Source organism: Grus americana, chromosome 4 (genome assembly GCF_028858705.1).
Source record: "Grus americana isolate bGruAme1 chromosome 4, bGruAme1.mat, whole genome shotgun sequence".
NCBI lineage: Eukaryota > Metazoa > Chordata > Aves > Gruiformes > Gruidae > Grus > Grus americana.
In genome coordinates, this window is record NC_072855.1 from 56237501 (window position 1) to 56349137 (window position 111637).

General features: G+C 40.3%; 2 protein-coding genes across 18 annotated transcripts in view; both read left to right on the forward strand.

The window, feature by feature from the left end:
• The window catches only part of GSTCD (glutathione S-transferase C-terminal domain containing), a 74178-nt gene extending 60943 nt beyond the window's left edge, over positions 1 to 13235 (forward strand). For 8 of the 10 annotated variants that reach the window (XM_054823440.1, XM_054823437.1, XM_054823435.1 and 5 more), the window contains 4 exons: positions 1403 to 1536; positions 3326 to 3356; positions 7503 to 7572; positions 11334 to 13235. In XM_054823440.1, the coding sequence (XP_054679415.1) occupies positions 1403 to 1536; positions 3326 to 3356; positions 7503 to 7572; positions 11334 to 11470 (372 nt within the window). In that variant the 3' untranslated portion in view covers positions 11471 to 13235. Of the gene's footprint in view, positions 1 to 1402; positions 1537 to 3325; positions 3357 to 3792; positions 3833 to 7502; positions 7573 to 11333 lie in introns of all 10 variants that reach the window. The other 2 variants (XR_008576806.1, XR_008576807.1) reach the window with 2 other exon arrangements.
• Positions 13236 to 32811: 19576 nt separating this feature from the next.
• NPNT (nephronectin) lies at positions 32812 to 86980 on the forward strand. 8 transcript variants are annotated; one of them, XM_054824782.1, is made up of 13 exons: positions 32824 to 33129; positions 34567 to 34667; positions 51411 to 51503; positions 53984 to 54076; positions 59085 to 59204; positions 60038 to 60157; positions 65324 to 65458; positions 66677 to 66799; positions 68533 to 69018; positions 78710 to 78805; positions 79227 to 79325; positions 82866 to 83113; positions 84980 to 86980. In XM_054824782.1, the coding sequence occupies exons 1-13, from the start codon at positions 33059 to 33061 to the stop codon at positions 85073 to 85075; spliced, it is 1881 nt and encodes a 626-aa protein (XP_054680757.1). In that variant the 5' UTR covers positions 32824 to 33058; the 3' UTR covers positions 85076 to 86980. The 8 variants fall into 8 exon arrangements, with proteins under 8 accessions (XP_054680751.1, XP_054680754.1, XP_054680757.1 ...); XM_054824775.1 differs by lacking the exon at positions 53984 to 54076 and adding an exon at positions 42744 to 42794 and having other exon boundaries at positions 32825 to 33129; XM_054824777.1 differs by lacking the exon at positions 53984 to 54076 and adding an exon at positions 42744 to 42794 and having other exon boundaries at positions 32827 to 33129; positions 68692 to 69018.
• Positions 86981 to 111637: the final 24657 nt, after the last annotated feature.

The following is a 111637-nucleotide window of genomic DNA, read 5'->3' on the forward strand; positions in this document are numbered from 1 at the left end:
GCAGAGGTCTTTGTTTTCTGCTTGGATAGATGGGGAAGTGACTATAATTACATTCTATGATAATCTAATAGCTGTGATATTAAGAATCTATTTCTGATGTTAAACTAGTTTTATTTTTCTTGTTAAATTCATATGAGCAGAAAATGTTCATTGTGAAATTTTCTTATTAATTTTTTAATGTTCTACTTGAGACAAGAATGTTTGTTACCATCTGTGTGCAATTATAGTTCAGTTGATGATTAATGGTCTGCTCAGCTGAGCTTACATCAAGCAGTCTGCAAACAAAAAAGTCTTTGTTTTAATCTGTATCTGAGAGCAAAGTTTGTATCTTCCAATTTCTGTATCTTGAAAAACAACTTTGAACCCTGAAATCTAAGCTTTGAAGTTTTAAACTTTTTCCTAAATTTAAAGTGAACAAAAGGCAGAGAAAACAATACAGTTTTACAAATCTGCACTGCTGCATAAAATGAAAAACATGCCTCAAAAATGTCCTTAGTTTAATGAAAACATAGAGCAATCTGCATGCACCAGACCTTCTCTTTTCAGCTACTGAGTACATGGAAGAAGGCAGAGAAAGTAATGCCTCCACTTCACCTGGCCCCTTTGGTGTCACAGGCAGTGCTAGGAAAGAGCTGCTTGCCTTGCCTTGCAATCTATCGAGTACAGGAGTAACGTGCCTTCCTGTAGGGGAGCAGAACCTGTGCATTGCCCAAACACACATCAGTGCTTGCAGGTAGCTGTTGTGATTAAATGGCATTCTAGTTTTAGTATGAGAGCTCATCACTAGGAAAAAGAAAGAAAAGAAGGAGGAAAAAAGGAAAAGGGGGGCAAGTTGTATTTGATGCTTCCTGCCCCCAGTGTTTCTTTTCTAAAGTTTTTACTCAATACCTTACAATCAAATGATAAAAATCTATGCATAAATGTTGTCCTTTAAATGTGACCTTCAGGTATGTCTGTTACTTCTCTTACTGCTAAGTTGAAATCTAGATTTGAAATAGCGTATTTCTAAGTCCTTTTTGCTTGACAAAAACTTTTGACTAATCACCAAAGTAGTTTTTCTTTTAATATTTTTCTGGAGCTTTGCTTTTAATTTCTTTGATATCATAATGCAGTGCACCTACCTTTTGAGTGCTTTTGGTGAGTGACCCTTGTTGAGTGTTGATGGTTCCCTTGTTAATGGAATAGGCTGTACATTTTCTTCTGCATAGATATGAAGGAGAAGAATGAAAAACTGAGGAACTAAGGACCAGGCCTTTGGCATAACAGCTTTCATTGCAAAAATTTCCTCATATATTGAAGTAACTCAGTCAACCAAAAAAATACTGCAACAGGATTGTATTTAGCATATTGCTGTAAAGAATTTGCTTGTTTCTTTGGGGTTTTTTTGTGTTTAACACTCTAGGTGGCTCTGCATGCATGTGGTGTGGCAACAGACATGGTGATGGAACACTGCATCAAGGCACGAGCAGCTTTTGTCATCTCCCCGTGTTGTTATGGCTTCATTCAAAACACGGTGAAGTTTAAATATCCACGAAGGTAAACCAAAGCTAACAAGATAAGCTTTAAAATATCAACTTAAATGAAGGAAGAAAATACTGAAAGAGTATAGAATTAATCAACTGAAGATCATGGCAAGTGTCTAGGCTAAACTGGTTCACAGTTTTAATGCAACTTATTTTTCCTGTTTCTTTTTACAAAACCCATCCTGAAAGGGAGACAGATTTGTAATTCCTGGGTTATTTTTTTCTGGATTTATCTATTCCTAGTTCAAAAGGCTTTATACCATCAACATAGTAGATACAGTATGTGGGAATCTATGTAATATGCAGACCTTTTACCTTGAAATCACAAAGTTAATAGAAAACTCATGAAAGTTACTGTAAGAAGGGGAATTGACGTTTTAATGTTGGAGAAACATGTAAGCAATCAGCTTAAAGAAATGGGTCTGGTTTATACCACAGTTTACTGCTTGTGAAACTCTTCTGATTTATTCCCAAGTAGACAAGCTCTCCTGTATTTCAGTTTGTATTTTTAATGCTTTTTCAATGGACTATGTAGATATTTTATTGTCTTCAAAGCTGCCATGTTGGACATACTTATATATTTTAGGCTTAAGAATTTTAATACCTTTTATATAAAAAAAATACAAAAAATAAGCATAAAGTGGCAGAAGATAAGAGGTTAACAGCTTTCTGAGGGAGAACTAGATGGGGGAAGAGGGTTGTGTGGTGTGGGGTGGTTTGTTGTTTTTTTTTCCCCCCGTAAAGCTGAGCTTTGCATTTTGGATGTCCAAGATGAATCAGATTTAATTCTTGTAGGAATTACAACATTGTCTTAGGTATATATTTGCTAAAATAAGAAACGGAAACATGCTGTTTTAAAAGGAATCTTGCATATCCATGTTAAATATTTTTCATATTTTACTATAATATCGAAGTGTGCTGTCACAGAAGTACGTGGAGAGTAAATATTTAGAATTTGTCAGTTTGATAAACTTCGCATTTAACAGTCTTTTCTTAGTCAATTTGATTCTTCCATCTCTTTATGTGTGTCCCTTTTTGTTTTCTCCTGTGACACAGTAGAACAAATAAGTATTCTTAAGGAAGAGGCAATAAAATTTTAAGCCTTCTAAAGGTAGCAGGCATATAGCTTTTCTCTGTTGACTTGTTTTAAAAATGACTGAATACTGTTTAACTTTTGACCAGTTACGTTTTTAGATCGTGAATGCTGGAAATGCTCACTATGTTAGAAAACTTTTATTGCTGTAGATGCTGCAAGAATGTAAATTATGGTTTTGTTTGCTAAAATTTTGAATCTAACATCGTAAGCCTATGTAGAAAATTATCAAGCCTATCTTGAGCTATGTTTTAGGGTTTGCTTTTTCTTCTTTCCTTATTTGATATGATCATAAAACATGATTGCCTGCCCGTATCCCCATATTGCTCATGTTCTATACTCAATTCCATTGTAGAGGCACCTTACTTTTGTGATACAAACAAAATATATGAATGTCTAGAGGTTAATACATGCAATACAAAGTATTTATGTGACAACATGGAATCATCAGTAAATCTGTGTTAGCCTTTATAATGATTTAAAGAGAGAATTTTTATTAATAATACAATAGAAAAAAAAAAAGACAACACCAAATACGCTTTTCCTTTTCTAGTGAACTGGAACTGTAATGGTTTCTGGGTTTTTTTGAATGCCTTTCTGTAGGATACAGATATTTCTATTTTGTTTAAAATGTGTTCAAGTATGTAATGATTGCTTGTGTCCACCTCTGCTTTTTTAGATGTTAATTGAATTGGTCTTTTTTTTTCAGTCATCAGTTCAAAGAAATTTTGTCCTATAAGGTATGTAAAAGGGCTGGAGAGGGGTTAGAGGGTTATGTGCAGTTTCCTGGGTTTCACTGGGTGGTCTTATCAAATCAAATCAAAGTGGTTATCTTTTAATTGCAAGGAGAAGCATGTGTTATGTAAAATGTTCATTTGTAGTGGAGATGTCATTGTGCTGGTTTCTCTGCACCATCCATTTTAAAGGCTTTTTTTCTTCAATAAAAATAAATAGTTTCTCCACAAAAGAACTTTTTTTTTGTCATAATGTATAAGTGAGCCATTCCTAAGATACTTCAGTATGTATCAGTTAACAATTACAGGATACCAATTTATTTAGGTCTTAAATACAACTGTTTTTACTGGCAAATGTCTGATCATTTTTAAGTAAAATTATTGCTTTTATAGATATTATTTTCTGATAAACATTAGATTTCTCCCTCTAATTTATGTCTAGAAGTTTGGACATAGTGAGTAGGAAGAGCTTATACTCATTGGTAAGAATTTTATACAGTATTGTTTTAAAAACGTTATTCAAAATTATTTCAAAAATATTAAAATGTGTTTGGAACCTGGGGAGCCAGGGTCTGTGTGGAGATAGTCTGAGAGGAAAGTGCGAGAAAGAATCAATAAGGCACGCAGATCTGACAGAATGACGGTAACAGATAACAGGGGAGTGAAAAAGTACAAGAGCAGAGAGGTGGGCAGTGGACAGCTGGTACTGATCTGTTAAGCTTTGTCTAGTTCGTGATAAGCAACCAGAAATTTGAAGGTTAGATGCACTTAATGTGGCATGGAAAACAAATGTTTCCATTTGAGAGACGCAAGGCTATATAGAAACTTTACTAAGTTTGCATGCCAAATCCTAGACAAGGGTCTTGGTGTTTACAATATAGAAATGAATTTTGGAGATGCAGAATAATGTAACAGAAATATGAGAGAGACGGTATTTCTAATATCCAAACTTTTTTGGGGACAGTGAGCATTGCAAAGATGCTGTACGTAATAGGAAAATGGAGATCATCCTTTTTAATCCTCAAATCAGAGGGCATTAAAAAAACTCAGAAAGTCTCCAGCCATCGTATATAGGAAAGTTCAGTTAGCTGGTAATACACTGATCTTCATGACAGTCTGGTTTATGTACACTTCTGTAATTTACATGGAAAAAAATGTCCATAGATTGAGATCATAAAAGCAGCACAGTGGATTTGGGCCTGCCATTATTTTTTCCCTTGATTAACATTCTTTTCAACACATTTATGTTCCTAACACATAATCACAAAGAACTCAGGTTTCAGTTCAGAAAAAGTTTATTTACTAAGCTATTATTAAAAGTAGGCCTGTTGACAGTACAGAGGAAGGTGGTGACAAGTTATAAAGTCAAGGATGCCTAGATTAGGATAGGGTCTATAATCTCATTAGAGCTCAGTGAATTTGTTTCTTAATCTGTTAATCCATGAAGGTTTAAATCACGGGGTTTGTCAACACTATAGAAGTTCCAGCATTTTATTATTTGTTTTGCAGAAGGGCACAGGGGCTGAGGACAATGCCAAAAAATATTGCTGCTCTTAATAATGTAAGAGTTTATACAAATGGTCTAGGCTGCCTGGTGCCTCAAATAATCCTAGTTATAAATAACTTCTGTTATACAGCTAGCTATATGTGTTTTTATATTTCATATTAATAAATTGTTAGGGGTTATTGGCTAGTAGCCAAAGCTGCCATATGTTAGCCACACGTTGTCTGTGTCACCCCCTCCAGTTCCCATTTTAAATTCATTTCTCTTATCTTTCATTTTAGTGAGATCTAAAAAGACATCCAGAAGTCTGGCAATTCCAAAACTTTTTTGATTAGAACATTATGCTGTAATTCATTAGTTTATAGCTGCAAAGAATAAGGTTATGATAGCTGTAGATTTCTACCAGGATACATTTTGAGACTCTGTTTGTCAAGACACTCTCCCTGTAGGAGAACTGGAAAGTAAAACTTAATAACTTTGCACATACAACTTTGAAACCTTAATAGGAATTGAAGGCGTGGGTATTCTAGTAAGCAAGTTAACTGTTTGTGCATGCACAAAGTTTCGGCAGTTTATAGTTGTCTTCATTATTTTAGAAATGCTTTTCTTGTTTCTGCCGACAGGGAATGTGACAATTTAATGACTGTGTCATGGGGAAATGCTGTAGTCATAACTTAGGGTCTAGTTTAAGTTTTTGGATCATGTCTGTAGGAAGCCAAGGCATTAGAGTCAGTCCAGATTTTCAGGGTAAGTGGCAAGGCTTACCTTGGCTCTGCTCTAGTCAGATGAACTGAGAACCTGATGGTGCAAAGAGCCGGGTTGTGTTGGATGCCTGAAGGCTGGTGAGGGGTTCTGTGCCGAGGTGGATCTTCTCCCTCTGCTCTGAATCCCTCTTTTTCTCCCCAAGCTGCCTGTCGCGGCTACTTCTCTCCTCATAGCAGCCACGTTGCCTGTAGCTCTCCTTCTCCTCCTTTCTCCAGTAGTCACGTGTGGGTTTAACCTTTTCAGCTCTTTTGTACTACAAAAATAGCCGTGTTTGAACTGAACTGACTGGGCATAACATGTTAAAGTCCTAAACGTATTATAACATGTTCTTGTTTTGCTTGCATATTTCTTATGGAGCTGTAAGCTGAAAACCTTCATATGAATGAGCTCCACTTGGGCACAAATATCCCTGCCTCAAGATACTATAAATTTATTTAAATTAGCAATATTTGAGTATCAAGTAGCAATAATATTTTATATATGGGCAAACTTTTTTGTGGTCAGATGTCTATTAAATTTATGAATTGGATGGAGTGTACTGTGGAGGGAGTTACCATCTTGATTTAATATGAAGATAGGATTTCATTCATGTTTTTTATGAAATGAAGACTTTTTGATGTTTATGTCCCCCTAATAAAAAGCTGAAGTATCCTTACTTCAGGATATGAAGGATGGTGAAGTTGCTTTCTCCATCTGATATAGGAACCAAACCTTTAAAATCATCATTTTATATCAGACAAGAATTTTAAAAAAAAAAAAAAATTCTTTTTGGTGCAAGACACATGTCTTTTTTTCAGAAGTATAACTCCGGAAGCTTCGCTTAGCAGAGCAGTTTTTGTTGTTGTCCATTTCTCTTTTCTCCCCATGACATTATAGGAGACTTGGGAATGTTGTATAGTTCTAAAATGGTTCTGATTTACTCTGTCCTGTGTATAATACTGCAGCTGTGCCAAAGAGCACAGCTGTCATCAGAGCATTAATTTCATTGTTACACCTTCAAGGCTTTTTCTCTTGCCATCTGGCTAACTTGCCTTCCTTGGCTTGGCTGGTCTTTGAGAAACTGTTATGCTAGCACAGGCGGTGGTTTTTGAAGGCAAATGAGGATGGGATTCTGCCTGCTTGCGTAGTGATCTAAGCAGGGAGTAAGGTGGTGGGGCTAACCCTCCACTGCACCGTACCCCTGGGTGACAAGACAGGAAGAAATCAACAGCAGCTGTTGTAGAAGCCTCTGCAGAAACTTGTAAGTGGAGTAGGGATAGTTTGAAAGTGATTTGTGCTCATTTTGAGGTAAGAAACTTTGCCATTCAGAGCCAAGTATTTTTTGCCTGCAGGATCAATTTTGCCTTCAGATCTTTTGGGTCGATTCTGAATGGATTTGGCAGAACAAAGGAAGTTTGACCCACAAGGTGATTCTTCTGGGATTCAACATCGCTGCTTGGGAGAAATGCGCACCTATTTAAGAATTTTGTCTTGGCTGCTTATTGATGCAGAGATACTGCTCCATGATGACTGTGCTAAAAGAAGGCTGTGTTGCTCATCTGTAATTGAAGGCAAAATTGGTCTGCAGTATGTCTTTGAAGATGCTATCTTGTATATGTTGCATCCAATTCAGCTGCTGCAGAGAATTAGAGTAACTGTAGCAAGAAACAAATACTCATGAGTAGAAATATGGTTGTGGTTATAAACACTTGATTTACACACCTTTAGAAGCCAAAGCAGTATCAAAATTAGGATTTGCACACACCTAGTTTTTCTAGAAACATAGTCTTCAATGTGATGGTGTTTTTGATACTTTTAAACATTGAATGAGATTTTTCTTACTTTATTTGGAAGGGGGAAATGCTACTGCACGGAATTTTTTTTACCTTTTTTTTTGTTTCTAGGAGCACATGATCCTTTGCAGATTTGCAGATCAGACAGCTGTTCAGCTTCCACCTGAACGCAGGCTGATAGGTATGAATTTCTGCAGCTATTGTGTAAACTTAGTAATGTATTTACCTTGCTATATAAAGGAAGTATTAGTACATTTATGAACAGAGCATTAAGTTGCTGTCTTCCCATCACACTTGAAAAATTTGAGTTTCTTCACATTTCTCCTCTTGCTGTCCTGAACGATGATATAGAAACCCTTTTCTTCTTTCAGAATTATCAATGCAAGAGGGTTTGCATTTTACTGATTTTTATTGCTTCACCTTTTTTTTTTCTCCCACCATTCTCTGAAAAGAATGAGGTCTTTGTAAAGTTCACTAAAGTTCTGCTATTGCCAGTTTATTTTACACAGAAATCACAGACTATTTGTAGTAGTGATTTTCAGTGTGCACCCTTTCTCCTGCTTGTAATTGCTGGTGATAACTCTCAGAAGGCCAAACATCTAATGCCAGCTGGAAACAATAAGGCTAAATTGCAGAGGTTGGGATGGCTTTGGTACAGGCAGGCTTAAGAACATGCAAACCTATTTAGCCCACCTCATTATTAGGATCATCATCATAATTTCAGAAAAAAACCCAGAGGGGTTTCTGGGATTTTTTTAATAGTGGATAATATTTATAATGTGAAGACTTTGCCAGGAATACAATTTGGTTTACCCCTTACCTGGGGTACCAGCCTTCTCATTGTGGGGAAACTTACGTTATAGCTACAGCAGTGCATGGCTCAATTTCTACCTGTTGTTAGTCAGTTCTGTTTCAGGTTTGTACCTGCCATTCTGAGTAAGAGCAGCTGCCTTCTGTTGGGTCATTTCTGTGCAATCAAGGGCCAAAGTAAATTGATTGCTGAGATTTTAGTTTCTTGGTCAGGTGTCAATGATTTCTGAGGAAAAGAAATGCAAGAAGCTATCATTAAGATTGCAGGAATTTTATTACTCAGAAGGACAGCAAAATACATAACACTTCAAATACTTGGAATAAGTAAAGCTATTTCTTCATTATGTGCAATATTCTAGTGTTCTTTGACTAGTATTCTTGCTCCTGTCTGGTATTAATATTCTGATGGCAGCTATAAACTAGCTTCCAGGTCAGAAAAGACAGAAGGGGCTGGGAACTCTCAGGTTATAACTGTGCATTTTTCACTTGCAAGTATATTAAAGCAGTAGTAGCAAATAATCATAATGTTTTTAAAAAGCTTCATTTGAAGACTTTAAAGTATTTCTTATACTCACAGCACAAAAAGAAAATAATAGAGATTCTGAGATAACAATATCTATTTTATAATAAATTTGTCAGCTCTTTTGCTATCATCACAGTATTTGAAAAAAATGAAAAAAAAAAAAAAAAAAAAAAAGGGCAGTGTTCAGTTACCAGAGTAGCACTCCACGTTGTCTCCTGCTGCTTGCCAGGTGGGCTGAAAATTGGAAAAGGACCCAAAAAACTTTTTTGAAAGATTGTAACTTTTATCTGTTCTCTGTCTCTGAAACTGCAAATTTTTTTCACAAATTTAACTTTTATGTGCTTTGCCCTGACAAAGCCCAAACATAAATCTTATGCCTCTTCCTTCCCCTACATAATTTTTTTTTCTGTTTTAAAGAATGTTATTGTTTCTTTAAGTTCCACGTAATACTGATCTGTTTCAGAAGATCATTCCCATTTCTGTGTTCTGTTTCAGCTTTGAAACTGGTTTTATGGGAGTTCTGTTGGGGTACTTTTAAGTTTTGCTTGCAGATAACTGAAGATTGAATGAGATCAGTGTTACAGCGATGGCGAGATTTTTTTTATTTATTTAATTTTGTGCAATGCCTGATCAGGCATTGAGAAAACTATGTAGATATCATTTAATGAACAGGTGGAGACTTTTTCTTTTCTATTGTAAATGATGGCAAAATGGCTTGTTCTGCTACTTTCTGAATATTTTAGGATTGCATTGCAGTTCCCTCTTAAATGAACAAAGTTGTCTTTCCCATATTCACTGGACACGTGTTTTTTATCCACTATATGTGCAGCAGTGGGACCTGAGTGCAAACATACTGAATGGTTTTATGAGGATCACAATACTAAATCATGCCCGCCTGATTTATTCTGTCTGATCACAGAACTGCTCCATGTATTTCACACAGTCTTACTAAGAGCCATCCAGGGAACCAGGCCCCAGTTGGGACAATCCCAAATCCCCCTTAGTGTGTACACTCAGAATAACAATGGTACTGCTGTCAGTGGCAGGAGCGTGTACATGCCTTTTTGTTCAACCGACTGCAGGTGATTTTCTATGAAACTCCAAATGTAGGAGAATAATACCACAAGAAGTAATTTATGGAAAACTGTCCTGGTTGGTTATATAAATTGGTAATTTCTACGTGCAACATATAAATCCATGCAGGACTGAGTTGAACAGTTCTTTTTCAGGCCTAACTGTATTATTGTATTTCTGAATTGTCTCCTACCCAATTACTACTCCTCTCAAATTCCAAGCCACCAACAGAAGAGTCCAAATGTCATAATGTTGGTGAAGTCAAAGTAGTGAATTTCTTTCGTAGCTAAGGAATTTAGCTGAGAAGGAGAAAATACTTCTGGCCATTGGCTCACTGTGGAAAGACAGACTAGATTGGACTTAGCACTATATTAAAGTGTGATGTGCACCAGCTGTTCTGAAATACAAGGATACTGAGGGGCATGTTTGTGCCATCTGCCCAAAACTTCTACAGGCACCTAACAGATGCATACCAGGGCTTGTGACGGTACAGGCACTCAAGCTCAGGATATAGTGAGGGGAGAGAGGTAGGCAGTTGCAGAGGTTTTTTGAATGCCAGACTTGTATCCTGATGGTAAACAGAATGAATGCTCCCATCTCTTCCCTTCATCTCAGACCCCAAATATATTCAACTGTACAGTTCTGTCAGGAACAAGAAACAAGGTAGGATCATTGACTTTGAGACTGAAGTAGGGTTGTGCCTTGTTTGTGACTTGAGACTGCATGACTACTAGTGATAAAACATTTCAGGGAAGTGCTAAATCTTTCTTGTGAGAGCGTTTCAAATTGCTGAAAATACGATCTGACAAATCAATTCTGTATTGCAGAACATAATAATCAATTATAATGAGTAGCTATGTAAAGACAAATGGCACCATCATCTTGGCATGGCTGTATCATAATACAAACTTCTAAGCAGAAAAAACCCTTGAATTTATCCTTCTCATTTTTTCTGCGGGTAAATCTGAGATAAGATTAGTTTTCATTACTAATTTAGTATTTTTGTTGATAAGCAGTTACATTCATATGTCTCAATTCAATTACACTGGATCACTGTTTGGTATTTTAGTCTTTTATTGATACTCAATCACCAGAGATTTTCAGATTTTAGATGAAAGTACAGGAAGAAAACAGTTATGGTTATAAAGGGAGTAGAAGTATGGCAATTCAGAGCGCTAAGGGGTAAACTAGGCATTTTTTTGTCTTCCTGTGACTTTTACATTAATGAATTTATATTTTTCTGTAAGTTTTGAGAATACTTAAAAATAGTTGTGCCTGTTATGTGTCTCTCTTTATATAGAGCTAATAATCCTTCTCAACATCTTTGCTAAATGAGGGTTACAAATCACAGATGTGATTTAAACTATGACTGTCTATTTGAAGTAAAACAGATTAAGATAGTTTTTTAAGTAGATTTGGAACTTATTTTTTTAGATGACTTACTGGTGTGTTTTCCTAACATTGAATATTTCTGATGTTTCTGATAATCTTTCTACATTTTTAGAGTTCTGTGCTCTCCTTTGCTCTCGTTTTAGGAAAGCAGTGTATGGGGCTTGTGGATCTGGATCGGGCACGGGCTGCAGAAGAACGTAACTACTCTGTCCAAGTTATATCTATGGAGCCAGAGAGTTGTTCTCCAAAGAACAATATGTTTGTGGGCACCCCTACTTAGAGTGTGAAACTTGCATTTGATTTGAAGTTGAACATAAATCTTCAGCGCATAATGACATCCAGCAGATGGAAGCATAGCTGGGAACCAGACATCACGCATCTTGAACCCATTGTGTTTGGAAAAGGAAGCAGCACAAAAAGTCTTAGAAAGAGAACTGCATGCAGAGCATCGCAAATCATACTTGTGTCATTAAGCAACTTTCGGTTCTTTTACTGAGAAGTTTCTGGATATAACGACTGTGCATGGAATCATATCCATCTGTAAAGGTTTAGAAAAAAGTTGGGCTCATTGAAAGGAAGGTTATTTCCTTTTTAGTAAAGCTGTCTTGGCTGCTTAAAAATTGCATTCATGGTCAAAACTGCATTTGTGTTCATAAGCAGAGCAGCTATCAGCCAATAATGCAGATCACTAGAGGAAGAGAAAAGATCAAATTTATGGTGTTAGTGAAGAAGGCTGCGCAATGGGTGGTGGCTTGACTTTGCTAAAGAATTGCATACTACTGTAGGAAGATTGTTTTTAATAAAAGTTCATCACAATACTTTGGGCGTCATTCTGCTTATCGAAAAATCTATTCTAACTTACCAACCTTTTTTAAAGATAATTTTTAAGTCTTATTAAATATTACACAAGGACTCTGTAGCCAGGCATTTGAAAGTGTGTTTATTTAAAGAAAGCAAACCCCTAATTATCCATTGACCGGATAACGGGAGCTAGTGATGATGCCAGCAAACAGAAACTTCACTGCCACCTCTGCTAATTGAAGTGTGTTGCATCCCATTCTTAAGAAACTTGCTGTCAGAAGAAATTTTAAAGGACAGTTCATGTGTCTATATACATCATCCTCGTTGATTTTATATTCAGTTTAAAATGTGAACAAAGTCACAGTTGTGGAACCATTTGAAAAAATCAACCACAGTCACGTTACTGTAAAATGAAAATAAAGGTTCTTCTGTGCTCTGATTAGTAGGCAGGTTTCTACCCTAATTTAAAATGATCTGTTGACACTAAAGTCAATAGAAAATAGGCTCCAAATGAGATTTTTCCTGCATATTTATGGGTTTGATACAATTATGAATTCTGCCATGAAGTTTGGTCAGTTTGAACATACCTTCAGTGCATGCAGCAAACAGAATTATAAACAACAATAGGTATTGGAGGAAAAAAAGGATCCTGAAATATTTTATTCTTCATGAAACTTATCTCTCTAAAAGATCTAAATACTTGGAGTTTTTAATGTGAAGACGGAAGGAAGCTGCAGGCTTATTTAGAAGCACAAAAGTGAGCAAGTAGGTATGAATTCATACCTTTAGCCCAAGTTCTTCAGTAGATAATGACGAAGTACTTTTTCTGCAACTTCTTATAGTTACAGGAGTAGCTGGAGTTAGAAGAATATATAGCAAATATAAAATATATGGCAATACCAATTGCCTCCAGCATTTTCTCTCATACTTGCCCAAATAGAACTCAGTTTTTAAGATAATGTTCAGACTTGACACGTTGCTATCTGCATTAAATTATTTATTTAGAACTCCAGATACTATGTCTGGAGTGAGAAAATGTCTCTTCATTACCTTTTTGTGCAGAAGGAAGAACTCATCAAGGTGAGACACCTGATGCAAGCTTTGATGCTGTTTACAGTAAGGATTTTCACAATGCTCTTCTCCAGGCAATGGGTACCAATATGAGTGTTTTAATTATGGTAAAGTTGAATATTTGACATGGTCTGATATTATGCAATAATAAATAGCTTTCAGTAGAGCAAAAATCTGTGCTGTTACATGCTTCACGACTTCTATACTGTGTCTCAATGGTCTGTAATATTTTTTTGGATCTACCAGAAAATGGAGAAGGAATGCATTTGGGATGTGCCATAGGGAACATGTGTGCCACTGAATAAAAGATAAAAATGGCTTTTTTGACAGGCAAAACCAGTATTTCTTGGAAACAGAAGTGGAGAAGGAGCCTTATTTAGACAAATGTCCAAAACATTATTAGACACTTAGCACAGTCAAGAAAAATAGCATAGTCACACACGCATCCAAATGCCAATCTCTGTTTTCATTTTTTTCTTTCCATTTCTTAAAGTACCTGTTTGCATGTTAATGACGCAGTTTCCCACAGATGTTGCTTATTTGTGACTTAAGTAAATTATTTTATATCTGCTGCCCCACATAGAACTAGGCTTCTCAGGAAGAAAAGATTTTTTAGAAGCAAGGGAGAAAAGCTGCAAAACTAGTGCTGTGTTTATACGCATCATGACAGCCCATCTTTCTTGGATGGCCCAAGCTATAGAAAGGGAGTTTGTGACAGATTTTTTTTTTTTCTTCCACAGAGATCAGGGATATTTTCATGGCATCTTGTAGTATCCGTCACCTTGATTGCTTACAGGATTATGAGACTGCATCTCATTTGTAATACTTGGTGACCTTGTCACCATTGGCATCAATGGGCTCTGGTTTCTTCTCAGGAGAACAGGATCTTCCTCATGTCTAAGGATGGAGTTACTTTACTATGAATAGTAAAGCCTGAACTATACTTGAGGAGAACTGATGTTTTGTTTATTGAAAACTGAAGAGAAGCAGAAGAAAAAAAGCATAAAAAGGAGAAGATGCATTCAACAGTTGATAATAGCTAATTTACCACAGATTAAATTGCCACACTGTGCCATGTACTTCCCTATAGAAATGTGAGCTCAATTACATTAATTTTGGTGTATGTTAATTTGTTACATGTTTCCATATACATAAATGGTATGGAATGAATAGAGCCTAGAATTCCCTAAACAAAGTGACTGGACACTGTGGTCCTGGTAAGTGAATAACCACTGTTGTTCTAGCAGCTTGTTAGGCAAGGAGCTAGCTTGATGTCCAAGATGCAGACCTAAATACTACTTGTGTTTCTTACATCTCTGGCCCCACTAGGACCAGCTGTAGGGTGAACAAAACGTTGTCCTAACATAGTCATAATTTTCCATTGTCTTGCCACTCTTCCTTTCTGTTACCTTTGTAGCCAGTTATGCTGGAAAAAGTAAGTTTATAACAGGAAACAGATGACCAAACTGAACTGAGCTCCTCTGTGTGTTAAAGTTAGTCATCTATGTGTACATGTATCTTTATTTTTGTTTTTTCATTTTTGTCTTCATTGTGTTAATTGTCTGCTTCCTCAGTCCTATTTCAGTAGGTGTTAGTATTGCTATATTTGGTCAGAGGTAGTAATAATCAAGGGGCATTCCGAATAGGTACATTGTGTCCCCTAATTTTTCTATGTTTTGATCTTAACAAAAAAAAATTGAGATGTTAGTATTACTCTGCTAAACCAATCTACTGGTTATTTTTTTTAAAAATGAAAATTACATGTGTTGTCAAAATTACCCATTGATCATTGTTACAAAGACACATATAAAATGCTTCATTTGTAGGGCTGTCGTAAATTTTAGACTGATGTTTTCTGTTTCTGATTTTGCCTGACTTTCAGCTACCTGGTGGATCTGTCATTTGAAAAGATAATGATAATAAGCAGAAATGTCTCTTTAAATAGCTGTCTTCCTAGGTGACATGCTATACCAGGTATTCTCATTGAAAAGAACAATTAAAAAACCCTGTATGGTGAAGTATGTACACATGAAGGTTTATGAGCCTTAAGTAATTTGCAGTGAAATGTCACACAGTTGCTTTTATAATGGGGTTATATGGATTTTAGTTTGGCTAGACAGCATCAGCTGCAGCTATTTTCTGTCAAGATTTTGGTTTAGGATTAGTAATTTACCTTTTCAATGAATATATGTATTTTTTTTAAAGAGTGTTGAGCTAGAAAAGCATTGCTTAACAAAAGGTAGCTGAATAGCTGAAGTGTTGGTTTCAGTCTTAGTTCTTAATTGCTTAGTTGTCACCAGAAGGAAAAGCACAGTTTTTTCCTTTAAGCTTATTCAAGTACTACTTTCAGTGTTTTTGCCTGGGAGCACTTGCCTGTCATATCAAGCTCCTGATGTACAATCTCAGTCTAGACTCCTGTGATTTTATTACTACTTTTTTTTTTAAGGGGAAAACCTACTTAACATACATGTACCTGCCTACATGTCTAGTGTCAAAAATGTTGTTACATGCCTCTTTAATAAAATGAAGAAAACCTCAGGACTTTCCAGGCTCCGACTTGAACTTAAACTACCCGGCTATCATGGTCTCAGTTCAGTAGCTTGTCCTTAGCAAGTTTCAGCTTACTACAACTATCATTGAAAGAAATTAAATTTCCTAAATACTAAGATTATATGCAAACAGTAACACTGATACCAAATTCATTTTCTCTTTGCTCGTAGCTTTTATTTACTCAGAAATTGAGTGATGAAGTGTCCTGCTCTTCACTGTTCTGCTCAAAGTGAATTTAAGAAAATACCTGTATTTCCAAAATTCCCCTAGTAAGCCTTGTATGTGAGGAAAAGTGTTTAGGGTAGTTTTATAATAAATCACTCTGGTAATTTCTGAGTGAAAACAGAACAGTTTTTAAATTTTACATGTGTGAAGTGGTATATTTCCTAACTTGTAGCTCAAAATTATTTTACTTAAATGTTTGAATTTTTCACATACTTTGTTTTTTTTTTAAAGGTGCTAGTGGAAATGTTCATTTTATAGGAAGTGGGTGGTATTATTTGAGTATTCTTGTTAATTGCTTAAGTAATCACTGAGTCTAGAAATTAAATTATTGACTAATTCTATGCTTTTTCCCATTCAGACTTTATTTTACCCAATTGTTGCTGATCTTTCATAAATTTACACAGCATCAGCTGTGATGGAGCCCTTGAAACAGGTTTGCTAAATGATAGAGTTTTACTAATATTGAATATAACCATTAATTTTAGTGCTAATCTTTTTTTTTTTTAAATAAATTCCCAGTATCATTGAGAAGTATGAACCTGTTGTGTGAATTGAAATGTACCTGTATTGCTTCAGCAGTTTTACTGTCACATTCCTTGTGATAAATTTGTCATTCTTCCTTGAGTGAAAGATTTCCCTTGAGCCTTAAGAATTAGAAGACCACTTACTTGGGATACATGAGGGTTGAAATCACAGCTGCACTGAAGATGGCAAGCTCTCCATGATACTGAGGACAATAGGTTTTCATCCACTGACTTTCAAATACACTAAATATCACTTTTTAATTATTTTTGTGTACTGAGTCCCTTCTATGTTTAGACTCCATTGTTGTGGGTGTTTGAAAAGTTTTAAGGGACTTCTATTTTAAAAACATTCAAGTTAGCTTCAAATGTAAATGCTGATCTTTTTGGAGGTGTTAAATTGATCTTTTGAGAGGTTGAGTGAGACTTGGCTACTAGAATCTGTAATACCGTATTGGAGTTGTGACCTCCTGATGAAAAGCTCTTGAACTATTTTATATGTTTTGGACTTGAACAAAGGCAGAAATCTTCTGCAATTCTCTAGGTTGCTACAGTAGACGTGCATGCAGCAGAATGGAAAATGGGTGTGGAATGCAGAGCTAGAACAAAAAATACCCGGCGTGAACTCTTTGCACTTTCCCAGAGAGATACAGCTGGTAGTTGCTGAGTGGAGCAGACATGCAAGTGAGACGGGTCATGGGCTGTGTAAGTACCAAAGCGTAACAACGCAGTGCTAGTCTGGAGGGGTGTACCACATGTGCCTAATCCAATAGGAAACATGCTCACAGTGGCGACTTGATTCTTTCAGCACTAAGGAACCGTTTCATCAGCAGGTTGTAAGATTCTGCACCTGTATTGGACAACCACATGTAACACGCATTGCAACTTGGTTTTATTGGATTCATCATGAAAATCGTGTAAAACATTTATATTACCCACTGATCAAAATGCATAGATAAGCCACCTGCAGAGAGAAGAACCATTACTGTTTCTCACTTAACAAATTTGAAGGTTGAAAGATGCTGCTGATGTGGTGACATCATGATGATGTGACATCATTTGTTCTTTTTAGATCTGCTGTATCCACACACTTCTCTGCCATCTGTGGTTTGGTTAGTTTACAGCAAGTACAATGGAGTGTAGAAGTAATTAATTGCTGATCATATTATTGCTGATATTGCTTTTTTTTTTTTTTTAAATTATCCCTTCTTTTCAATGGATGTCTTTCTGAGTTTGGAATCCATTCATCAACACTAGGGCTCAATATGGTATTTGTATATTGGTGAATATTGAGTTACGTTTCTTGAAGCTTAGAAAAAAATCTCTTCTGTCTGCCTCCAGAATCGGAGTGCAGTTAAATGAGTGGTGGAGTCAGGAGAATCTTACATATGTGAGAACTAAAATAATGTCAGTAATTATGTTGTTAGATGAAATTTGGATAAAGTACCCCTTGCTAGTTGCAAAAGGATTGGAAATAGATATAGCATACAGAAAAAAGGCATTTGTGCTTCTTAGCTGTATTCACTTCATATGCCAAAGCCAAAGTCTAATTTCAGAAACTTTTTTGGTGCACTTTAATCCATCAGATACATTAGTTCACATTAACATTGTTATACTTTTGTCAGTCCTAAGTAGTTGTCATTTTATCTTTCTATTAGTGTGCTATTATAGCTCCCAATTTTTTTCCTTGCCCCTCTCCTAGTGCTAGTTTTCCAACCCAGATCACTACTTTGGATGTGTTGGAACAGCATTCCATGCATATTTTTAATTTTTAACAGCTTTTTCTGAGTATTAAAGTGTCAATTTAAAATAACATGCCACTGTACTTAACGTGCTCTTTATTCTAGTGTGTTCTTGTAATTTTTAACATTTTTATTAGCATTTGGTTGCTTTTGCTGCATTTAGTGTTGGAACATTTCATATAACGTTATAATTGGAATTTAGAGGTTTTTGGAAGGAATGTATTTTCGAATGTATGAAGATAGAGTAAGTTACTGTACTTTGAACTGTTACCAGTACAACTGTGGTGTAGCTCAAACACCTTCAATTATAGCAATATAATTCTAAGTTATATTCAAGAGAAATGTAGTTATCTGGTCATGGACACAAAAGACAAAGGACAATCAGCTCCCTTATATGAAAGTAATAAAGAGGAAAAGGCATATTTAAGGTAAACAATGCAGCAGTAAATTTATCTGTGCCATGGAACAGAAAACTCAAAAGTTAGCTTTCCTTTATCTCCAGCATTGTCTTGATGCCCAACTTTTGATATGTTTCTCAATTTTAGTGTTTTTTCTTTGGGTTTCTGTAATTTTGTTCACCTCTAAACAGTAGGATGTCAAAAGCCTCGGCATGACTCCAGTTACAGATATATCATTTTATTGGGATTGATATGGCAGAACAAATGTTCCTAAAATGAAGTTGCAGGTAAGAAAAAGGAGAAGGAACTTCTGTGGTTTTAGAGCTTGTGTGGGGAGGGGATACTTGTTTCTTAAAGGAGCTACAAAGTTAGATGGAAATTGTAGACTTGTCAGGCCGGAGGGCTTCCAAGATGCCTTGCTCTGTGATTTTTCCCAGGGATGGAAGTGAGGGTGACCTGCATTGTTGTTCTTGCTGTAAGATTTACCTTTCTGAAATCATTGGAGAATGTCCCCAGGCTTCACAATCTTTCAAAGACAATATAGAGCGGCCTCATGATGATGCCAGCCAGCTCTCCCCATACTCTCAAATGTGTCCCATCTATTCCTATGGACTTGCATGAGTTAGAGAACAGTGTCCAAGTAGGGGAAACAGGTTGTGGCTATGGTATGATGGGAAATGTTAAACATGGAGGAAATGGGTACGTTTTCTCGCCTATGAAATCAACATGAACAAGTCTAAAATGAACTCTTAATTTACTCATTTAAAAAAAAAAAAAAAAGCCACACAGTAGCTACTACATCAAGGAACATCTGTTTTAGCCTAATATTTTCAAGACAATCGGGGTACTTTTGTTGCAGGCATGTGAAGAGCATCAGTGGGGTGTAAACGTAGAGAGGGAAGGGCGAGTTGAGTGGAGGATGGTTATTTGAAATACTCCAGCTGTGGAACTCACTCCCTCTAGCAATTTTGTTTCCCTACATCTCCATATGTTTGTAGAGGGGTTTTTCATCTGGTATTTCCTGGACTGTGGACTATTTCTGGGTCATCTATGGCTCTTTGAATTGATAGATATAAGAGCTACTTATGTAATTTTTATGACAAGCTGACCTACTATTTGGTTGCGTTCAGTCTATATAAAAATACATAATAAAACACCAGCATAAGGTGAAGAAAATCATGCAGGTGACTTTAATAGCTTGTGTACAAAGAATCCTATTATTTTGCAAAGAAAATACAAAAGGGGTGGTCTGGGATAACACAACCAACATAGTGTAGAACTCTGGGGGTGCCAATAACTTTGCAGACTTCAAGGTAAGTGATCGTGTTTATAACATGCATGTTTCTCTATGGTATCTGTATTTAGCCAGTGGAATTCCACATGACAAACTATCACTGAGCCAGGTTATAAATCAGGGTTTTAAATAGAGGTTTTAAAATAAGGATAATGAAGTTACCCATAGTTAAAATATACAACAGGGAAGGATCATGGGGGATGGAAGCCTCATGTTTTAGAACTTAGGCCAAGGACTTTGAGCCAACTGCTGTTCATTAAAAACATTGTCACTCCTTTCTCAGAGGCCTCCAGTCTGGACCACCGTTGGCAACCAGAAGAGTCAAAGTTCTGATTCACTGTTGCAAATCCCAGGCGCCTTTCTTTAATTGAGGTCTGCGGTGGCCGACTTCTTAAAATTAACTTTTATTCCATTTTATTCAACTACTAAAAGGCTGTTGAACTGCACAGCTTCTGGTTATTATGTTTTTTGTCCAGCTAACGTTATTTTTCATGTACTTCAGCATAAACTGTAGATTTCTTTCATGAATAGATACCCATTTTCATACCCCTGCTGCGTTACAGTTCCTGAGCTATAATACATATATATTGCTGTGGTTCAATATAAGCTTGGATGATGACATAATGGGCTGGTAATAACTCCTGATGTATTTTATTGACATTCTTAAACAAAATCACATCAGCTATAGACTACGCATGTTGCCTAAGAGGCCAGTAATTATAGTAGGTGTGTGTAATTTTGCACATTGCTTTTGCATACTTTTAGCTAATGTTGTAGAAATAGCTAATGTTTGGCACCCACGAAGGTTGTTTTTATTCATCTGGCATGTTCCCATTCAAATACCCATTTAATGCGGTCACTAACTATAGAAATAGTTAAACAATACTGTAAATGGACATGTTTTCTTTGTTGGGATGATCGCTGACACATTGAATTCTTTTCATTAAGTAATTTGACCGCAAGCATCTCTTTACTTTGGAAAAAGAAGAGGAAAAAAGCTCTAGCAAATAGATTTTCTCTCAGTTTTCAGTGCTTATACAGGGGGATATAATTAGAATTTCAGGATAAATTACGCAAGGTGTTGGATGAAAATCAAGACTAAAATAAACATTCAATTCTTCTTTTTTGCATTTGACCATTACACACAAACATTTGGTTATAAATAGATACCTCATCCATGTTGGGGTAACATTTCACGTTCAAAGTAGGATTCTGGAAAGAAAATCCTTTTTAAAGCGATTTAAAGCAATTATGCAATTTGAAACCTTCAGTTAGTTTATGAATCTTTATTACAATTGGATTACTTTTATGTGCTCTGTAATAAATATCAACAAGCTCTCTAAAGTAAAACATGTTCCAGCTGAATAATCCTTACTGAGAGAATTTGCAACTACAGTTGTTTTCAGCTCTTGATAATCTTACATTAGCAGGATATCTTTATACTATTGATATACAGAATAGCTTCTGTTAAAAGAATAAATACCATTGACATAAACAGTATGACAGACATAAATCATCTAATTAATTTGATGTAAGCACTTACCTTGCTTGAAAGAAGAGGGAGCGTTCGAGTTCTGAGGATAACACAGTACCATTCTGTGTCTACCATCCTTACTCAGAATTTGCTGCTGTATGTAGAGATCACTAGAAAATATAGTTTTAAAATTTTTCCAGATAGTCAGTCTCATGCATCTAATCTTGAAGAACGTTAGTGTCTTTCTGAAGGTTGTCTGGTAACCATGAAGATGTAGGCATACACATGCACAAAATTGCTATGACTTAATACCTACCTTTATCTACAGAGAAGGGTCAACGCAGCGCAGAAAGCAGTAAGTTTTTAGCTATTGCTCTCAGGCTGGTTTTGAACAGTAACACTTTATGCCTGGGTGATCAAGTCCACTAAACTCATACCTTACATGAAGCATAGCAGGTTTTCTGTAACAGTGCTGTCTGGCTCTCCTAATTGTATGCACCTTCCACACATTAAGAAAGAGTAGAAAATACCTTTATTTACTCAGTAATTTTCTGATTTGAAGCAAGAAAATCAAAGCTGAGGTCGACACCCATGAAGCCAAATAGGAAGAAATTACTAAAAGCAGGAGGTGGTAGTTTAAGTTATACTCCAGACCCTGTTGCATTGTCACTGTGTGAAGAGTGAGAAAATCAGTCAGGCTGTGACATAGAGGAGGACTCTGTGACCTGTCTGCTTAATGAAACACATCCCTAGTGCACACTGATGCAGCGTTCTTTGGGGTTGTGTATAATGTAGAGAGCTGCCCTTCAAGTGTGCACACCTGACTTTTTATTTGTGTGGGTAATGCTGTCTAGTGTTGGGGAAGTGATTCATAAACTAAATGAACTAAAAGTTCAGTACAACTAGGTTTGGGTTCAAATGTTTGTTGGTTTGAATCCCAAAATCATAAGCTGCTGGGAGCCAAGAACCAGAAATGAGCATCTTTAATGTCATTTACAGTACAAACAAATCTGATCCTTTAAGTGGTCTTCATTTGATTGCTTCCTGATTTAACATGTTTAACATGTATTCCTTTTTCCTTATATGATCATTGCCTTTAGTTTCAGTAAAAGTAGAAACTGAGTACTATGCAAGCTTGACAGTCTGATTTTCTGATGGGCAGATGACATTCTTTAACTGCACTCAAAGGAAAAATGACACCTCATTTATCTGGATAGTTGGCCTCTGTCTTTGAGAGCTGACAGTTTGTCAGTTTAAAGGAGCGGCTTTTACACTCTTCAGATTCTTGCAAAATATTTTAGAGTAGTTCAGGCTATAGTTCTTGAAAGACAGTAGAGCTTTTTATAGACACTTTCCTGTCTCTCTTTTCAACTCTAATACTTCCCGTACTTGACCAAGCATAGTTATCAGTCATGGTTATTTATGTATTAGAACTAAAAAGACAGGAATAAAATGTACTTTCTGAAATGTGACAGAAACCAACTTTTATCCCTTTGTCCTAGTTCCATCTTCTATCTGTCCACAGAACTGTTCATTAATTCTGTCATTAATTCTGTTACCTATGGATTCTGGTATTCAAAGTTTTACAGGGGCCTTTACAACTTGGACTGTTTTTCATTTGTCCTGGAACACTTTGATACGGTCTGCAAACCCATATTTAAAATTGTCCAGTCTCTTTCTTAGGTTTCCCCTTTCCTTTCATGCTAGCTGTTACAATTCGTTTTCTGTTCCTGAAATTTTCTCACTTTTCCTTCTGCAGATTATCTTTATTAACGATGAAAAAAGTTTCTAGTCTGGTGCTCCCAATCCATCTCAGCCAGAACTATTGTATTTCTCTACCTTATGAAAATCGCAGTTCAGGAGAATTCTGGTTTATTTCAATAGTTCAGGCATGTGTTGAATTGCATTTTAAAACAGAATCCCAAATTATTGTCTTATCTCAAAAGATATTTGTGAAAACCCATAGAAGTCTTTAGAAGTGTATTTGGACTTACTGTTTTTGAATATACAGCTTCAAGAAAAACATAGTACAAAGTAAAATTGAATGTTACTGCATTGTTTTAGCAGAATATAGACGAATCAGTAACTCTTTACCAAAAACCTGTAGATAACCCTGAAACTGCTTCATTTCCTCTTATATTGAGCACTTAAACCCATCTTAAATCTTTTCCATCCTCTTATCTCTCACAATGTATTCTGAAGATGTGAATTTCATGCACGTTTTAGTCTCTCAGATCCTACCTAATGAAAACCACAAACAAAATCTGTAATGCTGAAAGGCATTAAAAGGCTCAGAAGCAATAATCATCATACCAGCCATGTGCTTTATTTAACTATTACTACACCGTACTTCTATGAGATTGTTTTTGGTTTTGACTTAAAACATATGAAAACTTTATTGGTATAAATTGTTACTTTCACAGAGGTCAGTACTGGGTCCAGTTCTGTTTAACATCTTCATTAATGATCTGAATAATGGGGGACAGTGTATCCTCAGCAGGCTTGCTGATGGCACAAAACTGAGAGCAGTGGCTGATGTGGTCATGCTGCCATACAGAGGGACCTCAACAGGCTGGAGCAATGGGCTGACAAGAACCTCATGAAGTTCAAGAAAGGAGAGTGCGAAGTCCTGCACCTGGGGAGGAACAACCCCGTGCACTGTATGTTGACAGGTGCCTGGCTGGAAAGCAGCTTTGCATAATAGAGCTTGGAGGTCCTGGTGGACACCAAGTCAAACATGAGCCAGCGATGTGCTCTTGCTGCAAAGGCAGCTAATGGTATCCTGGGCTGCATTAGGAGGTTTGTTGCTAGCAGGTCAAGGGAGGCGATCCTTCCCCTCTACTGAACGCTGGTAAGGCCATACCTGGAGCGCTGTGTCCAGTGAGAGATGCAAAGCTGTTGGAGACAGTCTGGCAAAGGGCGCTAAGGTGATTAAGGGATGAGAGCATCTCTGCTATGAGGAAAGGCTGAGACAGCTGGGACTGTTTAGTGTGCAGAAGAGAAGGGTCGGGGGGAATTTCATCAATGTGGACAAATATCTGAAAGGAAGGTGTAAAGAGGGTGGAGACAGGTGCTTTTCAGCAGTATCCAGTGGCAAGACGAGAGGCAATGGACACAAACAGGAGATTCCATCTGAACATCAGGAAATAGTTTTTCACAGTGAGGGTGACTGAGCACTGGCATGGGTTTCCCAGAGAGGTTGTGGAGTCTCCATCCTTGAAGCTATTCAGAAGCTGCCTGGACATGGTCCTGGGCAACCTGGTAGGTTACCCTGCTTGAGGGAGGGGGTTTGGACCAGATGACCTACTGAGATCCCTTCCAACCTCAGCCATTCTGTGATTCACTGAAACAGCAATAGAAATGATCAGCTGTCCATACTGTTTTAGCTTCTGAAAGTTCTTTCAAAGATTGCAGTTACATAGAGTTGAACAGAGGAGCTGGGTCAACAATATCATAATTATACGAAAACTCTCCCTCAGAGCATCTGTAGTAGGTTTTTCTGCCCACCGGTCCCCCTTGGTATCTCAGAGTGTACTAGGAATTCTCTGTGTGTCAAAACAGGACGGAAATAAAGAATTCTATCAATTAGACAAGCCCATTTTCCCCTTGAGAATAACAATTTAAATTCATTTACAAAAGTAGTTCTAGGTCAATTTATCAGCAACCTTTACCAGAGGATCCATCTCATTACATAGCTATAGCTCAGCTCTGGCAAGCAAAGTTACAGCACCTGAAACCAAATGAAACAGAGGGAAAATCAGGAACCAGAGTGATTTATATCTTTTGAGTTAATTTATTCCATCTTTGCCAGAATTTATGTAGCAATTCAAGGTTCGGTATGAAAAAAGAAAATCTAAAAGATCAGGTTAAAGTAGTGCTTGGTCATTTCTCTCTGGAAAGTCATTGTCATAATTTATATAGGTAGCCTGGGCAGCATACCTGTATTAATATATGGACCTCAGATTTTTTTTTGGTCTGATATTGGCAATGAGCCCCAGGCATGGGAAAAAACAAAGTTACAAAAACTGTGTGATAGTCAAGGCTGATATCTTAGGCTACTGTAAATCATTTCCTTCTGGTTCTGCATCTCTCAATGTATTTCTTGCTGTAAGGACTGTATTTCATGAGCAGAAACAATTGAATCCATGCTGCACCAGATTATTTGCTTCTTCTGTCCTAAAAGCAATTCTGGTAACTTTTCAGGCTGATTTATGGCTGTTTCTTGTATGTTAAAATTCTTACGTAGTCCAAGAAGTCCTAGCTTGCAGTCTGGGTTCATGAAAGAGAAAACTCATGTAAAGGCCATAATTATTTCAGGTAATACACAAAACAGTTGGCTTGCTTGATTCAAATCAGTTTACATTAGAACTGTGGTCAAGAACATGTCTTCATGGAGATCTCTTCTGTTAATGTTGCCTTTTTCTTTTGTTAAAGTTATGGCAGCCTGTGAGGTTAAGTTTGGTTTCAGCTCACGTACTTGTGGTTTTTTGATTCTTAACAGCTCTTTTTATAGTTCTCCTCTGTATGACATATGTGACTCTCCTGTTTTTTTCTTTATATTTTCTTTTAGTTATAGATAGTAATCTGGTGATTTAATTTTTGCTTTTTTTTTTTTTAAAGAATCTGCCATTGGCCTTCAATATTGTTGAACAGAAGGTTTTTATGCACTTCTTGCCCATGAAAAAGACAGTATACTGTTGATTCTGAGTGTTGCCGAGTATGTGTACTTTCTTGCCGTATAAGTAATATTTCTTTGGTAATTTCCACTCAGGCTAAACGTCTTGCTTGTGCCTCAGTTCTGGTCTCTTCGCCCTGACTGCTAAGTGCATGTGCGTGTCACCCATGGAGATGATAGTGATTTAGGTGACAATGTATTAGTGATGTATTGAACGGTTTTCTTGTGTTTAAGGATTCGGTTTCCTGAGGAAAGGAGACTGAATTGAACATTGACTGCAGGGTGTAAAACTGGACATGAAGGGCTGTAGTATGACCTGCAAAACACCATGTCATAAAGCCGTAGGAGTTGTATTGAACGGAGTGTATTATTGGAACAGTAGGACCTTAAAAAGATTATGTGGAAAATGCTGTTACAGAACCATGACAAAGCCAGGCTCCTTTGGAAACTTAACCCTGCCTCCTTTTCACCAAATCTAGCTGGTTTGTGAGGCACTTTCCCAAAGGCCGACTGAGCTAGAGTGGTGAACAATGAGGGCTAACTGCCTGAAACAACCTGGAGTAGGTAACGATGCTGATTGGAGGCATTCTGTTCAGTGCTAACAATCCGATTGCATAAAATAGTTTGTCAGTCATTTATTCAACAGGTTCCTAAAACTTTCTTCTCTTTCTCCCTTTTTCAGACAGCGTCAGAGGCCATATGCATGTTTTTCTGCTCAATCTGTGAAGGCATTCACAACTGTGTTTCACTCACATGCAGAACTCATCTCATTTCCACCCTTTTGCCTGCCTGCACATGGGGATCAATGCAATGTAGTTTCTGGTCCTGTCCACAAAAAAACTTCTTAAGCCCAGGTTTTCCAACAGTTGTATCTCTTTCGTTGCTGGCGTCACTGAGGGGTGCAGGATGTGCAAGGCTGGGATTAGTGTGGGCAGTTTAGCACCATTTTTTGAAGGTGGCTCTGCTGTCCCTCAGCATCCTGATGAAGATGTCTTTTACGTCAGTTGTGGATTTTTCTGCATTCGATGATTGTGTTGCAGGTGAGGCCAAGTAGACTGACTCCCTAATGAACAGGGTAATGTTAAATTTGGGGGATTATCATTCTTATCCTCTATGCAAAATACCTTTGGTACAAAAATTGATCATGTGGACAGTTAGAAATCTGTTTAAAAGACATATGCAGAAAGGAATATGAAATTTTACTGGCCTTTGCAAGGTAAATTATTGTTTATTTACAGGGGAAAATAAATTCTTTACACTGTAATGAAATGCAGGAAACTTCAACACAAATACCACTTATAATTTTTTAAAGGATCAAGTATGTGTGGGAAAAAATATTGGAAAAGGCAAATTAATTTGGAAGACCTGATGCAGAAAAAGCATTTGGAAGCTTTTGAATTAGTATTTCCAAAGCACAGTATTTATCTGTGCAGAAGGTACTTTGATACTACAGTGTCTGATAGTTTTGATGACTTTCTCACCCTTTCTAGTAGGTTTGCTATGAGGGATTACCAAGATTGATTTAGCTGATTGAATTGCTGGGTTTTCTTGATGCCTCACAGTTTTCTTATTAACACGTGACTGACAGAGATTGTTACCTAACATATGACGGAGATAATATTTACTCAATAAATACTATTTTTAAATATACCATATATAAAGTTGGTTGAAAAGCAGAATTGCATAGCCCCAGAGGAAAAGTAATGACATTGAAAGTTTTGTAAATAATTTGGATTATTTTCTTCTGTTCCACATATAGATGTAACACATAGATGTTACATTAGCATCGCAAAAGCAAAATATTATCATGCATGCTATTAACTACAAATCAAGTGTTTCTTACACATGTCATAGTGTGATTTAGTGACTTGGGGTAGTGTGGTATTTGTGGTTAAGTTTCTTAGCCTCAATGAGGGTGAAAGAAGGGAGGAAGGATGGATTTGTGGTATAAGAATGAAATTGGAAAACAGGAAATCTATTTCTAGTTTGACAGATGATTTGATTTGTGGGAAAATAATTTTCTGTTCCTTAATTTCTGCTTATGTAAATAGGAGAGTTACAAAAAGTATTGCCTGATTCTGTTGAATAGAGGACTTAATTCATTAATATTTGTAATATGTTTTAAGACAACAAGGAAGAAGTTAATATTTTAAAAAGCGGACTTGAAAGAAGTTACTCATTTAATGCCGCCCTCAAAGAAAAGTTACCTGGCAGTAGATTGCTCTGAAAGCAATATATTTTACCGGTGTGATGATGTCCAATTCATACCTACTTGTAACAATGAAGATAAATTTTAAAGTTGTTTCTGTGTGATTTCTGTCAATCTACCATATTCTATCATCTACCGTATCTAGCAATATCTGTCAGCCTAACATATATCTACTGCTTGTATCTTTTCAGCTCTTTTTTCTTAATATTGCCTGTCCAGTCAATGGCAGGGAGTGTTCCAGAAACTGGTTTTGTTCTGTTGGTTTTTTCCCCCTCAGGAATGGTTGTAGCTGTAAAGAGTGTATTAGAAACCTGTATTTAGCCCTGCAGCTAAAGTTTTAAACACTGAGACCGCTGGACACAGTCTACTGCAAGTGAAGTAAAAGTAAGTATTATTGTTTAAGAGGAACAGGTCCCACGCATACAAGAAAGGTTCATTTCACTAGAGAAAACTCTAAGCTTCATTTAATTAGAACTGGGTTTCCAGTTGTTTACATGCTTTTTTAGTTGATGTTACTTGTATTACCAGTTACATACATTGTTCATGACACTGGTTCTTTAATGGAGTTTAACACTGCACTGTATTGTTTTTTTGGAAAAATATTAGTACTGTACTAAGCGGTATATTGAACGCATTCCTGCATGTGTTGTTTAACTGTGCTGTGCCACACGCCACACCACCTTTACCCTCTCTGCAGCAGAATTAGCAAGCCCCACTCTCTAGAGCATTTCATAGAATCATAGAATTGTTTTGATTGGAAAAGACCTTTAAGATCATCAAGTCCAACCGTTAACCTAGCACTGCCAAGTCCACCGCTGAACCATGTCCCTAAGCACCACATCTACACGTCTTTTAAATACCTCCAGGGATGGTGACTCAACCACTTCCCTGGGCAGCCTGTTCCAATGCTTGACAACCCTTTCGGCGAAGAAATTTTTCGTAATATCCAATCTAAACCTCCCCTGGCGCAACATGAGGCCATTTCCTCTTGTCCTATCGCTTGTTACTTGGGAGAAGAGACCAACACCCACCTGGCTACAACCTCCTTTCACAGAGTTGTAGAGAGCCATAAGGTCTCCCCTCAGCCTCTTCTTCTCCAGGCTAAACCACCCCAGTTCCCTCAGCTGCTTCTCATCAGACTTGTGCTCTAGAGCCTTCACCAGCTTTGTTGCCCTTCTCTGGACACGCTCCAGCACCTCCATGTCTTTCTTGTACTGAGGGGCCCAAAACTGAACACAGCACTCGAGGTGCAGCCTCACCAGTGCCGACTACAGGGGGACGATCGTGTCCCTAGTCCTGCTGGCCACACTATTTTTGATACAAGCCAGGATGCTATTGGCCACCTTGGCACACTGCTGGCTCATATTCAGCCAGCTGTTGACCAGCAGCCCCAGGTCCTTTTCCACCAGGCAGCTTTCCAGCCACTCTTCCCCAACCCTGTAGCATTGCCTGGGGTTGTTGTGACCCAAGTGCAGGACCTGGCACTTAGCTTTGTTGAACCTCATAAAGATGGCCTCAACCCATCGATCCAGCTTGTCCAGATCCCTCTGTAGAGCCTTCCTACCCTCCAGCAGATCAACACTCCTACCCAACTGCAAACTTATTGAAGGTGCACTCGATCCCCTCGTCCAGATCACTGATAGAGATGTTAAAGAGAACTGGCCCCAGTACTAAGCCCTGGGGAACACCACTTGCCACGAGCCACTGATAGTCTTTGCTCTCTGCCACCTTATCACCAAAATTCAGGTTTGTGTGTAGTCAGATGTGTCTTTATCACTTACGGTGTAGAGTGCAGCAATAGTATACCTAGAGCTTCATACCCTGGGAAATTCTAGATAATTCAGAACCTAATGGGCTTTCTAATGGCATGGGCAACTGCAAGTATTTTAGTCTCTTCTGCTCTCAACACAGAGTATCTTAACAAGTTTCGGGTCTTGATTTTCATAGAAGGGTCTCAACCTGAGCTCAATATATCCATGAGACTTGAAGTCTGAGATGAAGATCATGGCTCATAGTGTGGCTTATTTGGCACAAGTACATAAAGATCTTTATGGGGGAATGGAGAAGAGTAAAATAAGCATGGTGGGAAGGGTCACTATGCTTGCATAAAATAAACACCTTTTCAGGCAGAATTTGCCTTCCTGTTTGCAATTGCTGCATGCGTTTTGACTTTTTCATACACAAGGGTACAGCATTGCTGTTCAAAATACTATGTCTTCCTCTGTGTTTCTGCTTCACTGTTGCTAATTTGCAGCTAAAAACCTGACTATCGTGTTGCACTCCACCCAGTGTCTTATCAGTATCTTGGAAAAAGCTTTCTTGGACGCTTGTTCTTTTGTCCATCCTCCACTTGGGTATGTGCTAGTCATCAGTCTGAGTGCTTGCTGCCGAGCTGCTGGACTTTATTGCTAACGTCTTGCTGAACATCAGGTCAGCCCACCCTATGGCTTCAACATTTGCCATGCTTTCATACTGCTTCACTAAACGTAAGGCATGAAAGTACTTCTGGTAATACTTCCAACATCATCTCCATCTTCTCTATATTACCTTGATGCACACTCACACAGCAGTGGGGTATGGAAGACAGCTTTATCCACCTTTAACTTGTCAAGAGATTTGGTTCTTTGCCTGCTCACTCAGTAATCCTGCTAGTGTCCTGGATATGAGAAACTACCTCATTAAGAAAACTATTGGCATTGATAACGCATTGCCAAAATAACTGAATTCATAAATAACTGGATGGTCAGTCCCATTGATGGGTATGGAAGTGCCATATGCGATCTTTCAGTGGCTGGTTAACTGCTTTTTTTCAGGCTGATATTCCAAAACAAATTGTAAAGGCAGCAGAAGTTAACCAAAAGCAGACAGTCTTAATTGGACTAGGCACCACATCTGACCAGCACACTAGTATTAACATATAAAAGTGCCAAACAGGCTGCTGAGGAAATCTTAATACTGAGTGCAGTCTGGGGACATTAAATGATCTTACTATCATTTGCAAGTATACATGCTTTAAAGGAGTAGAATGTGCTTTAAAGTTGCTGTGTACATAAGTACCACTGTGCAGCATTGCATGAAAGGAATCGCTTCTATGACATGTCCCTTTGGACATCAGAGGGAAAGTGTCAGGTTGCCCTAGACCTGAATTCACAGTGAAGTTCAAATGTTGCTTTTGGCACCTGTCTTGAACTTGGCTGCAGTGTAATTTGTGGACACTTCTTTCTACAAGTTGGAGACATACAGGCGGATACTGTTACCAGAGAGAAATCCCTGTGGTTATCACAAACAGGATTTCTCCCCTTTTGCCCATAAAATCTTGGCAGTGAATTCATTCTGCAAGGTCTGTCATCCCATATCCAAGTGACAAAAAAAAGAAAAAAAAAGTGACTGATCAGTCAAGAGCTGCACTTTCTGTATTTATCTGACTCCTCTAAAAGGGCTTGCTTGTTATCTAGGCATAGGTAACGAGCGCATTGCAGAATCACTTTGTAGCTTTTACAGTTGTTTTTTCTCTGTGTCTGAAAAGTGCTGGGGTTGAGGCCGTTGATCAGAAGGCTTAGCACAGGGAATGTATGGGCCTCAAAAGATGACAAAAAGAGGTGAGGGAGCATTGGATTGGGCTTTCTGCTACAAACTTGATCAGAAAGTGGTAAAACCAGTCAGGAAATGTGTGATTTTTGAAAGTTCACTGGCACAATTTGTATTGTGCAAAAAGTAGTTACCTTTGTGCAATGTTGCTTGAATTATCTGTGAAGTGGTTTGAAGGTGGACAATGCCCTGTACAGGACTGCCAGCTCAAATCTAAAGCCCGAAATCATATTTGGCATCCAAATGCTCCCTAAAGGGTTTGGCTTTGTGTTATAGCATAACCCAAAAGATCTTTGCTTTCTGCTTCTAAGCTGCAGCCAGACCCTTGTAAAAACAGCTGATGTGATTTAAGCCTTGATTTAGTCACAGATCAAAACCAATGCTGCAACCTAGTCCAAGTTGTTGGCCCCATCTGTCTGTAATCAGAGGGATCTTGGAGCAGCTCTGACCCTGAATTGATGACAGGCTGTTATTCAGTGTCCCCTCAGTAAGTCCCAAGAGCTGAAGTTCATAGAAACAAAGCAAAAATAACTGCTGTATTTTAGCATGTTAATGTAGAGTACAGATGCGGTTGTTGCTGTTGGTAGTGGTGCTAGGATGTCATTACATGCTGTGTGGGTCATGTTTAAACTTGTCACTTTTTTCGTCTGGACAAGGGCTAGAACACCTTATGTCACACACACCCCAACATCTGAGAGCTATTAATAGGAGCCTTTGAGCCAGAAAAAAACCACATACACCTTGTAATTCTTTTGAAAAGCTTTATTCTGGGACAAGTTTGGTTGGCAAAAGAAGGCCAAATCTTAATGCTCTTGGCTTTAGCTGTGGACTTTGCTGACAGAGAGGAGTTGGTGGCCATCCTACTTCATGAAGTTGGAGCTAGAAAAGCTTATACAACTAATGCCCACCTTATTGGTGCGTTCAGACCGCGGTTTTTGCCTCCTGCAACTCACGCGGCCGCTGTCGTTCCCGGTACGGCACGGCTGGCACGCAGCAAGGGGAGCGACCCTGCCGGTGGGGGGACACGCCGCAGGCCGTCAGGTGCCGCTCAGCGGGGAGGCGGGCAGCACGACCGCGGGCGCCTCTGCCGGGGACGGGCGGCGGTGCCGCTCCCCGTGCAGCGCCTCCTCCGCCCGGCAGCGGGGCGGGCGGGCAGAGAGAGAGGGGCTCGCTGTCGCAGCGCAGCCGGCGTCGGCGGCAGCCGGACCCCTTGCCCCGCAGTCCGCCTTGCAGCGTGGAGGTGGGGAGCGTCTCCGCCACCGCTGCCCACCCCGGGCCGCCTGGGCGGCCAGCCCGCGCGGCGGGAGAGCCCCGCCGGCCATGGAGCTCTCCCTGCGGCTGCTCCTGGCGTCCTGCCTCTCCCTGGGGGCGGCCGGGGAGTTTGACAGAAGGTAGGCGCCGGCTCCCGGGGGACCGTGGTCGGGGGCCGGCTGGGCAGGGAAGTTGGTGTTTCCTCGGGCAGGTCGGAGCCCTCGCGGGGAGAGCGGAGGGAGCCTGGGCTCTCCCCAGGGCGGCCGGCGGGCTTCGGCGCCTGTGGCTGTAACGCCCCGGGGGCTTCTAACTACCACCAGACTGCCCGGACGCGAAATGGCGGCGGGGGGGCTCGTTACGGGCCCCCGGGACTGCCTCCCGGTGAGGCGGGGGCTCCTGAAGCCCTCGGCGGGACTTGTCTCGGCACTCCCGCCCCCCAGCCGAGAAGAGGTGCCCACGGGCACGGCCGGCTGGCTGAGGGGCCAGGTGGGCCGACCTCCCCGGCCCAGCCGACGGCCGCAGGTGGAGGCGCGGCGTGGGCGGGTCCCGGTGCCACCCGGTGCCGCTCCCGGGGTTCCCCGGGACGGAGGCGCTCGGCCCCGTACCCCCCGCCCTTGGCCCGTGCATTGCTCGGCAACCTAAATACGGGCTAAGGTGTAAAAAAGTTTATTGTTCTGGCAGGGTTGCGTCCTGCAAGGATTAAAAACAAAGTAATTTGCGTGCTGTAAAAATAAAATTAGTTTATTGACGCCTCGAGGCACTTGAAACAGAATACGGTGAAGATTGCCACTCAAGTTTTAACATGAAGCGAGGTGAAAATGAATGCTTGGAGAGCGCGTGCCTCGTGGGTCGTGCTGAGCCGTGTCAGGTGTAGCGAGCGGCGGCAGGGCAAGTTGGAGAACGCTTCGTGGGCGCTGCGAGGAGCGGACTGCCCAGCGCAACGCTCCGGTGTGCGTGTGAATCAGCAGCGTGATTGCCTCGCAAGGACTTCTTTTTAGGGTTTGTTCAAAGGCTGCGTTCACATTATTTCAGCTTGTCATAAAAAAACATTCACAATTTATGTCAGTACTTTGTAGTTCCTTGAGACAAGGGGGAGACTGCAGCTCCCCTTTTGTATTTAATTTCTGTTTAACAGTTCAGGAAGCTTTTGTTTTGATTTTTTTTTCCTTTAATGTTTCAGTGAGAAAATTTGGCCATGTGTTGTGAAATAAACCAGTGCCGAAACTTTATGATGGCAGTTTGTCACATATAAATTCTGTATTTCAGACTAATGAAATTATTCAATACCAACCTGGGAGTGGCAGCAGCGAGCATATTGCAAAGCATGACAGTTTTTTCAGGCTTTACAAAGTTACCCTAATTATGTTTTCCACTCTTTGCTTAATAGTCATTTACATTTTCTGAACTAAAAACAGTAGTAGTGATAGAAATATCATAGATTCAGCTTAAAGCAGTTATTTATTATTTTTTTTAATCTCTGTATGCAGGAGAGGGTTTTGTCTTCTTTTTCTTAATATAGAATAATTTTAGTTACTTTTCAAATGTTTCACCAGACTTTTTTGAACTGTCTTGTTCAGGTGGCCCAGACAAATAATCTCCTCCACAGGACTGTGTCGGTTTGGAAGCAGAATTGACTGCTGCTGGGGCTGGGCCCGATTGTCCTGGGGACAGTGCCAACGTGAGTATCACTGCTGCTGGGGCTTCTAGTCACTTGTAGAAAAGGCTTGTACACACCTAGTCATGTCTTTCACATGTTCACACACATTCTTACAATGCAGAGCTTAGGCTTTTGCACGTGTGAGTCTGACTTATTTAGAAGGATGTTGTCACATTAAAATTCTCTGTTATTAACAGTACTAAAAATGATTGCAATCAAGTAAGGTAAACTTTAGCTAGGGCAATGAGAAATTGGGAATTTCTGTTCGGTTTCCACTTCATTTCGTGCTCTGGTCTAACAGCCTGACATAACACTACACTGTGTCATGTTACAAGCACTGCAGGGCGAGAATATTTGTGTCCAAGAAGGAAACCCAAATTATTGACATTTCACTTAAAAAGTCAATGGAAATGTTCCAGTTAGTATTAAAGGCAAACATTCTTTCAGTAACCCCAAACTAAGGGAATAAATCTCCCTGACAGCATCCTTTTACTGGGTCACATGTGAAGAGAAACATCTCTGAGATTCTCACATCTATCTAGAATCTTTGATATAATTGCAGGATAACCAAGTAGATAAGTCTTCAACTACATCTTCAAAAGGTATTCTGTGGTGGCAGCTAGCACTGTGTAGAAGTTAAAATTGTTAGGAGTGTCACAGAGACCTCAGCTTGTTAAAAGTACAGCCTTTGATACTGGGAATGCTCGCTCATGTGTTTAATAGTGCATACATGAGTGATGTCCCCTAAGTTTTTGCAGGAGCGAACCTATAAATACTGGTCCTCCTTTTTTTTTTTTTATTAGATGCAAATGTCTGCAAACTAGGTCATTTTCTGCAAAGCCATTTTTAAGTAAAACAGATATTAAATGCTCTAAGTTGCTTAGTCTGCAGGGCAGTGACTGTAGGAGGCAAATATTAGGCAAAAGATAGAAATAGCATTGGCAATACAACTGTAGACTCTCAGCAAAGGTTTTGTTCAAATCTGTAAACAGCAAGACTGGCTTCTTCCTTCCCAAGCGTTTTAAAAGCCCACAATGTTTAATAGGTATATAAGATGACTGGTAAAAAAAGCTATGTAAAGTACTTCTAGCACATAATATCCCTGATACTGTTTTTTGATGCAAAGTTCTCAGGTTGATATCTCTCAGGCAATAGCTTGAATCATTCTGATTTTTAGGACTCTGATTGGTAACAAGTAGCCCTTTCCTTGGGATGCATGTTTATAGAGAAGGAAGGAGAATGTGAAGTATGTTGATTGAAGTTATTCCAGGGATGATAGAATCTGTGTCCATCTTTCATAATGCAATTTTAAATGCTCAATGATTTTCAAATAAATGTTTGAGGCTATGAATGCTTAACTGGCAAGTATCAATAATTCACATTGTTAAAAAACCCCAACAAAACAAAACTAAGAACAAAACCAAAACACCGAAAGGGTCTCGCTATGGCCCTTTTCTTACACAAGTTGTCGCCTGTGTTGTGACCATAAATTGCAGCTCATGTTTAGGTGGAAGTCAATTTCTCACTAAGTCTGATTTGGGGTTGCATTTTTATGATCTTGGGAGACAGGAATAGCATAAGGTAATACTATCAAAAGATTCATAATTAAAAGTTGAAAACGAGGCGAAAGTAATAATATACAGAAAATATTTTTTATTTTTCCTCTTTGAATTTTGTCAATAAGGTCATTTGTAGTACTAACTTTTTCAGATACCGTAAATGCTCTTTTTTTAAGGCTAAAGCTAGGTGAATTCTCACCTCCTTCCACTGCGTTTTAGTCCATTATTCACAGATTTTTCTCTATGGACATTTCCAAGCAGTGCAGAGATGGATTTTATGTGTTCATCTCCAGCAGCTGGGACCAGACTTTCAAAAGAATACAATTAAGTGTCTAAATGCACTCTTTTCCCATTTTTTTCACACACTTTTTGAATTGCAGAGGAGTCTCAGACATTTGGGTAAAGACCTTATTAAAAACTTAGCAGCTCCTTCTAAGTTTTAAATGGGAGCCAGACTCTTAGCAAAATAAAGCAAGAAAATCTGCCCCAAGTTGTGGGTTGTGAAAATTCCAGTCATATCGCAGAGTGGGAGATTACACTAAATGAAAGCGAATCTTTCTAGTGCTTGCAGCCAAATAGAAAATCTATAGTCAACTCTCCACCTTGGGAATGTGGCATTCAGTATGAAGGATTAACCTGGCACAGAAGGCAGCATTCCTGGCCTCAAAGGAAAACTTGAGTGTTTTACTGTGCAAAGGGATATCACTGAAAAACTTCCAAAAAGCCAAGTACGCAGTTATTTCTCCTACTTTCTCTGTGTAGAAAGGCAAACCTCTTAGTCCTGTCCCTGAAATGAGCAGAATAAATACACATCAGACTTTCTCTACTAGATATACGTTTTCTTTGCCGTTTCTAGAATAAGTTGTATTTGCACAATAAAAACAAGTATAGGGTCAGGCTTAAAAATTAGTAGTGAGACACAATTTACAAATGAGTCCATAAAACGAAGCTGTAAATATTCAGGCAATAATGCTGAGTTCTTTGTTAGTGAGCTTGAACTGCTTTTCTTAAACTAGTTTGAGCCATCCTTGGTATGCCTGTAAGTGCTACAGCACCTTTGGACTCTCACCTGCTTACTCATGCATAGTTTCCTCTGTAGGCACTGATCACCTCTGAGTTTACCTTTCTGACAACAAATGTAAGGTGAGAGCCATGCTGGAGCCAGAGTGTAGCAAGAATACAGGCTCTGATACATGACATGGTTGTCCCAGGTTATGGAGACCTCTGAACCGTGATGAGCCACAGGCAAGTGATTGCTAACATACCTGGATACGTTTTCTGCTGTGCAGCTGAGCTGCTCCACCAAACATGTATGGGCATGCCTTCTGCCCATGGCTGTTGAGAAAAAGAAAAGTGTTAGTTTAAACCAACTGTGTGATTTAAGGTAAAGGTTTAATTGTGACAGAGGTTTAAGCCTGTATGTGTCAGCTCTAACAGGGTTGGAGTGTGGCACAGCTGACAAGCAGTAACTCACTAAGCCTTGGTAACTCAGTGCTGCTGATCTTCCATCCATAATCCATCTGTACAGTTGCAAATGGAAACTGAACTAGGTTTGCTAAACTTGCTTTTGCAAAGTGTGGAGTAATTCCTTTTATGTCCCTTTGACTGGCAGAGTGCACATAGAACATAATTGTGCTTACTGCTGCTTAGTAACACAAGTCAGCAGAACTCAGCTGTCTTTTTCACTCTTACAAACACATAGGAAGAAGTTGAAATCAGGCTCCTCCTTTAATTAACACTCCTCCTTTAAAACATCCTCTCTGTCCTGTTAATAAATTACACCAATCAAGACTTGTACGTGTAAGGAAGTGCACATAGGTCTGATCTGTCTGTAAACTTGCTTCCAAAGCCTGTCAATATCAGCTGTAACATCTCAGCTAGTAGAAATATTCTTTCTTCGGTGATGTGAAATTGCCTTCCCAAATGCTCTTTCCAATTCCAGCAAATGCACTTAGAAGGTATCCCTCTAACTGAAATAATCAAAACTTTGAAACAAGTTGGATTATTTTTTTTTTTTGTTGCAGGTTGTGAACGCTACAGTGAGATCCATGTTTAGGCAACTAGATAGATTTTGCGGTTAATACAAATATAGCCACATTTTCAAAGGGGCTTAACAAAAATAAATTCACTGGCATTTCTAAGTCTTTGTACATTGAAAATCCATCCACACTTACTTAGTGGCCTAATCTAGATTTAGAACGATGGATATATTCCATCAGTAACATAACTAAGTAGCCTTTCTGAGGTTTTGATCTGGTATGTAAACCAGGTTTATTGGTTAAACGTGGTGTGTAGAAAGGCTAATTTGGAAGCAGCAGCAATGTTCTTTAAGCAATTCTTAGTTCATGTGAAGTAACCTCATCATTGATAGAGCTAATCCTTTACACTGATGGACTCACAGCATCAGTGCTTTAGAGTTAGATGTTAAATATCCCAGCTGAAATTATTCTAAAAATCCCAGGCTGTTGTCCAGCCTGCGAGATATACTTTCGCCTTAATAAGTAGTAATGGGAGTAGTAGCTGTAAGTGGGAGTAATCACACAAAAGCCTGCTTCTGTGAAAAATGGTACATTGATAAAATACCTGATGTGATGTGTATAAAAATAGAGGTGTTGTCTTGCATTTTTATGAGTTATTGTTGTGCACACAGCAAAACTATAACCCAGAGCAAAAGTGAGGGTAGAAGGAGTTTCTTTTGGATTTCTTCTCTCAGAGTGGGGGTTTTTGAATCCCTGTGACAGACCATTTTTGGTGAGAGCGGATATGGACAGTACATTTTTAATTCATAACTCATTTTGCACTGTAAGGCAACTGTACCTGTGATAATGGGTGTGTTGTCCTAACCCAGAACCCATGCAGGGGGTTTTAAAATACACAGGGAGAATGAAGTTGGGGCATGCATTATTGCATTCATCTTCCACAAACACACTTTTTCCATATGCCAGCAGAAAAAAAAATTAGCCTTAAGAAGTTGATTTTTTTTAAACTGTGTTATTCAGCATTAATTTTCATATTTTGAAATAGCTGGTGGAGGAGAATTTCCAGTAGTGATAGGGCTGGAGTTCAGTTCTTTGAGCTGGATGTGAAATGTCAACTGCCGAATAGAAAACAGTCGTGTCCATTCCTGTATTCTAGCTACTGTAGTCTAGGAGACCTGCTGAAGCCTGTCATCTCATCCGCCTAATAAGATATCTGTGGCAGTATTCTGCAGGGATGGCTGTCTTCCTGAGTGTTTCAAGGAAAGGATAATCTGGGCCTTGTTGTCCAGGTGTCTCTGCTAGGTCAGAGGTAGGCCAAGCAGCAGGAAAGTCCTTGGAACCACTGCTGACTGATGCTTGCTGGTAAGCCGGTGTACAGAAATCAACTGTGAATAAATACTCACATATGGAGCTCTGGAACCTGGTTAGCCTATCAGAAAACTAAAATATGGGATAAGAGATGCACTCATTTCATGCAGAGACTTATGTGAGAAGTAGTGTGATGCTTTTTATTCCTCAGTATGAAAGTTCCTCCCTTTTCCAACAGGCCATGCTAGGGGTTATTGGAAAAGTAGTAGTTCTTTGTGGATGTTTTTGCCACTAATCCATCTTGGTTCCCTGAAAGTTATTCTCAGAACTAATGGTCTACCTGCCTTACTTTTAGCTGGCTTACAAATATCTCTGTAGTCCTTTCAAAAGCTATAAAAATGGTTTCCATGTGTGTGTGCCTTTCATGAACAAAATACACCTGCTTTGTACTTGGCTGCATGTCTGTTTGTAATTGATTTGTGTGCTAGTTCTATGTAGTCAAGGTACACTAAAGATGTAGGCTGCCTTTTGCTTGAAAATTTCAGCTGCAGTTTAACAGCCAAGAACTGTAGAAAGAGATACATAGATTTAAAAGGTTCAGCAAGATTTTTTTTTCTAAGAAAAGCAATTAAAAATACTTGAATTCTCATTCTGGATTACAGTTTGGACAACTCCTTTGCTAGAGGTCATGGCAAAAATGGTTCCTTTTGCTGCGTTCGCATGCGTGCAGAATAGAAGGTTGAATCTGCAGCTTCTATAAAGGGATGCAGATCTACTGTCAGATCCTCTGTTGGCATGAGTCTGCATGGCTGTTCCTCGGAGTTTTTGTCCAGTGGGCAGAAAGTTTGACCAACAGAAGATACTTAACAGGAATAAAATCCCACTGAACATGGATTTTACAAGTAGTGATGTTATTTGATTACTTCAGTCATTTCGATGTTGAATTCTCCTTAACCAATGACAAAGTCCATGAAGTCTGTCTTGAGAGGGGGTTGTGAAGATGACTGTGCTCTTTCAGAGCATCCATCCGTTCTAACTCCTGGTTATCTGGTTATACCTAGGAAGCAAAACCAGAATAGGTCAGCAAAGTAGTTTCCCACCACTTTACACTAAACTCATGACAATTAGCTTTAAAAACCTAGGGCAGAGCAATCAAGAACCTATACAGTAAAATAGCCCATTAGTAAAAGTATGTCAAGCCATCAGTTTACACCTCACTTTAGCATTGCACCATTAAAAAAATGTTAATTGAAGTATGTCAGATTAGCATTTAGATTTGATCAAACCTAGTAGAAAGCATTTTCCTATATCAGGAGGTTCTTAAGAGGACCTGCAAGAGGGGGGGGGGAGCTTGTACAAGCTGATAGAGCAGATGCAGGCATAACCAAATGCTTTGCTGGAAACTGTGCATGCTGCTGCCTTCTTACAAGTTGTGAAGAAACTTACACTGTCTGTGCTGCTGCTCCTGTCCTAATGAGCTTAAAGACTGTGTATCTGTACTGTGCAATCTGTTTACAGGGATGAAAGGTGGTGGGAGGAGGGGAAGAGGTGATTGTGCTCTCATTGATGCCTAGAAGGAGATTTGGTATAACCAATGATAATATTGATGGGAGTTTACCCATATAAATCATCTCAAACATCAATGGGAGAAGAGGCTATGAGCTGCTTAAGACTTCTGTTTCTTGCACATAACAATGCTTTCAGTGGAGATGGCAATTCTGTATAGTCCAAGATGTACAAAAATAAAACCACGATTTTGTCAATGATGAACTGAAAAGACTGGCTTCCAGGAGGCTGACCCATTAGCAGAAACCTTCTTAAAGCTGGTAAGAATTTTGTTACTGAATTTGTGGTTGCAAGCATACAGTCTGTATTAATGCATTGTGTTGGCAATGTTTAATTAATACTGATATGCAGCATGTCTGCTTCTTAAAAATGACCAATATTTTTGTGCATCCTATGTACTTTTCAAAGAAAAGACATTTATACAGAATTGCAATACTGCTTTAATACTACCATGCAAGAAAAAAATGAGGTTTTGCTATTTTTATTCAGTTATGGTGGTGTTTTTTGGTGGTTTTTTTTCAGTTTAGAAGCTTTATGCTTTTAAAGCAGTTATGACTTTAGTATGTTAAAGATACAGTATCCTTTTCCACTTCCTCACTGCATCCCTCCTGCACTTCATACATAGAATAATAGTTTTGCGGTCCATTTTTTTCCGAGGAAATCTCAACAGTAACATGATTTGACCATTTATAACTGTAGTATATTTGTATTTGGAGCTTCTCTCAAAGCCCAGCAACAACTTGGGGGGCCTCCTTCCACTGTAACAAACACTAAGGGACTTTCCGGTTAAAACTGATTTAAACCAATATGAGTTGCAATCATAACAAACTCTTAAGTGTTGGTCACATACTATTTAGAACAGAAAGAGTTGCTGCTGCAGTTAAGTCCCAGTCTTTTATAATAAGGCTATGTAGCCTAACAAGCTATGCTGCTAACATTAATTTTATTGGCAAATAAATTGATTTAAAATAAGCCTGAAACATAAATCTGTGATTGCATCTTATTTAAGTTTTGTAGCATATCTGGTTTCATATGGTAGTAAGAGCTGAAAAGGTCTCTAAGCATTAGTTTTAATTTAGATGACATTCAAAATTTAAACACTATAAAAATGACCAATAGATTTATATGCCAGCATGTTTATTGGTTGCATGTCGGTGTAATTTTAATTACTCTCAAATTAGCATCCAGAGGCTAACCCTTTATGTTTGCTCTGTGGAGACGCAGCATTAAAAATATATACCTATATTTAAACAAAAGGATACTGTCTCTTTAAGAAAAGCATTTATGTTCTGTTGATGGAAACAATGAACCTAAACTGTGAAACACGAGAATTTTTACGACTATGTACCATATGAAACATGACAAAGTGTAGCTCCTTAGTTGATTGAATAAGAATAGCATCACGTCATTATATTTAATTAATTATATTTAATTAATTAATTTAGTATATTTAATTACTCTTATGTATCAGAATGTGTTTGTTAAATCTCATAATGAAATACTGATGTAAAGTATTTCCATTTTTAAATGTGTACCAGAATTTCTTTTGTTTCAGAAAAGCTCTGAATGTTGAATGTGTGTTAAGTCTCCAGGAATGTAACAAGTTGATAAAAACCCCAGCCAAGTCCATCCTCCTTACAGGAAAAAAAAGTTGGAATTTCTTTTTTTGGATATTTGTTTTGCAGCTTTCTACGTCTTAAGGCAGAGAATAGCCAGCCTAAGGTGCCAGCCCAAAGGTTAGCTGAACATATTTCTTGAAATAATTTTGGCAAGGTTATGACTTGGAGTTATGGCCTCTAAGTCATAACTATAATACGTGACAAGAAGATGTAGATGTTCTTTTTTTCTCTCTTTTTTTAAACATTTGATTTGGGGAAGACAAGGGGGGAAGGAAATTAACAGGGCTGTTTTATCCCAGTCACCTATCTGATGAGATACTTATTTTCTAAACTTTTCCCTTTTCACTCTTTTCATTTTTCTTTATTTTACCCTCAAGCCCCAGACAATACTTTTTGCTTCCTGCCAATTGTTTATACTCTCAGCAATGTATTTTCAAGCTGTCAGACTTAGGAGGCCTGATTTTGCTTTCACACTATTGAATCATGTGCAGTGGGAGGTTAGTTTGGGATGACCAAAGCACTTACTGCCCCCACCGTTGCCTGCTTTGCACCTCCACTACAAGTTGTCATTCCCACAACAGGGAAACTTGACAGCCCCTGGCCTACAGCAGCGACCAACCTGGCACGTTAAGAGCCAAATGAAATCAGCACTAGTTCACATTGGTACCCAGGGCTGTAGTCTGCTGCTGCTTAGGAGTTGATATGTCTTGTTTCCTTACCCCTCGTGGCGGGAGTACCAGTCGTTATAAAGGGGAGCAAAGCAGTCAGCTGTTTGTTCATCTGTCCGTGAAAGTCAGCTTTGTTACTGTGATACAGAAGTTACTCTGCTGAAGCCAGTGGGTCTTACATTCTAATAAACAAAACAGTAATAGGGCCCAGCTTGTTTTCTGCTGCCATGCAGAGACACTCATGCTAGCCTGCTTCTACCTGCTAGAATTCAGTAGGCAAGCAGAAAGATTCAGGTAACAAACAGGAGTTTGAGATGATAAAGCACCGTTCTTTAAGCAATTGCCACAAGCCACTTGAAATGCAAACATGAAAAGCTTGACAAAGCGTGAAATAATTCTTGCTTTTCTAATTTTGCATTGTGTAGATGAACTTTTCACTTATTTTTAAAGAGTATTTAAGTGCATAAGCATGAGATTAACTTTCACTGACTTCATTAAATCCTATTGATTTCAGTGTTACCCATACTTAAGTTACACGTGCCTTTAAGTGCTGTTCTGAATAGCAACGCATTCATGAATCAGGGTCTGGATTTGTGTATGCAGTTTGGAAACACATTTGGCAGCAGTCAGAGGCAAGCAAAGAATTCACTGCAATGAATAGCCCACACTGATTGCAGTTTGTCATGTTAATGTGCTGTTACCAGAATCGTATGTGCAAATAGAGTAACTGATTTACCCAGGCAAATGTAGTAGTTGTGCATGAAAAATTGGGAGCTACTTACTTAATGGAACTGTATGTTTCAGATGGAAGCTTAAGCATGCATTTTGACAACATTTGTTATCATGAATGTTACAAGTAAGTGCAAGTAATTTGTGAAAAAATATTCAGGCATTAGATACCACCATTTTATCTGATGATATTATCAATCTCTAGTTAAAGAAGTTGGTCAAGGACATTTGTTATCTTTTAAAAAGTAGACTAAGGAATGTTTTTCGTATGAAATTATCTGAAAATTAATACCCAGTTGCCCTAGTCAGGCTTATTAAGCTCTGCAGAGATATATGTCATGACTGCTAATACACTTACTTTGGAAGCAAAGTTATATTTTTCAGAAGTAATTCTGTAATGTGAGTTATGGGTATGACGTGTTTTTACCACCTACTGGTAACTGTGTGGTAGGTTAAGCTTTATGCATTCTCCTGCATTTGTATGTAGTTGAACAAAAAAGAAATATGTAACTCTGACAGAGCTGCAGTGATTTATTTTACAAATTAGCACATACCTTTGGGATTCAAGATCAAAATGACTGTGAATAAGGAAGATTTATTTTCCTGAGTGTGCGTTTATGCAATTGCATAATTTGTGAAGAATTACCAAAAGTAAACAGAAATAGCCATGAGCTGAAGCTGGCTCTGAGGAAGGGAAGTATAGAACTTGAGGTTGTGGTCTGTTAGCACCACAGGAAAAAGGGAGTCAGTTTCAGGTGAAGGAGGAAGCATAGAGGAAAGCTTGTTTCACCAGCATGCAAGTCTTAGTATAAGTTGGCACTGGGGCAACTGTCGTGGTTTTACCCCAGCCGGCAGCTGAGCACCACGCGGCCGCTCACTCACTCCCCCCCGTCGGGATGGGGGAGAGAATTGAAAGAGTGAAAGTGAGAAAACTCGTGGGTTGAGATAAAGACAGTTTAATAGGTAAAGCAAAAGCCGCGCGCACAAGCAAAGCAAAGCAAGGAATTCATTCCCCACTTCCCATGGGCAGGGAGGTGTTCAGCCATCTCCAGGAAAGCAGGGCTCTTTCACACGTAACAGTGACTTGGGAAGACAAACGCCATTACTCTGAATGCTGCCACCCCCCCGTCCTTCCTCTTCCCCAAGCCCGTTATAAGCTGAGCATGATGTCATATGGTATGGAATATCCCTTTGGTCAGTTTGGGTCAGCTGTCCTGTCTGTGTCTCCCCCCAACTTCTTGTGCACCCCCAGCCATACCGCTGGCGGGGCGGTTGGAGAAGCAGAAGAGGCCTTGACTGTGTAAGCACTGCTCAACACAGTAAAGGCTTGTGAAGTTGAATAGTATCTAATCATCTCTGGGTTGATGCACAAATTAATTTCTGCATTTGGACAAACAGAATTTTGAGGAGCTGTGATTTAAAGTCAGAGAAAATAAGGGGCTGTGTGTTACTTGGGAAGAGAAGGCGGAAGCAAGGCCATTTGGGCAGATGGTTGGCATAGTTTGTTTCAGATACAGGTATTTCTATGCATATTTTTAGACTTCGGAGAGATGAAAATGGAAGTTCAAGGACAGATTGGACATCTGCAGTCTGGCATTTGAGGCAGATTTGAGTGGAGGGATGCAGAAAGAGCAATTAAAGACTTTGAGGGCAACTTCTGTCAATGAAACTCTCTTGGTATCACTCAAGAAAGATGATGTAAGGAATAAGAAATAACTATTAAGAAACAGAAATTAAGAGGCAAAGCAGAGAAAAAGAATGTAAGAATTACATACAGAATTATACTGAAGGCTGTTTTGATGAAAGATGTTGCTAGGAGTGCTGAAAAACCAAAGAAGTTAAATTGGTAGAGACACTTCGCTAAGAAAGCTCAGGGATTTCCATTGTTGGCCACAAATGAAGAGGAGTTAGGTAGGAAACAGGCAATGCAACTGTCTGGTTAGGACTCCACCAAACAGTGTTTCATAATCAGGAAATAAATCATTAACATTAAAATTCTAGAGGAGAAGGAACAGAGGGGACAGCATATGGTAGTCACCTATGCCCTCAAAAGTTGGGCAGCCTAGTACAGAGGAACTGACAAAACCTGAGGGGGACTTCCAAAGCAGTTCTGAGGGAGCTGTGTGCAGGGAGAAAATACAGATGAACTTTAAAAACCCCAACATTATAGACCCGTAATGAATTGATTGAATGTGTTTTTAATTTATGGTATTTATGCAACGATTAAATAATACTTTAGAATGATTGAGTCATGCTCAGACACCACCAGCAGCTAGTACTGGCTGGGAGGATCGGTGGCTTCTGGCTTTTACACAAGAATAGCATGTGCTAACAGCACGTGCATTTCACCAGAAAGTCTTTCTCCCTCTCTTCCACACTGGAAAAAACCCCAACCCTAAACCCAAACCACTCATTCATGTTTCAATTCCTTGTGTTATTTTTACAGGAAGTTTAATTTGTCCTGAAGTTCTAGACTTAAAAGGTGGTATTTATCATCTTATTTTGGAGGAGAAGGTAGTTCTTGCCAACCTTTTAAATAGGTAATCTGTTAGATTTATGGCCAAATAAAAGGCTTTAGGATACCTCCTCGACTCCATTGAAGGCAGTGGGAACTGAGACAGAGCAAGTCTTCACATCTGGCCTCAAAAAAGAGTTTTGAATGATCAAACTGAAATGAATAATCATGAGACCAGAGTTTATTTGCTGGTATCTCTTGAATGAATTGGGCAACAAAATGAAATAGAAAGTTTAGTTGTGGTTTATCCTATGGCCTAGATAAAAAAGCAGCAGTTGACTAAAGATGAAAATAGCTGTGCTTAGGATTTCTTTCTGTCTGTCTCAGACAACATTGCTACTACCCAATGGCGTGCCAGTTTAAATGCTTTCAGAGAGGAATCCTTGGAGAAATGGTAGGTCTTGGTTGGTATTGATTCAACAATAAATTATCAATCTTGTTTTACTGGTGCTTGCCTATACAAGTTTACTTCTAGCTTTTGTTTAAAACAATTACTATTATAAAGAGTAGAAAGTTTTTGCTTCTTTTTGGCAACCTTTTTATACTCCTATCATCTGGACTTCATTGCCCTAAGCATGTAAGAGTGTGACTTTTTCAGCCTGGTGTAATGCTCCACTGGCTACATTTCCTTCTCACCTAGTAGGGAAGTGAGTGTTATGTAGCAGAATGAAGTCCATGGGAATTATGGCTTATTTCAGTCAGTGGAAATGTGAGTTGATTGGAGGGAAATGATATTTGTATTAGTTGTTGTGGTCAGTTGTGGGGGAATTTTATAATTTTCAAGACGCAAAGAATATTAGTTGGGAGACTTTTTTCCCTACTACTTATGAGTCTAATTGTGTTAAAAAAATGGATAAACTCCATGCAACTGTGTGTGGGCAAAGCAACTGAAATATTCCATTCCATTCCATCTGGAATTTTGCAAGAAAATAAGAGTGCAAAATTCACAGAAAAAACCCAGTCACATCAGCATACATAGTGTATACCAAGACTTATACCAAACAGCTGAAATAATTGCCTGCTATTAAAGGAAACGATGAAAGTCAGGCTCAAGCTTATTTTTATACCTGTACCTCATTGCTGACCGTGTTCAATCAGAAGTCTTTGGGAGTGAGCGAGCGTGTATCTGCTGCCGTGCAGGAGCAGCTCCTCCTTTGGCGGGGAGGTGGCGTGAGGAAAAGGAAGTGTTTTGCAGAGCGTGAGGCAGCCCACCTCTCTGGGCCTGGGGACTCTGGTAGAGGTCAGTGGGAAGGACATGTAGATGTCCCCATGTGTGCAGACTTGGCTGAACACCATCAGCTTCTTAACTCCTGAGCACCATGCAAAGCCCTGTTCAAGTTAATGGGAGGACAGATAATACAGTGGTGATTGTGATGGTGACGGTGGCTTGGTTCCTGATGGAATTGCTGTGGGATGTATCCGTGGTGTTGGCTGAGCTGCAGATGTTGCTAAGCTTACTGCAAAGGGCTTTTCTCTTGTGTATAGAACTTCTTCAGTTGTAGCATTGTATTGCATTTCAGCAGCTGTGTATAAATAAGATGCGTAATATTTAAGTAGTCAAAGTGCACAGAATGTACTCTAATAAACAGGATTTCTTCAAGTACAGTGTTTGGCACCAAACATAGGTTTGCAAATATGTGATTAATGTGCAAAAAAAGCATTTTATGATGTCCTTGACTTTATGGATAATGATTTGCTAATCATTAGGAAACTCTCCTTGTGGTAGTAGAGATTCTTGAGCTGTAGACTGCTGAGGCACTGAGATCTCTTTTAACTGAGACTTTTAAAAACAGGAGAGAGAGATATATCTGTCATGTGATTTAAATGCATTTCTTAAGAGGTTACCTCAAGATATAATTATAGGAGGTAACCTAGATCAGGAGTTAGCCACCTGTATGTCATACAAGCCATTAAATACTGCAGGTATAGTATGGAACTAAGTTTGTTGAGAAGCATTGAACTAGATGATCTCTTGAAGATCCCACAGATCCCATTGCTTGATTTAATAACATGGCCTATGTTACATCTTTCGTATCTGTAGATAGTTGTATATCGTTTGTTTTAAACAAATACTAATACATAATTTTTGTTCCAGTATGATATCTGACCTGCTTGGTTAACTGAGTTAAGCAAAACATCTGATTCCTAATACAAATGTATTTGACCTTCTGAATTTGAGGAACATTTTCATTTCTATATGAAACGAAAATCTCATTTATTTCATTACTGAATTTTATAAGGCTTTTTGTCTTCAAGTATGAGATCTTTTTTCTCTGAGCTGCTGCTAATTTACAATCTGTGCAAATGAGCAAGGGGCCAAGACTTTTAAAGTTGGCTAAACTATAGTTGCCACAGGTTCACCTACTGAACTGTAGACACCAAGCTGTTCCCATGGTGCTTTGTGTTTTTTAAAGAGTAATTGTTATCTAACAGTATCCTACTCCACAATATGGTTTTTCTTTGAAGTGCAGTTGAAATTTCATGGAAGCTTTCAAAAACATATAGTAATTTCTGTTTCTGTACTGTAGTTTAGATCACATTTATTTTTTTTTCCTCAGTGACTTCAAAGTCATGAAGTTGGTCTTCGTAGTCTTCATTTTGCCATCGTCACCTCTAATTAGACTTGGGTCTATGATGTCAGGAAGATAACAGTCTCACTGTCTAAATGAGCTCTTACACAAAGATCATTTTTTCTGGTTTTGACCATAGTGATTAAAAAAGCAGTAATTGTTTCCAACTACAATGTTCCAGAAGTTTTTCATGATGTATCAGTTGCTCTTCAGTCAAATCTGTCCATTACCCAAGGGCATGCTTTTTGAAACATACCTTCTAGTAGTCTAAGCACCCCCCTTTCCCTAACACTGTGATTGAGAGGTGTTTCTGAACCTGAATCCTGTTTCTTTGTTTCTGGACGGTGTTTATTGGGGAAAAAAAATAATCTTGGATTAACTAGAAACATCCCTCTCTGTTGCCTTTTAAGATATTCCTTAAGACAGTTTTAGGAAGGAGGTTGCACCATCATATTAGGAAGTTCCATCAAGAGCAGTGCTGTAGATTTAAAACAAGTTTTTATGTCCTCAGGGGATATCACTGGCCATATATATACACACACACACACATATATATATATAATGTTTAAACAAAAAAACTTCCCTGATAATATGGGGCAAATGCAGTCATAAAACTGGAGCAAACTCCTTCTATGCTAACAGTTGCTTCTGTGGATGCAGTTGTGGGAATTGTTGATTCTGGATGCCTTGAATCTTATGGAAAAGATTTTAGAACATCAGAGATGTATTTGCATAGTTCTTCCACAACCAAAACTAATCTCTTGTTTCTGTTTCAATTTTGTTTAATTCAACCCTGTTGAACAGCTTGGCTAGAATGCAAGCTACATTTTTGAGTGCCTTCTGACAGATTTCTGTTAAATTACATCCTTAATGCATCCAATTTAATGATACAGCCTGTTGTCAGATTAATTAATACTACAGCTGGATCTAGTTAGTTACTTTGCAAATTCCAAGGGATACTGTTAGTCTAGAAAGTGAACTTAAAGCCAGGGTAAATAGCAAATCCTGATTACAGGGTATTCAAGTTATGCCACCCTCTAATTTCTGTCTAATTTGTGTCCATCTTGCTTAAATAGTAAGCTTACCAGAATTTTGCATCTGTATTTTGTCATATAATGATAAACAACATTTTAGAACATAGTAAATACTTAGTTTTCCAGTAGATTGAAACAGTATGTTTAGTAATCAAAAGACATTTATAATAAAAAAGACTTGGAAATGTTTAAGATTTTCAGCTGTAAAATGGTTTCCAGAGTTATGCAGGATTCGTTGCACTCTGAAAATATTCCTGTTAGATAATCCTACATCAGTAAAAATAAATTTGTGGATGAATTCTTATATTTTTTCAAAAGCAATGCTTGTTTTATTATTGAAGTTTTAAAAAAATTGTTTTATGAATTTTATTTGTGTTTGAGAGAGGTACCAAAAATGGCTTCCTAACTATTATTTCTTGGAGTTCTGTATTATGCTCCATTTGGGTAATTAGAAATTACCTGGCAAATTTGACACTGGAAGCAGAATAGATCATAACGTCACATTCTGAGTATATCCGTACAGCAGGTTGGGTAATAAATGCTTGAAATGTTCTGAGTACAAGTGATTTGGATGTGTGCAGTAATAAAGCAGCATATTACAATTAGTGTTGCTTTTGCTTTTACCCAGTGCTTTTTTCCTCCAAAAGAAAAAAAAATAAAAGTAATTCCCATGCCAGAATGCAAACATCCGAAAGTGAGGGATTCAGGCAAAACATTTCTTAATAAAGGGTAGAGAGTGTTGCCTTATAGTCATAGAGGAAAATGGGGAATGCTGGGATCTGTGACTGAACTATGGCTTCGTTTGTATGTCACCTGTGACATTGGTATACGCATTTTCTATACAGCTGGGGCGTATTCCAGGTTCACCAGATTTAATGGCATGAATCATAGTACATACATATATAGAGCAAAGTGAAGGCTCAGTGCCTGTTTGCTGATTAGGTATGAAGCGGGTTTAATGTCCCAGAAACAGCACAATATAGTGTTGTACAAAAATAGACTACTAACAAGTTTCTTGTGCTTCCCATGTGTATTGGGGCGGTAGTTACTTTTGAAAGTGCATCTGATGTTTGAACAGTGCTATTTGAAACATATAGTGATGCTGAAGGGAGGAACATAAACGGTGCTATTTGTTAGGTCGTTGCCATTTGTTTCAAAGTAAAGCGCTGTCAGCTGTGACTGGAGCAGAAGAATAATGATTATTCCTCTGTTTGCAGCTATATGCCAGCCAGGATGCAAACATGGTGAATGCGTTGGGCCAAACAAGTGTAAGTGCCACCCAGGATACACTGGAAAAACCTGCAACCAAGGTAAGAAAGTGAAGTCCAAGAAAGAGAATTTCTTCTTGAAATCATAGAAGTATTGTTGATCCCTCTCCCCCCACAAATGCTGTGTGTCGCCTGCAGTTACCTCACATACCAGGTCTGTTACTGCTGTTGCCATTCTGATACTGGGACTGACATTTGTAGAGAGAATGACATCTGCAGTGGGATAACACAGGGGGACAAAATGAAATCAGTGAGATTAAAGTATTTATGTGCTCCTCTGAATCTGAATCAAATTATTTAAACCTTGCGGTCAGGAATGTTATAAAGTCACAATTTTCAGGTTTGGATAGTGAAATAATATTTGTTTAATTAAAAACAATTTCTTTTATGCATTCTTGTTTTTGTGTTTCTAATCCTGAACTAGCTAGGTAGCAATAAACTAGTGCATACTTAAGAGTTGGAAAGATGAAGTGTTCTCTTACTGAATTATCAATATAGTTTCATTGTGTCTTTTTTGCCAAAAATTGATCTCCAAGACATGTAATGGTCTAAAGATCATAGAGTATAAATAGAATTGTAATACATGATTTATTAGATTTTGATGCCCAACATGTTCTCGTACAAAGTTATCTCAGTAAGACTGTTCTTTTCCAGTTGTCTCAGCCTACAGAAGTTGTTCATATGTTTTCTGAGAATGCTGAGGAAGTATGGTAGAAAAGTGTGACATTTAGAACTATGTTGTTGTTAAGAAATGTACCTCAATGTTTTCTAACCTTCTTGTGACATGTTGATTTTAGAGTGAATTATTTTCTTTAAAAATAGATACATATTATTTTCAGATTTACTAATCCTTCCTGAACTGATGGGGAAATGAACATTGTATTTTTCAGTTTTGTTATAAGCCCCATTTATTCTGTCATCTCTCAAATTATCCTGTTTCCTTTTCCCTTTACTCTGGGCTGACATTTTTAAAGGATGGGTTGTTATGATTTTATTATTCTACAGCTGTTTTGGTCAGTCTGCAACTTTCTTAGAAAAAAGTTCAGTGAAATAACAGTTATTATATGTATATGTAAGAGTTTTTATATGTAATAATTACTTTAATGATATCAAAAGAATGCTGTGCAAATTGCTGGAGGCTGCAGTCTTGAACTAAACTATTTGCTTTCCACTAAATGCTGAAGAAGGAAAAAAATGTGGTGATAATTATTAAAGGAAGCCTTTTAGGCAGTATTGATCAAATATTCTTGCATGGTATTGGTGGCATAGTTGCCATGGCAGATGTGCATGAGGTTTCTGAGATGCCTGCTGACTGTGGTGTCCCAAATGTACACCAGTTCGGGTGACTACAGCCTGCATCTATTCTATTCTATTCTGTGGTGAGACCCTTGAGCTGTTCCTGTGGTCAGGGTACGCCTTCTTGCCATGTGCTGATTCCACATTAGGATGAGATCTGAATGTGCATAGGGGATGCAGAGTCTGCTTTTCTGGGAGGAAATTCAAGTAGCACAGGATAAGCATGACCTATGTTATTATACCTTAATATAGCACCTGTCCTGTTCAGTCCATGGGCCATCTTTCTCCTTCCTCTTCTAGAATAATTAGTAATAACAGAAAGTAATGGTGTTGGCAGAAGAAATGTTGGAGTTTCCCTGCAGAGATGGAAATCTTTCTAGGATGTGTGAATGGTGCTGGGCTGTAAAGTATGCTCAGTTTCTTGGTGAAAGGCATTCTTAGAGTACAAGCACTGATAAAAAGGCTTTACATCTCATCCATTCCTGGGCCAGGTGGATCAAGCCATATTCCAGGGACCAGCCTCACAGCAGAATTGTCGAACCTCGACTGTGTAATGATGCCAGGATGCTTGTCCTTTTCCAGTCACACTGCCGTGGCTGTGGCAATCTAGCCATCCCCTTAGGTCCCTCAGAAGTTAGGATTAGCTGATTTATCTTTTATTATGTTGCTATCACCAGCAACTAAATTGCAGTGACTTTGCACAAGAGCTCTCCCCACAGCATTCAAATCTCCTGAGCGGCTTTAGCATTTCCCTTCTAGCTTTTTGATCCCAGGTTTACAGCTAAGTCAGTTAAGAAAAAAAGCTGAGCAACTTAAAAGAAAATACCCTGTGCCAGCTCTCTAATTTATACTGATAGTAACGGAACTAGTATTTCTTTCAAAATGTGATACCTGCTCTCCAATGAGATCTATGTTCACAGACAAATAGAAATAGTTGAAAACTTGTGATTTTTGCTAGCAATCTAAAGCATATGCAAGTTAACTTTGTGTGGCTGGGAAAGACTGTCTTTATGCAAAGAATATAAGGCTGCTTTTCTGTAACTTACTGTCCTCTTATCCTGTTTGCTCCAGGAATGTGATCTAAAGTTTGCTACTTTCTCTTTTTGTAATGCAATTCTTCTGAGCACTTGATTTTTTTAATTTTTTTTTTTTTAATTATGAAGTAATGCATATTACAAAGATCTGGTCATTTCATTTCTATTATGCCTTCTTCCCACCCTGTGAAGATAAGCAGCTATATACAAGTCCACCTGGCCAGAGCAGTGAAGCACTTCTATTCCGCCCACTGGATCATGATGCAAGAAATATACCATCAAGGGGTGAGATGGTCCTGTATATCAGGTGGCGTGCCCCTTCTACCTGCACGGCTTGAAACAGTAATACAATTTCTTGCAAAGGGGTTGGAGGCTAATAGACCAATGGCTGCGATGCGAAAGCTGAACCTGCAGTGTCATTAGCATGCAGAGCAAATAACTGATTGTATTTCCTTGATACTGTGTGCCTGTATTCTGAAAAAGCTTGACTCTCCACCATACTCACAGTTGTAACTTGCTTTTGTTTCTTTCCTCTGCTTTTCTTTCAGGGCCTGCACTTTTTATTTGTTTCTCAGTTCCTTTGTAAAGTGAGAGGGATGGAAATTGTTTCACAGACAAAACTGTGATTTACATAAAGCTGGAAGTTGAAGAAAATGAGGGTTGTTAACTTTTGCATTTGGCAGCTGTTGATTAATCAGACTAAGTGATGTGAACAAAACTTTCTTAGGGTGATACAAATCTCTCATAATGAAGTTTGACACGGTAGTGTGATGGTACTTGCTGGAAATGAAAGCTGATCTACTGTTTATAGTATGGTGATAACAGTTTAATTTTTTACTTGGTTTCTGGTCCCTGGCTTTCTGTTTTCAAAGTCTGAGTAAATTTGGTACTGCATATTTGACCTCTTTGTTGTCTGATCCAAGTTAGTTAACAGGCAGAAAAAGGCAGAAAAGGCTTGAGTGCTGGAGTCTTCTGCAGAAGATAATTAAAGAAAATAGCAGAGTGTATCGCATCTTCCTAGGAATAAGCACCCCATCGTTAGGTGTGCACTGAAGTCGGTCGTTATCCAAGATCATGTATGATGCCGCGCAGTAGTCAAAGAAGTCACATCCAGATTTGCCAGCATAGCACTGTAATTCTTTACTTCCATTCACATTTTCCTTTAATTTCTTTAAAAATTAAGTACTTGAGCTCAGTAGCCTGGGCTTATGTTATAGACCTGCTTGCCATAGTGCCCAAAGCTGTTAGTCTGCTTTTATGTACAGTCCTGGTTTATGTTATTTTGAAATTAAGAATTTTTTGCATTGATTTTGCATTGACTGTACAATTGTAGGCAACATGGGAATTTAAGTGGCTGAACAATGAAATTCTCAAGTGCAGGACAGTGAGTAGACATTCCCGCAAAGAAATTAAAGTGATTTGGTAAACTTTTTAATAGTGTTGGTCTTTGTATTTTAAATTCCAGTGTGAGATTATAAGTGAGTAAGAGAAATTACGATCTTTTATTAAAAAGCAAAAGGATGTAAAAGTGTTATTTTTATTACCCTTTTGAGTTTATATATTTTAGCTTTCAGGTTTTTTTAGAGGAAGCTTCGGCTGTTTTCTTGTTCCTCTTTTGATGCATAGACATTTATACCGAGATGTCCTTATAGATATTGCTTGAAATAACACAATTGATAAGTAACCTGTCCCTTTTTAAAGTCTGAGTTTGTTTATATTGCTGTTTGTTCAAGAGGTATGTTTCTATAGCTGACTCTTTGACTGCTAACGTCAGCCTGAACTTGTTGAAAAAATAGACCTTACTTAAGAAACAAACACACAAGCAGATATAGTATATAAATAGCAGGAATGTTGCAGTGCTCCCCCAGTCCATGTGCGGTACATCCGGACTCTTCTTAGGGAAGCACCCTGTTACAGATTATAAGGAGGTAGATCAAGAAAACTGTCAGCATATTCATACAGGCCTTTGTGAAGAACCAGTAGGACCTGCCAGTAATCATACAATGTGCCTCCTAGGAGACCGAGTGGCGCTTGTTGTACATTTTCCAAATATGTGCCCGTCTGTGCTGGTGAAAAAGAAAAGAAGAGAAGTTGCATTTTGGGGAATATAAGGTGGGCTGAACAGTATGCTCTAACACACCTAACTTATTTGCAGGCTGGCTTCTCTTTTAAGCAGCCACAGAACTGCCAGTACTTGTTTTCCTAAACAGCAGCATTCATCCTGACTTCCTAAGGTTGAAAACCTCTTTCTCTTAATAGCTAATTTCAAAGGCAAAAGAGAAGACCCATGACACATGAGGTTTAGATTGAACTGGAGTTGTGCTAACAGCCTGTTTCTGCTGCCTTGTGACCTTAGCTTTCTGTTACATCAGCCAAGGTTAAAAAATTTGAACCTTTTCAAGGCACAGGCATTTTACTTTCAGCATGTTTTTTAAGATGTGAATCAAAAGCTGATGTTGACAGCATTTGTTCACAGGCAGAAATAGAATGAAGCAAAGACGATAGTAATTTAGTCAAAATTCCACAAACAAAAAGCGTGTGATGTGATATCCTAATCCAGCTGATTGCACCTCCTTTTTAAGATCAGGTTATTCTCAGACTATGTTACTAATAGCTGTCTATTTGTCAATACCAGAGCTTTCATTTCTGTACTAAGAATATTTTGTACCAAATGGTGGTGTAGTATTCAGAGTCCTATAGAAAGATCCAATTATTTAAAGCTCATAATGTAATCTATACTTATGTAGCTTGGTAAACTGAGAGGAGTCATAAATTTTTATAGTTTTCAACTTTGGATCTGTGGTTGTAGCTCTGGAAATAAATGTGAGACAGTTCTTAAGGGTAAAGTCTTCGGGAGTAGGAGCTGAAGTGCAGTGGGATGTAAGCACTAGAAGTTAACACAGATGCTGTTAAAATCCTGCCCTGTCAGCTTAATTTCAGCATTACCTTTCCTCATTCTGTCCCCACTTCTAGTTCAATATTTTATACTTAGCTCTGTTATGCATTTATTTTGTAAAGTGATGCTTTTTGTACAAACCAGGAAGAATATAGATATTTTAGACCTACAGAACTTTTCTGTCTCTTACTGCAGAATGTTGTCCATGAATCTCAGAATAGTCAATAGTGTGGGGTCTGTGGGGATACTTTGATGAACTGAAGTCAAATAGAGTTTTTGAATTTAACAATGACTTCTTTTAACAGACATGTTGCATGTGTAATAAATATGTTAATGCAGCTATAATGTCTGTCAGGAACTGCCTAATTATAGTAAGTTTTACAGAAGAAAGAAAAAAGCAGCTTTTTATGCTGCCCAGAGAAGTTTGCCTCCTAAAATGTGAGCTTTCACCTATTTATTATTGAGCATTTTTATGTAAAGGTTTTTTTACACAAAGATTTTCACAATGAAAACTTGCCTTTCCCCGCTAGCATAATCATCTGCTGCTTTTCCATTTGACCTATGTACGTGCTCTATCAATAGTCACAACTCTTGGCTGAAGATCCCGCTTTCATAGTAGAAAATGTACATCTCTTCTACAGCTGTTTCTCTCAAACCCAGCAGGTACATTCTTGTGATTGTGGCATTGGTGCCTGCTGGGAGAACTATGTTCTCGTAGCAACTCCAGAAATGTTTTCAAACTCCTGAAGAGTGAGAGTTGAAAAGGGATGTGCTTTCTGCAACTCATGATCTGTGGAGATGGTCATCACTCCCTGTTTGTCAGGCACAGGGCCAGCCCTTATTTTGGCAACTTTTCCTCACTGAAGTCCTGCCTATGCTCACCTGGTCTTCCTAGCTGCTCTAGGAGCAAAAGTTTCCCTTCAGGCTTCCTAGAAACATCTCATTCAACCTTCTCCAGGAAGAAGGGGAAAATTATGTCCCTTTACCACTACCCTCTCACAGCAGAGGGGAGCAGGAAATATTCTTATCCCTAAACCTACTGCTTTTCCCAAAGCCTTGGAAAATGAAGTAAAAAAGGTCATATCCATCAGTTAGGGGAAGGGTCATGGGGATGGGCAAATACCTGTCTGTGTGACACTTGCTCTTCCTTGACCCCGTGAAGATGAAAACAAAGTAGATCAGAAGACAACAGATTTAATGACGCATAAACACTGTTAAGAATTGCTGACTTCATTCTAACTAGAGGTATGTTTGTCTTTCTGCTTTAATGTCTTAATTAAACACTCACATCTAGTCCATAGAAAGCATGCATCACCTTCTCAGCTGGCACTTTGTAAAGTGGCTACTGTGTGTGTGTCTGCCACACGGTAGGAGCCCCATGGCTTACCTTTCTGCTATGGGAATTAGGGAGTGACTTTTGATGAGAATGTGCTTAACAGTGGAGATGGCTCTTTGAAAAGTTCCCGGAAATAACAGTGACTCTCTTACTGGAACAGACCTCCAGACAGCATTGTGCAGTATTAGAGACGAGGGTCAGTAACTCAGTTGTTCAAGTACTTGCTGGCTGGATTTATGAAAAAATTTATTTTTTTCACCTTTATTGTCATCTTGACTCATCAGTACACAAATAACTAAGTAAAAAATTAGTCTGGTTTACCCAGATAAAACCAACACATATTCTTGGAAGAGAATTCTGAAGAAAATGCTCACTCAATCTTTACTTCTTGTTAGAAGCCTTGTCTACTAATATGAAAATTGTAGGCTGAATATTTTCAGTTTAAGTCATGAATTCTCTATTAAATTGTAAATCCAAAATACTAGCCTTCATGGATAGTCCTTGACAAATATCACTGATGTCAGATCTTTTTTTCCCCCAGTATTTTCTAGACGGTAAGGCATGCATTTTCTCTGTGAGATTGTTTGAAGTAGGTTAGCATCAGCTTTCCTACCTTCCTCTGCGACTAATTTTGAAGCATGGTAGTGAATCACTGAATCGCTATCAGAATCACTGATAGTGATTGCAGCAGAGACATTTGCTTTCTCCCTCCTCCAGAGTTCTGGCTGGTCCTGGACATGGCATTGAGGTGAATCGTGGCAAGATGTGGGCAGCCTGAGCTTGTGCATTCCCTAATGAAACTTCTGTTGGCACATAATCTAATACTAATACTGTCATTTCTGGAAGGATATCTGTGAAACAAGAAGATACACCACTTGGCAGGATGGGTGAACAGTGCTTCATGCAGGATGTTCTGAACACTTGCTGTCAGCTGGACTGCATATAAAAAGCTAATTGCTGTATTTTTCCTTCTTTCTCCAGAAACTCGAGCTAGTAGTTTTTTCACACATACTTTGTATGTTTTCTTTTCCCACCCCCTTCCCTTGTACCCTTCATTTCAGATCTAAATGAGTGTGGACTAAAGCCACGGCCGTGCAAACACCGGTGTATGAATACCTACGGCAGCTACAAGTGCTACTGTCTGAACGGCTACATGCTTATGCCAGATGGAACCTGCTCGAGTACGGCAAGGCTTGTTGCTTGCTTTTTTCAAGCTCCTCAAGATCCCTGCTTGGGTTTTCTTTGGAAACTTGTGTGAAATTAAGATAAGTCCCAAAATAAAAGATTAATTGTGCTGGAAATCAGGCAGTTGCACAAGATGAGCTTCTTTTTTTCTAATGAAATTAGGCTGAACAAAACAAGAGCAAATATTTTGATTTTATTAGTTTTATTACAAGTTTCCCCAGAAGCATTCTTCAGTGCTGTAAATCACTGTTAATTGGCCTTCAAGGACAAGTGCTTGCAGTTTTCACTGCAGCAAGACACCTGCAGTTCTGCTGTATTATGTCCTTATGAATGTAAAATCATTAAAGCTGCAGATGTTGGTTGTTTGACTGGTATAAAATTGTACAGTCATCTCTCTCGAGATCAGGTTCCTACTTGCTCCCATAAAAGTGGATATTTTGAGTGTCTGGACAGAGAGAAGGGGAGAGAAATTACCTTTAATTAGAGATGCTCCTATTTTAAAGTGACAGTAATGTCCAGGAGGGTTTATGGTACATACAGGGCTTTATACTCTTCATGGGGGCTGCATTCCATGACACAACTTGCTACAATTGTGGTGGTTTTCTTTTTTTTTCCTCTCTTTTTTTCTTAGAGATGCAATTTGTGGAAAGAAAAAAATTACTGCATATACATTTGCTCTTTAAAGTCTGAATGGATACCTGTCAAGTTCAACAAGGATTTTTCCACTTCTATCATAGTTACACGATGTCTTAATTCTCCAAAGTTTTTAGTCATTTTCTGATACTGATCAGAGTCCTTTTCTAAATATGTTCAATTATTTTTTCCCTAGATGCACTTTCTTGCTCGATGGCAAACTGTCAGTATGGCTGTGATGTACTGAAAGGGGAAGTGCGCTGCCGCTGTCCTTCTCCAGGACTGCAGCTAGGGGCTGATGGCAGGACTTGCATAGGTAGGTGATCAACTGTAGATTTGATTTTTTTTTTCTCCAAAATGTTTTTATCCTTACACCAAATGCAGTTCAAGAGAGTTTATCAGATGTATTTAGAATGTGTCATACATGCAGTTTAAAGACATTACTGATGAGAATTGAGATAGGCATGTTGCTCAGGTGCTCTCAGATGGTCTGTGTCAGAGATCGACAGTGTTTTCCTCCAGTCCTGCAGGTTTCACCGACTGCTTAAAGCCCATACGGGCCGCTGTATCCAAGTCCTTGGCCCTTACTACTCCTGTTACGGGATCATTTTAAACTATTGCTAACAGAGAATTCAAAATACCTGCCTGCATAAAAACCAGGAATGGGGAGGTCAGCTCTCCCTCATACCCAACAAGGTGGTGCTTAGGCTCAGGGCGTAGAGGGATAATTTGTGCAAATCGTTGAGATTATACTGGGACAAAGTGCATGCTCCCAGTATTAATGGGATCGAAGCTACTGTCTGTCTTTCATGCTGTGAAAACTCCAGGTTAAAATAAACTTAGGAATTCAGACTGTATGAAAGTGAAATACTTCATTCCCACGTTTGTGAACATGGAAAAGGTGCTTATGGTTAATCAGACTGTATTGTGCCACACTCTACTATGGTCTGAAGAACAGTGTGACGTGTGATTTCATTAGTCATTAACTATACATCTTGAGTGGCTATGATGCTCCAGTGATTTTATTATTTATATCCTATGCAGTGCTACAGTTCCATAACCAGTAACAACACTTGCACTGAAAGAATGTAAGAGAACGTGGATGCCCTCATCATCCATTTGGGTATCATGGCTGTCCACAGGGGAAGTGGTTCTCCAAGTGGCTGACGCATGCTGACCAAGAATTTGTTGGCAGAGCGAGGGACAGATTCTAGATCATCTGATGTGAGGAGCAGGCTCAGCTCTAAGTTGGAGGCTTTCTGAGGTGCATGACTGGCACATCTATGTATGGGAAAGAATGGGTAGAACAGGAGAAAAATTCTACCATTGTCACATGCTGAAGGGATTGAATTGTGATTAATCACACTTGCGGACATTATGACAGACAGAGATCTTTGGAAGAGACTTGTGCCATACCATAGTGAGCTAAGTGATTTTTAAGTACACATTCAAGGAAGTTATGCCGAGTACAGAAATTTGCTAGAAAAATACTTGCAAGATTCTCCTAGTGTGCATTTTTATATTCAGGCAAACGTCATACTTTGAAATAATCAAAGCACACTTTTAATGCCGAAGACTAGCACTCAAACCAATTATGTGAAGGTCTTTCAGTTCTTCAGTGTAGTTTTCAAAAAACCACTTTTTTTTCCCCAGAAAGGTGAAGAACTGTGTACCCACATTTCAGTTGAGGTGCATCATTCAGATTGATCTCATAACCTATTTTTGAAATCTTCCACAAAAATTTCTGAGCAGCCTTGTACAATACAGAGAAAGTAGCCACAGCAAGAGATGTCTGTTCTTCATGTGTCATAACATGACGTACTCCCCTTTTTTGGGAAGAAGTGATTGTGACATACACCTTTTTTGTGTTATTTCTCTATCATGTTTGAGTCGTAGTAAACACCTCCAAGAATTTAAGTGATTTGGGAGTAGGGCTGTGCATTTCCTCATATGTGTACATCCCCATCACTGCTGCGGAGGTTGTCAGCTCCAGTGAGGGTCTGGATATTGCTGCAGTACAAATAGAAGCGTAGATGATGCTAAGAAAATTGAAGTGTGCATTGGCTGCAGCTCATGAAATCCTTGTTTGAGGAGAGTTTGAAAGACAGCTGGGAATGTAATGCTTATTTTTAGCACAGGTGGAAATTCCTCTAGGCATTATTCTATTCTTAGTTTAACCCATGCTGATCATTCTCTTGTTAAAATGTTCCTTCCAGACAATCAGTAAAGAGCCACCAAACAATTCAGTTAGGAAGGTAAATCATATAAATTAAATAATAATCAGTATTATTTAATATAATAAATTTATTGAAAAAGAATTCAGTAAAGTCTTCAGTGAAAATAAGGATTGACTCATTGATTAATCACTCTTGAATCAATAAATCAATCGGTGTTGCTAGCTTTTTGGATTGGGATTTTCATTTAATGAAATTAGCAGTGTACACTTCAGCTTCAGAAGGTCTGAAATTATCTGAGGACTGAAAGAAATTATTTTCAATGTAAAATAAATTATTTCTAGTTGTTTAGTATAGAGAAACTTGAAAATATGGCCGTGTAAACTTAAAAATCATACTATTTTTAAATCGATCTCATAGTTTTAGTGCTTCAGTTGGTAATACGGTCATACTCAAACAAGACAGAAGCACGACTTTGTAATTCTGCTTCTCTGTTGAACACTGGCCATCCAACTCATTAGGTGCATTTTGCTTTTCATGTGCCTTTGGAGCAGCTCCCTGGCGCTAAGTCTGGGCAGGCACCTTCATTGCAGACCAGGCTGAGATCAGAATACAGATCACCCCTTCCTGCCCTGGTTTTCACTGGAAGCAGGCATGAGCCGCAGCATGTTGCAGCAGGCAAAGGGAAACAGCCTTACACCATTTAGGCCCAGGAGTGAATCGGCATGCGTCCATGGACTGGAAAGAAGCCACAGTCACTGTACTATTTGAGAACTGCAGGAAACTGAACAAGTGCAAGCACTTGCATACCATCTTCTAGCTAATGATCAAAAAGTGGTTTTCCTACCAGTAACGAGCATCCACCCGTCTCTCATATTAAACGCAAGTCATAGACTGTTATTTGTTTTCAATTATTTTTGTATCAGTCTTCAACGATGTGTTGATTAGCAGTTCAGTCCTGTATCTTTAGGATGTATAACTGCCTAGAAAACTAAACAATACCGCTACAGTGCTCTCATCATCTAACATACTTCTTGCCTTATGGGAATTTGCAAAAACGTGGACAGAAGGAAAGGCAGGACAAGCTACATTAGGTTTTAAAGAACATAATTCATGCCATGATGAGGTATATTCAGTGGCTAATCTTTTTATTACTGAATTACTTTTTCAAGTTGAGGTTTAAAAATAAAAAACAAAACCAAAACTAACTTATAGTAATCAAGAGTCTGAAATATGCAACCTTGAAATAATATTTTAATAAAGAGCAGAAAATTGTGGCTTGTAAATTAAATGACTGTAAGGAACACAGTAGAATTTGTAAAACTGTTAATGTACTCGAAGCCTAAAACATTAATAATAGATTCAAACCAAGAGGCAGATTTATAGGGAGATTCAGGCACGTGGAGGGGTGCCCTGTATTGGCCTCATTTTCTTTCTCATTCAGGCCTTTACCATGGCATTGTAGAAGCGCTCCCATCTGAGAGTAAAGGAGAGCTGGTATTCTGGAGCGGTCTGACGGGCCAGGAGTGTGGGAGTTCAGGGGCTGAATCCTTGCTGTCCTCAGGGATTCTTCACATGCAGAGTGGGACAGTGCCAGCAGGAGCTACTGGGAGAGCCCATCCAGCCAGTAATTCATGGCTTTAGGTCACTTCTTTTGGCTGTGGGAAACATAGCTTGGAGAATTCAAAGCTACATCTCCCCTGCCTCAGGTAGCTGCTCTAACTAACCAGCAGTTTTGTGGTAATTTTTTTTCTGTGCTGTGCCAGAGACTCAGGCTTCTCTCTGCCTTGTTCAGGCCTCTTTCACAAGCACCAGGGCATCAATCACTTGGCTTTGTTTTGCACTCTTGACACCTGCAGCTGAAGTGCTCCTTTTGGGAAAATAATTGTGTGGAGAGCAAAATCTTGCTTTCCTGTAGATCAAGAGCCTGATAGAGCCACAGAGCAAAGGCTTGAACTGTGCCCTGCAGATAACCGACAAACGTCAGGAGCGGTGTGCGTCAGAGGCAGCCGTGCGTGGCAGGTTGCTACCTCAGTGAAGAATTAGGGTTCAAGCACTCAGCAGACTTCAGCTTGGTTTACAAGGGCTACAAAGTGAGTGGTAGATCAAGCAGCTTTTATGTATCAGCCTGACCTCTTCTGAGAGTTTCCCAGGCAGTGAAAGCAGCACTGGTTGAGCCTCTGCCTGGGCCTCTGCCTGGCTTGTTAGTCAGAGTGAAGAACAGCATCTTCTGGAAGATGAGGAGCATCAGACATTTACTGAGCATCACCCGTGTCTTCCCACTCCTCTGTCCTTGCCTGGACACCGCTTACTGAAGCGCTGCTTCAGGTCCTGCTGCGAGCCCCTGACAGGGCAAATGGGAGCCATGTATCTCAGCACCTCAGAGATATTTTAAGGTCAGTTAGGTAACCAACTTCTCTGTGAAAGAGGGGTCAGCTACAGTGCAGGCACTGTGCAGGGTAAAAGATTGCAAAGAGTAGGTACCCAAAAAGCATTACCTGTGGTAACTGACTGGTAGAAGACTCAGAAATACTGCACCCCTGGCATTAGCTTGAACTCTCTTTGTTTAGAGCAAGTCCTGAACAGATGAAGATTTCCTGATAGGCTCAATGGGCAGGTCATGGATTAGGGACGCCTGAGATTTTAAAAAAACAAACCACTTCCTACTGCAGTATGATGTACTTTGAATATGCACGTATGACCTGTGCTACAGGAACAATATTTCAGGCATGTTTCAGAAAAAGAATTACTGGGGTAGTTTTTATTACTATTCCTTGCCTGTAAATCCAGGTGCTGTCTTTATAACCAGGCAGGGCTTGGTGGGAAAACAGCAAGTTATACAAATAACACAAAATAGCTTTTCTTCAGACAAATTCCATTACAGTTTTAAGGATAAGTGTTTTGAGGCCTTGAAGAAGCTGTCATGTGTTCTGTGGGGAATTAGGAAACTTCTCCTCTTCAATGGGAAGGGTACCAGGATAGCAGAGACATAGAGCAAGCATTCCACGTTCAATAGCAATGCTCGTTATGCCAGTGCATCTCTTGTCACTCACAGTAGTTGTAAAGGCTTATGGCATGGGAGGCATAAAAATTTGGGCATGTGACCAAGAGCTGAACTGAGATGGCATAGCTAGAAGCAGTGCTCAGGTATTACTGCGGGCTGACCAACTTGTAGCCAGAATGACCCTGTTAAAAATACTTTGACTATTCTTTCTTAGTTTTTCATTATGTGAAACCAGTTTAAGTTAGATGATATAGATTGTATTTTAACTGCTATTAAGAGTAATACAGTCCCTTTGTTTCCACAGATATTGATGAATGTGCTGCTGGGAGAGTTATCTGTCCGCGATTTAGGCACTGCGTAAATACTTTTGGAAGCTACGTTTGCAGGTGTCATAAAGGTTTTGATCTAATGTACATTGGAGGCAAATACCAATGCCATGGTAATAACAACTTATTTCTTATGTGCATGTAACAGACCTGTATATTCTAAACTAAAATTAATGGTTTAAAGAGTAATGTTTGATTATTATGGCTGAAATGTTGAAGCAGGTTGTTTTAGGTTGCACTGCATCTGTATTTTAGGAAAGGGTGCATTATAGAAATAGACTGTGAATAAGAAAGCATACATTTGGCCCCCATTCTTGTAACTGGTTCTCTTGTGGAAGCTAGTGGGAGAGCAGAGCTGATGACCCCAGGAATCCCTTTCCAAAGCCTTTGTCCTCACGGGTTTCGCCATGCCCAGGCAATTGTAGGTTTGGAGTAGCACATGAGCTTAGGATATGTCTGAGCTGTAATGCAGGTGTGGTCTATAGCATGCCCCAAGATCTGAGATAAGAAAATGTGGCTAGAGCACAGCCTAGCTCCTTCTAACCCAGGCTGCCCAACTTTCCTTCCCCTGAAGACAGGTGGGGAAAGGGCAAGGGTTGGGAAATAACCTGTCTTTGTCTGGACACGAGACTGGAATGCAGCTGGTGTGTGCCCTTCAACAAAGATGTTCCCAGGTCTCACTGTCTTGGTTTCCCAGGGCCTCAACTGGTTATGATCATTTCACTGAAAAAAAGATCTTGTGGAGATAATGAGGCATTGCTTCAGGTTTAAGTACATATTTTGGAGAGAGATCTCTATGCAGAGCACTGGAATTTGGAGATTTTTGCTTGCATCGCTAACAACAAACATGGAAATGCCATATAAGATGTTTCAAGCAGTTTCTGCTTGATGTCAAAACATCTATACTTACATATAATAGAGGCAGCGTTTTATGAAAAAACAGTTTAATACCTGTGCGATTAAGAGCATGCGTATTCCAACACTCGGTTTTTCTTTTCTTACCATGTCACCTTTAAGCAGTGGTTATTAAAATTGTAATCTTCATGATCTCAACTGCAACCTACCCACAGCAAATCATTGAAGCTGATCCCAAGGTATAAACTGAGCAATACCAGAGTTGCACAATAGTCCCTTTTACCCTGACGTTTGTATCACCACGTTGATTTGTGACTATATTCCTTTTCCCACTGGCAATTCAGTTTTATTAAATTTTTCAAAATTAATAATATTTTTCTAATGACCATACTACTGTTTGTGGTTTTGCAGGGATAAGCAGAAAGTCAAGTTTCTTTTGATGTAAATGATTTTTTTTCTGTTACTTTCTGTTGCAGATATAGATGAATGTTCCCTTGGCCACCATCAGTGTGGTAGTTTTTCCCGATGTTACAATACACCAGGATCCTACAAATGCAAGTGTAAAGAAGGGTACAGAGACAATGGAACAAACTGCATACGTACGTAATGCTCCTTTTAAAAAAGGAATTCCCCAAATAAATGTGTCCCACGTTGTAAATTTTGAGATACAGCACTATCAGGATCAGTTTCTCTTAACTATTTTTAATACTTAATAAGGGGCCAGGGAATGTAGTCAGAGTTTTCTGAGTCTTAGCATGCCTTGGTAAAAATACCTTTCCCTGAGACATTTTCATAATTAGAAAGAAATTCACCTCTCCCTATTCACAGCTTGATTCTAGAGATTGTTACAGGATGAGAACAACTGAGTAAGCAGGGTAGGTCTGGTCAAACAGTACATATTACTCATACCCTGTGGTTATGTACACTCTGCCACTGGCCCATTTCAGCAGCTCACCCCATCCACTGCTCCCCACATGCGAGCAGAGCCGAGAGGGAGGATTTCTCTGGAACAATTCCCTGTTGGACAATTCCTTTCCTCACCTTTCTCTTGCAAGAAGCAGCCGCCCCCCTTGGTACAGAATAGGCCACTGGAGCTCCCCCACATTTGACATCCCTCAGGACTCTGCAGCTCTATGACATCTGCTGAATCTTTCTGAGGACCCTGTGTTCACATGTGGGTTCCGGTCTGTGGTGACTTGTGGATCCCTTTAAAGAGCAGTACCATTGCGGACTTGTTTCCTTTGGCTGTAGGTGTCATGGTAATGTGATCTGGCTAAGGTGATCTCTCACAGGCTCAGTGTGGACAGGCTTCACATGTGTTGCTGGGACATAGTCCTACGGTGCATTTTATATTTTAATATACCATAACGTAAAAACTGCAGGGTATTCAAAAGAATAGTAATAAACAGGTGGCCAGATACCTGCTGTCATCAAACAGTTCATTGTTTAACAAACAGTAGTTCTTCATTTTAAACTGTGTATTATACTTGAAACACTTGTACACAAAATATCTGACTAGAGTTCTTATCTTTTTTTAAGATCTCCAGTGAGATATAAAAGGCTTATTAACAAACAGACAATTATAAATAACAAAACAGATGTTCTTGCGTTTCAGGTCTCCAGAAACTCCCCTTGTGAAACCAAGTTAAAATTTGTTGTCCTTTCTTAATGAAACATCGGGGGAGATGGTACTGTAGTCACTGTCACTGTGGTGTAGGTGGTGCTAAGTTCACCTTCTCCTTTTTGAGGAGGCTGAAAAATTGCCGTTTACTAGTGTTTAGGAAAGGTAAAGATCTCAGTGAAGCCTATTGGCTTAAGTTCAATCTCTGTAAAATGATTAATGCTTATTGACAAGGAGAAAAGTTTAGAAGTGGAGAGGTCTGAAAGATAACGATCTTAAGCTAAAGGTATCTGCCCATCCATGACCAACATTGGAGTCCGACTAAACTTGCTTCTGCTCCTCAGTACAAACTTGTCCAGTTTGGAGGGCTGCTTAACACACATCTTCCTGTCCATGCTTTTTTACTAACTCTGCTTTTGGGTAAGTTTTGCCAATTCCGAAAGAGAGTTGATGCTTGGGAGCTGGGGATGAAAGTCTCTTGGCCTTCAGTCATTCTAAATCATCTCTAAACTGCTGTAATGAGAAGCACTCTCCAAAGGGGTGTGATAATTCAGCAGTGCTGATGCTAAAGTATGTTTCTAATTAGTGGAAATATTCAGAAGAAGAGAAATTATTTCAGCAAAGACTCTCTGTGTCATAACAAAATATATTAAGTTTCTGGAGCGAAAGACTAAGATGTCCACTTTGGTCCCATTTTGATTCTCTTTGCAGTTATTCCTAATGTTATGATTGAACCACCTGGTCCATATCATGTATTCAAGGGCAACAGCACACTCCCTAGGGGAGACAGTGGTGTAACCAATAGGATTCCCGATGTTGGAGGCACAAGGCAAACCCTCAGACCACCATATGTACCTGCTATTGTTACAGAAAGGCCGGTGACCAGGCCAACGACTCGACCTACACCCAGGACAACAACTCATCCTACACCGGGGCCAACAACTCGACTAACACCAAAGCCAACCACTAGGTATGTGCTGGTGACAACAAGGCCAGTAACGAAGCCAGTGACGAGGCCTCCACCTCCAACACCACCTCAGCCTACAATGTTAAGACCTACGCTACCACCACAAAGAACTCCGATGATAACAACTGAAGAGCCTTCACACATTCCCGTTGAAACTACCTCTTCCCAAGGAATTACAGATGACAACAGGATTCAGCTAGATCCTCAGAAACCCCGAGGAGATGTGTTCAGTAAGTAATTTTACATATCCTTTCATTTATCTGAATTGTATATGCAGTGAGGTGAAAGCGTGCACTGTACTGCTTGGGGTTTTTTTGGAACACTTTATCAACGAGAACAAAGACATGAAGCTGAAAATGGTCATATGGTAAAGCTGCACAAATAATTGATTTTATTACCTAACAAAAGTGTGGGGAGGAAGTTCTTTGTCGATTCAACCAAAAATTTCTTTTTTTTTCTTTTTTTCTTTCTGAAATTATTTGTGTGTCTATGGTCCTGTAAAAGTGTTTAACCTAATGATGCTTTCAGATGAGAGTTTTGGAGAAATGAAAGACTTTTTATTGAAAAGTATTGAAATGCAATGTAACTCATAAATGGTCAACGGATTCAAATTCAGGGGGTTGAGAGTCACTCTTAGCATATTTCCATAGCTTTAAGAATGGTAAGAAATGGAACCGTGTCTGATTACCTAAAGAGTGTTATGTCACCTGTGTTGCATGAATTCAAATAGTCTTGGATGTTTATGACTAAGCAGCGGGAAAATTGCATAAAAATAACATAGAGGCTAATTTAATGGACTGTATCTATGAAAATGGATACATGAAAAGCTGAAGATAGTAGATTCTCATAGCATGAACACATGTCACATTTTAAGAGCTTCTCTGAAATCTACGTCACCGTTTCTACACCAGCTTTAGCGCATACCACAGAAGACATTACTGGCACATGCAGAGTTACACGTATCTGCCAAGAAATACTCAACACCCGATTTCATCTTTAGTTCGGCTGCTAATTTTAGAGACGGGGAGGGTGTGCTGGATCAGCCCTTCTCCTTCAGCTTGATGTACAATAAAGCTGCTGAAGCAATGTAGTAGGAGGAAAAGTTTGCTGTCTCAGAGCAGGTGTACAAGCAATGTGGGAGGTTTTTTCCGGTTGCTTTGGCATCTGTGTGGTAATTTCTTGGACTATGTTCTCTTAGATCATTACACAGTGAAATATTTTGTTCCTTGTAAAAAATGGTTTGTTTTCCCTCTTGACATTTTATCTGTTGTAGACAGTTTGATGAATTTAAAATGGAGTCAAAAGCTGACTTAACATTTGGGAAGATAAATCCTAGTACCGCTCAAAGGAGTGTGCTTTTGGCTTTTTCAAGATTATTTTTCAAACAATCTATATTCAGTTAAAAATATAAGAACATTTTTATGTAAAATTCTAAAAGGAAATATAGTAAAGACTTCCAAAACTTAATATAATGGGAACCAATAGTTAAAAATAGAGTTCTGTGGAAATTGTTCTAGACTCTAGCATTCACTTCCCAGGTGTCTCGTGTTGCAAGTGTTCTCTGGAATTCTAAAGCAGGGAGATAGTTTTCAGCTATTTTCATGATGTCATAATAATCATCTGTATAAAGCTTATTATTTACAATTAGTCTTTCTATGTTCTCCCTAGAGGCTAAATTTTGAAGCTAATACTTTCAATACAATATGCTTCAGATGTAGGGGTTTGGAAAGTAGGAAAGTAAAAGCATTTTAAGTTTGTGTAAGCTTACGTTATGGTACATATAACAACCACAGGAAAAAGTTATCTTTGCAAAGTGTTTATCAACTGTTTATTTAGGCGAGCTGCCACCCTTTGAGGTTTGTGATATACATACGTAGCTTCAAAGGCCTCAGTGCACAATACAGCAGGATTCCAATGAGTCAAGCACCAGCAACTGTTACTGGCCTCAGTAGGTAATACAAGGACAGATGGCTCCTCCAATCAAGTCAATACATATGTGTCTTTAATCCCATATTATTTCTTTTATCTCCTGCTAAAGATAGACTTGATATACATATGTGTATGACAGACCTGTGTAACTGAAGGCATACTCCACCTGTGCTCTGGATGGCAGGAATTTGCATGGTGTGATCCTTTATGAAGCTGGTGTCTTTTCTCCTCTCTCTTTTCTCTCTTTTTCTCTCCATTTTTTTTCTCTCTTCTGGCCGTCTAGGTAGGGGTCACTGGTGTCCCCTCCCACCTTCTCTCTGTCCAGAGGCATTTCTTTAGTGCACGAAAGCATTTGTTTAGGATTTGAAACATACAGTTGGGTGCAAAACAATTCTGTTCCAGAAGAATGTGTTACCTTGTCAAGGAAAGCATTGCTTGTAGAGTAAGGTGTTACCTATTGAATCCTGTTACTGCAGGAGTTTGTGGGGTAGGGGAGAAGTTATATTTCATGATGCAGGACATCTAGAAAAGCAGGTAGAAAAGTTGTAGCCACGATGTGAGGACTCAGCCTGTCCTCAGCTGCACTTCTAAGGATAATACGGAGATACTCATGCCTTGCCAAATGTCGTCACACCAGTGGTTCAGCAACATCGGAGCATTATTGCCAGGTGCATTAGCTGCCTGGCTAGCCTGCACGCCCTCAGCCAGTGGCAAACATGAGGTAAAGCACGTTAGCTCCAGCGCCTTTCGTGTTAGCTTACAGATGGCGTTTGCTGGGTGGGGGAGGCTTCATGTTGCTGGTGGTCAATCCTGCCCCTGCTACAGGCCCGTGGCAGAGCAGTGCCTGGCACCGTTAGCCTGCAACTGCTCTGCAAGAGGCACCACAAGCTCAGGATGGCAGGCCTTCTGCCAAGTGCAAGCCAGGGCCTCTCGAAAAGCATTCCTCACAGCCAAGCACAATGTTAACAACCACGATGTTAAGATAATACAGAATTTTAAACTGAAATAACTAGTAACATTTAGCTAACCTCTGACGTGCTGTGTATCTGCCATGTGGATGTGCCAAACCCTCTCCACCTCCAAAAATGTTTATGGATTTTTCACTTGCCTTTCTATTTCCTCAGGGAAGGGGCTTTTTCAGCTACTTCCTTCAGCTTCTTTAAAACGTGGTTGCTGTTCAATCTCACCTACATCAGACATCTTTGCAGTGTTCCTGGGTTGTGACTACGAGCTAATTTCCTTTAGCTTATATGGAGCCTCTTTAGGTTCATTTCCCTGCATCATTTGCTTCCTCAGTTAAGACAGCAAAGAAACTAATTCTCAGAAATGAATTTGCACTCTGGTCCCAATATGCCTGCCTGAGAAGAGAAAGCCTCCCTCTTGCCACCTTGATTTGTTTCCCACAGGAGAATGCAGGCAGCAATTAAGTCATGTTGTAACACTCATCTTGGAAAACAGAGGAGGAAACTGATGTTAGATCCACTCAAATCATGAAGCAGGATTTAACTTCAGTTTTGCAAGGTCTTCAGAAGAGTTACTGTGTCTTCTTAGGTGGCTGCTTCCTCATGTGTCGCAAAGGGCTCTTTTGTCCCAAAGAGTCGGAAAAGGTAGTGTGTTATCATACAAGGATGGGCAAAACCCAGCACAGAGCACTGTAGCCAGCAACAATTCTGATCTTCCAGCCCTTAGCGTCTGCTGAAGACCTCAGTATTTAAAGTTGTGTTTTCAAACGGTTATCTTGTGATGCGTGGGCTTTTTGCTTTTATTTTTTTCCCCTCAGACTCTGAAGCCTAAGCCAGACTTTGACAAAGTAGCATGTCAGTAAACGCTGCTTTGCTTAGCCATCTGAACAGGTGGTACTTCTGTTAGGCAATCCATGGCAAAGAGGTAGTTGGTGCGCTGTACACTAATAGATGTCCTGGTGCACCAGACCAAATCCTGCAAGCATACTGGTGGTCTAGGATTGGTCCAAGTCAGGAGAGGAAACATGCCTGGGCAAGTGTACTTGTTTTCTGCAGGCACCTCTCAAATTGTAATTTTTCATTATTTAACCTTTTCCTGAGCTTACTCTTGGTGACTTGTTGCTCCCTGTTTTCTCCCTTAATTGTTCTTTGACCTGCCGTCCCACGGGCTGAGTAAACTTGTCCTCAGCTTTCACTTCAGAGCACTCTTGAATGTGCCGCTCAGCTTGAAATCAGCTGAGGACCAGCAAAATTGGTCTGTTCAGTGGTGACAGAGCACAAATGATAATAATGCTGATAATGTTATTTAAATGCCTTTGCAGTTTTTGAAAGGTATTGGGTTGTCACTTTTTTTTTAGATGCTTTATGCCTTTTCTAAAAGAGCCTGCAGTGACTTTGGGGAGCTGTTTTTTCAGAGAACAAAAAAATGAGTATTTTTTAAAATGGAATTCCTACACTTGGCCTTTGAACCACTTAGTCAGATGCAGACAGTGGAATCTGGCACCAAGGATAATCTTCTCCTGATATGGATATGGGGGGGAATGGCAATGAGGGAGGAATGCAGTGAGGGCTTAATATTTAACTATTTCAGGACTGATACAAACTACAGTGAAGTGCAGAGGAATCTTTTCTGGTTACTCAGATGGATAAAGTCTCTAACAAACAGAATGAACTTCTCAATAAGACTATGAATTTCTGCTACCATTGGGATCTGGGTGATAAGCATTAAATGCATAAACTTAAAGCATAATACTAGGTATCAGCAGAGCAAGAACAAAACACCTTATCTGTATTAAAAGATAGTTCAGCAATTTTCCTTCTTAGCCTGTAGTTAGTAGGAGCTGAAGAGATTGGAATTAGGAGACTTTTCTCATAACAGCTATTAAAAAAAATTAAGGATTGGATTAAAACTTCATTCTTTCTGCTCCCCCTTTCAATGACTGCAAAGTCCTTAGTGCAGTAAATGCAGTTATGCGATCCTTGAAACTGTTGAAAAAAGGGAAATGCTAAAAGCAAAGAATGTGGGGTTTTTTAATTCCTTGGTATCATTAGAGTAGTATCATTTTACAATAGCATTTAATTGGTCTTTAGTCTTCCGGCACCTATTAAAATGTATTTGTCTTAATGTGTAAGCATTTAAGACAGGCACTTTGTTCCTGTTTGTACTCTGGAGCTAAATCCTAAGATCTAGGAGTCTCACAAATCACACCCTCCATCAATCTTCCAGCTAGTTTTTCCCCCAGATCTGATATGCAAGCTTCTGCACACTATTTATTTTAGCTGTGTTTCCCTGCAACTCTCTTAGCACTCTGCACCTCCCGAGTAGCTGCTCATAGAAAGGCAGGCAGGTTACTTGTCAGAAAATCTTCTAGAAATATATATAATAACATACTTGATTTCGGTCACAGTTAATGAACCCTGCAGCTGCCTGAGAAATGCAAGATTGGACTTTAGAGCAGTCGCACACCAGCACCATCTCTCCGCTCTTACGCAAATGGTACTGAAGAGGGTGGGACAGTCCATGAAAGCCCTTTCTGAAATAATTCTCACTGCAGAATTTGAATCTGCAGAGTTTTAGGCAACATATCCTGGCCACTACGAGTATCCACATAAAAGGGTGAAGTGTACCTTTCTATTGCCCCTTCTTTTTAGCCCAGCGTATATCAAGTCTTCCCTGGAGGAAAACAGGACATATTCTTGTTTATGAAGTCTGATTGACCTCTGAGCTACCCTTCCTCTTAGCTGTTTTCTACTAGTTCTGCATGAAATCTCATCACTTGTGGGGATTTTTTGGAAGTGGAATTTAACAACTTTCAATCATAACTATTCAGTCAAAAAATCTTTGACTTTTTTTTTTTTTCTTTTGCTGCTGTTTTTAACAAATGGGAAGTTTGGCCAGGATTATTGTGTGGAATGGAATTGCATAAAAACACAGTGTCGTAAGGCAGAACATTACATTATTAATAGTAATAATAATTACTAATAACATGAGGCTGCACTCCATGTTTGTTTTTGGTTTTGTAACACCAAAACAGTGATTATTCCATAATTACAAATAACCTGATATATGTACACACCAGCTCTTACTCTCTCAGATATACTTATCCCTTGTACTCCCAAACTCAGCAATTAGCAAGTAAATGAAAAAGTCCTACTGTTTTTCCAAAGGATTAAAAAACTGAAAAGAAATCAGTCTTATGCAGTTATTAAATGTTCCCCACACACAAATTCATACATCTAAGAAGAATTTAGCTCATGAACTTTAAGAATATGGTACTGTTGATGTATTGGCTCACTCAGAGCTTAAATTCTCCAAGAAAAAGAAGCCAAGTTTATATTTAACAAGTTTTATCAAACCATTGAAGTTAAGTGAAAATCACACTGATACGCTATATAAAGTACACAGAAAGGGCTTGGAAAGCTTGCAAAAATAATTGTGCCAAATACTTTCTCCCACGATCGCCACTCGACATATTAGTCATTGTAGCAAAATGAAGTGTCCACATGGATCATATTTAGTCCTGCATCTCTTGTTTCATATCGAGTGTGCATTCCTCTAATTAGGTCTGAGCACTGAAGTGACTGGTTTAAAGCTCTGCCACACGTTCTTTTAGAAGTTCATAATAACAGTGTTTAGAGAAAAGTTTTGAAGAAACATTTTATCACAGAGCTTTAATTATAGGCAAATATATCAACTTTAATTTGGAGAATGCTTCTATGTATGCACAGATGTAACTCACATTTGTATAAAATAGCAGAGCATTAGAAATGGTGTTTCAGTAAGTAAACTGAAGTAGTTAGGAAAATAAATTCCTAATATTTCCTGCAGCATTGAACACATCCCTGGAAGTGTTCAAGGCCAGGTTGGATGGGGCTTTGAGCAACCTGGTCTAGTGGAGGGGGCAGGGGGGGTTGGAACTAGATGATCTTTAAGGTCCCTTCCATCCCAACCCATTCTGTGATTCTGTTTTCCATAAACAGGAGCTATGGGGGACTGGGAAGGGGATCCACAGGGCAAGGACATACCTTGAGACTGTGAGCCCTGAGTATCCCACAAATCCTAGAGCACAGCAGCGGGTTTCCTCAGTGCTCTCTGCCACAGTGTTCATTCAGAGCCCTGTAACTACCTGTCTCTGGTCTGAGCCTTTGGTCCCTAGGAAAAAACTTAATTTAAGGTGCCAGGGAAGAACAGGAAGATATGGAGGTGCAGAATGTTAAGCTCAATGTTAACCTAATGAGAAGGGGATGTGAGCATCCCGTTGCTGGTGAGTGCGTGGGGCCCCGAGGGTGGTGGCACTGTGAGGTTCCTCACAGGCTGGAGTCATCCTGCAGCTCAGGGAGAGGGCAGCTTGCTTTTCCATCTGCTCCCGTGGGCTGGCCTCTTTACACGTGGCAGATGTAAAGACACTTCAAGAAAAGGCTGCGTGTCTATCCCAGACCAGCAGCTACACTACAAACGTACGCTGCGCTCAGCAGTTTTGAAGCAAGTTGCTGGCTTGTTCTTCATAGCGTAGAAAATGAACAGTATCTTTTTTTTCTTAGTGCAGTCTGAGAAGAGGAAAGGCAAGGTAATAGTCCCTGGGGGTGCAGCACAGGTGTGTCTCATACGTGGGGACTGCTGCATTCCACGGGGAGCAGCAGCCTGCAGCAGCATGGCTGGAACGCCGGGCGAAACTCCACTTATGAGGGTTTACCTGAGGCGAAAATGCAGTCAGAGCGCTGTCCTGCCAGAAATGACAGTGAGTGACTTACAGGATGCTGTTAGTTTAGCAGGCTTTGTCAGTAAATGCTCTGGCAAAATTTGCTGTCCCAGGTGGCTGGCCACAGTAAGCCCAAGAAATTGAATTACCAGTTTTTAACATCCCACTGCAGGTGAATTTAAATGGTGCTGCTACCTGCTGTGTGTCCCACAGTGGCGAAGGTCTGGGCACACGTCCACAGTTAACACACGTACCTGCTCCATAAGCTACTGCTCCTGGTTATCCATGGCTGTAATGCAGTTAGAACAGCATAAGAGTATACCTCTTACGTGTCAGAGCAGCTTGTACCATCGTAGGCACCTCTGTGCACGTGTGACAATAGCAGTATGATGTGCTTCTTCCGCTGTCCCGCCTACACGTGAGATAGAGCTCTTAGGAAGGGTGTGTACTGCTGGGAGGGATTAAGGGTGAGTGATGGTTTTAGGGCATTCCTGTTTCGATTTTTTGCTGCTTGTAAACACATTTTTTTTTTTCTTTATATATTTTGACTATAGTATTTGTGCGTAAATGTACTGCAGGATGATTATTGGCGTAGGTGGTGTGGACTGTGCACATTTGTGAGGTTTCTTTCATATTAAATCTCAAAATTCTAATCATGCAAGCAAAAAACCAGATGAAACAAAACCAGCAAAAATTTTATTACAAACAATTTATCCTTAAAAATTAATGGGCCTTTACTACCCAAGCCAATCTAAAGTCCGTTAAGCTGTTTAGGCATTAATATCCTAGACTGCAAATAAACATAATCCAAAATCTACAAAGGATTAACAAAAAAAAAAGATATAATGATTCAAAAAATGACTGTAGTATGAAGGAGTTAATCAGTTTCCTACAGATTTCAAGCTTTTTATTTATTTTTATTATATAAAATTTCCATCCAAGATCTGTCACCTGTAATATTACTTTTAAAATACATTAGCATTTGGTTGACCTTTTATCAGGCTGCTGATTTTGTCCTAATTCCAAAAAGCAGGAAGCTCCTTCATTCTTGCTTTGCATTTTCCTGTCTTCTGGCTGTAGAAGAGCTCTTGCAGCAATGCTATTGACATGTTGTCCTAGTGCAAAAGTTCCTTCTTACCTTTGATTTGATTTCCTGAAAACAAGAGTCCTTTATTTCAGTTTCGAATTGTAAATCATCTCAGTTCTGCTTGTTCCCACTTGCCTAGGAAGCCTATAGAGACATTAAGATACTTATTTTAGCACTGCAAATGGAACACATGTCAAGTTTTTAATAGCCAAGACCCTTACAAATGCCGTAGGTGTCAGAGGTGTCTGTAGCATCTAAGGACATGTCTGTAACATGTGCCCACTGTTATTAATTATGTGCTAGACCTGTCTCTAATAGAGGAGTTTCCAAGACAGCTCTATCCAGTGCAGTCTGTTTATCTCTAGTTGACAGCTGTCCATCAGGCATGACGTTGGTGCGTTATTTCTGGAGACGTACACAGACTGGCACAGCGTCTTCAGAAGTAAGTGGAAGTCTTTGTAGCCACCTGACTGTGGCGGCCATCGTTCCCACAAAGACCTCTTAAATTTCAGGTTGTCCTGGCTGCTGAATGTCTAATAACCTCTTGGGCCCATTAAGTCTCCTTGTGGCTGAGAACAGCAGCTGAAGGATGGACTTTGTCAGAAAGCAAAAAGCAGAATTACAGTTGACTCCCAGTTCCCACTGGAGCTCCTCCTTCCCCCCTCTCGGTACAATCTGGATAACTGTCTGGGGAGCGCTAATCCTTTGCAGAGAGATGGCTGCACTGTCAGCTGTGCTTCGAAGGTTAGGTGGCTGCGGGGCCTCAGCCCAGGGCCGCTGCCCCCTCTTCAGAGTCTCCCGTAAGCATCTCCTGTAAACGGGTGGATCGGCAGCTTTGAGCAAGGGCTTTAACGTGACTTTCTTTTCTTGAGAAACGACTATCTTTAAAAAGTGCATTTGGAGGGGAATAGTGTGCTTCAAGGTTAAAGGGGGGTTTTTTTGTTTGTTTTTTTTCTTTTCCTGGTTAAAAAGGAGCTTTCATTTGAAGAGCCTTTAGCAGATTTGGAATCACCTTTTACAGAGCACAGATAAATGTTACAACATAAATCATAAATCACATCATAGGCATAAAGTTTATGAGTCTTCATGTCAAATATAATTAAATATATTGAATTCCCCAGGAAAAGCACAATGCCCAGAGCTGCTCTGCTGTTTTTTATTAAAGATAAGGAAGTAGGTCACTAACTAACTTTATCTCATTCATTTCTGAAAAAAAAAAAAAAAAAATCTACTTTTCTCGCAGTTCCACGCCAGCCTGGAGTGAGCAATAATCTGTTTGAAATACTTGAAATTGAAAGAGGGATTACGGCCGATGAATTTGAAGCGAACGATGATCCAGGTAAAGATCACATCTCCTGTTCAGGGCCTAGGGTTTAGGATTTTTTTTTGAGATTTCTTGAGGTTTTATACATTTTTACAGGACTCCTGCATCTTATGCCCCTTGTTTAAACTATGCTTTGGAAAAAGAGGGGGGAAAAAAAAAAAAACAAACCAAAAAAAACTCACCTGAAGTGAGCCTTTATAGTTTTGTTTCTTAACAGATTTAGGTCAAAAATTGTGTAAATTGTTAATAACAACACTAGCATCCCTTTTATTTAGTATTTTTGTAGATTCTTTTTCTAGTGCTCCTTCTGCTGCATTTAATTTTCATATTTACTTGCTAGTGTCAGCCACAAGGGAAATTGCTGTAATTCCCCAACCAAAACAATCTAAATCACTTTTTTTTTTCTTTTTTTGACCACCTGCTCTGTTCTGCCTAGGTGTGCTGGTACACAGCTGTAATTTTGATAGTGGACTCTGCGGATGGCTCAAGGACAAAGATGATGACTTGCACTGGGAACCAGTGAGAGACACGTCAGGTAAGATAAAGGTCTACGATCACATCCTGTAATTGAAGAACCACCCAGGCTTGAGGTTGACGACATGATGAATTTACACAGCTTCTGTTCCTGTTAGTTCCAGGATATATTTCACCCCCACACCTCTGCTGTGTATAAAAATCAACATGAAAGAGCAATTGAGAATTTGCGCTTTTATCATAGCTGGTTAGGGATGTCTCTGAAGGAGCGTGTATTCAGTAAAAGATTATCTGTCTTAAAAGAATCAGGAAGAACAAAAATGTGGACTAGAGAACAACCTTTATTTCTGGGGAGACAAAGCTTATTTTTCAAACCACCATGCAAACACAGTAATTTCCATATTACTAGCACAATTATAGAACGCGCTGGAACTAGTCTTTGTTCCGCTGCCAAATACAATGTTCTAGTTTAACCTCCGAGTTTGATTTTATTGAATTCTAATCTGACTTACAGCAACCTGTGTGTAGGAAAACTGTTAAGTAACTGGAAAGAAGACACGTTAGGTGCCTTCAGTCTCCATGCAGAGACTTCTGAAACTGGGTATATTTGGGACGGTAAGAAGTGCCCTTGCAATGACCGTACTGAGGAGCGTGCAGGATGCACACATCACTTGCAGAATGGGAGGAGGCTGGCACCAGCACCACTCGCACACCTCTCCCGGGGAGGTCCCAGCAAAACTGCACGTCTGCAACGCCAGAAGTCAGTTGTGTTTTGTCCCCTGCTGAATTTCCTGTAAGTGGCACCAAGAGGTTGGCTGTCCTCGCCTGTGTACCCTCCCCCCAGCAGCGCTTGCCCCACAGCGCTGCAGATTAGACACACATCTCTGGCTCCCCGTAATGATGGGATTACTTCATACCCAGAGGAGCAGCCTTTGAAGTGCACAATGCTTACATTATGTGAGGGGCTGGTAGACTTGGGAAGGAAACGCGTTCTCAGGCGGTAAAATGTTACAGGTTAAGTTAAGGGAGGGTGAGGGCACCTAGAGCCATTTTCCTTACGCACCACCTCACTGTACATGCCTGTCCTTGCGCTGCTGTTGATGAGACTGTCATTTGCCACTGCAGCAGGTGACTGGGCACCTTTTTCAGGCTGTTTCTGCACTTACTGGGCAGGCCCCCTCCCCATCCACAGGCATGCTCTAGTGTTTCATGTGCTCCTGACAACACTTGAAGTGTCTCATGAATGACTCAGAGAGCAGAGCTCCTTCCTCCTGAGAAAACACATAGCTGCCTCCTGCTTGCAGACTGGCATTTTAAAAAGATAAAAAGATCACACATAATTCAAACGTCTTTTTTGAAACAATGGATTTAAAAACATGCTTTGTTTCTCAGAAAGTCAGTCACTCAAAGCATATTCATTATCAGTACTCAAAATACATGTTAAGTTCCAGAACTATGATTTTTAACTCTTTTTTTTTTTTTGACTTTTTTTTTTTCTCCTCCTGTGTCACTTCCCAGTCAGGGACAATCTCAGCTTTTTGTTTCCTGTGTACGTTCTGCTGCTGTTGACATAACCTGTTAAAACTAGTCCCTTGAAGTCACCCACCCACTCCCTCCTGTCTGGAATACCTTGTTGCAGAGCTTTATTTTCACAGCTTGTGCCTGAGTGTTTGCTTTCACCTTTCAAAGTTTGCTATTTATTGGTTTATCAGAATGTGCGTTTTGAAAGGTGCCATGCTGAAGCCTTATAAGCTTATCTTGCATGCAGAAAACGCTGATCTGAGGGGACCTTTTCCTGCAGGGGCTTGCCTACAGCGACATTGGCTTTGTGCTTACCTAACTCTGTTTCCTATTGATTGGATTCAGTCACTGTAACTATCTGAAACAGATGCAGTTAATGAGTCAAGTCAGTACTTTTGGAGTGATACAATCGTATCTACAACAAACAGGTGCAGTTAGTTAAACTCTGTTGTGCTTATTTTAACAGTCACCTTGATGCAAAACCAATGCATTAAAAAAAAAAAAAAACAACAACAAAACCCCAAACCAAAACACAATAACTATGAAAACAAAACCCAACCAAATAACAAAAAACTTTAACAGATCCTTGGACAAACAGATCCCACTTCATGCCCAAGTGCAGATCTGGGGCCCCAGACAGCAGCATAATACTTTGCTTTGTTAAATCTCATTGAGACCAAAGGGACTTACAAAATGACATAGAAGTAGTGAATTGGAGACAAGGGTGGCTTTCCTTTTACGTGTGTGACAAGCCCTGGTGCATTGTCATTAAATCTCACAGCTTTTGAGGGAAATAATTGTGGCTTTCAAAAAGAAACTTTCAGAAAATAAAGCTCTGGCTGAGTTGTAGCAGGGTGACAATTTAAATGTAAAGCATTTTTCTATTCTATAATTAAAGACTGTGTATGTCAACAATATTTAAAAAAAAAAACCCAGTATTTCTACATCATCAGTTTCAACTAAGAAGCTTACATATCACCTTTACCTTAAGATCATTAAACTTGGAATTATTTTATTTTTTTAATAAAATTAAAAAAAAATCTGATCTGATGAAAAAAAAAGATTCCTAGGTTCAGAGTGAGATAAAAATGATAATAAAAAAAAATCTTAAGTGATACTCACACACACTTTGGTGAGTTCTGATTTTAAAGTTCTCACGCAAAAGTTTTAATGAAAAGTACAAAGAAAAACTATAGGTGTGGGTTTTCTTCAAGATGCGAAGTCTCATTTATTGTAGTTTTGAGTGCCTATGTGAAAGGGCGTGTGGGACTTAGACATATATGTCTGGTTGGGTTTTTTTAGGTTTAATGGATGTTGCCATACCTATGAGATTCTCTGCTTTTCATGTGCTAGGTGTTTTTATGATGGCACCTTTACTTCACACATGATCAGAGATAATAATAGGGTTTTGAAATGATGTATGTATGTTCACTGACAACTTACACTCCCTGAAGTCTTCTCTAACAGTAGTATCAAGTTAACAGTCATTTGGAAATCATTACTATTTCTAGTTTTCTGTATCTAATCCAGATTAAGCATTTAAATTACAGTTAAACAAAAAGGCTATCCATGTTTGCAAATGGATACACTTTGAGACTTTACCTGTTCACACAGTTCCCAAACAAAAGGGACAGAACTGTAGCTCAATTACACGATAACATTTATGCTGGCCTTTTCATTCATCCATCTAATAGCAAAAATAGCTTACAAGGTGTGTAAATGTACACAGTAGCTTTAATTCACTGTGGTCTTAAAATCATGTAGTCACCAAGGGGTTGTCAGAAATGACTACATAAACTTTTCCTTTTCAAAAGATAGATTATTTGCTTTGTAAGAAAGAAATTCGATAGGAAAGACCTAACTTGGTATCAGTGTAAATAGAAGACCAGCACCGTAACTCTTACCCTGCAGGAGGCAGATGCATCGGTTCTGATTCACGTTCCAGCAACTATATGCTTTATTTAAGGCTCATTGGATCCTGAGGAGCCCTTTTATATTTGTTGATTTTTTTAAATGACTTTTATGCATTTGGTCCTGCAACATAGAATTTAAAAATCCGTAACTGCTTTTTCTTTTGCAGGGGGACAGTATCTGACCATCTCCGACCCCAAGGGCAAAGAAGGAGTAGCAGCGCATCTTATCCTGCCATTGGGTCGCATGGCTCAGGCCAGCGATTTGTGCCTGTCGTTTAGGCATAAGGTGCATTCTGGTGCTCTCCAAGTCTTCGTAAGGAAAAACGGTGCTCACGGACCAGCCATTTGGGGAAGAAACGGTGGCCATGGCTGGAGACAGACACACATCACTTTGCAAGGACTAGGCATCAAGAGTGTAAGTACTGATGCACGTGCTGCCTTTCAGCTTTTTGCGTGAGAAGCCAAAGACACTTAGATGGTGTAGCACTGAACTGCTGGTCTTCTGGGTCCAGTTTCAGCCTGTGTTTTACTACTTTGATCCCTGCCAATGGAATTGCATTAAGGATAAGAGAGTCATCGTGCGTTTTTTCAAATTAGTTTTATGCCAAAAAAACCCATCTACAGAATAGACACATGGGAAACTACAGCCAGGCCTGAACCGAGCTACCTCGAAGAGCGTCTTTTAAGGGAATCACCGTGTAGGAAAGAGCAGAGCAGTCTAGTGGACAATGGCACTCTGCACACGGGTGTCCAAAAAGCCTGTATCAAGATTCCTCATGGACAATACTTTAAATAATACAGTGCCATGGGATAGGAAGGATCATCCCCTGTGGATTAATAACTGGCTAAACCAGAGCAAAGATACTGAAAATAAGTCGGTTTTGATAATGCAGGGAGGTTACACATGCAAACTCACTCTTCAGCATACCTGCAGCTGATCTGGACAAGGAGGTAAACAATGACCTAACTATGCCAATAACACAAAATGGTTTAGCGCAATCAAAAGAAGCTGTCTGAAGTGCCATGGAGAATCTCTTAATATCTGGAAATCTTAGAAACATTGGGAGATAAACTGATACATCAAAAGCTCAGCATTTTTCTTCAACCTCTGCTTAGCTTTGAAGGTAGTTTCTATTTCAGATCTAAAGAAGGGGTTGGAAACCTGAGGAGAAATATGAATGTTCATCACACTTTCTAAAGAATTAGCTCTGTGTAAATTATTTCTAAAGCACACCCAAAATCACTCATATCTAAAAAAATAATTCATTTATTCAACATAGAGGTGAATAAAAAAATAATTTCCAAATTCTTTTATTTCTAGAAAAAAATAATTTGGTATATTCCACACAGAGTTTCTCTGACCTCATCTGTTCCTACTCCTTTATTTAAAAGCGTGCTTTCAGCAAGCACCCAAATTATTTTTAACTACACAGCTGAATTTCTGGTCTATGAATCTGCATTAACTCTTCCCAGCTCACTGATAACAGCAGACTCTTACAAAGTTTTGCTGTAGGCTTCAAATAATTTTTAAGCCATGGTCAAAACCACTGATGATATTAAACAGGTCAGGCTTCTGAATCTACAGCAATAGCACAGGTGAGCAATACTGATTTATGGGAAGTGTTTCTTAAAGTCAGCTGGCCGTTCTGTGTATCATCTCTGATTTATGCTCCAGTCCTTCTAGTCAAGCTTTATAGTTGCTGAATTTCTCCCACTCGGGCATGGATTTAAGCAGATTTAGCCTAAACTTCCACTGCCATTTTGCAAGGCACCAGTGCTTCTACAGATTACCGTGAGTCTGCAGGAGCCAGACTTTGTTAAGTAAGAGATGGCTGTTTCTAGTTCCCACAACTAAGGCAGCTGCAAGGTGCTTTAGCAATGGAAAGCTCCTCTATTTATTAGACAACATTTTTCAGAATACAGAGGATTTTATGTGTTTGCCATGAGGGAGAATGAGAACAGTGCAGAGATGGTACGCAGAAAGCGCCCGAAATTCTCTTGTGTGGAATTTCATCTCACCTCAGCAGATGGTGCAACTGGAGCAATTCTGTGTGGAACCGCTGGTTCGTTGCAAAGATCCTGCCAAAGTGAAGAAGGGGGAGGATCAGAAACAGAAAAACCAGCCAGAATTCTGAGCAGAATAAATAGGCTTTTGTAAGTCAGTTATGATTCCCTGAGCTATCTTATGCTTTTGCTTTCTTACTGTTGAGACCTCTCTCAACCAAAGCTTCCTTCATTTTACTTTATTTTTGCACTCAAATTATTCTATTTCTATTCCCAGGTCATTTTCAAAGGGGAGAAAGGGAAAGGAAGAACCAGGGATATTGGACTAGATGACGTGATCTTGAGGAGAGGATGCTGCTCTGAGGAGCATTAGCAAAGACAGTGGACCAGCACAGTCATCTCTAGCCCTTCTCCTGCTATTCCTACCAAGCTTTGAAACAGAACTGCACGAAAAAGAAGTCGGAGTGTGACAACTTCCTAGTGGTCTGCTAAGCGCAATCTCGCTGAAACTCCACTTAAAACCATGGAGAGCACCTCCTAGGATTCGGGAACTCTAATCCCACCCAGGCTGGTTGTTTCTATTAATCCTTACCCCTAAATCATATTTTGTATGTAATAACTTTATCCCCCTGGTGAGCACTCACACAAAGAGCACTTGTGAAAAAGGGAGAATTAATTACAAACGGTGGCAAAAGGAAGCTCCAGCTCAAAGTTTTAGTGTTAACTGATGGTCATTATCCTCCCGTAGTGCTACTCTTGCATTGATTAGATTTGCTAGTCTGTGGGACAGATCAGGCTGCAGAGTCACCTCAGGTTAGCGGCAGCCTGGACCTGAACTCTGGCTTACTGCCACTGACCTTTGAAGAAGGGTTTGCTTCATATTAAATAGCATTTGTTTTGGTGTTGCATCTGTATTAACAAAAAGCAGTTACATAGAGTAGGCGCTGCATCCTGTAATATTGCTACTGCTGTGTTTTGTGTATATGTGTATGGTTATTACATATTTATGTTTTTAATATTTACAGACTCTAGTTGCAAGGTAATTGGCAACTGTGCTTTCTTATTGTACAAGACAGGGGTTCAGCATATTCTCTGATCCCGCTGGTCGTGCCAATAGATACGTTACCAAAGTCAGTTAATGGTGCTCATTGAAAAATGCTGGTGTGGTTTTTCCTGTTGTAATATGCTGAAGGCAAAAGACCAAACCCCACCTGATGTAAACTGGCATCTGATAACGCTGTACAAGTTTGCAGTTAGCTCAGGAGCAAGCCCTACAGGGAGGGCTCTCAGTCCTGCAAGAACCTCCTGGTTCAGTTGAAGATGAGCAGCCTGGAGCAGAGAACGTGCATCTTGTAGGATCGAGCCTGTTGGCACAACCAAAACTGTTCCTTCCCACAGGTGGTATGAGCCTACGCAGAAGCGAAAAGGGCGGCTGCATTAATGCTGTATGAACAATTCAGACCGTGAAATGCCTTGAGTGATCTTTGTCAATTGTCCATATTCCATCCAACCTTTCTGTATATAATAAACATTTTATTCTTTAGAACTAGAACAACTGTTAGCTCTAGACGGAACTAAATAGTCGTCACAACTTTGGACTAATGTTTTAGTTATGCATCATGCATGTGGTGTGCAGTTTCCCAGGGAATTCTTCTGTTCAGTTTGGGATTTTTAAGTGAGGGACATCATCATCATCGCTGCTTACAATTCTAAATTTGACAAATGTTACAATTACTTTAAGAAAATGACAGGAGATTGATAACATGTTATTAGTGGCACAGCCTTAAAGCTTAAAAAATGTATATGGAGAAGAAATAGTTCTCAGAACTTTTAAATACTTAAATACAATGTAAAATAAATGTCAGCATCATATCATGTTATAAAACCATCATTAAAAAGAAAATCTCATGTTAAGCCTTGCAACAGAGTCCACAAAGACAAAATTGCAGGACGATTAGAGGTTGTATTCCAAACCCCTGTTTCTGACAACGTACTGTTTTGAAAATATTTTTCCAATTTATCCCCTAGGACAAAGCACAGTATATAGAGCAGCAGTTTATTTGACCAAACAGATAGTCTCCAGCAAAACTGTATCAACAAACATTGTGAAAAGGTAAAACCAATGCATTTGTAAACATTCTAAAACTATTTTGCTTCAAATATGATCATAATCTTTTTCTCTTATATTACTTTGTAATATGTCAGAAATATTTGTGAATAGTTGAAATACCTTGTGCTTATTTTGAAGTAATCAGTAAAGGAGGCTGTTACTTGCTACTAATTGGCAATCTTGTTTTCATTTCTGGATCGAAAGTCTCATTTTTATTGCAGTGAAATGAGCCAAAAGATGACAATTCAACCAAAGTGGAGCAGCTCTTGTTACCAGATTTAAAAACAAGAGTACATTTCACTGTAATATGATGAGCATTATATGTATTATTCAAAAGGAAGAATAATGATTTTCAACTAGCTTTTTTTAAGAATAGTTTCACAGGTAATTTAAGAGCCTCTGCAGTAAAAAACGTCCGTTTTACAAGCAGCAGCAGTTGCCATAGTTCCACACATAACTGAATGTGCAGAAACTGTGATATTCTTTGGCATCTAATGAGATTAACACATTCTGGTCTGGTTCCCCTACAGTGGATGACGATGGTCTTTACCACCTATCACTACAGCTGAGATTGAGACTCCCTGGTTGAAATAGAAATCTATCTGCTATTTATGCGACACTAAAAGGGGGTTTTGCCCCTTTATAGATGACCCTTAGAACCCAGGATTTGAATGAATTCAGAAGGTAAACAGAAACGAGTACTCAGGTGACACAAGGAGTCTCTGTGCTGTACAAACGCATTTCATCCTTACAATCAAACAAGGAACACCGTAAAGCCTTGTTAACACCCGACGTCTCGGCTGGCAACAGACACCGGGATAGTCTTTGCCTGTCTGGCAAAGTCACTCACCTCTGCAGCCAGTTGTGCCATGATGCTGTTCGTGTCACCTCCTCCATGTTGTGATGATCCCTCTCCAGCTGTCGCTGCTCCTGCCCTCTCAGACAGCTCCATACAGCCACACGCTCAGCCTGGATGGAGCAGGTACTGCCACTCGCATGCGAACCTTGAGAAAGAAACGGGAATATGGCCTGAGGTATTTACATCAAGTAGGCTGTAACTGCCCTTCCTACTTAGGGTTTAATAAATAGGTAACAGTGCCACAAGAAATTCCTGCTTAAATACTTTGGCAAGCAGAAGAAATTGCACTAAATTAACATGAAAACATTTGTCAAATGTATCTCTTGCCAGTTTATAATTCAATGTTTTTAAAAGGCATGTTCAACTTTTTTCCCTAAAAAAGATTGAAAATGGATTCTTCATAAATTACAGGTACCATGACCAGTGGCAGTGTGTGTTTTCTGCATTCACTGATCTCAAAGTGAGTACAACGGAAGGGACCGGTACAAGACTTTGTTTCCAGGTTCCGTTCTATGCAGCCACCTCACCCCTCATCAGAGCTAAGCCATTAAGTCCCTAGGGAGTGCATGCAATAAGCCCCATTCACTCTGGAGAAAAGCTTCCCTAGGTTTCCTCCAGTAAATTACCCTAGACTTGGAAATCAAAACATTGGTTTTAATATAGTTGGAGATTACAATGACCACCCTAGTAAGAATCAGATTAGTGTTGAGAAGACAACCCTGAGCAGCAGAACACTCACAACAGCAGCGCCTGCCTCCAATCCAGGCGGCAGCTCTCTCTCTCTCTCTCTTTACGCCCCATGACAGGTTGTTCCTCCCTGCAGATGAGGTGGAGAAATTGTCTCAAAGAATGATAAAATGAGAGACTTTGGATCAAGCCTTGCGGCAGTCGCCTTGAAACCTGTTCACTCCACATTTGAAGATATGTGACAAGATAAACTATAGCCGGCTGTCTTTACAATTTTAATTGTGAATGTTAGAAAGATTGCGTCATTAACTGTCAACTGAGGCCTAGTTAAATCCTATGCAATTTTTATTTATATAGATCTATATCTCAAACACCAAAATATCAACGTTTTCCTGGCGGTTAAAACACTTTTTTACCTGCTGTTTTATCCTGATGTGCTGTGGTCACACAAGGTTTTATGACTTCAGATTTTTCCACACCAATAAAAAAAAAATAAAAAATTGAGATTAGAAATGCATTGGTGTAAACCTGCAACTTTAGAAAGAAAGAAATGATGTTATAGTGGTAAGTTCCAGCAGTGGTTTGAAAGAACACAGAAACCTCCTCAAGCTTTGAAAATTAATGCGTTCTCAGAGCACAACTATTGTGTCAAAGTGACCTAGTGGTAAGTGAGGAAACGCATGCCGAAGGTCCGCAATGCTTTATTTGGTTGAGAGGACGATGCCAACGGACCAAAGACTTTCAGGGACCACAAAGGCAACTTTAACAGTGGAGACTGAAGCACCTACAGAGTTCAGACCCCAGCTCTGTGGAGGGTTTCAGCATTGTAAGTCCAAAATGAATCAAATCACATTCTAGCTGCTCTGTTCTTACCAGTTCTCCTGGTGCAGTTGTACGACCTCTTCCAAGCCCAAACCCTGCTCCTTTGCTTTGAAACAAACTGTCCTCCAGACAGTGCTCTGGCTGGTTGCTTTGGGCTAGGATAGCCTATTTTTTGAAAAACAAACGGTTTATTTTTTTACTTCTCTCCTTAAACTTGACAAACAGCCTGAGTAACATTACTGAGATCAGGATAGTTGTTTCTTTCCATGGCAAATAACCCAATTACTGGATCTGAGTGATCACTGGATTTAGTGATCTTGTCTTCCTAAGAAATCTCTAATTTAATGCCAGAGAGCCAGATGGGATATCATGCTTATACACATGCTTGATACATGTCGAAAGTATAGATGCATCCCTCATTTTCTTAATATGTCCAACAATGAAGCAAAGTGGACCTGAGTTTTCTGGATAGACAGAAATAATTCCCTGCTCTATAGATCAGGCATCCCATCCTTATTTTTCTTCAGGTTACTCCCCAATACCTGTTAAGAATCAAACCAATTCTTTCTTTGCTCTTAGTAATATTTAACCGCATTCTGTAGCGTGCGGGCAGATTTTTGCCACTTTACTGTTTTCCTGTAATCCAACTATTAAAGGACTCCCCAAGACCCTGAACCAAGGCTCCATTGCCATCAAACCACTCTTCTACGGGTATCACAGATACCACATCCCTAGAGCCACAGGGCCATCTCTACAGCAGCTCTGCACTCTGTGTACCAGGAAACATTATATATAAGTGCACATACTGTGTGCACGTCTGTGCACACGCGTGGGTATTGTGGCCGATAGGCTGAGGCCACTATTAAGTGTTTGAGCAAGGAAGCCAAGTATTTCGCCAGCACACACAATAAGGATGCTCCTCTCTCTGTGATGCAGCCGAATCCTGCCTTCCTCTGACCACAAGATAATACAGCACTTTTCCAGTGGTTTTTGTTAACCTTCTACTTTATGACTTTTAACGTTCTGTTCAGGCCAGGAATAGTTCTCTTCCACATGCTTCTCCCAGAGGTTTTTCTTTGTTGTGCATTTCAACAGTCCATAGTCTCATTTCAGACTCTCATCCAGAAGCCTTCTGATATTCTGAGTTTGGCAAAAGAAAGACAAGGTACAGCGTGTACTCAGAGAATGATTTTACTGCATTTGCATGCAACACCAGTGCTAAAGGTTGGGATTGTCACTTACGTGGGATTTCAGGGAGACACCATCATTGCTCTGATACCACTGGGGCCCCAGCAGAAGGGGGAACCACATCACCTCTGCCCTTGCCTTTTGCACTGCCCCCCTTTTAGATCAAAAATTCAAAGAAATAGACTCACCAGATTCTTCCCCATCAGGATGGTCCAAGACAGAACTCCCCTTTGTATGAAGCAGGATTACTGCAGCACACACACATTCCGGTTCAGTACCGGTGGCTTCTTACTGCAAACAACAACAACAAAAAAAACCTTTCAAAGAAAATTGGCTTTGAAACAACAAAAGGACTGGAGGTGTATCTCAGCGAGCGCCTATCTTTCTCCTCTGCAGGGAAGCTGGCAACGTTAAGCTTCTGTAGACTACGCAAAACCCTCTTGGGTCTGGCAGCATAGTCCGTAATCTTCCACTTGGTTCAAGAAAGATTCTTCTTTCAAAATGTCTATTTGTAACAATGCCAACTTAACAGAAATACACCTTCCAAACTCCACAGACGCCACTGCTTTATCAGTCAATGAAACATGCCTGGGACTGTCCTCTGGCCCTGAGGTTACGTAGCACACAATACCTGTACCCATACTATTAAATCTATTAAATCTATGTCCATGCATCCCCAGCAGGGTGTCGATGCGCACTCAATCTGTGGGCAGCTGACCCAGGGGGAGCTGGCTGCCAGTCATACCAGGAGCGGTTTGGAGCAGATCTGGCTGGTGAGGGCTGACGCCGTGCCGGCCTTTGCTGGGAGAGCTGGAGCCTGCGGGGCTCGATGTTGCTGCAGGTCCCGACTCGCCAGACCACCACCTGCAGAAACAGCCCCGAACCCACCCAGCCACAGCCCCATCTCACAAGTCCCAATTTAAGCTACAGAGGTGTGCACTGTGGGCAGGGAAGGGAGCGCTCTCTGAGGAGACAGCGGTGTGACATGAACAGTAAAACACACCCTTCCCTTTGGAAAGGCTCTACAAACCCCATTTGGCGCTCAGGTTGCACAGCTGGCCTGCTCTTAGCACAGCTGCTTTGCAAAAAGTACTTTGCAGACCCATGGGTACAACAGAGCCAGCAAACAAGACACCAGTCACAAAAGGCCAGAGCTCGGGCAGGTGGCATGAAAGCAAAGGGAGCGGGACCGGGGAGCGGGAGAGGTTGCTGTGTTGTCCCCCCCCACCCTGTACACTACCTGTTTCTACACAGACACCACTGATGCCGAGATGCAGCTGTGGGACAGGCTCGCAAAAATCCCTACAAATAAAATCCCAAGTATGCTGGATCCACCACCTTCACACGAGGGTCTGGTCCCTCGCAAGAGTTGCATCTGGTCTCCTCAGACACGGTCCTACCTTTGCGTACCCCTGGGAAAAAACACTGACCGTGGCTACAACCCTCAGGTCCTGCAAGCTCTCAAAGGCCCTCGAACAGCGCCTTGTCAGTCTTCCCCCTCACGGCATGTTCCCCATCCACAGAGGCAGCACAACGGGAAGCCCCACAGACACATTTTTTCCTCAGATCTTGCGATGTGTGGCACCTCATGACAGGGGGGTTGGAACTAGATCATCTTTGAGGTCCCTTCCAAACCATTCTATGATTCTATGATCTAGTGATGGCACCACCAGAGTTCTCAGCAAAGACCATGTTGACATCCAGCCCAATGTTAGTAGAGAACTAAACCCAAATAAGCACTGAGCAGTGCCATTTATGCTTTTAAATGAGGAAAATACTTGGAAGACTGTCTAAGGCAAGAAATTTGATTAGTAGGATTCAGAGGGGTGTCCAAGAAAGACACTTCAACTTTCATCCCTCTGAAGTTCTGAGTTAGCTCAGGAAATGTTGTCATCTTACCTCCATTTCTTGGACAGGAAAAGTTGTGACCCCATGGGGCTCTTCAAAGTTTCCATGTCCAGACAGGACATTTAGTGTTCTCTCTTAAATATCAAATACGCATGACTCTTGGTAATAGTCTAGGGGATCCCTTTAGTAATTGTGCCTTGGCGTGTATAAACAGGGCTCGAAGACACTGAAACTGCTCACTAGTATTAAACCCCACAACTCTATAGCGTACATCAATTTACATAGAACCAGGCACCTTTATTGCGTAGTTAGAAGTGTCATTAAACATTGAGCAATTCAGTCACCCTCCTGTCATATGCCACTGGTTTTATCCTGCTTATAAAATTATATTTTAATTGGCTGAACTCCATTACCGAAGGCTGATTGCTAAAACCAAGTGATGTTTAATTACCCCCAAGGTGCATCACACAGTTTTGTGGGGTGTTAGGGGACCTCGGCATTCTGGCAGCTCGGCTGTGTATCAGCAAGCAGCCCTGGCATGCTCACATGCTCACTGGGAAACTCACTGTGAGCTACTCTGTCAGCTTTTATTGGAGTAACTTGTTTGCCAAATAAAGATATGTGACTGGGGCTTGAAAAAATTATTTCATTAAGATGAAAAATAGGCAGAGAAAGTACACGGTGCCTCAAGGGATGTCTTCATCACCGCGTGGCTTTCGATCAGCTTACATAGGCAGTTAGAGAGCTAGAGAAAAATGGTAAGGGTTCAAACACGGCTCGGCCACAGAGGTCCAGTCCTCAGGCCCCTCGCTCAGGCTCTTCCTAACACTGTTCCTCACCTTCTATTCAGCCACCCCCTTCCAGCACACCACTTAGTCCACCGAGTGTGCTTGGCATTGGCAGTAAACACACAAGCAACGACTAGCCCTCTGCGATGGGCTGAGACTGGGTGGCCCCTAACGTGTGCAACTCTCTTCATTTTTCTCTCAAGTTCTGTCAGAGGTCTGAGCTGTGTTACTGAAGACATCGGGCAAATTCCAACATTCATGTTCCCTGATGAAGGTAAGGAGGAGATTTTCTCTCCCTGACATGCAAGTCTTCTTCCTTCCTAAAGGAGGACCCTCAACAGAGGAGACCCATTCGGTACCACCCTCTGCACCAGCTGCTCCAACTGAAATCCCCTGCGTACTGCAACTAGGTCCTAGCGTGCAGGTAGCAAACTGCACAAAGACCCCAAATAGGGCAATATCCTGAGCGTGCGGCAAACAGATCTGACCTATGACCACTCACAAGGCAACTACAGGTGAAACCACAGGAGGCACAAATGTGGGATGTAGGCAATCCTGCAACTGCACTCACCAGTATGGGACTGCAGAACAACTGGACTCCGTTTCTGGCCCCAAAATGCACTGACAGACACTTCAACTGGTGAGTTTTCCAATGGCCAGCCTGCCTGGGACAGCCCGGGAACATAGCATCTCCACACCATGCAAGGCTGCCAACAGTCACCACAAGGTAATCTTGCGCCATGCAAAATAATACACGAGGGGGATTTTCAAACCCTGCTATTAAAAACATCCTTGGAATGATGGCTGTGTCCTGATGCTCAACGTGCACAACCCCTGCTTCACGTCTCAGTGATGGGGCAACAACTCCCTTTGGGCATGTGTACGGACTACACAAATGAGCTCTATCCTTTGATGACCGCGCTTTTGGGAATACAAACATCTTGTACCCATAAGGGAAACGCACAGAGTTGCGGCAGAACAGGCACAGGCTGCACCAGTGGTCTCGGGCTTCACCCACTGGCCTTTTAGCGGAGGTGAGGCTGCCCCGGAGCTCCCTGAACATGTTCAAGGGACCGGTAGGAATTTTCTGTGTGCCCCTCTCCACACCCCTATTTATACTGCTGTAGGTAAGGTGAGTAAACTCACCCAACATGGCAGATGAGAGAAGTGGGCAAATGTTTACATCATGCACCCAGAGGTAGGTAAAGGCCATTGACTTGAACTTACTCGCAAATCCTACTGCTACACACTGTCCTCTTGATACACAGCCACAGCAGAGACAGGCCAACTAGCCTAACCTGCAGCAGCAGACAGGTAAAAGCAGCAGCACAATTAAAAGCCTCCATTATCCAACACTACTGAATGGGGGAAGCTTACAAACAAGTTTAATTTGCCCGCAACTTCCAGAAGCCTGGACCTCCAACTCAGCCCTTTTGCCACCGCCAGAGTCAGGCGAGGCACACTGCAGACGCTTTGGACCCAGCTGCCATTACCTTCTGTGGCATGAGATCAGGTCCTTCGTTAATACCATACAAAACACCTTGCTTCTCATTAAAGTGAATCCTCTTAGCTGCTCAGAGAAATGCATCTGACTTTCTCTCCTGAAGGAACTGCTGAACAGGGCATCTAGAAGGCTGCTGTACAGAAAGCCAAGAAAATAAAAACCATATTACAAAGGAACTTGGGCAGCCATGAGACAAGCAAGTAGATCAGACACTGATGAAATCACTGTGCTCCCTGAGCTGTTCATATGGGGTTTATCTCAGTTGCTAGTTAATTTTTAACAGGCATCTTCCCTGTCATTGGCAAACTCACTGCAGAAGAGCCACGTGTGCTCCAGTAACAAACACCCAAGCAGCGTTTCAAAGCAGATGTAGTAAAGGAGTTCTTACTCCAAGTCAGAACTGTTGTCTAAAATCCTGTTTCTCCTGTACCTGAAAACAAACTCTTTTGCCTACATCAAAGAACTGAAATGCGACATCTCTTGCTTCTCCACCATACTCTGCTTTGTGCTACAGCTTTTTTTCCTCCTACCTAGGTACAACATGTCATTCCTATCTCCTACGCAGAGTGCTCTACAAGGCTCCAAAGTAGATTCTTTAATTAAACCACAACTACAAGCATTCAAAGTCTTTTACAAAGTGCCTTTGCACCAACATGAAACCAGGGCAGCATCAGTGCAAGACAAAGGTAGAGCTCTTGCAGCTCTCATGTTTCAGCACATTACAGTTTTGCTGCAGAGCTTCCAGTCCAGCCAACAGCGACACCACCAACCTGTCAAAAGCTCTTCAACGGACCTACCGGCAATTTCATAAGCACTATACTTGAAATACTGACACTTTTACCTGCAAAATACAAACCCTCACACCGCCTCCTCTGGTTGCGGTCATTACAACCCTCTGGGCTGGTGGAGAGGTTGCGCTGCCCCCAGTTAGTGCCAGCTGAGAGCTCTAATCCCTGGGTAGGCTGCAAAGGCAAATACCCACCGCCCAGCTGGGTCCCCAGTGCCAAGCCAACGCGGCTCCGGACAGGCCCTAAGCATGCCATTCCCCCAGTGGGAGCTCAGCTCTCCAGTGGAATAAACCAGCATGGGCACAGGCTGCGTTAACACAGCCAACGCTGCCCCGTGTACACATGCTGGCTCGCTCGGGTGTCTCTGCACAGCATGACAGCAGGCAGCCATGGGCATCACAACACCCGCACGCCTTGCTGTGGTGGGTTTCTAACTCCTGGCAGGAACCAATCCTGCTGCCACTGCCCTGGCTTCAGTTAGGGCTGGACTGAGCCCCTGGTGTGAACAGATTCAAACCAAGTCTCTACAAATTGAACTGGAAGAAGCCCCGTTTGCCTCTGAGCCTTCATAGTTGGGCAGTCCATGAGGAACAACCGCCTGAATTTATAGACCCCATCAAGCCCGCACTACGTACCCCACAGTGCCGAGGCAGCCCTGGAAGCCAAGATCCTGACAGGTACCCTTGACCACCAGCAGGAGAGTGGGCACTGGTGTTGCTTCTAAGCATTACCAAGACTTTGATTAAGCAGCAAGTAGCTAAGGCTGCAAATTCAGAACTGGAAAATTTCTTTATCTTGCCCATGGTAAGTGTGTGTGTGCACTCTGGAGTTGCATACTGTCCTCATAACTGTTGTTATTTTCCTCTCCGTTTGCTCTCCTATTAAACTGTCCTTATCCCAACCCACAAGCTTCACCTTTTTCTTCTGATTCTCCTCCCCATTCCACCGAGGGGGGAGGAGTGAGCGAGCGGCTGCGTGGTGCTCAGCTGCCAGCTGGGACTAAACCGCAACAGATGCACTCACCGCAGCACACCATGTGGGGGTACAGCTCCCCATCCTCTGCACAGGTTGCTTCTCTCCCTGCCTTTTCCTCCTCACACAGCTTTCAAAGTTTCCCAACTACACTTTGTCTCTTACCCTCCAGTTCATTCCAGGACCGCAACTTCTTTCTCTCCATCTTCCAGCTCTGCATTGCTGCTGTGGTTTTGAGCTTTTGATGAAAAACAGGCTGTCAAAGCTTTTTATCCTCAGCTGCATACTTTTAAGTTTAGGCCCCCGTCTACCAGGAAGATTCACGTTAGGTATAAAGCACTGCACCTGGCAGTGTTTGCCAGATCCTGCCCAAACAATAATAAAGTTTCTTTGCCTCAGGACCTGCTGAACCCAATGACTGTTTTCTCTGGCACGAGAGGCCAATTTACTCCTCAAGATAAATATTAAGCAAACAGGATTTTTTTACTTTAGGAACTAGAACTTTTTCCTGCAGCCACAGTCACACCCCTTGTGCCTGCAAACACTGAACTATTTTTAAAAAATTAATTCCTGTGGTATTTTCCTAATAGCCATAAAGCAGCAGGCATTCTGTCAGACACGCGTTGCTATTATTACTCTGCCTATGTCTCGTGACTATGACCTTCCAAATTCAGAAAGATTAGCCAGCTGTCAAAAGAAAAAAAAGTAATTATTCTCTTTATAACATCTCTTCTATTGCTTGTTTTCCCTGAGAAGCAGCTCAGATCTGGCAGGGAACCACCTTTTAGTTCCTGCCCTAAGACTCCATCACATCTTGGAAATGTCCAAGTCCTGAGTATTGCAACTTGGACCTTGTGCATACCAAAAGAAGAAAAGGAAAACTTGTATCTCTTGCAATGTTTCAACAAGCAAAAACAGTGAACCAAAACCCAAGTGAAGTATTGTTTCCCATCCATGTAATAATGACACTTTCTATACCTGAAAAATAACATTAGTAAATAAAAAAAAAAACAAGGTGCACCAACAACAGCCATTCCAACCCTCATGCTGTTCCCTTCATCTCAGGAGATGACAGGTAAATTGAGTTTGTGACTTTGCTAGTAATTCTAATAAAAGCACAAACTCCATAGCAAATTACGATACAGACCTCTTGTTAAAATAGCATTCAGAGAGAGAGCAGTTAGCTGTTCTCTCTCCTCTGTACTTGTTCCATGGTTTAAAATACAGAACAACATTTTTTCTAAGACTGTGTAAAGATAAACAAAGATTAAAATTAGGGCAAATATCATCTTCCCCTGACTTCATTGTCTGAACCCTCATTAAACTCCTCAGTAAGCAAGGTCAGACCCCATCATTTTTTCTATTCATACACACAATTTATTTCTGCTTGTGGACGATCCGTGCCTGGGGAGAGCACTCCCAAGCAATCAACCTTTCACTCCCAGCTCTTGACCCCATTCTTTTTCTCCCGTCCTCACATTTTCCAGCCTTCTGGCCCTCTCCTAAGGGAGAAATCAGCTTTTTGCTGTCTGAGCCAAGAGAAGAAGCAGTGGCAACATGCCCTTATGACGAAGAAATTGCCTCTTGCCATGTTTTCTACCTGCCAGAGCAAGTCTGCAGCCATCTGCCCTCCTCGTCCTAACCTGCTCTGTTGCTGTTGCCCTCAGCAACCCTTGGAAGGCCACAAGACGTGGCAAACTCCAGAGCAGCCCCTCGTGGCTCTGGTTTGCATCTTGTCACGCACCCCCCCCAGCTACTGCAGATGCACCCTGAGCCGAAAGCCTCTTTTCAAGTCAAAACCTAACTTACTGGCACACAATGAGTTCAGCAACTGGAAACAGTGAAATTCGAAATTTAAGAAATTTCCTGTGCATGTCACTGCTCTTTTCCCCCTTTTTGATGAGTCCATCTTCAAACTCTGTCCTAGAGAGGTGTTGAAAATAAGATCTGGTGAGATACATGCAGGTTGGAGCACCACCCATTGGCACAGCCCATCTGTGCCACTTCCCTCCTGTAGCTCAGCTACTGACTTCAGAGACGGCGGGACTAAGCTTAGTGTTACCGCTATGCTAGGAAAGTATATTTACATAAATTACGCTGATAGCAAAGGTTTTAGTTCAAATGGTGCTACGCTGTTTTTGTCATCAGCTGATTTTCCAGCCCATGAATTCCAGCATCATCCATTTACTCAGAAATAATATTTAATTCTCATGTATGTCAGAATCACAAATTGACTATGCTTCTTCCACATCAAATCTAAGGAAAAAAATAGGTCATGGGCTGTAGAGCTGTCTAAAGCTCAACACTAATAATTGCTGGATGAGAAAACAACAAATAGTTATCAACAACTTCTGGCTAACTTCAGAGGGCAAAAGGGAAGGACTTCATTCAACAAAAAATGAGCAAACCCCAAGAGAAAAAAGTGGGTTTTCCTCCAGTCAATATTGCTTACAATAATTCCAGTAGTTTACCTACATTTCTAGACTCTTTGTCCTCCCAGACACTGGAAATAAAAGATAAAATCAACTTTCGTCTCTCTCTGAACAAGCTACAGTGAAGTGCAACAGGTGACAAGCTGAATGTGCCTCTAGCAGGCGGCCAATTCCAATAGAGCGCCTTGATTTATATAGGAGGAACAACATGTATATCTATATATTTTAATATATAGATTTTTTAAAATGTATATATCTCATATATCTATATTAAAAATATATGCCTATTTATACATTCAGGTAAAACACGTAAGAAGGGTTGCTTGAGAAGTGCTGCCAAGGCTGGTCAGTGGTGGGAAGGCAGGACCTCCCAAACCCTTCCCTGGGGCTTGCTGGGAGAGTGGGTGCTACCTGAGAAGGAACAACCTCCCCTAGTGCCTGTTTTTCCCCATTTCACTGGTGCAAATCATCAGCTGTTTGTCAGGCTCTGCTTGTGATAACAAACACCTTAAGTCTCCTGACATTTTAAAGGCTTTCAAAGAAACAATGTGAACTAGTTAAAAATACCACATGGAGTGTGTATCCACACCCACCCCTCTCTAAGCCAAAATCACAGAAAGCAAAATACAGCCTAATAGCTCACCCTGCCTACCTCCCCTCTCCTGCAGGACTCCTCTGAAACAATATCTGCTCTGTTGCCTTGCCTGGTGTGCATGGAAAGCCCCAGGTGACCCCCTCCTCCTGACAGGCGTGCAGCCTGTACCCCTGTGTATGCCCGTACTGTGCCTGGCACAAAGAGGCTCTGAGACGAGCCCGGCACCTCCAGGTGGTACCCGATGTAAACAGATGCCGGTGAGCTCACGCTGCAGAACTCTTCCTGACCTTCGGCCAGAATTTTTGCTTCAGTTAATTTGAAACTCTTCCTCTTGGGAAACCACCCAAAATGTCTTTGTACAGTTCAGGTCATATCTTAATCAGCTGGTCAAACTTAAGTCCTTTTGATCTTTCCTGGTCAATCAAACTTCTTGGTCGCTTTGCCATTTTTGATTCTGCTCTTGGGATTCTTCTCACATTCGGTGATCTCCTCCTACTCGAGACAGCTGCAGAGTGCCAGGCAGATGGTAATTGCAGACGGTAGTGCGTTCCCACAGCTGACACCAAGACCAGCGCAAGGCTCAGACAGGGCTCACCAGCACAGCACAGGAGCCCATGCCGAGCTCCCTGCTGCTATTGCTAGGCTGCTTTTGAAATTGGAGCAAGATAAGGTCTGGCTGTGCCGTGTTGCAGCGAGGATGCGCTGTTTTATTACCAAATTCATTCCCAAACTTCAGTTCACAGTTGTCTGCCTGCTTTGTTCATGGCATAGGCAACACCTCCCTGTAACTGCTTTCCCCTAACACTGAACAGTTACACAGTGGCACTTTATATTAAAAAAATAATGTAAACTATATCACCAATCCTACTGTATAAAATAACAGAAGGTTTCAGACTGTGCAGTGAGTCGCCAGGCAATGAGGCTTCCTGCATGACAGTTCTGCGATATTTTGACACTGTGCCAAAGCCTGACAGCAGCCCTGGATTACTGCCTCTTAGCAAAGCCTCTAGGCTGCTCTTCCTACCACACAATTCATCACTGTCCTACTCTTAGCATCAGCACGCTCTGAATGCCAAACGCCAAGTTTTGAGTCAGGGTGTGTATCATGCTCCCTTTGTGCTGATGCAAAAGTGATGCCACAAAGCGGCGGGAGAGGAGGCATCGGGTTCTCAGACTAGAAAACATCTGAAGAACTGATGGAGAAAATCCTGTGCCGCTGTGACAGAAAGACTGCTTTTGGGAAGTCAATAGTGCCCAAATAGGTGATGCTATAATAATTAATAAACTTTTATACTGTGCCATAGTGATCCATGAGAGATCTTACACAAGATGCTGTACGAACAGGGAGATTTCTGTTCCGGGGAATCCCACCTACTATGTCATTTGCTTAGACAAAAACCCAGAATGGTGCTTTCATCTCTTCCTTAGGATATTCTTCATCTGAACAGATTCCTTTCAGAAAAACAGTGTTCTATAAAACATGACATAACCCCTGCAATACTCTCCTGACAGTGGTACAGTGCAACCATCCCAAAGAAACTTGCCTCCCAGCTGAATTTAGCATAGCCTGCTGACAGCACTTAAGGTATTGCTCTTTTTATTCAAGCATTATAAAATTGTTTATCTCCTGAGTGTTTCATTTCAGGTCCTGCCAAGGTTAATATGCAGGATAAATACTCTCCTCACTCATGGCCTAGTGGGAGCTCTCTTAAGCACCTCAAGTTTGTTATGTAATACCTAGGGAAACATGACAATCAACATCTCATATGCTAAATTATGTCAGACTTCAGAATGCAAGCAGGATTTTACTCTAGCTCCTGTGTTCTTACCCTCCTCCGATACTGAAAAGAAGTGATCCTCTGTAAATCTGAGACACTTGGACTCATGATACTAGGAAAAAAAAAAAGAAATCAGTATTTCTTATAGGGATTGCTGTGAGCAGAGCTTTAGCTGAACAACAGCTGTCACACCAACCTCCTCTGTGAAAAGTGCCAGGAACTGAGAATGGAGGGGGGGAACAGAGAGAGAATAACCCCCCCTTCACCCCCACCACCCCCCAAAAAAAACCCCCAGAAACAGATCCATTTTAATAATTTTCTCCCTCAGAATACCTTCCCCCTAAGAATCACTTTTTTCCCCCCTTAAAAATAGGTATATCTTTAACAACAACATTATCAGTATTTATTTTTGTTATCACTTTGCCCATGAAACTCTGGGCCGCTTTGAATAGTTAATCTTTTCTCCAAACCAACCTGTAACTTTTCATAGTTTTCATAGTGGTTGGCCTGGAATGAATATGTGCCCTGATAAAGTGCAATGACATTTTGCTGACATGTAACTACTGTACATTTTATTTGGCAAAAAGGTGGAATCTCCTTCTGGAAATTGTTTATAATTCAGAAATCTACATACCCCACAAAATGTCTTGGTTACTCAATTAAGTTCATAATGACTGAGAAGCCATTCATAGAAATAATCTGGTATGCCCAGAGCAGAAAATTGATACCTGAGGACACACACCAACACACGCATGAAAAGATGATGTCAGTTTATCTTGGTTGGACTCTATCTGTAGAGTTGGTGTCAATCTGCAGAGTCTTACTGTCAGTACAGCTACTACTGTCTGCACTACCAGGCTAGAACAGACTAATTAAGTCTCGTTAACTCTGAATCCTGCCCCCAATGTGTCCAACAAACCTCCAGACAGTTAAGGAAAAACTTGCCCATTTTCATTTTCAGCAGGAGTATGTGCTATTGAGACTTGTCAGAGATGCTGACATCTAAATATGCCTCACTAACTTCTGAGTTTTGACTGCTTGACTGTATTTCCTGAATGCATTATGCCTGCAATTTCCCCCCTCTGAATCACACAGCTCATCTGTGTCAAAATAAATTTATCACCTATTAATTTCCATTCTTCTACTCAGACAGTTATTCCACACCGCCAGCAGACAAGGGCAATGCAACAGCAGGGCATCAGGTCACTAATCTAACATCACAGAGGAGGTTACAACATTTCCCCCCTCTGCAGCATGCCCACTTGGCAGTCTTCTGACTGCAGGTTTCTGGCAAAATATAAACTAGATTTATTTTTTCAGATTTGAGAGAGCTCTTCCCTGAGTTTATGGACTTGGGTGCCCACTTTACCTCATTTAATTTAAAGAGAGATACAGTTTTTCTTGTTCTGCTGTAACTGATGAAGGCTTTTTTACCAAAAACATTTCACAGAGGAGTTAAACCCTACATAGCAAACGTCATAAATGATGAAAAGCTGTCACCTTTGATAATTCCCTTTCCAAGAGAAAACAACAAAACAGAAAACAAGCATGTTTTAAAGGAGCAAGACATGATTCTTAAAGGAAATTAAATCCATGGATCTGACAGAGCAGTGCTACAGCTGGATAGAGTTTTGCTTCTTGACCATCCATGTCAAAAATAAAAAAATGAGACGTTTTCTAGTGTGGAGAAACTCAATCTCTCACAGGAAAGCTCTCCATTTGATTAAAACCACTGTGTTTTGTCTCTTAGCCAAATTAAACTCAGTTTTGCTTTAACTGTAATTCTGCTTTACGATGCCTCCTTGTTACAACCAGAGTGGGGTGTATTTTTCCAAGTGAAAGTACTGGCACAACTGCAAAGGAAATGTACTTACCGTCACCCTTCCACCCTAATGCTCGATTAAAGCAAAACCTGAATAAATGAGTTGTTTTCACGTTTGGGAAATCAGGTGGTCTGCACCAGCTCTCTCCCACCTGAACATCATTTGACACTGCTACCACTCGCCAGCGGGAAGCACGGCTGCTCGCTGAAAGCTGCTCTGTCAGCGTGGCACTGCAGTCTCTCATTCAGAAGATGTTAATTTAATTAAGAATATTTAAAAACAGACAAAAGGCAACTAAAAAGCCTGTCAGTCACTGTGTACAGTTTCCCAGCTTCTGTTCTTTGAATATATGAGCTCATCACAGACCTGCCACTGATACAACATGCAAGCTATCAGTCCTCTTGACTGTACAATACCTGTATTGTAGCACACAATAAACAATTTCACCTCATACATTTACTCAGCTCAGTGGCAGCATCTTCTCATGCCCAAACTATTTTAAAAACATGCTTTCTTTTTGGAAGTATCTTATAAGGTTCTCAGATTACCAAAAAACTGTCCAACAGACTTCAGACATGATTCTTTCTAAAAATCAACCGACAGGATTCCTTCTGTAGCATGAAAATGAAAGAGGGTTAAAAACTTGGACGCCTGGTGAACACAAGTAAAAGTTTCCTCCCAGAAATCCAGGTTAGCAGGGGTTAGCATTGTTAGATGAAGAGCTATGCTTTGTCAACACCTTTCACCCCTGAGCCTTGAAGGGAAGGCGCTCCAGGGGGACCGCTGCTGTAAAAGATACCTGTTAGCAGTACCAGTAAACCTGCACGTGGACATCTGAGACTTGAGAAACACTCCTCAGCCAGACAGGCCAAACATCACACCAGAACCCGTGATCTGCAACAAATTCTAGTGTCACTTCCGGAAGCCCCACCTCAGGGAACTCTCCAGGCTACTGCGTAGGAGCGCTTTAGGTTGCAGAGTGCCAACAGGGTCTAACAGCTCTGATGGATCTAATGCTGTGACCATTATAATGGCAGTTACTGGGTTTATATTTTTAAGTGTTGTAACAAACAGGTAAATATTTAGTTCTTTTCCCCATACAAACCACAGCATGATTTAATTAGCAATACTCTATTTCTCCACATACAAACAACCGTACTGATGCAGTACCAAGGTAGACAGTCCCTCATAGTCTCCATTTGCTAGAGATAGTACGTAATGATTTATGCTAGAAAAAATAATTCAGTGAAGGCTTTTCAAATATTGGTATTAAATACCTTGAAAGTGTGATATATTCGTCATATGAACTACAAAAGCATCCAGAAAAACAACTGCAGTTGGACCTCGCATAAGCGTATAGGAAAACAGATCCATCTCCCAAATTGCTCTAAAGAGTCAGTCAAATCAGGCACACACTGGAAAAAGAAACAAAGTTCTAATGAAGTTAATTGAGCAGCCTCAATTCAGTGGTAGAGGCAGGAATAAACTTTCGGTCTCCCCACATCAGTTTTGTATACACGTGTTCATGTCGTCTCGCTGGTGGATAAAAAAACAGCGGTGAAGCATGCCATCCCCAGCTCAGCACAGCCTGAGAAATACAATTCTCACAGCTCACACAAACATCAGTTCATAGCACATAAAGAAACTTCGAAATTGCTCTTTAATGCCCGTTCTGGTAGAGTTTCATGCTCAAGTAGCTCTGCCAAAATCGTGGTATCAAACGACGAATTATCGTATCATCCCATTGACTTGCACTGGAATACGCTGCCTGAAATGCATTCAAGAAACATCATAAATGCACGCACCCAAACGCAAAAATAATAACCCTAGGAAACAAAAAAAGGAGGTAACAATAGCAGAATTCATTGCAGGAGCAGCAGTGTATCAGAACAGTGACAGAAAATCAAGTCCTAACAGTGTACAGAAGTCATGCCAAACAAACATGACTGCTATCATTGTATTAAAGAGCAGGACAGACAGACAAATTAAACACTGGAGCACATAGTCAAGTTTCCTTCTACAGTTCAGTATGGAAGTTTCTGGCCAAAATAAGATTATTCACTCCCCAGTATCTCATCTCAGTGTTCATTCAGGGGCAGATCAGATTCAAACGGTTTTCTTTCTAACAATTTTTTACTCACCATAAATCCTAATAAGAGACACAGGAAATGAGACACACAGGAAAAAAAAAAAAAACAAAACAGTCATAGTTGCTTCATTTTACTTTTCTCCTTCTGGGTCAAATCTACGTTGCTGCTCTTGGCAGATGCATTTACCAACAGGAGACAGTGACCAGCTTGGTTCTCAGCTAAAAATGCATAACAATCTTCACTGAGTAGGACTATCAGATTTGTTCCACAGCAGACTGAACTACTACTGTAAATGTAATAATTTTTGCAGCTATTCAACTACTACTGTAAATGTAATAATTTTTGCAGCTATTCGCTATCAAGCTTGCTGCGTTAATGTCAGAAGATTTCCTGTGCTCAATTTTAATTGTAAAGAAATCATCAGACCTGATCACAGGCTGAGTGAGAATAACATTTATATTCTCAGAGGTGGTAAAGAGAATAGAGACAATAACTGGCACAAAACAGAATCTGTGTCGCAGGGAAAAGCTGGAGACTTGCATCTGCCAGGTTTCTAGTTAGCACCCTGCCTTTCAGCTCCAAGCTGAATGCACTGCCACTGGAAGATACTTAAGTCTTGCTCAGCAGTTGTATACAAATCCCAAAGACAATAAGGGAAACAGCAGCGTATTAAAGCTGGCTAAAACCAAAAACCCTAGGCACAAAAAAAACCAACACAATGCTGCCATCAGTGATACATCTGAAATAGCTGATGATTGCAAAAAGGGGAGTAAAGAAATTGGAAGAGACAATCTGCTGTATTATATCAAATAAATTGCTTATTTCTCAGGAAATCCATACGTCATGAGTATGCTATGGTACACTTGTCACATCAAATGACTGTCCAGAAGACATAAGTGTATATCTGATAATCTTTTCTTTTGCATGAAATGTTCTGTACATAATGTTTTGAATGTCTTCCGAGAATCTGAGCTGTTGGCTCACTGAATGAAAAGCACACCTCATTCACGCATGACTGTGCCTGAGATTTCACAAAGAAGTCAGACCTACCTGTGTGTCTCTGCAAAGCAAACACCAGCTTCAGTAAAGGCAGTAAACACGTGAATACCTCTTAAACAAATAATTACACTAGTGCAATACTGGGAGAACGGATGCATTCCAGACTTGCACTCGGTTGAGAGTTTCTGGATAACAAATTTGTTCAGTAACACTTGACATTTATCCCTTTGTCCTCTGTACATATTAAGTTGCTCCCATACATTTTCTGTAGTTAAGACTGTCGGGACCTGTCTGTTACCTGCAAGTACTCCGAATGCTGAAGAGTGAGCACAATTGCTACTCTTTTTTAATGGTAAAAACCCTTCTGTGCTGACAGTACATTCTGAATGCCTACACGTTTTATTTGACTTTGCATGTCTTCCAGGTTTCCCATAGCCCTTCTTTCCCCTCTGAATGGGTCTGAAGTTCAAACTCTTCCAGTAATACCCAACTGTAACTCCCACCTGCACTGCCAATATTCTCCAGGCCTACTGATATCTCAGAAGGCCCACTGGGAGCCTAAAGACTCTGGATCTTTTGGATTAAGCTACAGTAAAATATTCCACTTAATTAAGCATAATTTTATATAATTAATCTGCACAGAAAGCATTAATTTACCTTGCTATCTCAGATTTCCCCAGAGAAAAACTTTACAGTTCAGATGATCCCCACATCTATTGCTATAAATCATCGTACCTTAATAACACAGCCTGCAAGTACAAAGAGCTTCCCACACACTCATTCTAATCAAAACAGAAATGCTGCCACATACAGCATGTGCATGAATTCCAGCCTTCAGCAAAAACAAACCCTGCCACAAGACACTCTGTAGAGCCAATCTGTCAGCATCACAGAGGCTCTCTCCATTCACAGCTCTGCTGTTTCACATCTGTCAGCAACCGAGGAATCATCAGTACGAGCCAACTCAACCACAACCCTCATGACTAGGCAGTTTCCCAGACTTACCCCATTTGGAAAACTGTTCCCTCAAGTCCTGTTCTTATCCATTAAAATCAAGGCTGTCTTCCACTTTTATTAAGTCTGTGCAGGATTTTGCCTGGTGCACTTAGAAATGTGCAGTGCAGTGTGTGCGGAGATGCCCGCTTAAGCACCAGCTTTGTTAATTTGCCTTGGAGGAGGGAAGAAGTACTCCACTGTGCTAGCAACTTGGGGATTCAGTTCATGCAGCATCAACAGCCCTCACCAGCCCTCCCAGTCCTGCTGCTGTGTTGAAAACAACTGCTCCAGAGAGGGTTTTAATTTTAAAATTGAAAGGAAAAAGACACTTCAGGCCTTGAGTCCATGCTGGGCACCATACATTTGTGCATTTTTAGGTCACCTCTACCCTGCAGTCAAACTGGGCACACACACACAAGACACAGGCCACAGGCTTGAACAGTGTCACACGCAGTGTTTCCCCAGCAGCTAATCAATATGAGCTGTGGACTGGACAGATGCCTCCAGAAAGATGGGGTTTTTTTGGATAAACAGAAATGAACTTTGGTTTGTGTGGAAATGCTTCTTTGTTCTTGCTTCCTGACTAATCAGTCACGAGTTCTGGATAACCCTATACCATCTTCCCACAAAATAAGTCTGTTTTATCTTAGGGCACAATGTAACTATTCCCTTTTGTGCTCCAAAAAAGCATAGGAATTACTGTCAATTTGGTCAGTATTTACTCTTACTAGCTGCCATTTGTACAGGTGAGAGCATCTTTTGGCAGGATTGTGTGTGTAAGGCTCATTGCTTTTAGCAAAGGGCAATGGCCCGTCATCCACACCCATGCTGCTATAACACAGGGGCAGCTGTGTCAGGACAGTGTCCTGGGCTGCATCAAGAGAGGCGTGACCAGCAGGTCGAGGGAGGTGATCCTGCCCCTCTACTCCACTCTTGTGAGACCCCACCTGGAGTACTGCGTCCAGCTCTGGGGGCCCCAGTACAGGAGAGACATGGAGCTGTTGGAGAGAGTCCAGAGGAGGGCCATGAAGCTGATCAGAGGGCTGGAGCACCTCTCCTATGAGGACAGGCTGAGAGAGTTGGGGTTGTTCAGCCTGGAGAAAAGGCGGCTCCGGGGAGATCTAATTGCGGCTTACCAGTACCTGAAGGGGCCTACAGGAAAGGTGGTGAGGGACTGTTTATCAGGGAGTGTAGTGACAGGACAAGGGGTAATGGGTTTAAGCTGAAGGAGGGTCGATTTAGATTAGATGTTAGAAAGAAATTCTTTACTGTGAGGGTGGTGAGGCACTGGAACAGGTTGCCCAAAGAGGTTGTGGATGCCCCATCCCTGGAAGTGTTCAAGGCCAGGTTGGATGAGGCTTTGGGCAACGTGGTCTAGTGGAGGGTGTCCCTGCCCATGGCAGGGGGGTTGGAACTAGATGATCTTTGAGGTCCCTTCCAACCCAAACCATTCTATGATTCTATGACGTGTACTGGAATAATCTCACCCACCATCACCTGGTTCAGCAAGAACGCCAGCGTATCAGAGATCAGCAGGTTCACACTTCAGTTCCTCCAGGAAATGGAGTTCCAGCGTTGAGGGAACAATCCTGAAGAAATGCAGGGAATATGAAGTTAAGATTCTCCCTCTCTCCTGCATGAGCATTTCAAATTGTCCTTTGATTTCAGAGAATTTGTCATTTATAGTTAATTGTTATGTCACTATGTCTGGAAGTATCCACTAAAAAAAAATAAATTAGTTATCCACTTGGAATAATAGATAATACAATGTACTATGCAGACTTTCTAAAAGCACCATCCCTGCTTTCAAGAGCATATGTGCACCTGGGAAAGGAGGCATGGGAAGCAGGTAGGAAAAGACAGCCTATGTTCATATATGAGGAAAAAACTGGGAGCGTGCAGGGCAGGCCTGAGAAGGAACCAGGGTTAGAGGCGGAGCACTTGGTGAATGATAATTCTTTTCCAAGTCTCAAGATTTTGACTGACCGATTGACAAATCTGGGTAGAACATCTGTTATACTCAATATCTCTATCTTCTGCATGCTCATTTGTTTTCACTGACATGAGATTGCCAAACTTTTAATCATCTTAGAATCACAGAATAATTTGGGTTGGAAGAGACCTTAAAGACCATCTAGTTCCAATCCCCTGCCATCACCTTGATGAAAAGAACATAATTTTGACTTCTAAATACTTCATTTTTAAAAGCTACAATAAAAAATGGCTTTTGGTCTGAATACTGGTTTCTTCTAAATATTCGAAATGTGCTGGAATAATTCTTACTGCTTGACTGCAAGGAAGAACAACACCACGCTGGAGAGATATATATATATATGTATGAGAAATTCCACGGTTTCCCAAGCTGCATGGCTATGATTAAAAAAAAAAAACAACCCCAAAAACCCCCAGCCACTCAAATAAGTGGTAAAAAAAAATGAAAGAGGGAGGGGAAAAAACACTTCTGAAATGCATTAAGTACATGTGCACTCATACACTAAATCTACCTACAGTATGATCCTTCAGTAATGTAATTTATAGTTTTGGAGAGTTGTATATGACCAAAGGTTATGAGCCTCTCTTGCAGCAAGACTTTCCTGCCTCCTCTGTGAAGCTCACACTGAACTAGACTGGAGGTGGGGGAGGATGATGATTACTTACTGTTTTGCACTCTAGGTGGGGATTGACAGGCAGGCTTTCAACATCAGCCAAAAAGTAATCAGCAATTACAAATTGTATTCTGTGATGAAGACCATGCTGTGAACATGTGGAGCGTTCTGGCTGCACACCATCTCCTCACCAAGAATTAACGAGATAATTTTTCTCCTTGGAGGCTACGCCACTGCTAAATTCAAGAGTAAAGGCAGCCTTTGCACAAGCAGTACCTCCCATACAGCAGGCCCCTGAAACAAAACATTACCTAAGTGTAGGCTGCAACTCAACAACTACAGCCAAGAAAGGCTCCTCCTTGCTCTGACAGTAACTGCTTGCAAGTAGGATGGGTTATTTGAATTTGGGAAGCTCCAGGGTCTGTGTGCATACTCTCAAGGCTGTTTACATCCCTTCAACACATCTTTGGTGGGTGGCCTGTCTCTGTTTTGGTTTTGATTGTTTCTACCCCCTCCTGTTTCCCTCAAAGTACCATTATTTTTCTATCTGCTATTCCTTAGCCTGATTAAGGCGCTCTGGCTGTAAGAGGTGTTTTTAATTTCGGTTTTGTAAAAAAACCAACAACACAGCAGAAAATCCTCAGGTCCTTGAGTGGATTCAGGCAAAGCTTGATGTTTTGATCATCCCTGCTAATTGCTTCTAGCGAGATCAGAATAAAGAATTTAAGGTATTTAAGCCTACGCCTAACTTAAAACTAGGAGTCATGACATTATCTTCAACATGACTGTGCTTCTGATCATCTGCGTAAGTATCTTGCTGAATCAGTACAACAATGCAGGAAAACAACCCTCATGCCTGCTAATAGTTGAACTTCTTAAGGTTTCTTATTAAAAAGCATTCTCCTGAAAATGAAATCTGAAACGGGGTCAGCAGAGACTTTAAGACGACTTTGTAGTCAGCCTAAGATTTCACGAGGAAAACAGATGCGGGAGACTTGTTTTTTTTTTTTTTTAAATCAACTAAATGAAATCAGTAAGGACGAATCTCAGCAATGAATGCCCCATTTAGGCTTATTCTATTGCACAGGCAGAATGGGTGGTCTGCAAAACAGGTTAACAATTAAGATTAGAGGGATGGCTCTGCCAGCATTTCCCACTGAAACCATTTACAGACTGTATGTAAATCCTGACCCTTATGAGGACGATTTTTCCAAGCTCATGACCAAATTTTTAAGTGTTTAGCAGTGAGTGTGGAGGTCACATTTTTCAGGAACTCGGGTGCCATTTGAACTTTTAACAAAGGGTTCCAATTTTTGCAAGTCCTTTATGTAACTGAAGACTTCTGAAAATTGGCTATGTGTGACAAGATGCAGTTTCTGTTGCATGAAATAACCTGGTTCATACCTAGTAGCACAGACAATAGTCTGATAACTTTCTGCACAAAACTGCAAGAGTCCAATGCTGTAATAATCTCTTAAGATGTTATACATCATGAACAGGTGAGGTTTTGCAAAAGGACAACACAACATTACAGCAAGGGAACAGAGGCACAGTGGGGATTATCCTAACCCTTAATGTAGCAGAACAATGGAGTCAACATGCAATTATGACCACCAACAGGCTGGGGCAAGCATCACTCCTTTTCATCTGCTCCCTACATCAGTAATGACAGCCAGCTATGCAAAAATTTACAATAAGGTGAAGTCCTCCATGCAGCTCTAGCAAATATAGGCTTAAGCCTAGCTTAGCATCAGAGTCTGGGAATCATTACTTTCTGATCCCTGGGACAGTCTGTTTCACTCAAGTTTTAGATGTCAATTTACACAGAGAATAAAACACACCTTGAACTTCCTCACACCAAGTCAAAACTCCTAGTCCCTCCTGCCAGCTTCCCTTTCAAACTGGTGACCCATCCACTGCTGCACTTGCATCTAAGTTGCTTGCTATGGATGACCAACCACCCTCAAAAACTGTGTAGGATATAATGCTTGGGGCTTCTCCAGCATAATTTTGTTCTCACAATACATGTTTGCCTGTGCTAAAAAGCCAA

Coding starts and splice junctions, on each gene's coding strand:
- NPNT (XM_054824782.1), top strand. CDS start 33,059: ATGGAGCTCTCCCTGCGGCTGCTCCTGGCGTCCTGCCTCTCCCTGGGG. Junction 51,504..53,983: donor TGGAAAAACCTGCAACCAAG/GTAAGAAAGTGA, acceptor CACCCTGTGAAG/ATAAGCAGCTATATACAAGT. Junction 78,806..79,226: donor TGAAGCGAACGATGATCCAG/GTAAAGATCACA, acceptor TGTTCTGCCTAG/GTGTGCTGGTACACAGCTGT.